A 141,490-nucleotide genomic window follows, 5' to 3' on the forward strand; every position below is an offset into this window, starting at 1 on the left:
GGGTTATATGGGTTTCGGCTCGGCTGGAATGATAACCTGAAGTTACCTGAGCAAAAAGTTTGAAACCTCTGGCCAAGAGTTGTGCTCTAAAATGGCCAAAGCAGAATTCTGACCAAAACCTTACTGGGATGCTTGGGCATGACCTTCAGAGAAAAGAGAGAAAAGCTCCAGTGAAAGTTCTGCTAGAAGACACTAATGCTAATGCTAATGCTACACCACCTTCACTTCAACTAATCACCTTTTTTTACCTGTCAGTAAACCTCCTCTACTGACACGCCTACTCTGCTGCGTTCAGATGTTAATGGTTTGTCTTTTCTCTCTGTCCTCCCCCACCAACACCAGTTGCCCGAGGGGTTGAAAACTTTGCCAAAGCCTTTTACTTTAAAATGTTGTTTTTTTGATAGTTTTCTGTTTGTATGCTTACCACCAGAGTAGATCTCTGTTTGTTGAGGAACTAACACAGTTGCACATAGATATGTGTGTGTGTGTGTGTGTGTGTATATACATGTATAATGTGCAACATGTAATGTGCAAAATAATTCTATACAATTCTATTTGCCAGAAAGAAAAAGGCAATTTTACTACTATTTACTGAATCCAGGTGTTCACTTCCTTTTTCAAGCCTGCTAAGTAGATGTTTTCTAGATGTGCACGATAAAATGCATGATCAGTAAGTGCGTGTTTAGTTAATTCAGATTGTTTAGTGGATATTGTGTCTTAGGTAATGAACAGACCACATTTTATTAGTAATGTCTTTATTACAAACAAATCCCGGTCATGAAGCTTGCCATCAGCTGCCAGAGCCCTGAGAGAGCACAGTTGTTCTTGTTCTCTGGGTGGGTTTTATTGTTTTATTGTTTTATTTGGATCCTCATTAGCTGCTATTGCAACAGCAGCTATTCTTCCTGAGGTCCAGCTAACATCTCACACATAAATATAAATCACACGTTATAGTTAAATACACATAACAAAAAAAGTTATATACTAATAAATACATTTTACAACACAATAAGCAATCAATACAAAAAGAAAGACAAGTACAACATATATTTGTATACTAGGTGTACACAAATTCATAGACAATACATACACAAATTAATGATAGTAGGATTAAGAAACTTTTTAAGAGAATAACTGGTATGACTGATCATTACTATTTTAAATCTATCTCTTATAGTTCACATTCTGCATGTGGACAGATATTCATATATCCTCCATGTCTTTTAGATAATGTATTTTAATTCGTTTTTTGGACCTTGTTTAGCTATTAGTGTTCAGTAGTGAATCAGGTAAGCAGTTCCACTCTTTAAATGACTGTTTTACACATGGAATTGGTTTTAGCTCTTGGTGCTTTAAAGTAATGTTTTGTTGAGTATCTGGTAGTATTAGTTTCTCTCTGTGTTATTTTTTGTAATTGATCATAAAGGCCCACTGGATATTTTAGATCAATAGTGTTCTTTATGAGTCCCACAAGGTTAGTTTTAAACCTTTAAATCTTCAACCTTCAGCCACTTTAGCTCCTTGTGCATTTTGTTTATGTTTGTTCTGTATGGAGACAGTAAAGCCATTCTTGCTGTCTTATTCTGCTTTATCTGTAATGTTGTTAAATGTATTTTGCTGCGTTTGAGCACACTGCTGCACAGTAATCTAGGTTGGATAAAACTAAGGATTGTATGACTATTTTTAATGTTTTCTTTGTAAAAAAATCTTCTTATTACTGATACAGTTCTTCCCATTTTTGTTACAATGTTCTCAATTTGTTTTCCCCATGATAGTTTATTGTCTATTATAACTCCTAATAATTTAACATCTTGAACTTGTTCAATTGTTTCTCCATGTATTTTTAAATTTAACTTTGTTTCTCCAACTGATTTATGCCCAAATATAATGTTTTTTGTTTTTGGTATATTTAGTATTAGTTGATTTTCACTGATCCATCTTGTTACTGATTTTAGTTCTTTATTCAACGTATTATAAAGATCATTAACTGTGGTAGCTGACGCATAAAGAGTAGTATCATCTGCATACATCTGTAGCCTGGCTTCATTCAATACTAAAGGCAAGTCATTTATGTATATCGAAAATAATAATGGCCCAAGACATCTTCCTTGTGGTACTCCCAGATTTACATTTTTACTCTCAGACAAACTTCCATTGTAGTAAACCCTCTGACTCCTATCAGAAAGATAACTTTTAAACCATGCTATTACAGTTGGATTTATCCCATAACAGGCTAGTTTTTTTAATAGTACAGTACAGTAGATGGCGCTCTCTCTTTCCCCTCATCACTCCTAGGGTGATGTCTGCAGCACAGGGCGTCTGTGAGCTGATGTATCAGAAACGAGTCTCTGCGCTTTCCTCCTATTGTTAGCGCTGTGATGCTACTCGGTAATGCTACAGCATCAGCAGCAGCTCAAAAAAAAGGCTGACTTCACATTTGTCTGAGGAAGAGTGTGTTAGTCTTCACCCTCCTGGTGTTGGAGCATCACTAGTAATAGGGGGGAGTCCTAATGAGTGGGATGGATAATTGACCGTGTAAATTGGGAAGAAAATGGGATTAAAAAAACAATAAACCAACTGTAAACCAACTGGACTATGGATCAGCTGATCCGGACTGAGATATTTGGTCCTTTTTTCCGGATTGTGGTTTTTAGCACCTGCTGTTTTAGTTTGGACTTAAACTGAAAGGTCAGAAATCTGGACCAAATAAGGTTGGAATTTCTTAATCTAGATTCATGCCATCGTAATTTACTGCAAGATGAGATGCCCTTTCATGCACTCAATGACTTTTTCACATAAGAAGGGCGGCTGCTGAGGCATATTTTCTCTTTTTTTGCTGCTGTGGTGTATCCTCTTGATGGATGGTTCTTGAAGAAATGAGACTTAACACACTGTCTTCTATTTTTATCAATCAGGTTAAGTTTATTATAACAGATTTTCAGAAGTTACAGTGGAGAGAGAAAGTTCCCGATTCGAGGTGTCCAAAAAATCTCTCTCCCTTTCTTTGTCCTAAGCCAGGGTTTTATACGTTAAGACCAAAAGCATATCACATTTCTTTACCATAAAAGGACATATATGTTTTTCAGGCGTGAGTCCAACAGTTTAAAGTAAAACAGATGTGGAGGGTTTTTTTCAGCCCTTGGCCCACATTCCAACGAACCCCAGGACCCCTCACTCCCAGGCAAACTCAATGACCCAGTATTCTACTGTATGGAATACAGTGCTTTACCATTTTAATACACCACACTGCTCTAGAGGAAACTTTTATCATGTTTTTTCAAGCATCAGGTGAGGGGAGAATGTGTCTACACTAGGACATGGATTAAACAAGCTTTTAAAACTAACCAAAACAAGTGTAAAATCCTAGTTGAAAAGTAAAAGGCTTAAAAAACGCAGTAGAACAGGTGTGAACACCCATCTATCCTTCAACTTTAGATATGAAATGTTCTTCAGCATTTCTATCGTGCTAATCTCCTCAGTCAGGAGCTCTCACATGTTCTCACAGGGCTTCAGGTTACACCGGGTCACACCCTCTTCTCTGATGCTTCCAGATGCACCGAACAACCTGTGAAAAACCGAACATAATCCACAGATTATCCCTCATACGTCACTCCGGCCTGAGTTAAATCAGCTGCTTAATTCTGCCAACCAGCATCTCTGCTGTGATTTTGACACTTGATTGACGTGATAATTTACAATAAATGCTGTACAAACATCACAGTGTTTTCTAAACACTCCTAGGATTAAATTATTTGGGCACATGCCAGACACAATCAAAAACACCCATACACAAATACATACTGCATATACACAATAAAACAAAATATTATGTACACAAAGCAAAGATCCCCGCAACACGATTATAGTGCCTTTATACAAATACAGTCAGAACCTAAAATATTTAGACAGAAGTAAAGAAGTAATTTGTTGCAAACAATTAAATATATTAAATATATACAGGTGATTATAATCATTATTGGGTATGCCTTTTTATTTATTTTGATTATTTTTTTTATTTATCTAATTTTAGGTTTTACCTTTTAGCCCTTTTAGCCCTTTTATAATTGTATTACTGGTTTTACTTTTGGCCTTTTTACCTTTTTATTACATTTATTTTTAACATATTATTATTATTATTATTATTATTATTATTATTATTATTATTATTATTATTATTTTAGTTCCATCATTTACTTTTAAATGTGGTGATATTTTAGTCCTCTATTTTTAAATGTTTTTTTTTTATCATTCTAATTACTTATTTTGTTTTATTGCTTTACATTTTAGCCTGTCTGCATGTCCTTTTATTATGAATTGTTTTATTTCTTCTTAGTTAAATCTTATATTGTTTGCTTGTTTTTATAATTTAACCTTATTTTTCAGTCCTTTTAATTTTGTAAATGCTCAGCTGCATTAAAAATGAGGTTTACCCTCAATGTATTACTGAATGGTAATAAAGGTTGATTAATTGATAGATAAAAGCAGTATTAGTGAAAGGCAGAGTCTCTAAGGAGTGAAGATGATCAGATGATCTCCAGTTTGTAACAAATGTGTGAGAAAATTACTGAAATGTTTAAAAACAACAACTTTGTCACATTAGTTTTAGTAATTTGCAGAGTGCTGAATGTAATCAGTGGGAAGAGTTTTGTTGAGTCAGTGTTTTTATACAGCATTGAATAATTAGTGGGAATAAACCATAGTCCTAAGAACACAAGTTCTTGTTAACTGAGATAAATGAGCAGTTAAATATTTTTCTCCTGCCTAAAATTATGCATCGAGCTTAAAAATCACAAAAATAGGACATTAATCTTTAATAAAATGTTGGACAGTTTGTTTTATTGTTCTATAGCTCTATGGTGTTAAGACTTAGAGGTTCATTTAAACTTATTATGCATAAAACATATCAGTAACTTGGGAGGTAATAATTAAATATGCTAAAGTAGTTTTAATGAAGATCTTAGACGAGTAATTATTTTTTTATTATTAGAATCCAAGTGGATGCAAAGAAGGAAAAGTGCTACCAGTGTTCCCATGTTCAGGTAGTTACATGCTAGAGGTTGTGTTTCCTTGAATTTTGACTAATGCACCTTTAAATGCAGTAAATATGACCTTTCTGTTGCATAAAATTATAGGTGTACTTATTTTAGGAGTCACAAAGCCCTGAGGGTACATAACCTCATTCTCTCCATTTCTGAACAAACCGGAACTTCAACAATGGCCTCCAGTCTATTTGAGCTCGTCTAATCTCTTTATGTCTATTGCAGTCAATCAGAAACAGCTTGTTGTGTCTCAGATGATTTGAGAGGTGTTACATGAGGGAGTTGTATAACTCATTTGAATAAGTGTTTCAAAAGTCTGTAGCAAATTAGTCAAAAACAAAAAACTTAATATGTAAATCTTAAAAAATTCATTCAGTATGATCTAAAAATAAAACCATACAGACCAGTTACCACTTGATTATCATCTTTAAAATCACTTAAAATATATAATATTCATTTACTGATGACCACAGCAGCAACCCCATTACTAATCTGCAGTGTTTATACCTGTGGTGTTCATTTCTCACCAGAACAGGCAACGAATTTCATTTTTTAACCTTCAACTGTTTCATTTTAGCTAAAGAATCATAGCTCAGAGCTCTCAGCTGTCATTCTTCATTCCTCTCCATTCATCTCTGAGTAAAATGTCTAACACACTTTTTTTCTTGGGGTTTAAACCTGTTTAACCAGATTTCCTGCCATTGCCTGATATTTTGAATGGAAAATCAATTCTGAAAAGACAAACACAGGCGTGTTCATTTAATAGTTTTTAAGGCATTCTTTAATCTGCTTGCTTCCATGTCTACACAGTAATTTATTTATCAAGTCTGTGCAATCATAGATTTTATTGCCATATGCACAGATAATTTATTATCTCCATAGTAACACAGCTTATATAAAAAATAACAACTATTATTTACATACAGTGTTGAACAAACAAAAACCCATAACCAAATGGATACATATATATGTGTTTAACTTTTAATTGGTTTAGGTTGTATATTATTGTATATATTGTATGTACATTTGGCATATTTTTGTATACTTGCAAATTAAAAGTAGATCCTGGTCATTTCATGTAAAGAACTTAGCACTGACCTTTTATTATTAGCTGTTATGGAGCAGCTGTGCTGTTGTATTCTTTTAAAAAATCCCTATAGAAATTTGTGAAATTAAGAAAGTATTGGAGGCTTAAGTGGTGACCAGTTTTAAGCACTAATCCCTTGATAAGTGAGTTTGTAGAGGTCTGGTCAAAAACCAGTGGAGTAAGTTAAGAAATCATCTATGTGTGCTGATAAAACTTAATTCTTTAATGAAGGCTTAAAAAGACAGCGGGTGCGTTAAAGAGCCCACATGCTATTACGGTTTATTCATAGAGACCCATAGTGTTAAAGAGAGCAGTCTTTCCATTCCTCCTCCACTTCCCTGATGTGCAGACAGAAGCCAAATTTAAAAAATATACACAAACAAACATAACATTATGACCTGCACTCACTATCCATTTTCAGCTTCATTGAAGCTTCATTGTAACTACATACTGTATTCCATCTTTAATACTCAGAACATACAGGATAGAAAAAAACTGCAGTGATTAGCAGTGATTAGCATGGTGGTGGTCAATGAGGTGTTACTGTGTGTTGTGCAGGTATGAGTGGATCAGATACAGGATATTTATTCTAAATGTATCCCAAATCCACCATGGATTTCTGCATGAACTACATGAACTGAAATAATTTCTCCAACAAATGTGTTCTGCAAAAAACTTCTGTTAAAGACACTTTTAATGAGGATTTTTTAATGTTATGAAACCTGCTCACATGATTCTACACTGACTCATCTTTACTGTCTCTACACTTGCCCTCTGTGACAGAAGTTTTTTTAAATAATGCTGCCAGGCAGAAACATACCTACTGAATTACAGTACCAGTCAAATCTTAGGACACACCTTCTTATTTAATTTTTTTAATTTATTTATATATTTAATGTATTTATTTTCTACATTGTAGAATAATAATAACAAGATGCAATTGATTGCGGGAAACATTTGTAATTGTAATTCTGTAATAAAGAGTAAAAAAGTGTTTTTCCTCCACTTTAATCCCCTGATCTAAAGCTGAGATGGTGATTTGAGGTGATTTAATTGGGATGAGCTGGAGCTTCACAGCGTGAAGGAAAAACAGCAGCTATTGTTCAGCACCTCCAGAAACTCCTTTCTTCAAGATGCTGAGAAAACTATTCCAGGAGACTCTCCCTCATGAAGATACTGAGATTAAAATCAGATTGGTTTATTCAACCCTTTTTATATAGCTTTCATAATTACATTATCTATAAAAGAAAATCATAAAAAGAAACTTTTGACTGTATGGTTTATTTCCAATTGAGTCACAGTGACTGAAACAAATAGAAAATAATATATTAATTGTCTATTAACACTAATTTATGAATGAAGGTGGATTTACTTTTCGTAACCTCTGCTGAACAATGGATTAATAATAAAATAAATTATATAAATAAACAGGTGGAATGTTGCTGATGGTGTGTAACCTGAGACACCTGTACAGGAATGTTCCCTCCAGGCCTGGAGTGTGTTCAGTCAGCTGTCACAGCAAAAAACAGCAGAGTGACAACCTGACAGAACCTGTTCAGTTCTATAAATAATGTATAAACTGTTTTATATCACCCCTTTATTACAGCAGAACAGCAGCAGAAACTCCTGCTGTTTTCAGAAACGAGGAGCTCAGTTTAATAAGTTTAATCACACCTGCAGTTAGGTGAGCAGTTTGTTCATTTGCAATATTTCCTTCCCTTGTTTTGATTTGGTTTTGCACAAGAAAAAGTGTAAGTGCAACAAAATGCATCACAACAAACCACATGATCACATTATCTCCTCTTATTGGTCAGAGCTGTCTGAGGTGGAGCTAGAAAGTAAATACAGGAAGAGATTAATCTGCTGCAAATAAAGGTGGCAATTAGCAGGCAATTAACCTAAACGGCCATCCTGCTTCTTGTAGTCCAATTATACTCCCCCTCTCAAAGTCTCTTAACTAAATAAAATATGTTTGAGTGCAGTGTAGAGGCGTGTCTAGCAGTTGCCAATCTCTCACCAAGAGGCATCAGCAAGAGGGATGCTGGACGACTGGACAGGCTGGTGAGGAAAGCTGGTTCTGTGTTGGGACTAGAGCTGGAGTCCTTAACACCACTGGCAGAGAGGAGAGCCCTCAGCAAGCTGCTGAACATAGGGCTGTGACGATAATTTTATTACCGCAATACCGCGGTTATGGGACGTCACCGCGGTGATGAGCTCATTACCGTCATTACCGCATTTTTTTATGGCTGTCAAATCTGATTGACTGCGTTTTGAGCGGTAGTAAAATGCTCCATATAAGCACAACTGTGGTGAATTCAGTATTAATATGTCAAGTGTAAGTCCTACACTATAGGGCTGTGCAATATATCAAATATATTTTGATCGCGATAGATATTGGTGTCAAATGATCTCAAAATTCATAATATCGAATATAAATTTTTTTGTCATTTATCTGTGCTGCCGCTGCACTGGCGCGGCGGCGAATGGGTTAAGCAAAACGCGGTGCGTGGTACTCATTGAGGCCAGAACAGCTCTGGAGTCTCCTGCTCACTTCGTCTCCATTGAGGCTGCTGAAGAGAGTGAAGATTAGCAGCACTAATATTTAGGGGTGGGAATCGATTACTATCTCACGATTCGATTCGATTCCGATTTTGGGGGCCACGATTCGATTCAAAATCGATTTTTGATTCAAAACGATTTGAATTATAAAAATTTCTGCTTCTGGCTTATGAATCTTATTGAAAAAAAACCCTCCATAATATACACTGGTCCTGGAGCAAGTAATGTGTTACAAAAACAATAAAATGTGCAGGAATGTGGGTCCTCAGTGACAGAGGAATCACTGGGATATCACAATGACGTTAATGAACAATAAATAAATAATAAATAACACTGCTTTATTACCAGGCTACTAGCGGTGGTGTGTAGGTGACGCTGCTGGGCTGATGTGATGATAGCAGTGGAGCGCTAAAGTTCAGGAGCAGCTGCTGATTAACTAGTTAATTTAAGGTGGTTGTATTTCTTCAGAAAGGGGGCAGGAGGTGGAGAAATTAATTCATATGGTCCATTCCTTAATTCCTCTGTGATGAGGAGCTGAAATTAGCTCTGATTAGCTTATTGTATTTTTCCGTTCCGCCTTAAATGCTGCAGCCCGCTGCCACCTGTAGCGTTATTTAAGGTGGAACTGGAAAGTTAGCTAGTTAGCTAGCTAACAGTTACTGAAACTAACTACTAGCGATCTTTTTTATGCTTGTTATGAAGCATTCTGCCATAAAACATTGAAACTACACGTTAATCTAATGTAATATAGTGCTTGTTCTGCCATCTTACCGGTGATTCTCAAACACCTACGCTCTGTGTGTGTCTGGAAGATCTCCAAAGGGACAAGCGCTATCCCCAGGGTTGCCAGGTCCAACAAAAATACCCAGCCCAAAATCAGTCTAAAACCCGCCCCTCAGAATCGATTTTGGGACATTTTAAATCGATTCTGAATCGTAGTAAATGAGAATCAAGATTCTTATGTGAATCGATTTTTTGGCACACCTCTACTAATATTGGCTCGGAAATGGAAGCTACAGGGCAGGCTCAGTAAGTTGAGAAAAAAGGAAGAAAAAGACTCAGAACAGAAGAGAATCATCTGCAAGTTTTGCCGGAAAGTGGTGTCTGCACCTCTCGCCAACACATCAAACTAATTCACCCACCATAAGGTAAACCATAGAGCCATGTAAGGTGTTCCGTGGTCACATTTTGAGAAAGTAAAATATATTAATTCATTGTCTGGCTGCTGGCTGTTCTGCGTGAGCACCGCGGAGAACGCGCAGCATTGCGCCTCAGTCTTGGGAAAAATAGTAAGGTTGGTTGAAGTGTAGTTCAAACAGCAAAGCAATGATATAAAACTATAACCACCATCTTTACTGAAATGTTGTTATCTGACCAAGTCTGAGGTAAAATGCGCTGCGCCTTGTCTCTTTCACAGCGCGCGGCACTGAGTTCAGAACCGCTACAAATATAACCATATAAAACTCAGTTCAGATAAATAAACTTCAGATGAGTAAGGACACGTAAAGTGAAACAAAAATTGTCAAACATAAAGGACAGGTTTCTATTATTTTAAAATGGAACTAATGTCTTTTTTTTGGTCGGTTGTCTCTTGCGAGCCGATTTCTTAACGTCACGACATTTTAATCAACATATTATATGACGCGGGTCCCGTCAGGATATCTTGCGGCACAGACAGAACTGAATTGTTATTGGCGGGAACAGGAGTTTAATCAATCCAGAGGATGTGGGAGCACATTAATAAATAGTTAAGAAAATTGTAATAATCACGCAGTGATTCTCATGCACGCAACAAAAAAACCCTAAGCACAAAAAAGGAGCGGAGAATGGACCGACACGCGCACACACACACCGATTTTTTGTTTTGTAATGTGGTAAGAAACGTGACCGCACTATTCAGCGCGGTTTTAATAAATATTTTTTTTAATTTTAAGCACTAAATGTAATTTATTAAATTTATTTAGGACCGCGGGGCAGGTGCGGCAAAACTGTGTATGTGGCGGGCTGATGCGGGATTAAAAGAAGGATTTTTTTTGCGGAACGGTAACGGGACAAAAAAGAAATGATGTCTGAATTAATTTCCTCCAATCGAATATAATTTAACATGGTTTAAGAATATAAAATAATTTATAAACAAACGAAATATTTAATATTGAGCTAATAGCCCAAGTGCAAAAATACAAAATCTGTAATACTCTGCACTGCACAATTCAAACAAAATAGCCGTAACGCAGCTGCGCTCCTGCCCTGCGATGCAGCCGAAGCCTGGTGTGAGGCAGCAGAAATTCTGGGGTGAAAACTACATAACTACACAACATAAGGAGACATAATGCACTCCAAATATTCAGGAGGGAAGTGAAATAAATGATACTGTACAGATATAATCTGTATCTAGTAGATATTTAATGAGAAATAAGAAGAGTGTGAATAAAAAAAAAAACAGACGCCTATCACAGACTTCTTGAGCCTTGAGCCCGAACGGCCCGAGGAAAGGGGTGAGAAATATATTTTTTTCGGGGCCGGGGGTCAGTGGAAAATTTTGCTGTGGATTAATTCGTCTTTTTTTAAACGAATATTAGAATATTCGCTACCAATTACTGCCGAATATCCTGAGCTCAAAACCGCTATTCGGGCCAGCCCTAAAATAGATCTATGGATGGAGAAGGGGGAGGCGGACAAGCTCCTCCTTCAAAAAGTCTGCTGGGAAAAAGACAGGTTAGCTGTACAATGACGAATTATACAGGCAGCATATGTTCACTTGTTATGCTGTATGTATGGTTTATGTAGAGGTTGTATGTAGGCTGTATGGTTTGAAGAATAAAGATTTGTTACCAATAAATTTGTGGTGATTTTTTTTTTTTTGGGGGGGGGGGGGTGTTTTGGGGTCTCGCGGTTAACCGCAATATCGCGGTGATGCGTCAGTTTTTTACCGCGGTTATAAAAAATCAATACCGCCCCAGCCCTAGCTGAACATCATGGACAATGTTCACCACCCTCTGCACAGCACCATCACCAGGCAGAGGAGCTCATTCAGCGGCAGACTGCTGTCCCAGTCCTGCTCCACAGACAGACTCCGAAAGTCTTTTGTCCCTCAGGCCATAAGACTGTTCAACTCCTCTCAGCACAGCAAACTAAAGACTCTGTGAAACTTTTTCATTCCGGCCACTCTGGCCACACCATGGACACACCCCCAGCTTTGGACACACTCTCAGACTTGCTGATGCCTAGAACACTTTTTATAGTTCTACCATATTTTGCACTAGTAGTTCATTCACTAGTTAATTCATCTACTGTTTACGTATCTTTTGCACTGCTTAATTTAAATTATTATATAACTGTGTATTTGCACGTTCTGTTTGGCTGACATCAGTTATCCTCACATTATGCACATCAACTGGTGTTCACTGTCTATTGTGTTCAACTGCACTACCTCCATTCTCCATCTCCATTACACACACACACACGAAGACTGTACATTTACACTGTATATTCTATTTCTTATTTGATTGTATTTATATGTATCTTTATATTTTATCTTTTTTTAACTTTGTGTATTGTGTAACCTGCTGCTGGATGCCAAGAATTTCCCCCCGGGATCAATAAAGTATCTATCTATCTATCTATCTATCTATCTATCTATCTATCTATCTATCTATCTATCTATCTATCTATCTATCTATCTATCTATCTATCTATCTATCTATCTATCTATCTATCTATCTATCTATCTATCTATCTATCTATCTATCTATCTATCTATCTATCTATCTATCTATCTATCTATCTATCTATCTAAACTTCCCCAATAGTATCCTCTGAGAGTTTTTTTATAGGGCAGTAAGGTTAATGCCCTTTTGTGGAAAGACCCAGTATTTAATCACACTGTAATCATTTACATACATTACAGACATGAGTGTATATGTTTCATATGTCTGTAAAAATCTAATTTAACCCTCCTTAAATCTTATTATCATGTTTATCTATCTATCTATCTATCTATCTATCTATCTATCTATCTATCTATCTATCTATCTATCTATCTATCTATCTATCTATCTATCTATCTACCTGTCTGTCTGTCTATCTATCTATCTATCTATCTATCTATCTATCTATCTATCTATCTATCTATCTATCTATCTATCTATCTACCTGTCTGTCTGTCTGTCTGTCTGTCTAGATCATTAAAAGGAGTATCTTGGTGATTTTTTTTTCCTGACCTAAAAAGTAAAGATTACAAAAATATTGAAATGCTTATTAATGCTTGTTAAGAAAATATGGTAAATTATTTATTTATTTATTTGTCTGTTGTCTTTTATACATACATTTACATTATTTAACTCTTTTAATTTTAATGAACCGTAATACAGAAATGGTTTCTCACACATTTGCAGTAGGAGATCCATCAAAGGATGTCAGCAAGGCTCCACCCTGCAAATCTACAGCATTCTCACCGAGCCCTACAGGAGGAAGAGCCCTAATGAACAGGCCACACAGAAACTCACAACATGTTTACTAAGAGTTACTAAATAGTCAAGCAACTAGCTGTTAAATTAAATATAGATTGTTATTGATCATTGGTTGAATTAACAGTCTTTACGCTCTACATAAATCTCTTTACAGTTTTTGCAGTAAGTCTGATTGATGTTAGTGTAAAATGCTTTATGTGATCTAATTAGTTGTTAGCAGGTTTTGGTCATTTACACTTGTTTCGCTCAAAGTACAGAGTAAACAGAGCTGAGCTCCAGTGATGTAGTTTGCTGTAATTTGTTGGAAATTGAAATGGTTCAGTAATAAAATACTGAACTAAACTAAACTTTTACTGTTGGCACAGTAATTAGACTCACCCTGAAAAAACTGACTATACTGGTTCCACCCCGGTCTCTATTCTGCAGAATCTGTTCGACAACATGATGGAAATTTTTGGTTTCACTTCTATAAATTGATGCTTTACAATTTACACATTTTACACACAATCATTCACACTCAACACTTATACACACACTGGTGAGAAGCAGTGGCCAATAGCGTACAGCGTACTCTCAACCGGAAACAACTGTCCATCTGGAGGACTGCATCGGGCACTACAGTATTTACCCAGGATATAATATATCATTTTGGACTGTGGGAGGAAACCGGAGTCCCCAGAGGAAACCCACACAGACAGGGGGAGAACATGAAAACTCCACCCAGATAGGGACTTGAACCCAAGGCCCCAGTGCTGGGACGTGAACATGCTAACCACTAAGCTAGCACCCCGCCAATATTTTTGTAGTTTAGTTTAATATAAAGGAATGGAAACACATCGTCCATACTTATATACACCTCCAGTAATCAAAACTACTAAAATGTAGCACACAAGTTAACAATTACAAGCTTATAATAAACACATTTTTCAGAATATGCTGTATGATGATTTTATTGAGACTGAAAGTGAAGTTTTATAATCAAATGTAGATTAATCAAAAGTAAAACCTTTTACTGTTAACAACATTTTCATTAAAATAATCAATCAGTTTAATGTTAGACAGTCCCACTTCAGTACTCATAAACAACTCAGAACGACAGGCCAACAATTCCAAATATTAATAATAAACTCTGAGATCAATTATATACAGTTAATATATAAATATCACTAGGCATTTTGATTGTTGCTGTAATTATTTACACAGGGAATAGAGATTTAGGTTATTAAATAACCTAACGAGAGGAAATTTTAAGATTTTAAGCTAAGATACACAGTGCAACGTATTCATTAAAAAGATACAGAGATGCATAACTAGTAATCATTATAATATTATGTGTGATGATTATGGTAGTATCTGCAGTGTGATGGTCAGCAGTGCTACACACAGAGTGATGAACCACGGTCCTGAACCACGATGAACAACAGCTGATCCTGAAACAGAGAAAAGTTACAGTGATGATAATTAACACAGAGTACTGTACGGATTGTTACGGTAATTATGATGAGTAGAGACGACAATATCATCTTAAGATGGACGCATTCTTACCCTGTGCCGTAGCGTTAAATGTTATGTGGCTGGTTGTGGTCACTGTGGTAGTGTTGGTGGTAGTCGTGGTTGTAGAAGTGACAAGGTCTTTTCCTCCGATCAGTCCGATATTCAGCGTCTCCAGATCCACCTTGTACTGCTGATCCACCCAGAACTGAACCTCTGTAGAATTCTCAAACAGCTTCAGATCAGGCAGATTCACCCCCAGGAGATCACGTACCGTCCCCACGCTCAGAGCCTGAAACACACAGGTACAAGTTAAGGTAGTTATTATCATTGAAATCTCAGCCCAGACAACATCCTATTCCCTAACACGTTTAACAGCTTCTCCGGGGGATCTCTACACTTTCCCAAGTCCAGGTTCTGGGTCTTTTTGTTGGTTTGGTCAGCTTCTAGTAAAGTGATTGCATTACTGTAGCCACTTAATCTAAGCTAAAAAGAATGTACCACTCTATTTTAAAATACTATCATGGCCTAAGACTTGTACCAGTAGGTCAACGTCATCTTCCCAAGAGAATCCCTTCTGCCCCAGGCTACACCTTAATGGCCTTTCCTACGACCAACCTGGACAATGTGTCCAATGTCAAGCTAAATAATATAACAGGAGTGGGTGTGGTGTTTGTGTTTTGTGCCATATCAGCAACATATTGTCACCGGGAAGGCCTACTTCCCCATCAACAAAACAAAGCCGAGCCACGACAGCAGTCCAACCTGTTAACCCATGTGCTGAAGTCAAACAAAACAAACAGCACATGGAGGCGGAGGGCGGAGACTGGAACTAGACACGGCTGGCGTGCGATAACGAGACCAGCTGCAATGCAGGACGGGAAGCATAAAAAGGGCCAGAGGAGCCGCATTGGGAGGCGAGTTCCCGAGGAGACCACACATACTGACGGCTTTCTCTCTTGTCCTCTTTCCACACAGGTTCGGCAACGGACTCGGACCCATAAGGAACGTCCCTCTGGCTGGAGCTGCTCCCTCTGTGCTTCTCCATTCACCCGTCCTTCCCTCTGCTCGCCACTGCCTCCAAAACTAAGAGGATCGGCCCTGCCTGCCTTGAATGGAGAGCCAATTAAAAGCCGTGCCCTCTAAATAGGAGCAGATTGGGACTTTTGGTATAAGCTTTATGTTGATTTCTTCCCGCCTCAAAGGAGGTGTAGTTTTCGTAAGCCCATTTTTTTGCACCCGTTTTCAGGCTACGGCCTAATCTGAACAGTTTTGTTTGTAATTTGGAAAATAAAAGTACTGTGGTTTGCCCAATTTGGTTTCCTGGCCTCTGTGTGTTCTGCCCTCTGACGGTTCCGGCCACAATATAAACCATTTTATGGCATTGACAATGTTCATGACTTGAGCATCACAGACATAAATCAGTTTCTTTATACAAAGGACTTCCAGAAAATTCAGTATTTTTTGGGGTTTCTTTTCAAACAGTTCTTTCATATTTTTAACCCTATAAAAGTTATTTCTCATGGTTAAAAGTGCAGGACAGTCTACTAAGATGTGTTTAATAGTTTGAGAACAATTTCTTGAGTTCAGGGCTTTACCACCCTAACTGAGCAAAAGTTAAACAGACAACTCCACTTTCACAAGTTTTTTTTTTCTCTATGCCTTCTCCAAACTCCACCCATCCCTGGATATCACTTCTGTCACCGTCAAATCTTACTGCCCGAGGGACCTCGAGTCAACAAACAGTAACAAACACTAACAACTCAGTATTTCTCTTTATTCAAGTGCCTTAAAACCACAAAACTGATCACTGACCTTTAGTCCAATGTGCTCTCTCATACAAATACAAATACACTTATTAGCAACCTCTTGTTAAAACATGGTGTTTATTATGTAAAGTGATATGCACTGAAGTCTGTTGACATCCCACTACTCATGTGCAGATCAGGCAAACAGTATTACCTGAATTTGCCCAGCTGACCAATAAGAACAGTTCACAGGATCCTTTTTGGAACTTCATCACTTTCTCTAAGGAGGCTGAATATGATTATGACCAAACAAGCAGCTACTGACCAGGGACATTTAGGTACACCAAGGAAACTTTTCTAAATCATTTACTTTTACTTTGTTTGGTTAGTGTTGGAGTTTTACATCTATATAATATTATTATTAGTTATATTCAGTATACTTACACAAGCCCAAACTAGCAACAGATGTCTCATTTTGTTTATCACATTAAATGCAATCAATAACGTCTGGCGTAATTAGTACTGGGGCACCAAATCCACAGGCCGGAGGGGAAAGAGACTCTGGATTTTTGCTAACTGACCTATGACCTTAGGCTAGAGCTTGGTGCCCATTAATGTTTCAGGAGTGTTTTGGGGAAACCCTGGAGATATTTTTGGGTTTATTTTCTTCCATATGCTGACAAGCAGTCTGTAATAACAAACTAGAGCTGATAGAGCTTCTGTCTGCTCTGAACAAGTGTTGACTACAACTGTAATTGAGTATTCTCACTTTCAGATAAAATCCTGTCTTAGTTGTAGCCAACATGTATGAGTATTTCTTACCGTGAGTGCAGCAGGATTCAGACTCCTGAAGGTGCTGATGTCCATGCTGATGTTCTGAGTAGAAAGAACTTGAATATCATTTACAGGTGCTCCACCTAAACACAGAAGTATCTGTTTATTTAATCAGTAAGTACTGCAAAATGTCTTCTACAGTCCTTTGCAGGAACAGACTTTATGTATAACATCTCTACTGTAAGTAAAGAAGTGAGTTTTACCCAGATAAGAGCTGATGAGTTGGTAGAAGGTTGTTGGGTCGTTGCGTTGGCTGCTGAATGAGGAGTTGGCGATGCTGTACAGAGCTGATTTCTGATACAAAGAACACGAGGAGATATTCAGGAAGTCTGCTTTCCTGGAAAGAGAAAGAAAAACTCAGACTGAGTGTGGTTCACAGACAAACCTCAAACTCTACACCAAATATAAAAAGTATATCAGGTGAGCACTAAAAGTTCTACCTCACAGTTTGAGCTGTGCTATTTTATCTCTGCACTTACTTCAGGCTGTTCGCAGAGATGGTGTTGAGGACGCTGACGTCCAAAGAACAGAGGTTTGAGCCGATGGCATTTAGTTCAACAGTTCCCAGAGTGTTCCCCTCCATGCTGAGGTACTTCATAATCACTGCTTTACTCTACAAAACACAAACATATTATTCATTCATTATACTGGTTTCACTAAGTGGTCTTATGTTCAATTATTGCCAGTGATAATTACATAGGCTGCAACTTCACTACATACAATTTTACCAACACAAACAAAATATCCTTTCCCCAACAAATAAACCATAAACCCACTACCTGGTCTGAAGTCCAGTCTCCATTTATCGGGTTCATCAGTGAGGACAGTGCGTCAATAGTAGTGATGTTCCACTTGCTGATGTCACTAGCAGTGGCTAGTCGAGATGTAGATCCCAGGAGCTGCACCACACTGTTTGGAAGTCCTGATGGGAACAACTAAAACACAAATATTCACTTTAAATACTGAAAAAACTACAGACATCACCTTTCCACATTTCTGCTGGATTTTCTCAGTCAGCTTTATGAGGTAGAGTCACCTGGAATTCAGGCTTTCAGTTAACAGCTGTGCTGAACTCATCAAGAGTTAATTACTTGAATTTCTTGTCTCTTAATAAAGTGTTTGAGAGCATCAGTTAAAGTAAAGTAGTGAAGAGGTAGAGTTACAGGTATACAGTGAATAGTGAATATTTGAGTAATGTTCTATTATGGCAAGAACCACTCAACTAAGTAAAGAAAAAATACTTTAAGAAGAAATGAAGCTCAGTCAATCCAAAAAGAAGAATTTTAAGAATTTTGAAAGTATCCTCAAGTGCAGTCACCACAAAAAACATCAAAAACATTATAATGATGAAACTGGCACTCATCAGGACCGCCCCAGGAAAGGATAGAAGAGCGAGAGTTTCCTCTGTTGTACAGGATGAGTTTATCAGAGTTTCCAGCCTCAGAAACCACAAGTTAACAAACAGCTCCTCAGATAAGAGTATCTAAATACTTCAGAGTATTTAGGTTTGTTTAACACTGTTTTTAACTTACTACATGATTCATTATGTGTTCATAGTCTGGATCACTTTAATATTCATTTACTTGCAGTAAATTAATATAAAATAAAAGCATTAAATATGAATTGGGTGTGTCCAAACATTTAACTGGCACTTGGTACATCTATGTAGAAAAGCCAGAAAACTCATCCTGTCTACACTGTTAATACAGACCTGGTTCAACTTGTTCAGGATGATGGTCTGGAAGCTGGTGTCCACCACTTTATCAGTGATGGCGGCGATGTTGTCCTTGAGGACAGTGATGTCCAGACAAGCATCAAACTGAGTGTAGTCGTAGCCGAAAGGAAATGATGGATCTGCAATCGTCGCCTCTGTGATGTTTCCTGTAGTGCAAACTATCATAAACAGAAACAGGACAGAAATTGATTTACAGAAGTGAAATAAACAGTTTAAAATACACTGTTCTACTGATCTACTACATCCTGTTAGGCAGCAGGTGATAAAACCTGAAAACAATAACCCACCACCAATACCAGTGATTTTATTCATAAAAAAACTTGATTCTTCTCAAATTCTCAGCCTTGAATGTAAAGTGCTGGTAACAGTTATTGGGTTAAAACCTATAAACCCTAATCTACAACTCAATAGACCAAACTCCTGGTCCTCATAGATCAGCGCTCACAGAATTGTGCATTTTGGACAGAGGTGACTGGATACTGAATCTTTTTAAGCGTTTTTAACAGTATTTAGCATTATAAACCTTGAAAATACCCATCTTCAGGCACCCACAGGCATCACTATCTTATCACAGGGACCTTTTCTTCTTCAGCATCATGATGGTAAAATGGGCAGGTATTGGGTCTTTCTCACCTTTTTAAGCTTCTGCCTTTCAAGTTACTAATTATCAACCTGTATGGAAGTCTATAGGAGGCATTCAAAGCCTTCAAACTTTAAGCGTTGTATACAAGGATACATAGGATACCCTTGTATCCTTAATTTTATCCTAAAGTTTTCCTGAATCCTAAATTTCACTCAAGCCCCAAATGTTTTTTTTTGCCGAGGAAGTTCCAGAGTCATGAGGATATATATTTATACATACATATATATATATATATATATATATATATATATATATATATGTACTATAACCAAAGAATTCAGGAAAAAGCCTCTTCTGCTGCTCTTGGAAGACAATTACCTTATACAGGTTACATTCTCTTCTATGCCACAATCTCCAAATAAATCTGTCCAATTAAAATAATTCTTACTTGGAAATGAACAACCCCTCACCAGAACTCTAAATAAGATTCTGTTCTGAATCTGATTCAATTAAAGGTTTTATGAATAATTATGAATGATTGTCTTTTTACAGATTACCTTTTGAAACAAAACTGTTTACTGTCTAGTGACAAAAGATCCATCATAAACATTGTATTTGTGGAAGTACCCCCCCCCCCCCTCCCCCCCGGTTAGTGTCTACTGTATTTAAATGACTCAACATACCACAATTCTAGAGTGACAAATAGAAAACTGCACTCGTTTTATGACTATCAGTCATTTTGAATACAATGTACTTCCATTTGGCTTAATGAAGGGTACAGATATTTTGGGATGGTGTTCTTCATAACATAGAACCACTAACTTCTGCAAACTTTTCTAACATATTACTTATTTTCTTTCTTATCAAGCTGCTCTGAGCTTGGGTCAGCTTTCTTAGATCATTATTTACCCCAAAAGAGCCCATGTTGACGTTAAGGTCTCAGACCCTTTAAAAGCTTTGTAAAGTTTATTTATAAACTTTACAGCTTATTATAATAAGGGTCATGTGTATTTCCTGCTTCTAAACATGTTTCAACACATTTAACAATTCTAACACCCTCATAAAAGGTCATATATAACATATATCATGGGTCAACACAGGGACAAAAAAACAAGTTATTAAAGTACTTGTTCATTTTAAACCTTAAAATATTTACAGGAGACATGTGAGCATTGTGATTTTAAGAGTGTAAGTGTTTATGAGTTTGTGAGTTTGTTTGCATGAGGTTTTACCTGCTTGTGCACGTCCTGTTACTTTGAAGTTGTAGTTGTATTCTGTAAAGAATTTCTTCAGTTTCAGCATCCCGATCTTCCGAGTCCTCAGATTTGCAATGAAGGACTTCAGAAACGTTGTCTTTGTGGTCTTTAAAACACAAATAACACAGTAAATTACAAATTAAAATCTACCACAGAAAAATGAACTGGTATTTAAAACTGTATTATTAATACTTAAAAAAGAGAGAAAAAAATTGCTTCACATACAGAGCTAAAGGAGGCCCAGAAGTCTCGTTTTAGGTAGAGAGGAAGGATGCCCAGCTTTCCCAGAGTGTCCAGACTCCATGTTGAGCGATTACTGAAGAAAAACACAGAAAAGTTTTTTTTTTTTCCCATAAAACATGAGACAAATGAGACAAATTGTTTCATAAGACAAATTACATTAACAACCATTATCTTGTTATTCTAATCATACTTTTAGTTACATGTTTCCTTTTATTTGTGTTTAAAAAAAAATCAATAACTTTCTCACCCGTATGGAGTGTTTCCAGAGAATAGCAGTGTCTGTATGGCGGTGACCTGAGCGTCAGAAAGATCTCCACAGTTCTTCAGATTCTCCAGGATGAGTGGATCAGAGTTCTGGATGTAGGATGGGTTCAGTGTGCAGATCATATTACCCAGAACCCCCACCTGATCCTTGCTCAGCCTACCTCCAGATATACCCTACAGGAACACAGATTGTACTAAAAGCATTAGCAAGAACCGGCGTCAAACGAATTTAGACTCTTTTTTATGTAGAAAACAAACTACTGTTATATGTGTTATATGTACGAGGATGCACCAATAAAAACCTTCTGCCAGAGTCGCTCGTCTCTATGGGGCATTTCTAAGAAATTAAGAAATTGAACCGTCTGGACCATCTATCAGACCTCATCCAAATCCCATAAACAATAAAGTAATGAAGTAGTAAACAGTTAAAAAGGTTTGGACACAGCTTCTTATTCAGTATTTTTATACTTTATTTCTTTATCTAATGTATTTTCTACATTGCAGATTAATATTAAAGAGATGAAAATGGAGGGATGAGCTGGAGCTTCACAGCATGAAGGAAAAGCAGCAGCTATTGTTCAGCACCTCCAGGAACTCCTTCCTTCAAGACGCTGAGAAAACTATTCCAGGTGATTCTCCCTCATGAAGATATTGAGATTAAAATCTCACCAAGAGTCTGCAGATCTGAACTCAAACACACATCTGATACTTATTTACAACAATCTAAAGTAGAAAATGAACAGATTCAGCTTTATTATTATAAATAATTCAGCATGTGTTCCTGTAGAGCTTTAATACAGTATTTAATATTATATTTACAATGTAAAAAGAAAGAAACACACTGTCCACATTTTTGACTGGTACTGTAAATTCCTACTGTTATACTTGTATGTCATTGTCTTGCATTACATAAGGTGTCCACATGATAACACCTGGATTATATAGCTGAGAGCTCGTTGTTTTTCTATCACTGCCTGAGAAAGAGTTTTGATGTGGAATGTGTCAGAAACCTCCTGAATGTAATGTTTGCTTTACCAGACAGTCCTGAGCGCTCTTGAACAGGGTGGACGGAAGGTTGAGGACGCTGGACGGAATGGAGAAATCAGCTGCACTCAGAGCACTGAAGTATGATGTACACTTCTCCTTCGGCACCTTATCATAACTAAAAAACAGAGAAACGACAGCAGAACATCGTTTACTGCTACAATATCTAAAACCCTTTTCCTTGGCAAATTTTATCATAAAAAAATTGTAAAACAAGAGAGTTTTAAAGGATATTTTAACCTTAGAATTGTTTTGAATAATTATTTTTCACTCTAATATATTAATTTGACCTAAATTGTAAATTGAAACTCTATAACTGAATTATTTTTTACTTTTAATTAATTAAATTGTTGATTTACAAATTTGACCTTCAGATTTGAAATTAAATTTATTTAAACAATCTGAACAAAAACGGAACATTAAAGCCATGTTTCTGACTGTATGATATATTATTGAAATTTTAGATAAAAATTATGCATCTGTCTGGGCTGGGGAAATTTAGACCTTCTGACTGGATGAGAATTCTTCATTGTTTTATTTGATTATTTTATTGAATTTTGTATTTTAAAACATTAAATCTGAAACTGAGCAGAATTATTTTTTTTACAATAAAAGTCTAGCTGTAAAATCTTAAATTAACTTTCAAAATGATTTTTATTTTCATTTATGTTTTACATTTATAAAAGTTAAGATTATTGTATATAAACTTGGGCTAAATTAAGGTAAAAAAATAAATCTTTGGCTTAAAATGTGATGATCATACAGATTAGCCTAAAAACTGATTATGTATGAAAAACATGCACTTTTTTGCAGTAATATTAAATGCCTTTTATGTAATAACTCCTTCATATCACATGCTATTCTGGTTAGGATTAAAGTGAACCTTAACATGAAGCATTACTCTTTAGTACACTCACCTGTAGTACAATAGCACGTCTGAATGTACATCAGTGAAGTTTAGAGTTAGGTCATCTTTCACAAAGTTGTACATGCAGGACAGCTACAACACAAGACACACTGTGAGTTACATCACTTTTACACCATCAGTTCTTTTCATTAACTTAAATATGCACCACTTCACATTTTAGTAGACCCGCTGCAACATGGCAAACAAACCATTTAATTGCCTGGGAACCCCCGAAAACGACTGGTCATGAATTGGATGCAACAACAAAATGTGAGAAAACACCATTAAGTTTGGTGACGGCCAATTTAGGAAAGCACAACACTGTTCAAAATCCTCCTCAAGGGGGCACCTCAAATTAGTTACTGTTTTTTCTTACTACAGAATTGAATCTTTTAATGTCATGTGTGACAATGGGAAAGAATCTGACATTAATGGCAATACAAATAAAATTGTGGAAGAAAAACTAAGTAAAAGACTGTTAACAAAATAAACAAAATAAATTGTAGAAAGCTTGTATCACAAGCCTTGAGGGTTTCTAATGAATTGGCTGAATGTTGCTCCAGATCATGCAGCAGGGTGATTCCTGCTAGATACTGCCAGCAAGGTTTGTAATTCCTGCAGCCGGCAAAATCGGATTCTTCAGCATCATGAAGCCAGAAAAGAAGAGAAAAGATGGTTTGCATTTTGCTCGGGGCCCCAAATGCCTTAAAACAGCCCTGAGTTTTAGCAATATATTACTTTTAGGATTTTAATTTGTATTTGCTGATTTTATATCAAAAATATTATTTTTTAAAACTTTATTGATAGGAAATATTACAGCATCTATTCGGCAGAGCAGTAAGACTTCCTGGCTCCTGTAGAGACACTAAAGAGATCATCTAAAGCAACAAAGTAACCTGCCATCCAACCAACAAGCTCCAAACCATATATCTACACAGATACTCAAATTCACACACAGTAATCTACCTGAGACTCTTTCAGGACGACCTTGTTCCTGCCTGCACGTGGTCTACAGGCTGTTACCAGCTGTCTGATCTTCTGCTGTGATAAAGTCTGTACTGAGCTGCATGTGAATCCCTGCAGTACTGACTCTGACAGCCTGCAGGGGGAGACAAAAACACACATTTATCACCAGAACACCTGCGTTTCCCTGCATTAAACAGGCCATGAACAGCTCTGGAAAAAAATATAAAAGACTAGTTAAAAATTATGAGTTTCTTTGATTGTACCAAATAGAAATCCTCTGGAATATTATCAAGATAATCAAACTGAACTGCTTGAATTTTTACACCAGGAGTAAAGCAGCATAAAGTTATCCAAAAGCAGTGTGTAAGACTGGTGGAGGAGAACATGATGCCAAGATGAAGGAAAATTGTGATTAAAAACCATCAGGGTTATTCCACCAAATATTGATTATTTCTGAACTCTTAAATCTTTATGAATATGAACTTGTTTTCTTTGCATTATTTGAGGTCTGAAAGCTCTGCATCTTTTTTGTTATTTCAGTCATTTCTCATTTTCTGTAAATAAATGCTCTAAATGAGAATATTTTTATTTGTAATTTGGGAGAAATGTTGTCTGTAGTTTATAGAATAAAACAACAATGTTCATTTTACTCAAACATAAACCTATAAATAGCAAAATCAGAGAAACTGATTCAGAAACTGAAGTACTCTCTTCATTTTTTACAGAGCTGTAGATGGCTAAAGCTATATCACATGATAAGTGTGTGTTGTGTTCTGAACTCACTCTTCTGTATCGACACTGGCACTGGCGACTGGACCAAACAACACTAAAGCCTAATAAAACAAGCAAAGAAACAAAAAGGAGTCAAAGCATTTATTGGAATATTAAAGTCTACCACTAAATCAGGTTTTACTCAGGAAGTAGAGCATGAGCGTAAGTTCTCTGTTACCTGCTCTTGTTTCCAGCTCTTCTTGTTGATGAGCGTCACGTTAACGGACGTTGGAGACGACAGAAGCACAGGTGGGATGTACGACGCCAGAGCATCCGGAACATTCTCCACTACTTTGGTCTGATCTACAGAAACAATCTGGAAGGAAAAAAGTGGACAGGTTTCTTCAGGTTACTTCATGTTCTGAAGAAACTACAGTAATGGGATGTAGTGTACAGAGACGATTTTTAAAAGTCTGTGAGGATCATTTGTGGATGCATCCTGTTGAAGTTGTTCAGATAAACAGATAAACAGAATCTTTCAGAAGGTGCTGAACTGCATGTGGGATTACCTGCTGGACGTAGGTTTTCTGTACGATCACTGGTGCAGTCAGGATGTTGGTAATGAATGTTGGATTCTGGGATACAGTCAGAAGCTGAGTGGGTGGGATGCTGGAGATGGTTGCTGCAGGAACTCCTCCAATGAGAGTGCCCAGAGTCACCAGAGAGGAACCGGTGTTGATCTGTCAATTAGTAAATCAATTTAGATACAATAATAAAGATTTGGCTCATTAAGTACATTTTATAAACAAATACACAAATATATGAGAGTTAGTTTTGTTGAAACGTGTATTCAGGCAAACACTGATCAATGTATAAAAATTATATAGATTATAAAAAGAAATAATATTAAAAGTCATCTTAAAAGTCAGCTTTCATTTGTATATGTTTGTGTTGTATTGTATTGTGTTTGGGGCCAAATATTTATATAACTTGCTGAAAATCTTTTACAATAAACAAAGGCCTGTTTATTAGGGAAATCTGAGGAAATCATTACTGACCTCAATATTTAATTTCCCCAGTGGATGAAAATATATATACATCCACCTTATCACATGACACACTTTAAGTTACATGATTATATCTGGATGAGTCCAAAAAACATAAAAAAACAAGAGTAAACACATCCGAGAATTCAATCACTTAAACCACTTCAGGAGGTATTCTGAGATTCTATTAAGCTGTCTTATAGCAGCGTAAATGCATTCATTTCTCCAAGACCCGGACTACAGATTCCAACGAATATAACCTTTATCCTATAACAAGCCAAATTCTCCCATTAAAAGTGAAACACAGTAATTAATGCCTCAAAACATGTGAAATAATACTGTATTATTTAACTATAAGGCGCACCTAAAATTGTGTGACTGTCCTGAAAATTGACCGTGCACTTCATAATCCGGGGCTCCTTATATATGAATTTTACCACTCCGCTGAAGAACAGTGAAAAACAGGAGTTTCAATGATTTTTTTTTCTTCAGCACCGAGGCTGGAACAGTATTATCATTAGCTGCTAACCACAGCACTAGCCTTTTTGAAGTTCAGAGGCGAGCATATCGGACTATAGTCTCTGTGTTTACCAAATTGAAACAAGCTACGTGGGACAAACCGCTAGCTGACAACACCCTGGGTTACGAGAACACTCAGGATTCCTCAGTGTAGTGCTGTTGGGAGGCATATATTAGCGCTAACCGCTGCTAACCTCGGCTAGAGACCTGCTGAATTACAAGGGAAACACGGCGACAGCCCTGTTTATTACTGTTGTCGCTTAAAAGAAGTCTATAATATAGTCCGTAATTTTATAGTCATAGGAAACACACATTAATTAGTGACTATAATAAGAAGATCTGGTAACTCCAAATGTTTCTTCCTCTCAGTCTGAGTGAGGATGTCCTTACCGCTGTTTCCATTGTGTTTACTTAAAAGTAGGCTTTCTGAAAGGTTTCTGCTTTGTGACAACATAACCATCATGCCTTCTGAATTAATGAACCCAGACAAACTCTTTTAAACTAATGTCACCCGGCAACAGGAGACACACATTTTAGTGTATAATGTGCAGTTTATACTCACAGTGAATCCTGCACTAGTGATGCTCTGGATGAGGGCATTGGCCTGACCCTGGTTCCAGCCGGGGACGATGCTGAGTGTAGGCAGAGTGGTATTAATGATACTGGGAGTAGCGGCAGTTATCTGACCCTCAGTCAGTCCAACACTCTGGTTTCCAAGTGTCTGGACACTGCTCACTGTTAAAGTAGGGATGTTTGCCACCAGAGCAGCTGTGACCTACAGGAAGAGGATGATTTTAGGTAACTCACACTTTTCATAAAGATTAAAGAACAGAATGATCACTCAAACGGTAAAAGATTGGACCAAGTCGTCAATTACCTCTGGACTAATCTGAGGACAGAATTTGTTGATGCTCGCTATGATGTTCTGGCTTTCTGAAGCGCCAAGAGTCACAAAAGCAGAACCAGGAACTCCACACAAAAGGACACCTGGCAAACTAACAAGACAAAAAAGTAACAGATATTGGTAGGTTTTTAATGTGTTACCTGTAGGAACTGAGGACAAAATTCTTCATGTATAACTAAGAGCTGCAGTATTCAGTGTGTAGGTGTTACCTGAGTGGGTCGATTTCAGGGTTTTGGATGAATAACTGGGAGCTGCAGTGTTTAGTGTGTAGGTGTTACCTGAGGGGGTTTAATGCAGGGTTCTGGATGAATAACTGGGAGCTGTAGTATTTGGTGACGTCGGCTGAAATTGCTGTGTTGTTAAACAGCTGGAGATTCTGAGGATTTTCCAGGAACACACCGATCTACAGAACACAATAAAACCTCAGTGTGTACAAATTACCTTAATTACTAACACAAATGTAGATAAGAGGGTGTGTGTTTGTTACCTTGCTGTCTGATACAAAGGACTGGAGGTCAGTGAGGGTGATGAAGGTGATGAAGAATCCAATGTTGTTAGAAAACCAGGCAGTGGAGTTCAGAAGGGGATCAGAGGAGTTATAACAGCGTGGAGATCCATCTACAAGATACAGATATGCTCACATACATAAACCACAGACACACGTTTATATATAAACTTAATAAATGTGTAGAGACTCCAGAGTACAGACGAACATACAGAGGGAGAGATAGAAAGAGATAAATGTAGCTGTGCTTACCACTGCTTTTCAGATAAGACTTTATAGAGCTGTAGACATCAGCTGGGGTGAAATCAGTGCCTGAGAAATTATAGTTGTTCCCCAGAACTGAAACCCTGATCAGAATAATAATAATATGTTATTTTTAGATCACAGAAAGATGTAATTCTTAACAATGATAGAATGATTTAACACCACACCAAACACAGACTCACAGTTTCCTGTAGGACAGGCAGGAGGCGCCGCTGAGTTGAGTGGAGTTGATGAGCTGAGAGCTGAGGAAGGGCAGGTACCGACCCAGTCTGACATTAAACCACTGATCCACCTCATCCTGAGACGACGCACTGAGAGCACGAGACCAAACACATGCCAACGTCTGCCTGCCCACAGCTGCAGATACAACCGGCTCCTGCACAGAGATCCAGAGGGAGGAAAGAAGAGATAGAGAGAGGAATGGAGAGAACAGAGAGCTTTAAATATGGATTACTGCATTAAATACATCTGAAAGAGTCAAACTGAGGGAGAAACAGCAGGACTGAATGAATGAAGAAGACTGAGAGTAAAGGTAGAGGGAGAAAGGGGGATGAACACAGGTGTACCTTCTCCAGGTACTGGTTGGTCCTGTTGTAGTTGTTGAGGAACGTGCAGAGATCTGACCCGTTACCGACTGTGTTTGTCCCATTCAGAAACTGGCTCAGTTCTCCTGGAGAGATGGAGTCCAACAGCTACAGAACAGAGAGAAGAAACACAGTTACTATAGAGAGAGAGATAAACCAGCACTACTGGTCTGACTGGGTTACTCATGGACTGGTCAGTAACAGTGCTACTGGACTGACTGGGTTACTCATGGACTGGTCAGTAACAGTGCTACTGGTCTGACTGGGTGACTCATAGACTGGTCAGTAACCATGCTACTGGACTGACTGGGTTACTCATAGACTGGTCGGTAACAGTGCTACTGGACTGACTGGGTTTCTCATGGACTGGTTAGTAACAGTGCTACTGGTCTGACTGGGTTACTCATGGACTGGTCAGTAACAGTGCTACTGGAAGGCTGTTGGCTGTATTAAAGACTGGATCTTTCACTGTGGTTCTGGCTGAATCTGAAACTTGCTTTTTCCTCTCAGGTTTAAAGTCAGCAGTACCTCTTTCTGTCGGTTGGCCGGGATGATGGACAGAACTCCACTCAGGTCAGGAAACCCAAAACTGAGGAAGAAGCTCTTGAGGAAGACAAAGAAGCTCCCGCCGCTATAGCAACTCAGACCATTCGGTTCTGTAGAGAAAGAAAATCACATTACAGACTGCAACTTAACTGTTTAATTGATTGATCGATTGATTAATTAATGATTATGATGTTGTGAGTGTTGTACCAGCAAGGAGCTGTTGAATGTTCTTGAAGATCTGAACCTGTGTGTCGTTGTTGAAACTGGATCTCAGAGAGTCTAACTTGCTGACTCTGTTACAGGATAGGAAACAGTTCATTACAGCCACACTACACAATACTTAACATGCAAAACTCTACTCCTCCTTCCTTTCTTTCACTTTTCATATAATGCATTAAATACACAGCAGGAACAAAACATTGTATTCAGGTCAGTTCATTTTTTTCATCAAAAACTGCTCTATTAGGAACACTAGATGTTTCTCTTACGCTGTCTGGCTGGTGTTGCAGGACCGGTTTCTGATTATGTTGAAGTACGGCGTCACATCTGCAGAGGAGAGGCTGGAGAGGAAGGGAGTGAGCAGAACGTTCACCCACTGCAGAACTTCTGCATCAGGCACTGCTGCAGAGGACAGTCCCCCTCTCTGCAGGACGTTCTGAAGGAATGCTTCCTTCACATCAATGGAGTACCGGGATTCATTTAGCTGAGACAAAGGAAAAAATGTAGAGTTACTAAGTGGTAAAGAATATGATTGTTAGTTGGAAGGTTAGTCATCACCATAGTTTTGCCCTGTAAGAATAATGCTGTGAAAAAAGTAGAGATGAATCTCTCAGTCAGTTCCAATTTGCAAAGTTTTCAGAAGCATTTACTGCTATCAAAAAAAGGTAGATCAAGATCTGGACACTGTCAGACCATTGCAAAGCTGTGTTTGCTAGGATGCACCAGTTTTCTGCAGTCATGCATTTGCTTTTTTCCTCTTCGTATAACACGTGCTCTTTCCTGGAATGACTGTAAATGAGGATGTCATCCAGATATACAAAAGTATTTTTCATCAATGGAGTTTTGAAAGATGACGGGCAAATTTATCAACTTGGTATGTTGTCAACATGACAGCATATTTTGGGCAAGTGAAGCTAGACACTGGACCCTATTGCCCTCACACAACTTTTTTTAAGGAGTTAGGGCTGGGGCTTACAAAATGTAATAATGACAAAGACAAATAAAGGCATCCAGGAGACATTTTAGGGGCTTGAAAGAGACGCCAAAGACTAAGCACAAAGGTAAGGGTTGGCTTCCTTTAAACAGTAGAACAGGTGTGGACGATTTCTCTTAATCAGGGTCTGGCTGTTCTATGTCTCATTCTATTAGGTAGGGGTGGCCTAGCAAGACATCTAGCCACAGTCTAGGCACAATATACCTATCAATATATATAAAATAAAACCAGAGAAATGTCAAGTACCAGGATGTTGGGAGTGAGGATGTTGAAGAAGGAGGCAAACTGGTTGGGGTTAATGGCTGCCATCACAGTGTTTACATCTTGAGGACCACGGAGTCGAGAGGGTTCAGAGCAAAGACCTGCCAGCTGAGATGGACTTAGAACTGCTGCTGCATTCACCTGTGAGAAGAGAGACAGTGTGTATTACTATTAAAACTCCAAACACAAAGGGCTCTGAGTGGTCCAGCTGTCAGATGTGCCGTCACTATGATTAGCAGATCACTAGTTTGAATCCTGGTCATGCATTTTGTCATCAGCTGCCAGAGCCCTGAGAGAACACAATTGGTCTTTCTCTCTCTGTGTGGGTACAGTAAATGGTGTTCTTTCCCCCTAATCACTGCACAAGGCGTCTTTGAGCTGATGTAATAAAACTGAGTTGCTGCATTATATGCAAGACAATCACAATTTTTGTAATGAATGCATCACCAGAAGGTTTCATCAAAAGGTGATGTGGGAAATATAAAGTAACTCACTCCATTGAAGTCACTCTTCAGATTGATGAAATCAGACAATGATGCAAAACTCCTGAACTGGCCAAAGTTCTTCACCAGCCAGTCAGAATCACTGCTCACTGACTGCACACAGGACTGACCTGAAACACCAGAGTATGTTACACAAGCTGTTAACTTGTACCCACACAAAAACACACCCAGAAATGGAAGGAGAGGGTTCCTTACCTGAGAGGAAAGGAATGATGAAATATGCAAAGATGGAAAGTTTTTGCCTGGTTTCCATAAGAGGTCCTTCTGAACTTAATATATCCACCCTACGAGGTAAACATTGACAATTTAGAAGTACTGTTTTTTTTATTCCTCATAAATTACATTTTGTTTCTTTCTCTGTACTTACACAACTTGGTAGGTCTGGCAGCTAAAGTTCTTGGAACTGAGACTGGAGAGGAAAGCTGAGGATGCTGTCAAGAAAAATGGCCTAAGCCTGATCTGGAACCACTTGCTGATGAAAGCAACATCCGTAAGCTGTGTCTGACTGAAGTTCTTGACCTTCACCTCACTGATGGCATCGAGAACATTTGTGTCAGGAAGACTGGTGTTGAGGGCCTGAGGAAGAAAATGAATTCATCAATGTACAGTTCCAAACTAAATGTTCCAAAACATTTATTTGTAAGTATGCACCACAACTAAGAGTTACATACAATATTGGAGTATGCATCCAGGACGTCCTCCAGCTGTGCTGAAAATCTTTGGAAGAAAAGTGTCCAGATTTCTGTGGAATAGCTCACGTTGCTCGTCAATTTACATGTCAGAAGAGTGGTGAGATCTTTGGAAGACAGAACTGCAGCCTTGACATGAAAAGATAAGAAAACTTGATGAGGAAGAATAACTGCTATTATAAAGTAGAGTCCTGTATTCAACTCGCAGAAGACTTACTGATGAACAGGCATAATCAGAGATAGGAAAGCTGCAGAGCACTGCTGATATGTTTCCAGACTGGAGCTGAGTCTCAAGTGGACGACTGTGGAGAAACAATATTTCATTCATTACACATCTCTAATGACACCTAGAAAGATAATTTTTAATATACAGACAACAAAGCTCACCTGTCTACACCTTGACAAGAACGTGGTGCTGAAGTCACAATGTTGACGATGGCAGAGGAGGTGATTCCAGTAGTGGTGGGAACTAAGGGGTTGGCAGTGGTGAATGTGGCACTAGTAACTGTGTTAGGAACAGTAGAGGTGATGGTAGTGTAATTGTCAATGGTGGTGGTATTACTGTTCAGTATATTGTTAACAGTGGTTTTGGCAGTAGCAGTGGGAGCAAATATTGTGGTATTGTGAGTTGCAGATGTGACGGTATCAATAACTATTGGAGTGGTGTGACTAGCAGTAGTGCTGGTGCCAATACCAGTGGTAGCAGTGTTACTAGCAGTAGTACTGGTGTTGATACCAGTGGTAGCAGTGTGAGTAGTAGTGGTTGTGGTGCCAATACCAGTGGTAGCAGTGTGAATAGTAGTGGTGGTGGTGCCAATACCAGTGGTGGCAATGTTACTAGCAGTGGTTGTGGTGCCAATGCCAGTGGTAGCAGTGTTACTAGCAGTGGTTGTGGTGCCAATACCAGTGGAGGCAGTGTTAGTAGCAGTGGTTGTGGTGCCAATACCAGTGGTGGCAATGTTACTAGCAGTGGTTGTGGTGCCAATACCAGTGGTGGCAGTGTGAATAGTAGTGGTGGTGGTGCCAATACCAGTGGTAGCAGTGTTACTAGCAGTGGTTGTGGTGCCAATACCAGTGGTGGCAGTGTTAGTAGCAGTGGTTGTGGTGCCAATACCAGTGGTGGCAATGTTACTAGCAGTGGTTGTAGTGCCAATACCAGTGGTGGCAGTGTGAATAGTAGTGGTGGTGGTGCCAATACCAGTGGTGGCAGTGTGACTAGCAGTAGTACTGGTGTTGATACCAGTGGTAGCAGTGTTACTAGCAGTAGTAATGGTAGCGATACCAGTGGAGGCAGTGTTACTAGCAGTAGTATTGGTACCAATACCAGTGGTGGCAGTGTTAGTAGCAGTGGTTGTGGTGCCAATACCAGTGGTGGCAGTGTTAGTAGCAGTGGTTGTGGTGCCAATACCAGTGGTGGCAGTGTTACTAGGAGTAGTGCTGGTGCCAATACCAGTGGTGGCAGTGTGGCTGGCAGTAGTACTGGTGTTGATAGCAGTGGTGGCAGTGTTACTAGCAGTAGTACTGGTGCCGATATCAGTGGAGGCAGTGTTACTAGCAGTAGTACTGGTACCAATACCAGTGGTGGCAGTGTTACTAGCAGTGGTTGTGGTGCCAATACCAGTGGTGGCAGTGTTAGTAGCAATGGTTGTGGTGCCAATACCAGTGGTGGCAATGTTAGTAGCAGTGCTTATGGTGCCAATACCAATGGTGGGAGTGAGACTACCAGTTGTACTGGTCTCAATACCAGTGGTAGCAGTGTGACTAGCAGTGGTTGTGGCAATACCAGTGGTGGCAGTGTTACTAGCAGTGGTTGTGGTGCCAATACCAGTGGTGGCAGTGTTAGTAGCAATGGTTGTGGTGCCAATACCAGTGGTGGCAATGTTAGTAGCAGTGCTTATGGTGCCAATACCAATGGTGGCAGTGAGACTACCAGTTGTACTGGTCTCAATACCAGTGGTAGCAGTGTGAATAGCAGTGGTTGTGGCAATACCAGTGGTGGCAATGTTAGTAGCAGTGCTTGTGGTGCCAATACCAATGGTGGCAGTGAGACTACCAGTTGTACTGGTCTCAATACCAGTGGTAGCAGTGTGACTAGCAGTGGTTGTGGTGCCAATACCAGTGCTGGCAGTGTTACTAACAGTAGTACTAATGTTGATATCAGTGGTGGCAGTGTGACTAGCAGTAGTACTGGTTCCAATACCAGTGGTGGCAGTGTTACTTGGAGTGGTTGTGGTAACAATACCAGTGGTGCTAGTGTTAGTAGCAGTAGTACTGGTGTTAATACCAGTGGTGGCATTGTGACTAGCAGTAGTACTGGTGTTGATACCAGTGGTGGCAGTGTGACTAGTTATAGTAGCGGTGTCAATACCAGTGGTGGCTGTGTGACTAGCAGTGGTTGTGGTGTCAACACCAGTGGTGGCAGTGTGACTAGCAGTAGTACTGGTGTTGATACCAGTGGTAGCAGTGTGACTAGCAGTGATTGTGGTGCCAATACCAGTGGTAGCAGTGGTTGTGGTGTCAGTACCAGTGGTGGTAGTGGTTGTGGTGCCAATACCAGTGGTAGCAGTGGTTGTGGTGTCAGTACCAGTGGTGGCAGTGGTTGTGGTGCCAATATCAGTTGTAGCAGTGTGACTAGCAGTGGTTGTGGTGTCAATACCAGTGGTAGCAATGTGGCTAGCGGTAGTACTGGTGTCAATACCAGTGGTAGCAGTGTGACTAGCAGTGGTTGTGGTGTCAATACCAGTGGTAGCAATGTGACTAGCGGTAGTACTGGTGTCAATACCAATGGTAACAGTGTGACTAGCAGTAATACTGGTGTCAATACCCATTGTAGCAGTGTGACTAGCAGTGGTTGTGGTGCCAATACCAGTGGTAGCAGTGGGACTAGCAGTATTACTGGTGTCAATACCCGTTGTAGCAGTGTGACTAGCAATGGTTGTGGTGTCAATGCCAGTGGTGGCAGTGTTACTAGCATCAATACTGGTGTCAGTAGCAGTGGTTGCAGTATGACTAACAGTACTGCTGCTGTCAGTAGTAGTGGTAGCAGTGTGACTAGCAGTAGTAGTGGTGTCAATACCAGTTGTAGCAGTGTGACTAGCAGTGGTTGTGGTGCCAATACCAGTGGTAGCAGTGGGACTAGCAGTATTACTGGTGTCAATACCCGTTGTAGCAGTGTGACTAGCAATGGTTGTGGTGTCAATGCCAGTGGTGGCAGTGTTACTAGCATCAATACTGGTGTCAGTAGCAGTGGTTGCAGTATGACTAACAGTACTGCTGCTGTCAGTAGTAGTGGTAGCAGTGTGACTAGCAGTAGTACTGGTGTTGATACCAGTGGTAGCAGTGTGACTAGCAGTGATTGTGGTGCCAATACCAGTGGTAGCAGTGGTTGTGGTGTCAGTACCAGTGGTGGTAGTGGTTGTGGTGCCAATACCAGTGGTAGCAGTGGTTGTGGTGTCAGTACCAGTGGTGGCAGTGGTTGTGGTGCCAATATCAGTTGTAGCAGTGTGACTAGCAGTGGTTGTGGTGTCAATACCAGTGGTAGCAATGTGACTAGCGGTAGTACTGGTGTCAATACCAGTGGTAGCAGTGTGACTAGCAGTGGTTGTGGTGTCAATACCAGTGGTAGCAATGTGACTAGCGGTAGTACTGGTGTCAATACCAATGGTAACAGTGTGACTAGCAGTAATACTGGTGTCAATACCCATTGTAGCAGTGTGACTAGCAGTGGTTGTGGTGCCAATACCAGTGGTAGCAGTGGGACTAGCAGTATTACTGGTGTCAATACCCGTTGTAGCAGTGTGACTAGCAATGGTTGTGGTGTCAATGCCAGTGGTGGCAGTGTTACTAGCATCAATACTGGTGTCAGTAGCAGTGGTTGCAGTATGACTAACAGTACTGCTGCTGTCAGTAGTAGTGGTAGCAGTGTGACTAGCAGTAGTAGTGGTGTCAATACCAGTTGTAGCAGTGTGACTAGCAGTGGTTGTGGTGCCAATACCAGTGGTAGCAGTGGGACTAGCAGTATTACTGGTGTCAATACCCGTTGTAGCAGTGTGACTAGCAATGGTTGTGGTGTCAATGCCAGTGGTGGCAGTGTTACTAGCATCAATACTGGTGTCAGTAGCAGTGGTTGCAGTATGACTAACAGTACTGCTGCTGTCAGTAGTAGTGGTAGCAGTGTGACTAGCAGTAGTACTGGTGTTGATACCAGTGGTAGCAGTGTGACTAGCAGTGATTGTGGTGCCAATACCAGTGGTAGCAGTGGTTGTGGTGTCAGTACCAGTGGTGGTAGTGGTTGTGGTGCCAATACCAGTGGTAGCAGTGGTTGTGGTGTCAGTACCAGTGGTGGCAGTGGTTGTGGTGCCAATATCAGTTGTAGCAGTGTGACTAGCAGTGGTTGTGGTGTCAATACCAGTGGTAGCAATGTGACTAGCGGTAGTACTGGTGTCAATACCAGTGGTAGCAGTGTGACTAGCAGTGGTTGTGGTGTCAATACCAGTGGTAGCAATGTGACTAGCGGTAGTACTGGTGTCAATACCAATGGTAACAGTGTGACTAGCAGTAATACTGGTGTCAATACCCATTGTAGCAGTGTGACTAGCAGTGGTTGTGGTGCCAATACCAGTGGTAGCAGTGGGACTAGCAGTATTACTGGTGTCAATACCCGTTGTAGCAGTGTGACTAGCAATGGTTGTGGTGTCAATGCCAGTGGTGGCAGTGTTACTAGCATCAATACTGGTGTCAGTAGCAGTGGTTGCAGTATGACTAACAGTACTGCTGCTGTCAGTAGTAGTGGTAGCAGTGTGACTAGCAGTAGTAGTGGTGTCAATACCAGTTGTAGCAGTGTGACTAGCAGTGGTTGTGGTGTGAATGCCAGTGGTGGCAGTGTGACTAGCAGTTGTGGAGGTGTCAGTAGTGATGGTGGAAGTGTTGGTAGCAGCAGTGGTGGTGGTTTCAGCATCAACGGTGGTGGTAGTTTTTATAGAGATGGTGGTGGTTTCAGCAGTAGTAGTGGTGGTTTCAGCAGCAGTGGTGGTGGTTTCAGCAGTAGTAGTGGTGGTTTCAGCAGCAGTAGTGGTGGTTTCAGCAGCAGTGGTGGTGGTTTCAGCAGCAGATGTTGTGGTTTCAGCAGCAGTGGTGGTGGTTTCAGTAGAGATGGTGGTGGTTTCACTGTCAGTTATGGAAGTAATGGTAACTGGAGCAGATGTAGAGGTGTTGATATCATCTATACCCCCCTGCAGGTCAATATTCAGGGTGTTCAATTCAGACTGTTTCTGCTGAGTCACCCAGGCCTGAATTACTGAAGATTCCTCAAACGTCTTCAGATCAGCAATATTCACCCCCATCAGATCCTGCACTGTGCTCACACTCAGGTCCTGTAACACACACCCATCTCCTTTCAGTTCAAAACTCACATATCAGTAGATTCTGTTCTGCCTCTTAATTTCAGATTGAATTGTAGCAAAAATAGATTCAGTTCTTTTTCTGTTTCTTACCATAATTACAGCAGGGTTCAGACTGAGGAAGGTGCTGATGTCCATGCTGATGTTCTGAGTAGAAAGAGCTCTTATATCTTCCACTGGAGCTCCACCTACAAACACATAAAACCAGTGATGTGAATAGACTAGGTTTCCAAACTGTATGAAGAAGTAAAGTAAATGTTACCCAAACAAACCATACTCTTCCCTTAATTCCCGTAGTCCTCGAGTAATTGCATAGAGCCACGGTGTTAACCAAATCAAATCAATCACCAAATTTCTAAATTTCTTTCGGAATCAATAAAGTATCTATCTATCTATCTATCTATCTATCTATCTATCTATCTATCTATCTATCTATCTATCTATCTATCTATCTATCTATCTAGAACTTTGAAGCACTTACAGTTTTGTCTGTATTGAGTCAGGGGATTAATGGAAAACTCCTTCTGTCATCACTATGGGTCTTTTTGAATACTTGTCAATGCCTTTTGGCTTCTTTAATGCCCCAAATGCCTTTCAGGCATTATGGAATATCTTCTATGACAAGATAGGCCAGTTTGTCATTGCTTATATGAACAATATTTCCATTTACTAAAATTTGGTATTCAAGCAGTCAAGATGCTGATGATTGGTGAGAGTGGACAGACAAGACTGGGCAGGAAACTGCACTAAAGGCAACCAATCATTAGGTTCCCAAACCGTAAGAGGAACTCAAAAGTATCTGTCAAAGTCTGTTTGAAAATCAGTTCAGTCTTTATGGTTAACTACAGGCCATACATTTAGGCATGAATACTGTTTTCTGGTTATGAAGAATTAATGCTAAGTTTCTGTGTGTATTTATGTGTGTGAGAACTACCTAAGTAAGGGCTAATGAGCAAGAAGAATGTTGTGGGGTCACTTCGTTCGCTGCTGAAAGAGGAGTTGGCAATGCTGTACAGAGCTGATTTCTGATCAATAGAGCATGAAGAGATGTCCAAAGTATTTGTGTTCCTGCAAAAGGATAAACCAAACACTGCATTTAAACTCCAGCTTCACAACAGTGTAAATTAAATATAGGATACAAATCGCTGCCATATCAAGCTACATCCTGTCCTTTAGCATAGAATCTACATATAACTGTATGTGACAATGTGTTTCTGTACTTACCCCAGACTATCAGCAGTGATGGTCTTGAGGACGCTGACGTCCAAAGAACAGAGGTTGGAGCCGATTGCATTTAATTCATCCGTTCCCAAAGTGTTCCCTTCTACACTGAGATACTTCATAATCACTGCTTTACTCTACAAAACACAATCATTCACTGATTATACAAACTTCTGCTAAACAGTTTCTGAGAAAGATAGACTTCAGCAGTAATTATCAGCTGATATTATTGGACACTCTACCTGATCTGAAGTCCAGTCTCCATTATCTGAGTTCATCAGTGAGGACAGGGTATCAATTGTGGTGATGTTCCACTTGCTGATGTCACTAACATTGGCTACACGGGATGTGGAGCCCAGTAACTGTACTACACTCTCTGGAAGACCTGATGGGTAAAGCTGAAACACAAACCCACATATAAAATCAATTAATATCCACAATCCAGGCATCCTATAGATCATCTCCAATACCAGAACCTGATCCTGAAACACTGACCTGGTTCAGTTTGTCCAGGATGATCATCTGGAAGCTTTCATCCACCACTTTCTCAGTAATGGCTGCCAGGTTATCGTTTAGTACAGTAACATCCAGACACAAATCAAACTGGGTGGAGTCATAGTCAATAGGAAAAGATTCATCTGCAATTGTCACAGCTGTGATGTTTCCGACAGTACAGTCTAAGGAACAAACACACATGCATACATTATACAAACTTATACTCCAGGTACACACCTGTATACCAGATAAAACAATATACCAGATAATATATCAGATACTGCCTGATACCTGCAGAACGTCTAAATCTGGAAACTGTAGATGCTTTGAACAATCTTCTCAGCTTCCACTTTGGAGTTTTCCTCTTTCTCAGGAATGTCATGAATGACTTGAAATACATTTTCCTTACAGTCTACGACAAACAAAAACAGATCATTACACCTCATGTAAGTTATTTTTAGTTTTTATTTAATAACAATAATAAAATCATCAATGAACGTCACTTACAAAACTGAATTTGCCCCAAAAGTCTTGTTTGAAGTAAAGGGGTAGGGTTCCCAGCTGCTGAAGAGTTCTCAGATTCCATGCTGAGGGATTACTGAGGAAGAACAGATACTTTTGAGGACATTGAACCACAAATACATTTCAAGAACTATCCTTTATCCACTTTCCCATAATTTTGTAATTTAATCGAAGTTTTAGGTTCTGTATACACTAACAGAATGTGATCTTAGCAGTGGAAGTCATCGACTTCGGCTTCTTTGAATATGCTATAATGCTGTGTGGATTATTTAATGCTCCGCCTGTTTAACAAGCAAAATACCTCTTTTTATTCATCTGGATATGCAGTTTTCAGGCCTGAAAAATGTCACTAATCACTACCAATTCACTGCAATTCCCAGTTTGGCCACCAGAAGTCAAGTTGGCCAAAATACTGGTTTATATGCTTTCAAATCCCACTTAAATCCTACTATACCTGCAAACAATTAGCACCATTATCAACTATAATATATTCACACTTTGTACACCTATTCTCTGCAAAGTATTGTGTATTTACCTTTTACAAAGAACCCTGCACATGAATACATACAGAATTCCTCTGACTACAATGTTACAATATTTTACAATAATTTTCTCATTGGCAAGCAGCATGTATTGATTGTTTTTTATTGTTAAGTAACTAATACAATAGTCATATTACTACTGCTGACATAAAAAATTATTTTCTGAAAGCATTACATTTGTCCATTAGGTCTTTCTTACCCATACTGAGTGTTTCCAGAGAATAGCAGTGTCTGTATGGCGGTGACCTGAGTGTCAGAAAGATCTCCACAGTTCTTCAGATTCTCCAGGATGAGTGGATCAGAGTTCTGGATGTAGGATGGGTTCAGTGTGCAGATCATATTACCCAGAACCCCCACCTGATCCTTGCTCAGCTTAAACCCAGATATACCCTACAGGAACAAAGACCATGTTAGAGTGTATATCTGTTAGTATTAATCTTAAAGAAAGTGTTGATTTGTGTGTTTTGTGATTTACCAGGCAGCTCTGAGCGTTCTTGAACAACGTCTGTTTGCTGAGAACGCTGGAAAGAACCGAGAAATCTGCTGCACCCAGAGCACTGAAGTACGACCTGCAGTTCACTGTCTTAACCCTACTATAGCTACAATACACACATATAGAATCCATTAGTTTACAGAGAACATGATTCACACTTTAAAGAGAATCCTTAAATAGTCTGTAAGTGTGTAGATGTTGTAGGTACACACCTGTAGTAGAGCAGCATGTCTGAAGGTACGTCAGTGAAGCTCAGAGTTGTGTCATATTTCATAGCGTTGTACATGCAGGACAGCTACAACACAGAACATCCACCATTACACCAGTGTTACACCATCTTTCCTCTTTAATTATTATTACATAATAATAAAGCAGGATGTCTGAATATCAGGACTGTAAATACCTGAGACTCTTTCAGGACGACCTTGTTCCTGCCTGGACGTGGTCTACAGGCTGTTACCAGCTGTCTGATCTTCTGCTGTGATAGAGTCTTTATTGAGCTGGAGGTGAATCCCTGCAGTAATGACTCTGACAGCCTGTAAACACAAATTATTACTGATGAGACATTTATTTTTAACAAAGCCAATTGTGGAGGTCCGATTCATTTCAGTGAAGTTTAAGGTATCCTCAAGTTAACAGATTTAGGACTGTAAATGGGGTAAATACAATATTATTATGGGGATCACGATTATTGAGATATAATTTAAGCATTGTGCGGATATAGCCAGGACATTAAAAAACACTTACACAAGGATTCATTTGAAGACGATTAAGATTAAATTTACCCTGTCCCACTTGGTGTAGTGTATATTATAGCTGTGTAGCATGGACTGTTTTTTTTATTGTAAGCTGTACAAGTTGACATGAATCTCTGATTGTATATAACTTACACTTCTGTATCAATTGTGGATTTAGAAACGGCTCCAAACAGCACAGTAGCCTGGTAAACAAACACAAACACAACAAACAGAATATAAACAGTCAGAGAGCTACATGATCAGGTAAATCAGGGATATTCAGAAACAGACTTGTGGTTTTTACAGGTTTAGTGGGCGGAGTGAACGGACAGGTGAGTAATCTGTTACCTGCTGTTGACTCCAGCTCTTCTTATTGATCAGTGTAACATCAACAGATTTCAGGTTTGTCAGCAGCACTCGGGGAACATATGCTGCCAAAGCATCTGGAACATTCTGTACCACTTTAGTCTTGTCCACAAAGACGATCTAGAACAAGGAGGAGGAGAAGAACTTTATATTATTGCTTTGATGTTGTTTTTCTTTCTGTGTTTCTGTGTTTTACCATGGAATCTGGTCTGGTGTTATCTGACTTATCTGTGTGGATTTGATTCTCAGGTAGAGGCAATCCTCTGTTAACCCTTGACTGTTTATGTTAATGATTAAAAGAAATACACTAAACAGAAGAGAGACTCCTCCGTTATATGAAACATCCTTGGGTTTGCAGACGAATGCACCACTCTGAAATTATAACACAAACATATATGTTAACGTGATTCTAAATGCAGAATTACCTTCTGGACAACTGAACGTTGGAGAATCACTGGCGCTGACAGAATGTTGGTGATGAATGTTGGATTCTGGGATGCAGTCAGAACCTGAGTGGATGGGATGTTCTTGATTGTTGCAGAGGGAACGCCTCCAACAAGAGTTCCCAAAGACACCAGAGAGGAGGCGCTGTTGATCTGTAAATCATCCAATGAGAATGCAGAATTTAATTTCTACAAACTACTAACAGAAATCATGGTAACCTGCTGTTAAAGGTCTTTACTAGTGGTAGTAAATGTTCTCCAGGTCAGAGCAGGAACATCGTATCCAGGTGTTCTGTGTGCAGTGTACACTCACAGTGAATCCTGCACTAGTGATGCTCTTGATGAGGGCGTTGGCCTGACCCTGGTTCCAGCCTGTGACGGTGCTGAGTGTAGGCAGAGTGCTGTTAATCACAGTGGGGGTCAGAATGGATATCTGACCCTGTGTCAGACCAACGCTCTGGTTTCCAAGTGTCTGGATGGTGGAGGTGGATATAGTGGGGAAGTTTGTGACTAGTGCTGCTGAGACCTGAGGGGAAAGGAAGGAGGTGAATTAAAACAGGGACAAATCTAATTACTAATTACTAAAGTACTAATGTTGAAACATCAACTATGTTCACAGGGTCACAAATGAACACTAAGCACTTGATTAATTGATATTATGTTAACTACTATTTTGACACATATCAACTGTACACATAATATATTAGTTATTTTATCATTTAAAAAAATAATATATAAAATAGAAAGTACCTCCAGATCAACAGCACTGCAAAATGTATTAATGCTGTCCAGGATTGTTTTAAAGCTTTCAGCTCCACGAGACACAAACACAGGACCTGGAGCTCCACACAAGAGAACACCTGGCAAACTACACACAAACACAAAAAAATTAAGCCAAACAAAAAAATAAGGAAATATCAATGGTAGGAGGAGTAGTTTATGACAACACTGACAACATTATACTAGCAATAACTCTCCAGTCTCGCTCCAAGTTATGAAATATACAATCAAAGCAATGAGAGTAGAAATGTGTTAGGCTGATTAACAAATTGAAGAATAAGCATAAAAAATGCAAATAAAATGAGTGTTGGGAATGGGGATCTAGCCAAGTCTGTAGTGGTGCTGCTTGGGTATTAAGAAATATGACCTTGTTTAAAGGATTGTCAGAGGTACAGCTATAATGCTGAACGTGCTAGAATAAATTAGCAAAACCCTTCATGTACTAAGCAAAATGAATGTTAGTCACAGCCAACTGGGAAAAGCTTGGGCCTACAGCCAGATCTAAGCCTATTTTGGATACCAGAAAATGAAAAAAGGACTGTCTGAACATGAAAGATTTGTCCAAGTTAACAAACGTAAGATTTCATCTCTACAATATTAACAAATCACTGAATTCAGATTTCACATGCAGTTAAATATTACACAGTGTCACACCTGTTTTGGAAATGGGGATGTAGATGAGATCATGATCAACATATATGAACACACACTGGATGTACTACTGGAATAGCCAACCAAATGGATGCAGGATATGTGGCACTAGCCATATATTACCTGAGGGGGTTTAAGGCAGGGTTCTGGATGAATAACTGGGAGCTGTAGTGTTTAGTGTGTAGGTGTTACCTGAGGGGGTTTAAGGCAGGGTTCTGGATGAATAACTGGGAGCTGTAGTATTTGGTGACGTCGGCTGAAATTGCTGTGTTGTTAAACAGCTGGAGATTCTGAGGATTTTCCAGAAACACACCGATCTACAGAACACAATAAAACCTCAGTGTGTACAAATTACCTTAATTACTAACACAAATGTAGATAAGAGGGTGTGTGTTTGTTACCTTGCTGTCTGATACAAAGGACTGGAGGTCAGTGAGGGTGATGAAGGTGATGAAGAATCCAATGTTGTTAGAAAACCAGGCAGTGGAGTTCAGAAGGGGATCAGAGGAGTTATAACAGCGTGGAGATCCATCTACAAGATACAGATATGCTCACATACATAAACCACAGAAACACGTTTATATATAAACTTAATAAATGTGTAGAGACTCCAGAGTACAGATGAACATACAGAGGGAGAGATAGAAAGAGATAAATGTAGCTGTGCTTACCACTGCTGTTCAGATAAGACTTTATAGAGCTGTAGACATCAGCTGGGGTGAAATCAGTGCCTGAGAAATTATAGTTGCTCCCCAGAACTGAAACCCTGATCAGAATAATAATAATAATACTACGTTATTTTTAGATCACAGAAAGATGTAATTCTTAACAATGATAGAATGATTTAACACCACACCAAACACAGACTCACAGTTTCCTGTAGGACAGGCAGGAGGCGTTGCTGAGTTGAGTGGAGTTGATGAGCTGAGAGCTGAGGAAGGGCAGGTACCGACCCAGTCTGACATTAAACCACTGATCCACCTCATCCTGAGACGACGCACTGAGAGCACGAGACCAAACACATGCCAACGTCTGCCTGCCCACAGCTGCAGATACAACCGGCTCCTGCACAGAGATCCAGAGGGAGGAAAGAAGAGATAGAGAGAGGAATGGAGAGAACAGAGAGCTTTAAATATGGATTACTGCATTAAATACATCTGAAAGAGTCAAACTGAGGGAGAAACAGCAGGACTGAATGAAGGAAGAAGACTGAGAGTAAAAGTAGAGGGAGAAAGAGGGGATGAACACAGGTGTACCTTCTCCAGGTACTGGTTGGTCCTGTTGTAGTTGTTGAGGAACGTGCAGAGATCTGACCCGTTACCGACTGTGTTCGTCCCATTCAGAAACTGGCTCAGTTCTCCTGGAGAGATGGAGTCCAACAGCTACAGAACAGAGAGAAGAAACACAGTTACTATAGAGAGAGAGATAAACCAGCACTACTGGACTGACTGGGTTACTCATGAACTGGTCAGTAACAGTACTACTGGACTGACTGGGTTACTAATGGACTGGTCAGTAACAGTGCTACTGGTCTGACTGGGTTACTCATGGACTGGTCAGTAACTGTGCTACTGGTCTGACTGGGTTACTCATGGACTGGTCAGTAACAGTGCTACTGGACTGATGGGTTACTCATGGACTGGTCAGTAACAGTGCTACTGGACTGATGGGTTACTCATGGACTGGTCAGTAACAGTGCTACTGGACTGACTGGGTTACTCATGGACTGGTCAGTATCAGTGCTACTGGACTGACTGGGTTACTCATGGACTGGTCAGTAACAGTGCTACTGGACTGACTGGGTTACTCATGGACTGGTCAGTAACAGTGCTACTGGACTGACTGGGTTACTCATGGACTGGTCAGTAACAGTGCTACTGGTCTGACTGGGTTACTCATGGTCTGGTCAGTAACAGTGATACTGGATGGCTGTTGGCTGTATTAAAGACTGGATCTTTCACTGTGGTTCTGGCTGAATCTAAAACTTGCTTTTTCCTCTCAGGTTTAAAGTCAGCAGTACCTCTTTCTGTCGGTTGGCCGGGATGATGGACAGAACTCCACTCAAGTCAGGAAACCCAAAACTGAGGAAGAAGCTCTTGAGGAAGACAAAGAAGCTCCCGCCGCTATAGCAACTCAGACCATTCGGTTCTGTAGAGGAAAACATACTGTAACACAACACACTAACATACATGAAGATTATAGCAAATACATAATACATCAGAAACACACACCTTGACTGAACTTGTACAGAAGATAGTCTTGTACGAAATTGAATATTTGTCCAGACTGTAAGATTGATAGGCCAGTGTAAACATTATTAAACCCTTTAAGTCTGTAAAGGAATGAAAGTAAGAACGAATTAGAAAACACATAGAAGTAAGAAATAATAGACCATAAAACTGAATTTTAAGCACTACTGTGTAGTGGATGTAGATCAGGAACCTACATTTCTCTGTAGGAGTCACAGCTGATGTTCCTGGGGATGACTGACAGGGTCTTTGGACCAATCTTAGGAAGGAAGAGGCGGAGATAGGTCTGGAACCACAGGGTAAAGTCCTGTGGACTGAAGGTCTGGAAGCGGGACACCAGCACCTCTAGGGTCATGTTCAGAATGATTTCTGACACAACTGGAGGAAGGCTAGTCATGTTTATCTGAAACAAACAGGATAATGGGTAAGATACCAGGCTGTTTTCATTGGATAAAGTACCCTTGTTACATTTCTGCAGATCATAGTAATCCTCACCTGTCCTGCAATCTGGTTGAATGTAGTGAAGAAGATATCCAGTTGGCTCTGATCTGAAGACATGAGCACACTGTTGAAGACCTCTCTAACCACAGACTCATTTCCCATCAGTCCTGAACCCGACTGCAGGATCAGCTCCGCCTTCTGTTCACCACTTAGTAAGTTTAACACTGACACCTACAGGAGAAAGAAGGGAAATTACCTGTTGAAGCCAAAACAGAGGACAAGTCATCAGAAGGTGCTGAGGTAAATGTAGAGTAACTCACTCCATTGAAGTCCTTCTTCAGACTGACAAAATCCGAAACTGAGCCAAAACTCCTGAATCGACCAAAGTTCTTCACCAGCCAATCAGAGTCACTGCTCACTGACTGCACACAGGACTGACCTGAAACACCAGAGTATGTTACACACTGTTAACTCATACATACGAACACAATAAAATATACAATTATACCCAGAAAAACAGCCCCACCTTGGCTGGACTGGTACACGAGGTAGTCCTTTGTGTAGCTGAAGACAGTCTTGGACTGCAGTGCAGAGAGATCACTGTACACATTATCAAACCCCTTCACTCTGCAAACCCAAACACACAGCAGAGAGTAAATAAATAAATGATCTATGATTCATTAATGGATGAGAGAGTGACTCAGTGGAAAGGAGGATGAATGAAGTAATGAATAAATGTGTTCCTGTGGAGAACACTGTGCATGTGAACACAGGTGTGAGTGGATGTAGATCAGGAACCTACATTTCTCTGTAGGAGTCACAGCTGATGTTCCTGGGGATGACTGACAGGGTCTTTGGACCAATCCCAGGAAGGAAGAGGGGCAAATAGAGCTGGAACCACAGGGTAAAGTCCTGTGGACTGAAGGTCTGGAAGCGGGTCAGCAGAGACTCCAGAGTCATGTTCAGGATGGTCTCTGATACCACTGGAGGAACGCTGGTCATGTTTATCTGAAACAAACAGGATTATGGGTAAGATACCAGGCTGTTTTCATTGGATAAAGTACCCTTGTTACATTTCTGCAGATCGTAGTAATCCTCACCTGTCCTGCAATCTGGTTGAATGTAGTAAAGAAGATATCCAGTTGGTTCTGATCTGAAGACATGAGCACACTGTTGAAGACCTCTCTAAGCACAGACTCATTTCCCATCAGTCCTGAACCCGACTGCAGGATCAGCTCCGCCTTCTGTTCACCGGTCAGCGAGTAGAGCACTTTCACCTACGGGACAGAGTGTGGATATCAGAAATTGTTCTGCAACAGAGCAGAGAGGTTTTATACAAAGCCAGGTCTGTCCAAACATTCTGAAATATTAAACCATTAGTGAGGATGGTGATGTGTAACTAACTCTGACACTGATTTATTGTAAACAAAAGCTTCCACAAAATCTCAACCAGTAGTACAAAACTCATGCTTTACTTTTTGAGGGGTTCTTTGAAATAAACACAGGGTGAAAAAAGTACATTAACCATCTAATATCTCCAGCTATTCTCCCGTGTAGGAACTCCTCCCACATATAGAACAACCCCTAAACCGTCACCATCAGCAGCCAGGAACATGATTTGGTAGTTCAGGGACAATGCAGAAATCTCCAAGGAACAGGAATGCCGTAAACTGCAAACTGCTAGAACATCAGTGAGGACAAGGGAGGACAAGACATCAGAAGGTGCTGAGGTAAATGTAGAGTAACTCACTCCATTGAAGTCTTTCTTCAGACTGATGAAATCAGAAATTGATCCAAACATCCAGAATCGACCAAAGTTCTTCACCAGCCAATCAGAGTCACTGCTCACTGACTGCACACAGGACTGACCTGAAACACCAGAGTATGTTACACACTGTTAACTCATACATATAAACACAATAAAATATACAATTATACCCAGAAAAACAGCCCCACCTTGGCTGGACTGGTACACGAGGTAGTCCTTTGTGTAGCTGAAGACAGTCTTGGACTGCAGTGCAGAGAGATCACTGTACACATTATCAAACCCCTTCACTCTGCAAACCCAAACACACAGCAGAGAGTAAATAAATAAATGATCTATGATTCATTAATGGATGAGAGAGTGACTCAGTGGAAAGGAGGATGAATGAACTAATGAATAAATGTGTTCCTGTGGAGAACACTGTGCATGTGAACACAGGTGTGAGTGGATGTAGATCAGGAACCTACATTTCTCTGTAGGAGTCACAGCTGATGTTCCTGGGGATGACTGACAGGGTCTTTGGACCAATCCCAGCAAGGAAGAGGCGGAGATAGGTCTGGAACCACAGGGTAAAGTTCTGTGGACTGAAGGTCTGGAAGCGGTACACCAGTGCCTCCAGGGTCATGTTCAGAATGGTCTCTGATACCACTGGAGGAATGCTGGTCACGTTCATCTGGAACAGAAAGGATTAGGAATTAACTTCTGGGAAAGACTTGGAATCTTGATACAGTCAAGAACATGATCACAGTGATCCTCACCTGTCCTGCAGTCTGGTTGAAGGTAGTAAAGAAGATATCCAGGTGGTTCTGTCCTGAAGTCATGAGCACACTGTTGAAGACCTTTCTAACCACAGACTCATTTCCCATCAGTCCTGAACCCGACTGCAGGATCAGCTGTGCCTTCTGTTCACCTGTCAGAATGTTTAATAGCGCCACCTACAGGACAACACAAGAAAATAAAGATGGTTTAAGTAGTTACAGTGACACTTTCCTCAGCTGGATTCTCTTGACCTACAGCAGCACCGGCTCTACTTTGAGCATCTCCCGGATAACTGGACCCATCACCCTATCTCTAAGGAAGAGTCCAGACAACCAGCAAAAGAAACTGATTTGTATTTGCAATCTCATTCTTTCGGTCACTACCCAAAGCTTGTGGCCATAGGTAAGGGTAGGAACATGGATCGACCAGAGTGCTTTGCCTTCCGGCTCAGCTCTCTCCTCCCTTGGATAAGGTACAGTACTTACAGCTGAAATATCTACAGTAGTAAAGTGAGAGAACATAGAATAATATAGCATATAGACTGTAATATAGAAAAACAGTGCAGACCACAGTGTTCCTCACCTCTTCTCCTTTCTGGATGAAGGTAGTAAAGAAGATGTCCAGTTGTTTCTGATCTGAGGACACGAGCACACTGTTGAAGACCTCTCTAACCACGGACACATTTCCCATCAGTCCTGAACCCGACTGCAGGATCAGCTCCGCCCTCTGTTCACCACTTAGTAAGTTTAACACTGACACCTACAGGAGAAAGAAGGGAAATTACCTGTTGAAGCCAAAACAGAGGACAAGTCATCAGAAGGTGCTGAGGTAAATGTAGAGTAACTCACTCCATTGAAGTCCTTCTTCAGACTGACAAAATCCGAAACTGAGCCAAAACTCCTGAATCGACCAAAGTTCTTCACCAGCCAATCAGAGTCACTGCTCACTGACTGCACACAGGACTGACCTGAAACACCAGAGTATGTTACACACTGTTAACTCATACATACGAACACAATAAAATATACAAATATACCCAGAAAAACAGCCCCACCTTGGCTGGACTGGTACACGAGGTAGTCCTTTGTGTAGCTGAAGACAGTCTTGGACTGCAGTGCAGAGAGATCACTGTACACATCATCAAACCCCTTCACTCTGCAAACCCAAACACACAGCAGAGAGTAAATAAATAAATGATCTAATGATTCATTAATGGATGAGAGAGTGACTCAGTGGAAAGGAGGATGAATGAAGTAATGAATAAATGTGTTCCTGTGGAGAACACTGTGCATGTGAACACAGGTGTGAGTGGATGTAGATCAGGAACCTACATTTCTCTGTAGGAGTCACAGCTGATGTTCCTGGGGATGACTGACAGGGTGTTTGGACCAATCCCAGGAAGGAAGAGGGGCAAATAGAGCTGGAACCACAGGGTAAAGTCCTGTGGACTGAAGGTCTGGAAGCGGGTCAGCAGAGACTCCAGAGTCATGTTCAGGATGGTCTCTGATACCACTGGAGGAACGCTGGTCATGTTTATCTGAAACAAACAGGATTATGGGTAAGATACCAGGCTGTTTTCATTGGATAAAGTACCCTTGTTACATTTCTGCAGATCATAGTAATCCTCACCTGTCCTGCAATCTGGTTGAATGTAGTGAAGAAGATATCCAGTTGGCTCTGATCTGAAGACATGAGCACACTGTTGAAGACCTCTCTAAGCACAGACTCATTTCCCATCAGTCCTGAACCCGACTGCAGGATCAGCTCCGCCTTCTGTTCACCGGTCAGCGAGTAGAGCACTTTCACCTACAGGACAGAGTGTGGATATCAGAAATTGTTCTGCAACAGAGCAGAAAGGTTTTATACAAAGCCAGGTCTGTCCAAAAATTCTGAAATATTAAACCATTAGTGAGGATGGTGATGTGTAACTAACTCTGACACTGATTTATTGTAAACAAAAGCTTCCACAAAATCTCAACCAGTAGTACAAAACTCATGCTTTACTTTTTGAGGGGTTCTTTGAAATAAACACAGGGTGAAAAAATACATTAACCATCTAATATCTCCAGTTAATCTCCCATGTAGGAACTCCTCCCACATATAGAACAACCCCTAAACCGTCACCATCAGCAGCCAGGAACATGATTTGGTAGTTCAGGGACAATGCAGAAATCTCCAAGGAACAGGAATGCCGTAAACTGCAAACTGCTAGAACATCAGTGAGGACAAGGGAGGACAAGTCATCAGAAGGTGCTGAGGTAAATGTAGAGTAACTCACTCCATTGAAGTCCTTCTTCAGACTGATGAAATCAGAAATTGATCCAAACATCCAGAATCGACCAAAGTTCTTCACCAGCCAATCAGAGTCACTGCTCACTGACTGCACACAAGACTGACCTGAAACACCAGAGTATGTTACACACTGTTAACTCATACATATAAACACAATAAAATATACAAATATACCCAGAAAAACAGCCCCACCTTGGCTGGACTGGTACACGAGGTAGTCCTTTGTGTAGCTGAAGACAGTCTTGGACTGCAGTGCAGAGAGATCACTGTACACATTATCAAACCCCTTCACTCTGCAAACCCAAACACACAGCAGAGAGTAAATAAATAAATGATCTATGATTCATTAATGGATGAGAGAGTGACTCAGTGGAAAGGAGGATGAATGAACTAATGAATAAATGTGTTCCTGTGGAGAACACTGTGCATGTGAACACAGGTGTGAGTGAATGTAGATCAGGAACCTACATTTCTCTGTAGGAGTCACAGCTGATGTTCCTGGGGATGACTGACAGGGTCTTTGGACCAATCCCAGCAAGGAAGAGGCGGAGATAGGTCTGGAACCACAGGGTAAAGTTCTGTGGACTGAAGGTCTGGAAGCGGTACACCAGTGCCTCCAGGGTCATGTTCAGAATGGTTTCTGACACCACTGGAGGAATGCTGGTCACGTTCATCTGGAACAGAAAGGATTAGGAATAAACTTCTGGGAAAGACTTGGAATCTTGATACAGTCAAGAACATGATCACAGTGATCCTCACCTGTCCTGCAGTCTGGTTGAATGTAGTGAAGAAGATATCCAGGTGGTTCTGTCCTGAAGTCATGAGCACACTGTTGAAGACCTTTCTAACCACAGACTCATTTCCCATCAGTCCTGAACCCGACTGCAGGATCAGCTGTGCCTTCTGTTCACCTGTCAGAATGTTTAATAGCGCCAACTACAGGACAACACAAGAAAATAAAGATGGTTTAAGTAGTTACAGTGACACTTTCCTCAGCTGGATTCTCTTGACCTACAGCAGCACCGGCTCTACTTTGAGCATCTCCCGGATAACTGGACCCATCACCCTATCTCTAAGGAAGAGTCCAGACAACCAGCAAAAGAAACTGATTTGTATTTGCAATCTCATTCTTTCGGTCACTACCCAAAGCTTGTGGCCATAGGTAAGGGTAGGAACATGGATCGACCAGAGTGCTTTGCCTTCCGGCTCAGCTCTCTCCTCCCTTGGATAAGGTACAGTACTTACAGCTGAAATATCTACAGTAGTAAAGTGAGAGAACATAGAATAATATAGCATATAGACTGTAATATAGAAAAACAGTGCAGACCACAGTGTTCCTCACCTCTTCTCCTTTCTGGATGAAGGTAGTAAAGAAGATGTCCAGTTGTTTCTGATCTGAGGACACGAGCACACTGTTGAAGACCTCTCTAACCACGGACACATTTCCCATCAGTCCTGAACCCGACTGCAGGATCAGCTCCGCCTTCTGTTCACCACTTAGTAAGTTTAACACTGCCACCTACAGGAGAAAGAAGGGAAATTACCTGTTGAAGCCAAAACAGAGGACAAGTCATCAGAAGGTGCTGAGGTAAATGTAGAGTAACTCACTCCATTGAAGTCCTTCTTCAGACTGACAAAATCCGAAACTGAGCCAAAACTCCTGAATCGACCAAAGTTCTTCACCAGCCAATCAGAGTCACTGCTCACTGACTGCACACAGGACTGACCTGAAACACCAGAGTATGTTACACACTGTTAACTCATACATACGAACACAATAAAATATACAATTATACCCAGAAAAACAGCCCCACCTTGGCTGGACTGGTACACGAGGTAGTCCTTTGTGTAGCTGAAGACAGTCTTGGACTGCAGTGCAGAGAGATCACTGTACACATTATCAAACCCCTTCACTCTGCAAACCCAAACACACAGCAGAGAGTAAATAAATAAATGATCTATGATTCATTAATGGATGAGAGAGTGACTCAGTGGAAAGGAGGATGAATGAAGTAATGAATAAATGTGTTCCTGTGGAGAACACTGTGCATGTGAACACAGGTGTGAGTGGATGTAGATCAGGAACCTACATTTCTCTGTAGGAGTCACAGCTGATGTTCCTGGGGATGACTGACAGGGTCTTTGGACCAATCCCAGGAAGGAAGAGGGGCAAATAGAGCTGGAACCACAGGGTAAAGTCCTGTGGACTGAAGGTCTGGAAGCGGGTCAGCAGAGACTCCAGAGTCATGTTCAGGATGGTCTCTGATACCACTGGAGGAACGCTGGTCATGTTTATCTGAAACAAACAGGATTATGGGTAAGATACCAGGCTGTTTTCATTGGATAAAGTACCCTTGTTACATTTCTGCAGATCGTAGTAATCCTCACCTGTCCTGCAATCTGGTTGAATGTAGTAAAGAAGATATCCAGTTGGTTCTGATCTGAAGACATGAGCACACTGTTGAAGACCTCTCTAAGCACAGACTCATTTCCCATCAGTCCTGAACCCGACTGCAGGATCAGCTCCGCCTTCTGTTCACCGGTCAGCGAGTAGAGCACTTTCACCTACGGGACAGAGTGTGGATATCAGAAATTGTTCTGCAACAGAGCAGAGAGGTTTTATACAAAGCCAGGTCTGTCCAAACATTCTGAAATATTAAACCATTAGTGAGGATGGTGATGTGTAACTAACTCTGACACTGATTTATTGTAAACAAAAGCTTCCACAAAATCTCAACCAGTAGTACAAAACTCATGCTTTACTTTTTGAGGGGTTCTTTGAAATAAACACAGGGTGAAAAAAGTACATTAACCATCTAATATCTCCAGCTATTCTCCCGTGTAGGAACTCCTCCCACATATAGAACAACCCCTAAACCGTCACCATCAGCAGCCAGGAACATGATTTGGTAGTTCAGGGACAATGCAGAAATCTCCAAGGAACAGGAATGCCGTAAACTGCAAACTGCTAGAACATCAGTGAGGACAAGGGAGGACAAGACATCAGAAGGTGCTGAGGTAAATGTAGAGTAACTCACTCCATTGAAGTCTTTCTTCAGACTGATGAAATCAGAAATTGATCCAAACATCCAGAATCGACCAAAGTTCTTCACCAGCCAATCAGAGTCACTGCTCACTGACTGCACACAGGACTGACCTGAAACACCAGAGTATGTTACACACTGTTAACTCATACATATAAACACAATAAAATATACAATTATACCCAGAAAAACAGCCCCACCTTGGCTGGACTGGTACACGAGGTAGTCCTTTGTGTAGCTGAAGACAGTCTTGGACTGCAGTGCAGAGAGATCACTGTACACATTATCAAACCCCTTCACTCTGCAAACCCAAACACACAGCAGAGAGTAAATAAATAAATGATCTATGATTCATTAATGGATGAGAGAGTGACTCAGTGGAAAGGAGGATGAATGAACTAATGAATAAATGTGTTCCTGTGGAGAACACTGTGCATGTGAACACAGGTGTGAGTGGATGTAGATCAGGAACCTACATTTCTCTGTAGGAGTCACAGCTGATGTTCCTGGGGATGACTGACAGGGTCTTTGGACCAATCCCAGCAAGGAAGAGGCGGAGATAGGTCTGGAACCACAGGGTAAAGTTCTGTGGACTGAAGGTCTGGAAGCGGTACACCAGTGCCTCCAGGGTCATGTTCAGAATGGTCTCTGATACCACTGGAGGAATGCTGGTCACGTTCATCTGGAACAGAAAGGATTAGGAATTAACTTCTGGGAAAGACTTGGAATCTTGATACAGTCAAGAACATGATCACAGTGATCCTCACCTGTCCTGCAGTCTGGTTGAAGGTAGTAAAGAAGATATCCAGGTGGTTCTGTCCTGAAGTCATGAGCACACTGTTGAAGACCTTTCTAACCACAGACTCATTTCCCATCAGTCCTGAACCCGACTGCAGGATCAGCTGTGCCTTCTGTTCACCTGTCAGAATGTTTAATAGCGCCACCTACAGGACAACACAAGAAAATAAAGATGGTTTAAGTAGTTACAGTGACACTTTCCTCAGCTGGATTCTCTTGACCTACAGCAGCACCGGCTCTACTTTGAGCATCTCCCGGATAACTGGACCCATCACCCTATCTCTAAGGAAGAGTCCAGACAACCAGCAAAAGAAACTGATTTGTATTTGTAATCTAATTCTTTCGGTCACTACCCAAAGCTTGTGGCCATAGGTAAGGGTAGGAACATGGATCGACCAGAGTGCTTTGCCTTCCGGCTCAGCTCTCTCCTCCCTTGGATAAGGTACAGTACTTACAGCTGAAATATCTACAGTAGTAAAGTGAGAGAACATAGAATAATATAGCATATAGACTGTAATATAGAAAAACAGTGCAGACCACAGTGTTCCTCACCTCTTCTCCTTTCTGGATGAAGGTAGTAAAGAAGATGTCCAGTTGTTTCTGATCTGAGGACACGAGCACACTGTTGAAGACCTCTCTAACCACGGACACATTTCCCATCAGTCCTGAACCCGACTGCAGGATCAGCTCCGCCCTCTGTTCACCACTTAGTAAGTTTAACACTGACACCTACAGGAGAAAGAAGGGAAATTACCTGTTGAAGCCAAAACAGAGGACAAGTCATCAGAAGGTGCTGAGGTAAATGTAGAGTAACTCACTCCATTGAAGTCCTTCTTCAGACTGACAAAATCCGAAACTGAGCCAAAACTCCTGAATCGACCAAAGTTCTTCACCAGCCAATCAGAGTCACTGCTCACTGACTGCACACAGGACTGACCTGAAACACCAGAGTATGTTACACACTGTTAACTCATACATACGAACACAATAAAATATACAAATATACCCAGAAAAACAGCCCCACCTTGGCTGGACTGGTACACGAGGTAGTCCTTTGTGTAGCTGAAGACAGTCTTGGACTGCAGTGCAGAGAGATCACTGTACACATCATCAAACCCCTTCACTCTGCAAACCCAAACACACAGCAGAGAGTAAATAAATAAATGATCTAATGATTCATTAATGGATAAGAGAGTGACTCAGTGGAAAGGAGGATGAATGAAGTAATGAATAAATGTGTTCCTGTGGAGAACACTGTGCATGTGAACACAGGTGTGAGTGGATGTAGATCAGGAACCTACATTTCTCTGTAGGAGTCACAGCTGATGTTCCTGGGGATGACTGACAGGGTCTTTGGACCAATCCCAGGAAGGAAGAGGGGCAAATAGAGCTGGAACCACAGGGTAAAGTCCTGTGGACTGAAGGTCTGGAAGCGGGTCAGCAGAGACTCCAGAGTCATGTTCAGGATGGTCTCTGATACCACTGGAGGAACGCTGGTCATGTTTATCTGAAACAAACAGGATTATGGGTAAGATACCAGGCTGTTTTCATTGGATAAAGTACCCTTGATACATTTCTGCAGATCGTAGTAATCCTCACCTGTCCTGCAATCTGGTTGAATGTAGTAAAGAAGATATCCAGTTGGTTCTGATCTGAAGACATGAGCACACTGTTGAAGACCTCTCTAACCACAGACTCATTTCCCATCAGTCCTGAACCCGACTGCAGGATCAGCTCCGCCTTCTGTTCACCGGTCAGCGAGTAGAGCACTTTCACCTACGGGACAGAGTGTGGATATCAGAAATTGTTCTGCAACAGAGCAGAGAGGTTTTATACAAAGCCAGGTCTGTCCAAACATTCTGAAATATTAAACCATTAGTGAGGATGGTGATGTGTAACTAACTCTGACACTGATTTATTGTAAACAAAAGCTTCCACAAAATCTCAACCAGTAGTACAAAACTCATGCTTTACTTTTTGAGGGGTTCTTTGAAATAAACACCGGGTGAAAAAAGTACATTAACCATCTAATATCTCCAGCTATTCTCCCGTGTAGGAACTCCTCCCACATATAGAACAACCCCTAAACCGTCACCATCAGCAGCCAGGAACATGATTTGGTAGTTCAGGGACAATGCAGAAATCTCCAAGGAACAGGAATGCCGTAAACTGCAAACTGCTAGAACATCAGTGAGGACAAGGGAGGACAAGACATCAGAAGGTGCTGAGGTAAATGTAGAGTAACTCACTCCATTGAAGTCTTTCTTCAGACTGATGAAATCAGAAATTGATCCAAACATCCAGAATCGACCAAAGTTCTTCACCAGCCAATCAGAGTCACTGCTCACTGACTGCACACAGGACTGACCTGAAACACCAGAGTATGTTACACACTGTTAACTCATACATATAAACACAATAAAATATACAATTATACCCAGAAAAACAGCCCCACCTTGGCTGGACTGGTACACGAGGTAGTCCTTTGTGTAGCTGAAGACAGTCTTGGACTGCAGTGCAGAGAGATCACTGTACACATTATCAAACCCCTTCACTCTGCAAACCCAAACACCCAGCAGAGAGTAAATAAATAAATGATCTATGATTCATTAATGGATGAGAGAGTGACTCAGTGGAAAGGAGGATGAATGAACTAATGAATAAATGTGTTCCTGTGGAGAACACTGTGCATGTGAACACAGGTGTGAGTGGATGTAGATCAGGAACCTACATTTCTCTGTAGGAGTCACAGCTGATGTTCCTGGGGATGACTGACAGGGTCTTTGGACCAATCCCAGCAAGGAAGAGGCGGAGATAGGTCTGGAACCACAGGGTAAAGTTCTGTGGACTGAAGGTCTGGAAGCGGTACACCAGTGCCTCCAGGGTCATGTTCAGAATGGTCTCTGATACCACTGGAGGAATGCTGGTCACGTTCATCTGGAACAGAAAGGATTAGGAATTAACTTCTGGGAAAGACTTGGAATCTTGATACAGTCAAGAACATGATCACAGTGATCCTCACCTGTCCTGCAGTCTGGTTGAAGGTAGTAAAGAAGATATCCAGGTGGTTCTGTCCTGAAGTCATGAGCACACTGTTGAAGACCTTTCTAACCACAGACTCATTTCCCATCAGTCCTGAACCCGACTGCAGGATCAGCTGTGCCTTCTGTTCACCTGTCAGAATGTTTAATAGCGCCACCTACAGGACAACACAAGAAAATAAAGATGGTTTAAGTAGTTACAGTGACACTTTCCTCAGCTGGATTCTCTTGACCTACAGCAGCACCGGCTCTACTTTGAGCATCTCCCGGATAACTGGACCCATCACCCTATCTCTAAGGAAGAGTCCAGACAACCAGCAAAAGAAACTGATTTGTATTTGCAATCTCATTCTTTCGGTCACTACCCAAAGCTTGTGGCCATAGGTAAGGGTAGGAACATGGATCGACCAGAGTGCTTTGCCTTCCGGCTCAGCTCTCTCCTCCCTTGGATAAGGTACAGTACTTACAGCTGAAATATCTACAGTAGTAAAGTGAGAGAACATAGAATAATATAGCATATAGACTGTAATATAGAAAAACAGTGCAGACCACAGTGTTCCTCACCTCTTCTCCTTTCTGGATGAAGGTAGTAAAGAAGATGTCCAGTTGTTTCTGATCTGAGGACACGAGCACACTGTTGAAGACCTCTCTAACCACGGACACATTTCCCATCAGTCCTGAACCCGACTGCAGGATCAGCTCCGCCCTCTGTTCACCACTTAGTAAGTTTAACACTGACACCTACAGGAGAAAGAAGGGAAATTACCTGTTGAAGCCAAAACAGAGGACAAGTCATCAGAAGGTGCTGAGGTAAATGTAGAGTAACTCACTCCATTGAAGTCCTTCTTCAGACTGACAAAATCCGAAACTGAGCCAAAACTCCTGAATCGACCAAAGTTCTTCACCAGCCAATCAGAGTCACTGCTCACTGACTGCACACAGGACTGACCTGAAACACCAGAGTATGTTACACACTGTTAACTCATACATACGAACACAATAAAATATACAAATATACCCAGAAAAACAGCCCCACCTTGGCTGGACTGGTACACGAGGTAGTCCTTTGTGTAGCTGAAGACAGTCTTGGACTGCAGTGCAGAGAGATCACTGTACACATCATCAAACCCCTTCACTCTGCAAACCCAAACACACAGCAGAGAGTAAATAAATAAATGATCTAATGATTCATTAATGGATGAGAGAGTGACTCAGTGGAAAGGAGGATGAATGAACTAATGAATAAATGTGTTCCTGTGGAGAACACTGTGCATGTGAACACAGGTGTGAGTGGATGTAGATCAGGAACCTACATTTCTCTGTAGGAGTCACAGCTGATGTTCCTGGGGATGACTGACAGGGTGTTTGGACCAATCCCAGGAAGGAAGAGGGGCAAATAGAGCTGGAACCACAGGGTAAAGTCCTGTGGACTGAAGGTCTGGAAGCGGGTCAGCAGAGACTCCAGAGTCATGTTCAGGATGGTCTCTGATACCACTGGAGGAACGCTGGTCATGTTTATCTGAAACAAACAGGATTATGGGTAAGATACCAGGCTGTTTTCATTGGATAAAGTACCCTTGATACATTTCTGCAGATCGTAGTAATCCTCACCTGTCCTGCAATCTGGTTGAATGTAGTAAAGAAGATATCCAGTTGGTTCTGATCTGAAGACATGAGCACACTGTTGAAGACCTCTCTAAGCACAGACTCATTTCCCATCAGTCCTGAACCCGACTGCAGGATCAGCTCCGCCTTCTGTTCACCGGTCAGCGAGTAGAGCACTTTCACCTACGGGACAGAGTGTGGATATCAGAAATTGTTCTGCAACAGAGCAGAGAGGTTTTATACAAAGCCAGGTCTGTCCAAACATTCTGAAATATTAAACCATTAGTGAGGATGGTGATGTGTAACTAACTCTGACACTGATTTATTGTAAACAAAAGCTTCCACAAAATCTCAACCAGTAGTACAAAACTCATGCTTTACTTTTTGAGGGGTTCTTTGAAATAAACACCGGGTGAAAAAAGTACATTAACCATCTAATATCTCCAGCTATTCTCCCGTGTAGGAACTCCTCCCACATATAGAACAACCCCTAAACCGTCACCATCAGCAGCCAGGAACATGATTTGGTAGTTCAGGGACAATGCAGAAATCTCCAAGGAACAGGAATGCCGTAAACTGCAAACTGCTAGAACATCAGTGAGGACAAGGGAGGACAAGACATCAGAAGGTGCTGAGGTAAATGTAGAGTAACTCACTCCATTGAAGTCTTTCTTCAGACTGATGAAATCAGAAATTGATCCAAACATCCAGAATCGACCAAAGTTCTTCACCAGCCAATCAGAGTCACTGCTCACTGACTGCACACAGGACTGACCTGAAACACCAGAGTATGTTACACACTGTTAACTCATACATATAAACACAATAAAATATACAATTATACCCAGAAAAACAGCCCCACCTTGGCTGGACTGGTACACGAGGTAGTCCTTTGTGTAGCTGAAGACAGTCTTGGACTGCAGTGCAGAGAGATCACTGTACACATTATCAAACCCCTTCACTCTGCAAACCCAAACACCCAGCAGAGAGTAAATAAATAAATGATCTATGATTCATTAATGGATGAGAGAGTGACTCAGTGGAAAGGAGGATGAATGAACTAATGAATAAATGTGTTCCTGTGGAGAACACTGTGCATGTGAACACAGGTGTGAGTGGATGTAGATCAGGAACCTACATTTCTCTGTAGGAGTCACAGCTGATGTTCCTGGGGATGACTGACAGGGTCTTTGGACCAATCCCAGCAAGGAAGAGGCGGAGATAGGTCTGGAACCACAGGGTAAAGTTCTGTGGACTGAAGGTCTGGAAGCGGTACACCAGTGCCTCCAGGGTCATGTTCAGAATGGTCTCTGATACCACTGGAGGAATGCTGGTCACGTTCATCTGGAACAGAAAGGATTAGGAATTAACTTCTGGGAAAGACTTGGAATCTTGATACAGTCAAGAACATGATCACAGTGATCCTCACCTGTCCTGCAGTCTGGTTGAAGGTAGTAAAGAAGATATCCAGGTGGTTCTGTCCTGAAGTCATGAGCACACTGTTGAAGACCTTTCTAACCACAGACTCATTTCCCATCAGTCCTGAACCCGACTGCAGGATCAGCTGTGCCTTCTGTTCACCTGTCAGAATGTTTAATAGCGCCACCTACAGGACAACACAAGAAAATAAAGATGGTTTAAGTAGTTACAGTGACACTTTCCTCAGCTGGATTCTCTTGACCTACAGCAGCACCGGCTCTACTTTGAGCATCTCCCGGATAACTGGACCCATCACCCTATCTCTAAGGAAGAGTCCAGACAACCAGCAAAAGAAACTGATTTGTATTTGCAATCTCATTCTTTCGGTCACTACCCAAAGCTTGTGGCCATAGGTAAGGGTAGGAACATGGATCGACCAGAGTGCTTTGCCTTCCGGCTCAGCTCTCTCCTCCCTTGGATAAGGTACAGTACTTACAGCTGAAATATCTACAGTAGTAAAGTGAGAGAACATAGAATAATATAGCATATAGACTGTAATATAGAAAAACAGTGCAGACCACAGTGTTCCTCACCTCTTCTCCTTTCTGGATGAAGGTAGTAAAGAAGATGTCCAGTTGTTTCTGATCTGAGGACACGAGCACACTGTTGAAGACCTCTCTAACCACGGACACATTTCCCATCAGTCCTGAACCCGACTGCAGGATCAGCTCCGCCCTCTGTTCACCACTTAGTAAGTTTAACACTGACACCTACAGGAGAAAGAAGGGAAATTACCTGTTGAAGCCAAAACAGAGGACAAGTCATCAGAAGGTGCTGAGGTAAATGTAGAGTAACTCACTCCATTGAAGTCCTTCTTCAGACTGACAAAATCCGAAACTGAGCCAAAACTCCTGAATCGACCAAAGTTCTTCACCAGCCAATCAGAGTCACTGCTCACTGACTGCACACAGGACTGACCTGAAACACCAGAGTATGTTACACACTGTTAACTCATACATACGAACACAATAAAATATACAAATATACCCAGAAAAACAGCCCCACCTTGGCTGGACTGGTACACGAGGTAGTCCTTTGTGTAGCTGAAGACAGTCTTGGACTGCAGTGCAGAGAGATCACTGTACACATCATCAAACCCCTTCACTCTGCAAACCCAAACACACAGCAGAGAGTAAATAAATAAATGATCTAATGATTCATTAATGGATGAGAGAGTGACTCAGTGGAAAGGAGGATGAATGAACTAATGAATAAATGTGTTCCTGTGGAGAACACTGTGCATGTGAACACAGGTGTGAGTGGATGTAGATCAGGAACCTACATTTCTCTGTAGGAGTCACAGCTGATGTTCCTGGGGATGACTGACAGGGTGTTTGGACCAATCCCAGGAAGGAAGAGGGGCAAATAGAGCTGGAACCACAGGGTAAAGTCCTGTGGACTGAAGGTCTGGAAGCGGGTCAGCAGAGACTCCAGAGTCATGTTCAGGATGGTCTCTGATACCACTGGAGGAACGCTGGTCATGTTTATCTGAAACAAACAGGATTATGGGTAAGATACCAGGCTGTTTTCATTGGATAAAGTACCCTTGTTACATTTCTGCAGATCATAGTAATCCTCACCTGTCCTGCAATCTGGTTGAATGTAGTGAAGAAGATATCCAGTTGGCTCTGATCTGAAGACATGAGCACACTGTTGAAGACCTCTCTAACCACAGACTCATTTCCCATCAGTCCTGAACCCGACTGCAGGATCAGCTCCGCCTTCTGTTCACCGGTCAGCGAGTAGAGCACTTTCACCTACAGGACAGAGTGTGGATATCAGAAATTGTTCTGCAACAGAGCAGAAAGGTTTTATACAAAGCCAGGTCTGTCCAAAAATTCTGAAATATTAAACCATTAGTGAGGATGGTGATGTGTAACTAACTCTGACACTGATTTATTGTAAACAAAAGCTTCCACAAAATCTCAACCAGTAGTACAAAACTCATGCTTTACTTTTTGAGGGGTTCTTTGAAATAAACACAGGGTGAAAAAATACATTAACCATCTAATATCTCCAGTTAATCTCCCATGTAGGAACTCCTCCCACATATAGAACAACCCCTAAACCGTCACCATCAGCAGCCAGGAACATGATTTGGTAGTTCAGGGACAATGCAGAAATCTCCAAGGAACAGGAATGCCGTAAACTGCAAACTGCTAGAACATCAGTGAGGACAAGGGAGGACAAGTCATCAGAAGGTGCTGAGGTAAATGTAGAGTAACTCACTCCATTGAAGTCCTTCTTCAGACTGATGAAATCAGAAATTGATCCAAACATCCAGAATCGACCAAAGTTCTTCACCAGCCAATCAGAGTCACTGCTCACTGACTGCACACAAGACTGACCTGAAACACCAGAGTATGTTACACACTGTTAACTCATACATATAAACACAATAAAATATACAAATATACCCAGAAAAACAGCCCCACCTTGGCTGGACTGGTACACGAGGTAGTCCTTTGTGTAGCTGAAGACAGTCTTGGACTGCAGTGCAGAGAGATCACTGTACACATTATCAAACCCCTTCACTCTGCAAACCCAAACACACAGCAGAGAGTAAATAAATAAATGATCTAATGATTCATTAATGGATAAGAGAGTGACTCAGTGGAAAGGAGGATGAATGAACTAATGAATAAATGTGTTCCTGTGGAGAACACTGTGCATGTGAACACAGGTGTGAGTGGATGTAGATCAGGAACCTACATTTCTCTGTAGGAGTCACAGCTGATGTTCCTGGGGATGACTGACAGGGTCTTTGCACCAATCCCAGCAAGGAAGAGGCGGAGATAGGTCTGGAACCACAGGGTAAAGTCCTGTGGACTGAAGGTCTGGAAGCGGTACACCAGTGCCTCCAGGGTCATGTTCAGAATGGTCTCTGATACCACTGGAGGAACGCTGGTCACGTTCATCTGGAACAGAAAGGATTAGGAATTAACTTCTGGGAAAGACTTGGAATCTTGATACAGTCAAGAACATGATCACAGTGATCCTCACCTGTCCTGCAGTCTGGTTGAAGGTAGTAAAGAAGATATCCAGATGGTTCTGTCCTGAAGTCATGACCACACTGTTGAAGACCTTTCTAACCACAGACTCATTTACCATCAGTTCTGAACCCGACTGCAGGATCAGCTGTGCCTTCTGTTCACCTGTCAGAATGTTTAATAGCGCCACCTACAGGACAACACAAGAAAATAAAGATGGTTTAAGTAGTTACAGTGACACTTTCCTCAGCTGGATTCTCTTGACCTACAGCAGCACCGGCTCTACTTTGAGCATCTCCCGGATAACTGGACCCATCACCCTATCTCTAAGGAAGAGTCCAGACAACCAGCAAAAGAAACTGATTTGTATTTGCAATCTCATTCTTTCGGTCACTACCCAAAGCTTGTGGCCATAGGTAAGGGTAGGAACATGGATCGACCAGAGTGCTTTGCCTTCCGGCTCAGCTCTCTCCTCCCTTGGATAAGGTACAGTACTTACAGCTGAAATATCTACAGTAGTAAAGTGAGAGAACATAGAATAATATAGCATATAGACTGTAATACAGAAAAACAGTGCAGACCACAGTGTTCCTCACCTCTTCTCCTTTCTGGATGAAGGGAGTAAAGAAGATGTCCAGTTGTTCCTGATCTGAGGACACGAGCACACTGTTGAAGACCTCTCTAACCACGGACACATTTCCCATCAGTCCTGAACCCGACTGCAGGATCAGCTCCGCCTTCTGTTCACCACTTAGTAAGTTTAACACTGCCACCTACAGGAGAAAGAAGGGAAATTACCTGTTGAAGCCAAAACAGAGGACAAGTCATCAGAAGGTGCTGAGGTAAATGTAGAGTAACTCACTCCATTGAAGTCCTTCTTCAGACTGACAAAATCCGAAACTGAGCCAAAACTCCTGAATCGACCAAAGTTCTTCTCCAGCCAATCAGAGTCACTGCTCACTGACTGCACACAGGACTGACCTGAAACACCAGAGTATGTTACACACTGTTAACTCATACATATAAACACAATAAACTATACAAACATACCCAGAAAAACAGCCCCACCTTGGCTGGACTGGTACACGAGGTAGTCCTTTGTGTAGCTGAAGACAGTCTTGGACTGCAGTGCAGAGAGATCACTGTACACATTATCAAACCCCTTCACTCTGCAAACCCAAACACACAGCAGAGAGTAAATAAATAAAAGATCTATGATTCATTAATGGATGAGAGAGTGACTCAGTGGAAAGGAGGATGAATGAACTAATGAATAAATGTGTTCCTGTGGAGAACACTGTGCATGTGAACACAGGTGTGAGTGGATGTAGATCAGGAACCTACATTTCTCTGTAGGAGTCACAGCTGATGTTCCTGGGGATGACTGACAGGGTCTTTGGACCAATCCCAGGAAGGAAGAGGGGCAAATAGAGCTGGAACCACAGGGTAAAATCCTGTGGACTGAAGGTCTGGAAGCGGGTCAGCAGAGACTCCAGAGTCATGTTCAGGATGGTCTCTGATACCACTGGAGGAACGCTGGTCATGTTTATCTGAAACAAACAGGATTATGGGTAAGATACCAGGCTGTTTTCATTGGATAAAGTACCCTTGTTACATTTCTGCAGATCATAGTAATCCTCACCTGTCCTGCATTCTGGTTGAATGTAGTGAAGAAGATATCCAGTTGGTTCTGATCTGAAGACATGAGCACACTGTTGAAGACCTCTCTAACCACAGACTCATTTCCCATCAGTCCTGAACCCGACTGCAGGATCAGCTCCGCCTTCTGTTCACCGGTCAGCGAGTAGAGCACTTTCACCTACAGGACAGAGTGTGGATATCAGAAATTGTTCTGCAACAGAGCAGAAAGGTTTTATACAAAGCCAGGTCTGTCCAAAATTTTTGAAATATTAAACCATTAGTGAGGATGGTGATGTGTAACTAACTCTGACACTGATTTATTGTAAACAAAAGCTTCCACAAAATCTCAACCAGTAGTACAAAACTCATGCTTTACTTTTGAGGGGTTCTTTGAAATAAACACAGGGTGAAAAAATACATTAACCATCTAATATCTCCAGCTATTCTCCCGTGTAGGAACTCCTCCCACATATAGAACAACCCCTAAACCGTCACCATCAGCAGCCAGGAACATGATTTGGTAGTTCAGGGACAATGCAGAAATCTCCAAGGAACAGGAATGCCGTAAACTGCAAACTGCTAGAACATCAGTGAGGACAAGGGAGGACAAGTCATCAGAAGGTGCTGAGGTAAATGTAGAGTAACTCACTCCATTGAAGTCCTTCTTCAGACTGATGAAATCAGAAATTGATCCAAACATCCAGAATCGACCAAAGTTCTTCACCAGCCAATCAGAGTCACTGCTCACTGACTGCACACAGGACTGACCTGAAACACCAGAGTATGTTACATACTGTTAACTCATACATATAAACACAATAAAATATACAAATATGCCCAGAAAAACAGCCCCACCTTGGCTGGACTGGTACACGAGGTAGTCCTTTGTGTAGCTGAAGACAGTCTTGGACTGCAGTGCAGAGAGATCACTGTACACATTATCAAACCCCTTCACTCTGCAAACCCAAACACACAGCAGAGAGTAAATAAATAAATGATCTATGATTCATTAATGGATGAGAGAGTGACTCAGTGGAAAGGAGGATGAATGAAGTAATGAATAAATATGTTCCTGTGGAGAACACTGTGCATGTGAACACAGGTGTGAGTGGATGTAGATCAGGAACCTACATTTCTCTGTAGGAGTCACAGCTGATGTTCCTGGGGATGACTGACAGGGTCTTTGGACCAATCCCAGCAAGGAAGAGGCGGAGATAGGTCTGGAACCACAGGGTAAAGTTCTGTGGACTGAAGGTCTGGAAGCGGTACACCAGTGCCTCCAGGGTCATGTTCAGAATGGTTTCTGACACCACTGGAGGAATGCTGGTCACGTTTATCTGGAACAGAAAGGATTAGGAATTAACTTCTGGGAAAGACTTGGAATCTTGATACAGTCAAGAACATGATCACAGTGATCCTCACCTGTCCTGCAGTCTGGTTGAATGTAGTGAAGAAGATATCCAGGTGGTTCTGTCCTGAAGTCATGAGCACACTGTTGAAGACCTTTCTAACCACAGACTCATTTCCCATCAGTCCTGAACCCGACTGCAGGATCAGCTGTGCCTTCTGTTCACCTGTCAGAATGTTTAATAGCGCCACCTACAGGACAACACAAGAAAATAAAGATGGTTTAAGTAGTTACAGTGACACTTTCCTCAGCTGGATTCTCTTGACCTACAGCAGCACCAGCTCTACTTTGAGCATCTCCCGGATAACTGGACCCATCACCCTATCTCTAAGGAAGAGTCCAGACAACCAGCAAAAGAAACTGATTTGTATTTGCAATCTCATTCTTTCGGTCACTACCCAAAGCTTGTGGCCATAGGTAAGGGTAGGAACATGGATCGACCAGAGTGCTTTGCCTTCCGGCTCAGCTCTCTCCTCCCTTGGATAAGGTACAGTACTTACAGCTGAAATATCTACAGTAGTAAAGTGAGAGAACATAGAATAATATAGCATATAGACTGTAATGCAGAAAAACAGTGCAGACCACACTGTTCCTCACCTCTTCTCCTTTCTGGATGAAGGTAGTAAAGAAGATGTCCAGTTGTTTCTGATCTGAGGACACGAGCACACTGTTGAAGACCTCTCTAACCACGGAAACATTTCCCATCAGTCCTGAACCCGACTGCAGGATCAGCTCCGCCTTCTGTTCACCACTTAGTAAGTTTAACACTGCCACCTACAGGATAAAGAAGGGAAATTACCTGTTGAAGCCAAAACAGAGGACAAGTCATCAGAAGGTGCTGAGGTAAATGTAGAGTAACTCACTCCATTGAAGTCCTTCTTCAGACTGACAAAATCCGAAACTGAGCCAAAACTCCTGAATCGACCAAAGTTCTTCTCCAGCCAATCAGAGTCACTGCTCACTGACTGCACACAGGACTGACCTGAAACACCAGAGTATGTTACACACTGTTAACTCATACATATAAACACAATAAAATATACAAATATACCCAGAAAAACAGCCCCACCTTGGCTGGACTGGTACACGAGGTAGTCCTTTGTGTAGCTGAAGACAGTCTTGGACTGCAGTGCAGAGAGATCACTGTACACATTATCAAACCCCTTCACTCTGCAAACCCAAACACACAGCAGAGAGTAAATAAATAAATGATCTAATGATTCATTAATGGATGAGAGAGTGACTCAGTGGAAAGGAGGATGAATGAAGTAATGAATAAATGTGTTCCTGTGGAGAACACTGTGCATGTGAACACAGGTGTGAGTGGATGTAGATCAGGAACCTACATTTCTCTGTAGGAGTCACAGCTGATGTTCCTGGGGATGACTGACAGGGTCTTTGGACCAATCCCAGGAAGGAAGAGGCGGAGATAGGTCTGGAACCACAGGGTAAAGTTCTGTGGACTGAAGGTCTGGAAGCGGGTCAGCAGAGACTCCAGAGTCATGTTCAGGATGGTCTCTGATACCACTGGAGGAACGCTGGTCATGTTTATCTGAAACAAACAGGATTATGGGTAAGATACCAGGCTGTTTTCATTGGATAAAGTACCCTTGTTACATTTCTGCAGATCATAGTAATCCTCACCTGTCCTGCAATCTGGTTGAATGTAGTGAAGAAGATATCCAGTTGGTTCTGATCTGAAGACATGAGCACACTGTTGAAGACCTCTCTAACCACAGACTCATTTCCCATCAGTCCTGAACCCGACTGCAGGATCAACTCTGCCTTCTGTTCACCGGTCAGTAAGTTTAACACTGCCACCTATGGGACAAATCATGGGCAACACATCTTTTGTAGCTGTTGTGGAAAGATTCTTTAAAGAACAACATGAATACTTAGAAAATGAGTATCATTCAACCAAGAGAAAAAGATGCATTTACCCCAGAAATTTTGAATTCTGTCAATTCAGAGTAGGACAGGTAGTTGGAGAATTTGCCAAAGTTAACAGTGAGCCAGTCTGATTCTGTCTGGTTCTTCACTCTACAGGCTGAATTAGATCAATAATAATTTGAGAAAAGAATTATTTATTGATAAATAAGCAGTTTGGTTTTCCATGGTGTTCTAAGAGAATGTTTGGTACCTGGTTGATAAGATTGTTGTAAGGATTTTTTCAGGTATGCAAATAGAACATCCACAAGGTCCTGTTTTTTATTCTCTGCCATTTTTACAGAAATATTGCTCAATCCCTCAACACTGGTAGGATAAAAAGAGAGAGAATTACATTTAACAAAACATTCAGTGTACAGTAAACTGTAACCGTCTGGTTGCATTGCAAACTACAAACCTACTCCTCAATAAAATAGTCAAATTAAAGGCTCCAATGCACTTACATCACTTGGTAGTCAGTGCAGTTTATATTGGTGATTGAAATCTGTAGCATCTCTGCAGTAAAACTGGGAAGGACAGGGATCAGCTTGAGGTCAAACCACTCCATCCAGTCAGAGGTCTCAAACTGTGGAAACTTGATGCTGATGATCTGGAAGGTTCTATTCATCATCACATCTCTCACAGCTGGGACAATGCTTAGGTCAGCCTGAAGAAAAGCAATGCAACAGGTGGGAATGATATCTCAGGTCAAGTCATGGATGCCGCCTCATTGCATGGGTTGTTGAGCAACAAATTTGAGGTAGTTTAAGCGTGCCACTTACCTTCAGATCAGAGAGCGTTGTTAAAAATTCATCCACGTTGTTGAAAGCATCTCCAGTCTTTAGTCTGTCAAACACTCGGTCGATCTGACTTGTGCTGTTCAGTGGTCCAGAGGTCAGAGTGAGTTCAGCTGCTTGGCTTGGGGTCAGCAGATCCAAAGAATCAAACTGAAACATAACACAAAATAAGCCGTTAGAGCCTGTGGCCTAAAGACAGGGTCAAACCTTCGAGCAGTGTATAATCGGTGCAAGGCTGCTGTTACTCACACTGGAGAAATCTGAATTTAGAATGTCCAGCTCTTCCAAAGTTGCATACTTGGAGAACTTGCCAAAGTTCTTCAATAGCCAGTTCCTACTTCCAGAAGTACTGGACATGCACCCGGCATCTAAAATCACAACACAACAGCCAGGAAGGAAATCAGAACATTAGTGCAGCCAACTGTCTTTTTTTGCAACTGTAAGCAATATTTCTATAAAGGTACAACTGGTAGACTGTTTTAGGTACCTGACAGGTCAGCTCTTGACAGGAAAGGAATGATGAAATCGGTAATGACCGAAAGTTTCTGCTGGTTCTTCATTAGAGGTTCTTGAGAACTGAAAGCCTCCACACTGATTTAGAATGGAACAGGTTATAAGTTGTGGAATTTTATAAAACATGTAATATCATATATTTAATTTTCCATACTTACACAACTTGGTAGCTCAGACAGTTAAATTTCTTGGAACTGAGATGAGAAAGGAAATCCTTTGATGCTGTGGATAAAAATGGTCTGAGCCTGATCTGGAACCACTTGTTGATAAAAACAGCATCCGTAAGCTGTTCCTCGGTGAAGTTGTTGACTTTCACCTCACCGATGGCATCGAGAACATGCGGGTCGGTCAGACTGGCGATGAGAGTCTGATGGAGGAAGTGTAGGTTTTAAATGTACAGCTTAAACCAAATATTGATGGGATATTACACTATTACTCAGAGTTACCTACCATGTTGGAGTATGCATCCAGAGCTTCATCCAGCTGTGCTGAAAATCTTTGGAAAAAAAGGGTCCAGATCTCTGTGGAATAGCTGATGTTGCTTGACAATTTACATGTCAGAAGTGAGGTCAGATTTTTGGAGGACAGAACAGCAATCTAAAAAAAGACAAATAACAATTTGTAGAATGTCAAAGGAAAGTTAAGGAAGAATTATAACTAAAGTTGTCTTTCACATGACAGACTTACAGATGAACAGGCGTAAAGAGAAATATTGAAGCTGCAGAGAACTTCTGATGAATCTTCAGATTGGAGCTGAGTCTCAAGTAGGTGGCTGTGGAGAAACAGCATAATATTACCCATCTATAACATCTTTCAAAATATATACTACATTATCAGTACATGGATCTTACCTGTCTACACCTTGACAAAAAACAACTGTAGATGTCCCCTGACTACTACTGGTGATGCTCTCAAAAGCAGTTGTACTAGTGTGACTTTCAGTAGCGTTGGTATTAACATCAATGGTAACTGGAGCAGATGTAGAGGTGTTGATATCATCTATACCCCCCTGCAGGTCAATATTCAGGGTGTTCAATTCAGACTGTTTCTGCTGAGCCACCCAGGCCTGAATTACTGAAGATTCCTCAAACGTCTTCAGATCAGCAATGTTCACCCCCATCAGATCCTGCACTGTGCTTACACTCAGGTCCTGTAACACACACCCATCTCCTTTCAGTTCAAAACTCACATATCAGTAGATTCTGTTCTGTCCCTTAATTTCAGATTGAATTGTAGCAAAAATAGATTCAGTTCTTTTTCTGTTTCTTACCATAATTACAGCAGGGTTCAGACTGAGGAAGGTGCTAATGTCCATGCTGATGTTCTGAGTAGAAAGAGCTCTTATATCTTCCACTGGAGCTCCACCTACAAACACATGAAACCAGTGATGTGAATAGATTAGGTTTCAAACAGTAAGAGGAGCTCAGAAGAAGTAAATTCAATGTTACCCAAACAAACCATACACCTCTCATCTTCCTTTAATTCCTGTAGTCCTAGAGTAATGGCATGGAGCCACTGTTTTCACCAAATCAGAACTTAGAAGCTTTTACAATTTTGTCTCTATCGAATCAGGAGATAAATTCGAAACAGCTATTGTCATTGCTATGGGCCTTTTTGAATATTTCATAATGCCTTTTGGCTTCTTTAATGCCCCAACCGCCTTTTAAACATTAATGATTTCTTTACTGAGATGTTCACCCTTGGTTAGCCAACCACCACAAAAAGCAAACTTGATTAAGTTGATGGTTGGTCCAATGTCACAAAGAACAAAACAGAAGGGTAATTCAGCATTTAATTAAGGGTTCTGCAGAACTGTGAGGGGTGGACAGATTCTTGCAATGCATAACAGATTAATATAGAAGGATGAAAAATAAGGAGAAGAAGAGAGGCTGATCATGAAACCCTCAGAAATCACTTTTAATTAGAGAGTGATAAGATGAGATCTGGCTCAGATACTGTTAAGAGATGTTTTTTTACAAGAGTGGTATGAAGAGGGCATTGGAGCACACTAAAATTGAACAGCCATATTCAGACCAGTAATCCTGTTATTTAAAATGAAAAATGAAGTGTTTGGAGGAAGGAACGAATGGCAAATTGCCTGCAGGCAAAAGTCCAGGTGAAATTTTGCTCTGGTGTGTTGCTGAAGCCAAATAGGCATCTAAATATAAATTACCTAAGTAAGGGCTGATGAGCAGGAAGAATGTTGTGGGGTCACTTCGTTCGCTGCTGAAAGAGGAGTTGGCGATGCTGTACAGAGCTGATTTCTGATCAGTAGAGCATGAAGAGATGTCATATGTATTTGTATTTCTGCAAACAGAGAAACCAACAACACTGCATTTGAACTCCCACTCATTGCCATATCCAGCTACATCCTGGCCTTCTAGTATGAGAATCTAAATGTAACTATTTGTTAGAATGTTACCCCAGACTATCAGCAGTGATGGTCTTGAGGACGCTGATGTCCAATGAACAGAGGTTGGAGTCAATGGCATTTAGTTCATCCATTCCCAGAGTGTTCCCCTCCACACTGAGATACTTCATAATCACTGCTTTACTCTACAACACAGAAACATTCACTGATGATACAAACTTCTGAGAAACACAGTTTCTGAGAAAGATAGACTTCAGCAGTAATTATCAGCTGATATTATTGGACACTCTACCTGTTCTGAAGTCCAGTCTCCATCATCTGGGTTCATCAGTGAGAACAGGGTATCAATTGTGGTAATGCTCCACTTGCTGATGTCACTAACATTGGCAACACGGGATGTGGAGCCCAGTAACTGTACTACACTCTCTGGAAGACCTGATGGGTAAAGCTGAAACACAAACCCACATATACAATCAATTAATACCCACAATCCAGACATTCTATAGATCACCTCCAATACCAGAACATGAGTCTGAAACACTGACCTGGTTCAGTTTGTTCAGAATGATCATCTGGAAGCTGGTGTCCACCACTTTCTCAGTAACCGCTGCCAGGTTCTCATTTAGTACAGTAACATCCAGACACAAATCAAACTGGGTGGAGTCATAGTCAATAGGAAACGTTTCATCCTCGATCGTCACAGCTGTGATGGTGCCGACAGTACAGTCTGAAGAATGAACACACAAGCATTATACACACCTGTAGTCCAGGTACACAAACTCATACACCTCCCAGTAATATCGGTACTTCCTGATACCTGCAGAACGTCTGGATCTGGTAACTGTACATGATGTGATCAATCTGCTCAGCTTCCCTTGAGGGGTTTTCAACTTCTTCAGGAATGGCAGGAATGATTTTAAAAACATTTTTCTTATATTCTAAAACAACACAAAAACAGACATAATACATAAACAGAACATCCTACATGACACACATATATTATTTTAAAACAATATAAATTAGAAAACGATTGTAAATATGAAATAGAGCAAAACCTACAAAAGTAAATTTTCCCCAGAAGTCTTGCTTGAGGTAGAGGGGTAGAATTCCCAGCTGCTGCAGAGTCTTCAGATTCCATGCTGAGGGATTGCTGAGGAAGGACATGAGTGTTTAAAGACAACAAACCACACTTATATTCACATTACACAATTATAGTTATAATTATAGTTGAAACAGAATCAGAATATCAGACTTGCACCACACTGAGGAATGCCTAAATTCTTGATACTTTTGCAGAAGGTCTTTTGTTTCACCATAGTCATTTTATTGGGATAAATTACAAACCTAGCAAGTGCAAAAAAATTTTTTTGCTTGGAACAGCAATTTACCGACCAGAGAAAAGGGCTTGAGAGATGTAATTATATGCAGGCAAGGTCATTGGCAGCCATTGACAGTCTCCCAATGAGAACAGCGTCCTGACAACTTCCCATGGTTACATCATTAGTTCTGCATGTATCACCATGTACAACCAAAGGTGAAACCTAATCTATTCAATTGGCCCCAACCCTGAGTCAATTACAGAAACGTCTAGGGTTCATTAACTTCTACCTAAATTTTTAGAAATTTTTAGAAACCTAGAATTTCAGTAGCACAGCTTCTCCAGTCACTGCTCTTCAGAAATGAGCTACCAGAACATATGGTATTGTCTGGCCAGGCCAAGCAGGACTATGAGTTACTCATGAGGGCATTGACATCAGCTCCTATACAAATGCATCCTGCAGGAAGTCCAGCAATGACATGGCATTAGTAGATCGCCTTAAGAGGACACCAAGGACTTGGCTGTGAGTCATCATGGGCAGCCTCGCTTTCAGTGCTGGTGATCCTGAGGCTTATGGCTCAACCTGGGCAAACTTGTAAAGGGGAAATATGAAAGCAAAAGACACCTACAAACTGTCTGCTGGAGAGCACTTTCACAACAATCATTGACTGCCCCATTGAACCTGAACCCCCAGCCAGCAGTGTCTCTTTCCCAATGAGCTTAATTAATTCTATACTCATTTTGGAATGACCAACACAGCTGGACAGTTAGCACAGATTTTCGCTGACATGTTCAATCTGTCACTGGCCCAGATGGTGTTCCCAGTTATAGGTCATGTGCTGAACAGTTAGCACAGATCTTCATTGACATGTTCAACCTGTCACTGGCCCAGGAAATGTTCTTTAGAGCATGTGCTAGACAGTTAGCACAGATGTTTGCTGACATGTTCAACCTTTCATTGTGTGCTGAACCCTCTGCTCTTCTATCTTTTCACCTACAACTCTGCTGTCCTGTTTATTAAAGCCTCATTCGGTTTTTACTGTGAATGTCCAACTAACATCTGTATCATTACAAAGTGTAATATCTTCCTTACCCATACTGAGTGTTTCCAGAGAATAGCAGTGTCTGTATGGCGGTGACCTGAGTGTCAGAAAGATCTCCACAGTTCTTCAGTTTCTCCAGGATGAGTGGATCAGAGTTCTGGATGTAGGATGGGTTCAGTGTGCAGATCATATTACCCAGAACCCCCACCTGATCCTTGCTCAGCTTAAACCCAGATATACCCTACAGGAACAAAGACCATGTTAGAGTGTATATCTGTCAGTATTAATTTTAAAGGAATAGTTGATTTGTGTGTTTTGTGATTTACCAGGCAGCTCTGAGCGTTCTTGAACAACGTCTGTTTGCTGAGAACGCTGGAAAGAACCGAGAAATCTGCTGCACCCAGAGCACTGAAGTACGACCTGCAGTTCACTGTCTTAACCCTACTATAGCTACAATACACACATATAGAATCCATTAGTTTACAGAGAACATGATTCACACTTTAAAGAGAATCCTTAAATAGACTGTAAGTGTGTAGATTTTGTAGATACACACCTGTAGTAGAGCAGCATGTCTGAAGGTACGTCAGTGAAGCTCAGAGTTGTGTCATATTTCATAGCATTGTACATGCAGGACAGCTACAACACAGAACATCCACCATTACACCAGTGTTACACCATCTTTCCTCTTTAATTACTTAATAATAAAGCAGGATGTCTGAATATCAGGACTGTAAATACCTGAGACTCTTTCAGGACGACCTTGTTCCTGTCTGGACGTGGTCTACAGGCTGTTACCAGCTGTCTGATCTTCTGCTGTGATAGAGTCTTTATTGAGCTGGAGGTGAATCCCTGCAGTAATGACTCTGACAGCCTGCAGGGGGAGACAAACCAGCAATGATCAGACATTTCTTCATGAACTTCCAGCTGTGGAGATCAGTCCTAGTTATGTTTAGTTTGGTTCATCAATTTAATAGGTTGTCCAGAATTAGCAACGTGAGCTGTTAGTAATGTACAGTTTATGTGAATCTGATTGTATTTAACTTACACTTCTGTATCAACTGTGGATTTAGAAACGGCTCCAAACAGCACTGTAGCCTGGTAAACAAATACAAACACAAAAAAATCAGAATATAAACAGTCAGAGAGCTACATGATCAGGTAAATCAGGGATATTCAGAAACAGACTTGTGGTTTTTACAGGTTTAGTGGGCGGAGTGAACAGACAGGTGAGTAATCTGTTACCTGCTGTTGACTCCAGCTCTTCTTATTGATCAGTGTAACATCAACAGATTTCAGGTTTGTCAGCAGCACTCGGGGAACATATGCTGCCAAAGCATCTGGAACATTCTGCACCACATTAGTCTTGTCCACAGAGATGATCTAGAACAAAGAGGAGGAGAAGAACTTTATATATTGCTTTGATGTTTAACCTCAGGTTTCTATCTGAATAGATTATAGCTCACTGTTTAATTTTTCAGAAAGTAATCTAAAAATATGTCACATATAGAAACATATCTATAGAAACATAGTCATCTATATATATATTAAGGTATAAATGCAGAATTACCTTCTGGACAACTGAACGTTGGAGAATCACTGGCGCTGACAGAATGTTGGTGATGAATTTTGGATTCTGGGATGCAGTCAGAACCTGAGTGGATGGGATGTTCTTGATTGTTGCAGAGGGAACGCCTCCAACAAGAGTTCCCAAAGACACCAGAGAGGAGGCGCTGTTGATCTGTAAATCATCCAATGAGAATGCAGAATTTAATTTCTACAAACTACTAACAGAAATCATGGTAACCTGCTGTTACAGGTCTTTACTAAAACCTTTGATTGACATTGACAGTGAGAAACACTGGTCTACCAAACGAAGTTCTATATACTGATGTTGTACAAATGTAGTAAATGTTCTCCAGGTCAGAGCAGGAACATCTTATCCAGGTGATCTGTGTGCAGTGTACACTCACAGTGAATCCTGCACTAGTGATGCTCTTGATGAGGGCGTTGGCCTGACCCTGGTTCCAGCCTGTGACGGTGCTGAGTGTAGGCAGAGTACTGTTAATCACAGTGGGGGTCAGAGTGGATATCTGACCCTGTGTCAGACCAACACTCTGGTTTCCAAGTGTCTGGATGGTGGAGGTGGATATAGTGGGGAAGTTTCTGACTAGTGCTGCTGAGACCTGAGGGGAAAGGAATAAGGTGAATTATCACAGTAAAGAAACAGAGAAAGAGTAAAGAAACAGTAAAGACAGAGAGATAAGATTCTCCAACCACAGAAGACTATTTCTGAGTGTAGATACAATTTTCAGACTAAGAAAAAAAATATTCTTCTCATTTTGTTTCTCTTGACTTTTTCTTATGTGCAAGAAAGAAAATCTGCACCAGATCTCAGGGACTCCTGAAACTGTTGTCCGAGAATTATCTGGGATCAAACCTGCAAACTTTAAAATTTAGATGGCTTTGCCACTAAGGATTTCAGAACTGTTTAACAGTCCTGATTCAACATTTTTGAGTATAACTATCTAATATATCTATCAGTAGGTTAAATAGTCATAGCATTACCTGGGGATCAATCGCACTGCAGAATTTATTAATGTTGTCCAGCATGGTCTTGGCATTTTCAGATCCAATAGACATGAACACAGAGCCAGGAGCTCCACACGAGAGAACACCTTGAAAACTATATTCAAACAAACAGTAACACACCGCAAACAAAACATATTATAAATAGTGTAATAAGATTAAACTCAGGCAATTCATGTTATTTTACTGTGGGCTACATTATAACATATCGCTGGTTTTGATAAGCAGGAATTAATAGCTGATGGGTGGGGAAACTAAGCCAATAACTGAACGCAATCTGGTTTTCCATCATTATTATTTAGCAATTCCCCAGGAATAGCTGGAGATCCTGCCAGAAGTGGGATACATGATCTTCAGGGGTTTAACAAAATTTTTGAATATCATCCAAACTATTTGAATATAAATATAATATAAACCTAAACTCCTCCCTCCCCAGTAACTGGGAGCTGCAGTGTTTAGTGTGTAGGTGTTACCTGAGGGGGTTTAATGCAGGGTTCTGGATGAATAACTGGGAGCTGTAGTATTTGGTGACGTCGGCTGAAATTGCTGTGTTGTTAAACAGCTGGAGATTCTGAGGATTTTCCAGGAACACACCGATCTACAGAACACAATAAAACCTCAGTGAGTACAAATTACCTTAATTACTAACACAAATGTAGATAAGAGGGTGTGTGTTTGTTACCTTGCTGTCTGATAAAAAGGACTGGAGGTCAGTGAGGGTGATGAAGGTGATGAAGAATCCAATGTTGTTAGAAAACCAGGCAGTGGAGTTCAGAATGGGATCAGAGGGGTTATAACAGCGTGGAGATCCATCTACAAGATACAGATATGCTCACATACATAAACCACAGACACACGTTTATATATAAACTTAATAAATGTGTAGAGACTCCAGAGTACAGATGAACATACAGAGGGAGAGATAGAAAGAGATAAATGTAGCTGTGCTTACCACTGCTTTTCAGATAAGACTTTATAGAGCTGTAGACATCAGCTGGGGTGAAATCAGTGCCTGAGAAATTATAGTTGTTCCCCAGAACTGAAACCCTGATCAAAATAATAATAATATGTTATTTTTAGATCACAGAAAGATGTAATTCTTAACGATGATAGAATGATTTAACACCACACCAAACACAGACTCACAGTTTCCTGTAGGACAGGCAGGAGGCGCCGCTGAGCTGAGTGGAGTTGATGAGCTGAGAGCTGAGGAAGGGCAGGTACCGACCCAGTCTGACATTAAACCACTGATCCACCTCATCCTGAGACGACGCACTGAGAGCACGAGACCAAACACATGCCAACGTCTGCCTGCCCACAGCTGCAGATACAACCGGCTCCTGCACAGAGATCCAGAGGGAGGAAAGAAGAGATAGAGAGAGGAATGGAGAGAACAGAGAGCTTTAAATATGGATTACTGCATTAAATACATCTGAAAGAGTCAAACTGAGGGAGAAACAGCAGGACTGAATGAATGAAGAAGACTGAGAGTAAAGGTAGAGGGAGAAAGAGGGAATGAACACAGGTGTACCTTCTCCAGGTACTGGTCGATACTGTTGTAGTTGTTGAGGAATGTGCAGAAATCTGATGTGGTGGTGCTGCCAATAGCAGTGGTGGAGGATTCAGACAGACTAGTTGTGGTTCCAACAGTAGTGATTTCAGCAGCAGTTGAGGTCATTGCAACAGGAGTTAGGGTGGTGATTTCAGCAGCAGTTGAGGTCATTGCAACAGGAGTTAGGGTGGTGATTTCAGCAGCAGTTGAGGTCGTTGCAACAGGAGTTAGGGTGGTGATTTCAGCAGCAGTTGAGGTTGATGCAACATGAGTTGGGGAGGTGATTTCAGCAGCAGTTGAGGTTGATGCAACATGAGTTAGGGTGGTGATTTCAGCAGCAGTTGAGGTTGATGCAACATGAGCTGCGGAGGTGATTTCAGCAGCAGTTGAGGTCATTGCAACAGGAGTTAGGGTGGTGATTTCAGCAGCAGTTGAGGTCATTGCAACAGGAGTTAGGGTGGTGATTTCAGCAGCAGTTGAGGTCGTTGCAACAGGAGTTAAGGTGGTGATTTCAGCAGCAGTTGAGGTTGATGCAACATGAGTTGGGGAGGTGATTTCAGCAGCAGTTGAGGTCGTTGCAACATGAGTTGCGGAGGTGATTTCAGCAGCAGTTGAGGTTGATGCAACAGGAGTTAGGGTGGTGATTTCAGCAGCAGTTGAGGTCGTTGCAACATGAGTTGGGGAGGTGATTTCAGCAGCAGTTGAGGTTGATGCAACAGGAGTTGGGGTGGTGATTTCAGCTGCAGTTGAGGTCATTGCAACAGGAGTTAGGGTGGTGATTTCAGCAGCAGTTGAGGTTGATGCAACATGAGTTGGGGAGGTGATTTCAGCAGCAGTTGAGGTTGATGCAACATGAGTTGGGGTGGTGATTTCAGCAGCAGTTGAGGGCGTTGCAACAGAAGTTAAGGTGGTGATTTCAGCAGCAGTTGAGGTCGTTGCAACATGAGTTGGGGTGGTGATTTCAGCTGCAGTTGAGGTTGATGCAACATGAGTTGGGGTGGTGATTTCAGCAGCAGTTGAAGTCGTTGCAACAGGAGTTGTGGTGGTGATTTCAGCAGCAGTTGAGGTCATTGCAACAGGAGTTGGGGTGGTGATTTCAGCAGCAGTTGAGTTTGATGCAACAGGAGTTGGGGAGGTGATTTCAGCAGCAGTTGAGGTTGATGCAACATGAGTTGGGGTGGTGATTTCAGCAGCAGTTGAGGTTGATGCAACATGAGTTGGGGTGGTGATTTCAGCAGCAGTTGAGGTTGATGCAACAGAAGTTGGGGTGGTGTTTTCAGGAGCAGTTGAGGTCGTAGCAACATGAGTTGGGGTGGTGATTTCAGCAGCAGTTGAGGTCGTAGCAACATGAGTTGGGGTGGTGATTTCAGCAGCAGTTGAGGTCGTAGCAACATGAGTTGGGGTGGTGATTTCAGCAGCAGTTGATGTCGATGCAACATGAGTTGGGGTGGTGATTTCAGCAGCAGTTGATGTCAATGCAACAGGAGTTGGGGTGGTGATTTCAGCAGCAGTTGATGTCAATGCAACAGGAGTTGGGGAGGTGATTTCAGCAGCAGTTGAGGTTGATGCAACATGAATTGGGGTGGTGATTTCAGCAGCAGTTGAGGTTGATGCAACATGAGTTGGGGTGGTGATTTCAGCAGCAGTTGAGGTTGATGCAACATGAGTTGGGGTGGTGATTTCAGCAGCAGTTGAGGTTGTTGCAACATGAGTTGGGGAGGTGATTTCAGCAGCAGTTGAGGTTGATGCAACAGTAGTTGGGGTGGTGATTTCAGCAGCAGTTGAGGTTGATGCAACATGAGTTGCGGACGTGATTTCAGCAGCAGTTGAGGTTGATGCAACATGAGTTGCGGACGTGATTTCAGCAGCAGTTGAGGTTGATGCAACATGAGTTGGGGTGGTAATTTCAGCAGCAGTTGAGGTTGATGCAACAGGAGTTGCGGAGGTGATTTCAGCAGCAGTTGAGGTTGTTGCAACAGGAGTTGGGGTAGTGATTTCAGCAGCAGTTGAGGTTGATGCAACATGAGTTGCGGACGTGATTTCAGCAGCGGTTGAGGTTGATGCAACATGAGTTGGGGTGGTAATTTCAGCAGCAGTTGAGGTTGATGCAACAGGAGTTGCGGAGGTGATTTCAGCAGCAGTTGAGGTTGTTGCAACAGGAGTTGGGGTAGTGATTTCAGCAGCAGTTGAGGTTGATGCAACAGAAGTTGGGGTGGTGGTTTCAGGAGCAGTTGAGGTCGTAGCAACATGAGTTGGGGTGGTGATTTCAGCAGCAGTTGAGGTCGTAGCAACATGAGTTGGGGTGGTGATTTCAGCAGCAGTTGAGGTTGTTGCAACATGAGTTGGGGTGGTGATTTCAGCAGCAGTTGAGGTTGATGCAACAGGAGTTGGGGAGGTGATTTCAGCAGCAGTTGAGGTTGATGCAACATGAGTTGGGGTGGTGATTTCAGCAGCAGTTGATGTCGATGCAACATGAGTTGGGGTGGTGATTTCAGCAGCAGTTGAGGTTGATGCAACAGGAGTTGGGGAGGTGATTTCAGCAGCAGTTGAGGTTGATGCAACATGAGTTGGGGTGGTGATTTCAGCAGCAGTTGAGGTTGTTGCAACATGAGTTGGGGTGGTGATTTCAGCAGCAGTTGAGGTCGTAGCAACATGAGTTGGGGTGGTGATTTCAGCAGCAGTTGAGGTTGTTGCAACATGAGTTGGGGTGGTGATTTCAGCAGCAGTTGAGGTCGTAGCAACATGAGTTGGGGTGGTGATTTCAGCAGCAGTTGAGGTTGTTGCAACATGAGTTGGGGTGGTGATTTCAGCAGCAGTTGAGGTTGATGCAACAGAAGTTGGGGTGGTGGTTTCAGGAGCAGTTGAGGTCGTAGCAACATGAGTTGGGGTGGTGATTTCAGCAGCAGTTGATGTCGATGCAACATGAGTTGGGGTGGTGATTTCAGCAGCAGTTGATGTCGATGCAACATGAGTTGGGGTGGTGATTTCAGCAGCAGTTGAGGTTGATGCAACAGGAGTTGGGGAGGTGATTTCAGCAGCAGTTGAGGTTGATGCAACATGAGTTGGGGAGGTGATTTCAGCAGCAGTTGAGGTTGATGCAACATGAGTTGGGGAGGTGATTTCAGCAGCAGTTGAGGTTGATGCAACATGAGTTGGGGTGGTGATTTCAGCAGCAGTTGAGGTTGATGCAACATGAGTTGGGGAGGTGATTTCAGCAGCAGTTGAGGTTGATGCAACATGAGTTGGGGTGGTGATTTCAGCAGCAGTTGAGGTTGTTGCAACATGAGTTGGGGTGGTGATTTCAGCAGCAGTTGAGGTTGATGCAACATGAGTTGGGGTGGTGATTTCAGCAGCAGTTGAGGTTGATGCAACATGAGTTGGGGTGGTGATTTCAGCAGCAGTTGAGGTTGTTGCAACATGAGTTGGGGAGGTGATTTCAGCAGCAGTTGAGGTTGATGCAACAGGAGTTGGGGTGGTGATTTCAGCAGCAGTTGAGGTCGATGCAACAGGAGTTGGGGAGGTGATTTCAGCAGCAGTTGAGGTCATTGCAACAGGAGTTGGGGTGGTGATTTCAGCAGCAGTTGAGGTCGATGCAACATGAGTTGCGGATGTGATTTCAGCAGCAGTTGAGGTTGATGCAACATGAGTTGCGGATGTGATTTCAGCAGCAGTTGAGGTTGATGCAACATGAGTTGGGGAGGTGATTTCAGCAGCAGTTGAGGTTGATGCAACAGGAGTTGGGGTGGTGATTTCAGCAGCAGTTGAGGTCGATGCAACAGGAGTTGGGGAGGTGATTTCAGCAGCAGTTGAGGTCATTGCAACAGGAGTTGGGGTGGTGATTTCAGCAGCAGTTGAGGTCGATGCAACAGGAGTTGGGGAGGTGATTTCAGCAGCAGTTGAGGTCATTGCAACAGGAGTTGCGGACGTGATTTCAGCAGCAGTTGAGGTTGATGCAACAGGAGTTGGGGAGGTGATTTCAGCAGCAGTTGAGGTCATTGCAACAGGAGTTGGGGTGGTGATTTCAGCAGCAGTTGAGTTTGATGCAACAGGAGTTGCGGAGGTGATTTCAGCAGCAGTTGAGGTTGATGCAACATGAGTTGGGGAGGTGATTTCAGCAGCAGTTGAGGTCGTTGCAACATGAGTTGGGGAGGTGATTTCAGCAGCAGTTGAGGTTGTTGCAACAGGAGTTGGGGTAGTGATTTCAGCAGCAGTTGAGGTCGATGCAACAGCAGTTGGGGTAGTGATTTCAGCAGCAGTTGAGGTCGCTGCAACATGAGTTGGGGTAGTGACTTCAGCAGCAGTTGAGGTCGCTGCAACATGAGTTGGGGAGGTGATTTCAGCAGCAGTTGAGGTTGTTGCAACAGGAATTGGGGTGGTGATTTCAGCAGCAGTTGAGCTTGTTGCAACAGGAGTTGGGGAGTTGATTTCAGCAGCAGTTGAGATCGTTGCAACATGAGTTGGGGTGGTGATTTCAGCAGCAGTTGAGGTTGTTGCAACAGGAGTTGGGGAGTTGATTTCAGCAGCAGTTGAGATCGTTGCAACATGAGTTGTGGTGTTGATTTCAGTAGCAGTTGAGTTGGTAGCAACATGAGTTGGGGTGGTGATTTCAGCAGCAGTTGAGATCGTTGCAACAGGAGTTGTGGTGGAGGTTTCAGCCCCAGTTGAGGTCGTTGTAACATGAGTTGGGGTGGTGATTTCAGCAGCAGTTGAGGTCATTGAAACAAATGTTGTGCTGGTTTTAGCAGCAGTGATGGTGATTTCCACAGTGGTGGGGGTTGTTTCAACAGTAGTTGTGGTGGTTTCAGCACTAGAGGTTGTTGTAACAGAAGTTGTGGTGGTTTCAGCAGCAGAAATGGTGGTTTCAGTGGCAGCAGTGGTGGTGGTTGCAACAGGAGTTGTAAATTTAGCACCGGTGGTGCTGGTTGCATCAGGAGTGGTGGTGGTTTCAGCAGCAGTGGTGGATGTTTCAGCAGCAGCAGTATTTGTGGTTACAGCAGCAGTGCCGGTGGTTTCAGCAGCAGTGGTGGTGGTTTCAGCAGCAGTGGTGGTGGTTTCAGCAGCTGTGGTGGTGGTTTCAGCAGCAGTGGTGGTGGTTTCAGCAGCAGTGGTGGTGGTTTCAGTAGAGATGGTGGTGGTTTCACTGTCAGTTATGGAAGTACTGGTAACTGGAGCAGATGTAGAGGTGTTGATATCATCTATACCCCCCTGCAGGTCAATATTCAGGGTGTTTAATTCAGACTGTTTCTGCTGAGCCACCCAGGCCTGAATTACTGAAGATTCCTCAAACGTCTTCAGATCAGCAATGTTCACCCCCATCAGATCCTGCACCATGCTCACACTCAGGTCCTGTAACACACACCCATTTCCTTTCAGTTCAAAACTCACATATCAGTAGATTCTGTTCTGCCTCTTAATTTCAGATTGAATTGTATCAAAAATAGATTCAGTTCTTTTTCTGCTTCTTACCATAATTACAGCAGGGTTCAGACTGAGGAAGGTGCTGATGTCCATGCTGATGTTCTGAGTAGAAAGAGCTCTTATATCTTCCACTGGAGCTCCACCTACAAACACATAAAACCAGTGATTAGGACAGATTAGGTTTCCAAACTGTAGAAGGAGCTCAGAAGAAGTAAAGAAAATGTTACCCAAAGAAACCATACACCTCTCCTCTTCCCTTAATTCCCATATTCCTAGAGTAATGGCATGGAGCCACAGTGTTTACCAAATCAAATCAATCACCAAATTCCAAAATTTCTTTAGGGATCAATAAAGTATCTATCTATCTATCTATCTAGAATGTAGAAGTGCAGTTTTGTCCGTATCGAGTCGGGGGATCAACTGAAAACTGCAACCCTCATCACTACAGGGCTTTTTAAATACCTCGTTTTGCCTTTTGGCTTCTTTAATGCCACAGCCGCCTTTCAGTCATTAATTAATGATATCTTTCATGACATGATAGGCCAGTTTGTCATTGCTTATATCAACATTTTTTATTTACTAAAATTTGGTAGATAATCAGTCAAGCTGCTGATGGTTGGGGAGAGAGGAAGGAACCGTAGTTAGACAGAAAAGACCGCACTAGAGACAACCAATCATTAGGTTTCCAAACTGTAAAATGTACTTTGTCAAAGTCTGTTTGAATGTCAGTTCAGTTTTTAAGGTTAAATACTGAAATCATTAATTCAGGCCATACATATGGGCCTGAGTACTCTTTTTTGGTTCTGAGGAATTAATTCTAAGTTTGTATGAGCTTTTTAGAGTGTAATATACCTAAGTAAGGGCTGATGAGCAGGATGAACATTGTGGGGTCACTTCGTTGGCTGCTGAATGAGGAGTTGGCGATGCTGTACAGAGCTGATTTTCGATCAGTAGAGCATGAAGAGATGTCCAAAATATTTGCATTCCTGCAAAAAAGACAAACCAAAAACAATGCATTTAAATGTCACCTTCACAACAAAGCATAGACCAAACATAGTATGTGTTTCTGTACTTACTGCAGATTATCAGCAGTGATGGTCTTGAGGATGCTGACATCCAAAGAACAGAGGTTGGAGCTGATGACATTTATTTCAACAGTTCCCAGAGTGTTCCCCTCCACACTGAGATACTTCATAATCACTGCTTTACTCTACAAAACACAAACACAAACATTCCATGATACAAACTTCTGCTACACCGTTTCTGAGAAACACAGACTTCAAACACTTCCTCCTTGTTGAGAATTCTATCCAGTGGAAACAGTAATTATCAGCTGATAATAGTGGTAATATTTCCTTCAATCATTATGAACCCTCTACCTGATCTGAAGTCCAGTCTCCATCATCTGGGTTCATCAGTGAGGACAGGGTATCAATAGTGGTGATGTTCCACTTGCTGATGTCACTAACATTGGCTACACGGGATGTGGAGCCCAGTAACTGTACTACACTCTCTGGAAGACCTGATGGGTAAAGCTGAAACACAAACCCACATATACAATCAATTAATACCCACAATCCAGACATTCTATAGATCACCTCCAATACCAGAACATGATCCTGAAACACTGACCTGGTTCAGTTTGTCCAGAATGATCATCTGGAAGCTTTCATCCACCACTTTCTCAGTAACCGCTGCCAGGTTATCATTTAGTACAGTAACATCCAGACACAAATCAAACTGGGTGGAGTCGTAGTCAAAAGGAAACCATTCCTCTGCAATCTTAATTGCCGTGATGGTGCCGACAGTACAGTCTATGAAGAATAAACCAGTGTAGAGATGTAACAGCATGAAAATGTAATATCACAATTATTGAATGAGTATAGCCAAGGTTATCAGTTATATCCTGGTACTATTAAAAACATATGTAATGTCAGTAGCACAGCTGGGTTTGTTCCAAGGTTGACATACACAACAAGGTGGACATACACAACATAATACATTAAAATACAGCATAGATAAATTATTGATATCCACAGACTGATATAAGTATAATGGTTATAATGCTTAAGAATACATCAAAAGTGGACCAATGCACAAGGAAACATGCAGAAAAAATATTTAAAATTTGTTTTTGTTTTTTATTGAAGTCACCAAAAATGCAAGCAAATGGTATTAGGCAGACTAGAAACAACTAGCATTGGGTGCAAGTTTGTCTCCATATAATCCAGGACTAAAAACTCAGATACAAAGATATATTAGATGATAGGGTTGACCAAGTTTAAAGCATTACACTTTGCTTACAGGTGAGGGTAGTTGTGCCTCAAAAAGTTAGTGGTTTATAGAAAACATTATGGCAAACTGCAGTGGTACAAGTGGTCCAGTGCAAGTGACAAAAAACTAGTCAAAATATCAAAAGAAACAGAAAAAATAAAAAAGAAGCACAAATATTTAAGGGCAGCCAACAGGAGCACAGGTAAGCAACTAAGTACCTGTACAAGTAATTCTTCTGCCTGCAGCTACTAAAAATAAAATGTATTTCCCAGTAGCTTATCTTTAACTGTGATAAATGTGATAAGCGTTTCAGGCTAGCAAAATGTTTAACTTATAAAGGGGGAATTAGCATTAGCTAATAGATGGCTAAATGGTGTAAATGTGTATGAGCTGAGATAGTAGAGCAGGAACAGAACATGACTGGAAACTAATTTGTTGCGATTGGTAGCTAAAGTAAGCCTTGCTTTCAGGTGTGGGAGGGGGATACGTAAGGCTGTGGGTAGTAGGTGTTTTAGTAATTTTCCATGTGTAAAAAGAAAATATCATTGGACAAGACTAGACAAGAACATGAGTATGTAGCCAAGGTAGATTAATATATGTATGATGTTAGATTAGAAACAGGGGCTTTGGTAAAGTTTCTCCTGCAAAAAATGGTTCTTTTCATAACAATACTACAATTTTATCAGATTTTACTGTGAAACCCATTACAGATCTACGTCTGATACTGATACCTGCAGAACGTCTGAATCTGCTAACTGTGGATGCTCCAGAAAGTCTACTCATCTTCCACTTATGGGTTTTCCTCTTCCTCAGGAATGGGATAAATGACTTCAGATATATTTCTTTCACAGACTAAAAGAAAAAAAAACACAAACATTAATACATTAACATTTTCCACCCCAAACACAGGTGTTTTTTAAGCCTTTAATACAAAGCATCAGAAGACAGAAACGTACAGAGCTGAATTTGTCCCAGAAGTCTTTTTTGAGGTAGAGAGGTAGAACTTCCAGCTGCTCCAGAGTCTTCAGATTCCACTCTGTGGGATTACTGAGAAAGAACATGTGTGAATGAGAAAACTGAACTATAAACTGCTGTCCATATCACAAAATTATACTCCACAATTATTCTCTACATACTGGACCTAGTCTGCCTGTTTGACCTCTCTGGTCTGCACATTACTTTAAGAAATTTTGGAATTCTGAGCACTTGTTTGCAGGTATAGAGCTCAATAGTGTGCATACAGCTAGTAAAATGAACATTGTTGTGTTATTCTATAAACTACAGACAAAATTTCTCCCAAATTCCAAACAAAAATATTCTCATTTAGAGCATTTATTTACAGAAAATGAGAAATGGCTGAAATAACAAAAAATAAGACAATATGAAACAAGTTCATATTCATAAATTCATAAAGAGTTCAGGAATTAATATTTGGTGGAATAATCCTGGTTTTTAATCACAGTTTTCATACATCTTGGCATCATGTTCTCCTCCACCAGTCTTACACACTGCTTTTGGATAACTTTATGCTGCTTTACTCCTGGTGCAGAAATTCAAGCAGTTCTGCTTGGTTTGATGGCTTGTGATCATCCATCTTTAAATTCAAAGAAACTCATCATTTCCAGAGCTGTATACACTTGTTCAGACTCCCTTATTGATTTGGGAATTGAATGTTATATTGATTTTCTATGAGCTTAAGAATCCTAAACAATCCTGTAGAAATCCTTCATCTTATTAAGTATATGTCTTATTAACATCTTTAGAGAGTCTTTCGGGCTCTTTACTTTCTGTAAATTTACTGTATTCTTCCTTATTGAGTAGAAAGACAAATGTTTCTTACCCTGTATAGACAGATAAGGGTAAGTATTTTATCATCCACCAGGGGGCAACAGTAGGAAAGGGTCAATTCCCTTTAGATTAGAGGAAATAGGCTAGTGTTTCCAGTGGAAAAGCTGAGGAATCTTTCACTCATGGCTTCAGCTGGACTCTGGATAGCCATAGTAACTCCTGTCCTGAAGAATGTTGGTTCATGCACGGGTGTAAGTATCTTCTTTGCATATTCATTATGGCAATTTATTTCTTAGAATGTTTTGTATATTTTGTGTAAAATAATGAATAGTGAGTTTGACTTTAGGGAGTAAAAGGGTAGCACGCTAAGCTAATATTCAAGGCTATGCTAATGTGCTAACTTAAACTAGTATGCTATACTATGCTAATATTGTAAAGGTAGTAAATGCTAAGCTAATCTTTTAGGCTAAGCTAATGTGCTATGTTATACCCAATATGCTAGTATGCTGCACTATGCCAATGTATGCTGAGCCAATGTGCTATTCTAAGATAATGTGCTAGACTAGACTAATGTGCTATGTTGAGCTACATATTTTGCTAATAGTGCTAAGCTAATATGCTATGAAATTGGTTAATTTGGCGTATTTATTTGTCTGTATAGAAATCATTTTTGAACTGGGAGTAAAGCAGGCTGCTGGATCTAATAAACTGGGAAATGGATCAACCAACCAGTTTCCAGAAAAAAGGGAGTAAAAACACTTCTAAAGGAAGACCTTACTAGGATATTATTTTATTTGTGATGATAAAACTGATTTTACCCTTCAAAAGATGTTTTTAGTTAGTTTCTGGATTAAGATTAACTTGGGTTGGGGTTTTTCTCTATGATATTTCTATGTATGTATTACCTTGGTTACAATTCATCATAAAATAAGAGTATGATTTTATTAGACAAATGAGTTAAAGGATAAAGTTGCAGGGAACTTTCTTTAATGTTATTTCTGTGTATCTCTAAGGTTAGAGTTACATGAAGTTAACTGAAACAGAACACAGTTTTACACCAAATCAAACTTTAGACTTGTATCAAACAATTTAATTCCACTACATTTGGCTATTATGAATATAGTAGTCTGCTGTTTGGACTAATGAATGCTCCATCGCATTATCAAGCAAGCAGTGCTTTCTTATTCATCTGTCTATAAATTGTCAGCACTAACAGATGTCAAGGGTGCCCACATAGTTCCCTCATTTGCATATAATCAATAATGTCATCAGCCACCTTATACATTCACACTGTACTCTCTGCATACTCACTCCATAATCAAATTTAAGTCCTTTACACACTGAGCATTTGATCATTTATGCATTTTTTATAATTTCCTCTTTTTTAAAGGTTCCTGCTGCAATTTCTCTTTTAAAAAAATCTATACATGGACCTTTTCATCACTCTCTGACCTATAACCTCAAAAAGTTGCCTGATTTCCCTTGTTTGCCACAATGCCAAGCAGCATTTCTTACTCGGTTGTTTCCTGTTTTATCTGAGATAATATTACTATATATTTCGTTGTGTTTTGAATGTAGTAGAGCAGACGTATATTATATTTAACATCTTTCTAACACATACAAATGCTGAGAACACAGTTTCACACCGAATTAAGCTTTAGATTTGTATCAAACAAATTAAATACACTACTTTTGGCTATTATGAGTATATTAACCTGCTGTTTGGGCTAATAAATGCTCCATCACATTTAAGCAAAGTAAGCAAATGCTTTTTTTCATTTATCTGTCTATAAATTATCAGCACTAAGAGATGTTAATCGACACAGCCAAATGAACTGCAATTCCGAGTATTGCCTAAATAATTCCCTCATTTGCATATATTTAATACTGTCATTAGCCAACTTATAAACTTACCCCAAACTCTCTCCGTAGTCAACTTTAAGCAAATTGTTGGAAGTTAACCCCTTAATAGGCCAGGATTTTTGTCTATTGTCTGCCTGACTTTACACCACATAAAAGGCTTTCAGGTTTGATAAGGAACTTTACAACAAATCATAAACATAATTGTAATAGAAAATATAACAAAATATTTAAGACTCTCCTAATGTTAAAATATAATGAATAAAATCATAAAAATTGCTCTTTCCTAAACTTAATTTTAAAATCAATACTTTTCTGAATACAAATCAAACTGCTCATGGTCTCCAAACCTTTAGTTTGTTTGTTTGTTTGTCTAAGATTTTGTGTCTATTTTCAGACCTGCAGAATTTGGTATAAATCCTGATTGATTGTTACTGATCTGGAATTATTAAAAGGAGTAGAGAGAAAATAGGCAGCTTCTCCAGTAGTCCTGTAGGAGATTTCAAACCCTCACATTTTCAGAGTGTTAATACGTTTGTTTTACTGCAGAAAATAGGGTTTTGTATTACCTACACCTGTAGCCCGTATATGGAACAAGGTATTTTAGGGGGTTAAGTCCTTTACACACTCATTTTCTGTCTGCCTTTTTGATCATTTGCTCTTTTTTGCCCTTTTTTTAAATATTCCTGCTGCAAATTCCCTTTTCCCTTTTAAATATATAGATTGCCATATTTCCCTTGTTTGCCCCAATGCCAAGCAGCATGTCTAACTACTGTTAATATCTGAGCTAATATTAACTGAATGGAAGAGAGCACTACTGTAATGTACAGTACATTACATTTTACATATTTCTTACCCATACTGAGTGTTTCCAGAGAATAGCAGTGTCTGTATGGCGGTGATCTGAGCGTCAGAAAGATCTCCACAGTTCTTCAGTTTCTCCAGGATGAGTGGATCAGAGTTCTGGATGTAGGATGGGTTCAGAGTGCAGATCATATTACCCAGAACCCCCACCTGATCCCTGTTCAGGCTAGTACCAGATATACCCTGAAAGAACACATATGAGAGAATAATAATTAGTGTTAGAGATTAGAGAAAATTAGAGTTATTTAAAAAAGCATATAAGTGAGAGTGAATCTGTAAATGTGTGATTTACCAGGCAGTTCTGAGCGTTGCTGAACAAGACGGACTGTTTGTTGAGAACGCTGGAAAGAACTGAAAAATCTGCTGAACCCAGAGCACTGAAGTACGACCTGCAGTTCTCCTTCGGCACCTTATCATAACTACAATACACAACCACATGAGGTCATCTAGTTATAGAAAACAGATACTACAATTTAAAACATTATAGAAGTGCGTTGTGTATAAGTGTGTGTAAGTGCGTTTTAAGCTACACACCTGTAGTAGAGAAGCACTTCAGGAGGAAGGTCAGTGTAACTCAATGTGGAGTCATTTTTCACATAGTTGTACATGCAGATCAGCTACAACACACAACACACACCAGTGTTACATCATCTTTTCTCTTTAATCACATAAAATAATTATATTATATATAAATCAAGGACTGTGTTTACCTGAGGTTCATTCAGGACGACCTTGTTCCTGCCTGAACGTGGTCTACAGGCTTTCACCAGCTGTCTGATCTTCTGTAGTGAAAGATCCTTAACTGAGCTGCAGCTGAATCCCTGCAGTAATGACTCTGACAGCCTGCAGGGGGAGACAAACCAGCAACAATCAGACATTTATTCTTTAAGATCCAGGTGTGCAGATCACTATTAGTCAGGTGTAGTCGGGTCAAATGATGCTAGTCAGAAATAATCTCAGCAATAATCAAGGTAAGAAAGTACAGCATTTTTGTTCTAGAAGTTTAGAATTTAATAATAGACAGAGACAGGGATTATCAGGGTTTTATTCATTGCATTTAAAATATGATAAATAGTTCTTCACAACTTTGTTTTTAACTATAAAAAATACAACTTTTCTTAAAATTCTAATAGTGTGTAACTCACTCTTCCGGATCGGCTGCGACTCTAGAAACTGCTTCAAACAGAACAGCAGCCTGAAAAACACATACAGAAATAATATAAACAGTCAGAGAGCTACATGATCAGGTAAATCAGGGATATTCAGAATCAGACTTGTGGTTTTTACAGGTTTAGTAGGCGGAGTGAACGGACAGGTGAGTAATCTGTTACCTGTTGTTGACTCCAGCTCTTCTTATTGATCAGTGTAACATCAACAGATTTCAGGTTTGTCAGCAGCACTGGGGGAACATATGCTGCCAAAGCATCTGGAACATTCTGCACCACTTTAGTCTTGTCCACAGAGATGATCTAGAACAAGGAGGAGGAGAAGAGCTTTATACTGCTTTGATGTTTCTGTGTTTTTTTGTGGAATCTGATCTGGTTTTATCTGAGATATTTGTGTGGATCTGGTTCTCAGGTAAAGATGATCCTCTGTTAACCCTTTCTGACTGAGTCTGGTAATAATTAATATACTAAATAATACAGATATTCTTCACTTACTAACTAAATATTTATTAATATTTTACCTTCTGGACGACTGAACTCTGGAGAATCACTGGCGCTGACAGAATGTTGGTGAGGAATGTTGGATTCTGGGATGCCGTCAGAACCTCATTGGGTGGGATGTTCTTGATGGTTGCAGAGGGAACGCCTCCAACAAGAGTTCCCAAAGACACCAGAGAGGAGGAACTGTTGATCTGTAAATCATCCAATGAGAATGCAGATATGATAATTATGTAAAACTCTTAAGTAGGAAGCATGTTAAAGGTCTTCAGAATTCAGTAATTTATAATGTTTAGAATTAAAAATTATCCAGAACAACAACACTGGTTACATCAGTACTTAAAGAAACTTAAATATTTAAATTTTACCTTTAACTCAATTATATTTAAATTCAAATATCTTTATTTTAACTTTAATTCCAACACATTTCAAACTTAAATAACTCATAATTTTAACTTTTACTTCATTACATTTCAAACTCAAATATCTTAATTTTTAATGTAACTCTATTACATTTAAAACTCAAATATCTATAGTCTATAGAACAAATGTTTAATATAAATTAGTCTTTAAAAGTCTTTATGAGAGCTAAAAGTTTTTAATAAAATTAAGAATATTCAATAGAATAGAAAAGTATTCAATATAACTAAGTCTTTAAAAAAAGAAGTAAGTACTTAATAAAACTAAATGTAATTAATAGAACTAAAACTGGAAATAGAACTAAAAGTCTTTAATAAAACTACAAGTATTCAATAGAACTAAAGCAGTTAAAGAACTAAACTTTAGAATTAAAAATGATCCACAACAACAACACTGGTTACATCAGTACATCTGATTACACTGAATCACATGATCTTCTACACTGATCATCTGAAGGTTGATACCCATCGTCTCTTTGATGGATCAGGAACATCGTATCCAGGTGATCTGTGTGCAGTGCACACTTACCTGGAATCCTGCACTAGTGATGCTCTGGATGAGGGCGTTGGCCTGACCCTGGTTCCAGCCGGTGACGGTGCTGAGACTGGGCAGGGCTTTGGTGATGACTGTGGGGTCGGCAGTTGTGGTGATGTCACTAGTGGTGAAAAAATTATTATATATTATTATTAATAAGTCCGTACACAGAAAACATTTTATATATAATATTGGTTTAAAAAAAACTGTGGGGTAAAAATTAACTTACCTAATTTTCAGACTACATGGTTCTATTGCTGCTCCTGTGGGGGAGGGGGGATCATATTTCATATTTTTTATTAATTAGTATTAAACATAAAACAATACTAAACTATTTTTGTTTGTCTGAAGTTAGAAGAACATCATCAGAAAGATCGATCACTCTTACCGTCGAGTTGAGTCGAATTGCACTGAAAGAAAATCAGGAGTAAAACGAGTTACTGGTCAATTTTACCTCTCTTTTTTAAATTCTCACTCTGAAGGGAAACACAGACAGGTGATCTTACCTGTGCGCTGACCAGAGCTGCCCTGCATCCTGATCAGAACGATGACATCATCATTAGATAGTTATTTACATCAGAGAAATCTTTTCTAATGAATTTAATCTGATTTTATTTTGATTCTGGTTTTAAAACACTTTATCTGCAGATCTTTATTTGGACCAGTTTGATCTTAAGTGATGAATGTTGAGATAATCTCACCTGTGCAGAGAAGAGCGAGGACCAGCGCTCTGAAGATCATGATGTTTCTCCTCATTGTGGTTTGGGTTCGTTCACTAGTTCACCATCGTTCACTAATTCTGAAGGAAACAGTGGAAGAGATTCAACCGATTCCAAATCACTGATCATCATCCTGAACAGTAAAAAACTAAATGTAGTGTTTTTTTTGTAATTAAGTATTTTGTGTATCTTAAGTATTTCCATTTAGGATGAGTTTTATTTTAATTCAACTACATTCCAGGCAACAGTACATTTCAAACTCAAATATCCTAATTTTAACTTTAACTCCATTACAAATATTTTAAACTTAATTTTCTTAATTTTAACTCTATTATATTTAGTTCAAAGTCAAATATTCTAATTTTAACTTTACTCTATTACATTCCAGTCAAATATCTTAATATTAACTTTTACTCAATTACATTTCAAACTCAGTCATCTTATTTTTATTTCACTATGTTATGCTGAAGCTAAAAAAAAAACAAACATTATTTTTGACTTTTAGTTAATAAAAATGCAACATATAAAATAAAATATACACAATGCAAACTGACCAATCAGGGAACAGCATTCACTGAGTTTCACTGAGTTTTCTTTGATCTGTTGGATACAAAGTCAGTGTCAGTGTAAAATTGTGGGTGTGAAATATATGGAATATATAGATGCAGTATAGTAAAGACATTGGTAAAGAATGTGGTAATAATATACAGATACGTGATTTGAGATTATAGGCAGTGTATACACATATAGATATATGTGTATAATAAGGGAGTTCTGGCCTCGGGCGTTTTGTAGGTTTAGAATGTAAAAACGGCACATTTTTGTCATATTTTTTGCAGACTGACAGTAAACTCACCCTGCAATTATTTCTGACTCCGCCTCCCTGAATTCCAGTTATCTCAGCAATTAGAGAAGCGATTAGCATGACAGAGAGACGTATGCGTTTATGTGGTGAAACCTGACGAGTGAGCTCTCAGATCAGAAACCAGTTCCTGTGTTTAGGTGTAAACGCTGTAAATTCAGGGCGTGGAGATTATATACTCTATATACAGGCTGTGGTTATGTTGTGGTTTTTATTATAATAAATAATTATGGTTATGTTCTGCAGTGCACTGAACAAACAGAAAAGTATATATCCTGAAGAGACGATAAATGGAAGGAATAAGGGATGGTGTCTATATCTCAAAAACTACCACAATTTATATAACAGTTTACTTCATATGACCATAATGATACTCTTATCTTTTCTTCAGATTGATTGTATACAGTTTTAGTCTTTAATAGAAATAAAACTTCTTAATAGAACTAAAAAGTCTTCAAGAGATCTAAAACTGGTCAAATGTTCAATAGAATTTTTTTTATATACAAATTAATAATTAATAAATGTAAAAGTCTTTAAAATAATCAAGTTCCTAAAAAAAAATACATCATTAGTAGAACTAAAACAAAAACAACAACAATAATAAAAAATAATAAGTATTAAATAGAGCTAAAAGTATTTGATAGAAATAAAAGTTATTACTATAACTAAAACTGTTAATAAAACTTAAAATATTAAAATAACTAAAAGTCATTAATAGAACTAGAGCTCTTTATTATAATTTAAAGTCTTTAATAGAACTAAACATCTTTAATAAGGCAAAGTATTAAATTAAAGTATTCAATAGAACTAAAAGTTTTTTAAAAGGAGTGAGTACTTAATAGAACTAAAAGTTTTAGTTCTATTGATGGCATTTACTTCTACTAAATGTCATCAATAGAACTAAAAGCACTTAAAGAACTAAAGTCCTTAATAGAAATAAAACTTTTTTTAAACAAAATTAAACAACTTGAATATACCTAAACCTTTTTAATAGATCTAACAGTTTTTATGATGCAAACATATTTGTATGTCTCCACTTGATCATCATAACAACGTCGGACAAACAAAAATTGCAATTTATGCCTCTTGTCCTGCTATTGTTACCATATGTTTGTCTATTTTAACCATGTAAATATAAATGTTTATTGAACTGTATTTATGATTTACAGGACAACCCATCCCATTACCATTGTTACCAGACAGTAACACCTTAACAGCCAATCAGCAACACCTCCAGCCACCAACAAACATAAAAGAGCAACACCTTAGCAAATTGCCCATTTTCATAGCAACACTTTAGCAACATCTATACTTTCCATAGTCCTACCAAGTACCAGCACCTTAGCAACACCTTAACAACAGCTGGGAAACACTTTTAAAGCTGCTTAGCAATGTCTTAGCATCAGCCTAGCAACACCGTAACAACCACGAACAACCTCAGAGCCAACCCACTATCATTGCAACTGGGTTGTAACACCTTACCATTACCTAGCAACACTTTAGCAACCAACCAACCATTTTACCAGAGCAACCAAATTCCTTTCCATAGCAACCAAGTAGCCACACTTTAGCAACCAATAAATATACTTAGCAACAGCTTAGCAATAGTGGTCAACAGCTTAGCAACCAACAACCATATCAGGACAACACCTTGGCAACGCGGAGCTGTATTCTGGGAACACATTGGCAATTGGTAATAAAAGAAGCTCCGACCCATAAATCGACAAAATTCACACACACTATAAACACACGCAATATATACACATGCAATGTATACGCACAGCATTTCTACACACGCAATATGTGCACATGATATATTTTAAAAATAAATATGTTCACATGCAATATATACACATGCAGTATCTACAGATGCCATTTATACACGTCATATATACACATGTAATATCTACAATTGAAATATCTACAAATGAAACTGTATAATTTACACGCAAAATATACACATGCAGTATATATAGATATAAACTCGCAATATTATACCCATGCAATATATATAACTACGCAAAATATATACACATGCAATATATCTAACACGCAATATATCTAACTCGCAATATATAGAAATCACAATATATATACACACTATATATATATATGCAATATATATATATATATAAACACACAATATATATACACATGGTATATATATATATATATATATATATATATATATATATATATATATATATATAACATGCAATATATATAACTCGCAATACATATAGACACAATATATAAACAAATATATATATACACACATTATATACACATGAAATATCTGATCTTAATCTTAATCACATGAATAAGCTGTCTCAGAAACTGAACTGAAGAGCTGTATATAAAATATATACAGAAGTAATAGAGGTGGAACTGATTGTTAAGGTTTAACATTTGATAACTAATATATTACTTCTATCTTCTTCTACACTGTAAATCTGAGTTTATAAATCTGATATTGATATTATTAATTATTGATAAATGATGTTAGTCTACAGCAGAAGATCGAGTGCAGGTGCAGTTCTTACCTGTGAGATGCTACAGGTGTGTGTGAGGCAGGTCTCAGGTAATGGATGTGATGCTGCAGTGTGTACAGGTAGGGGCGGGGACAGTGCCAGTGGGTGGGGCCTACTGGGCCTTCAGGGCTTTCCTTTCAGCACTCGCTCAACAGCACCGTTCACTCTTTCAGCATAACAACACCTAGCAACAGCCGACACCTCACCAACCAACATCTATACCATAGCAACACCTTAACAATCAACATCTGTACCATTACAACAGCATAGAAACACCTAGCAACAGCTGACGCCACCTCAACCAACAACCATATCATAGCAACACTTTAACAAGCAACATCTATACCATAGCAACACCTTAGCAACCCACTAGCTGTTTGGGACTCACAGCCGCTGGTAAGGATGGATGATGATAATAATTGCTTTTTTAAGAACGATGGAATCGGCCAGAGATTATTCTGATATTTTTATCTGATCATTTTTGATGTTTTTTATCTTAAGTTGGAAAAGAACCGAGTTATAAATGTGAATATCCGTATAGGACTCAGCCCAGAATTCCCAGAATCTTTAAATAAATTGTAAAACTTCATCAGTACTTTCATTAATCTTACACAGCTACCCTGACAACACAAAATACTGTTTTTAAATGGAGGTTTTTACTATTGATGAAAAATATCTGAATCTACATGACTTTACAGAGAAACAGAATTCCTCCACATGGCTGAGAAAGAATCACTGAAAACTCTTGATTGTAGTTATTATAGTTGTTTCTGCTGAGAGTGAAACCTTTAAAAACCTGTGTCATCTATTTTTATGTTATTTCTTCCATTTCTCTTCATTAAAACTAGAAAACTTACTAAAACTGGAAAACCTACTAAAACTAGAACATTCACTAAAACTAGTACGTTTACTAAAACCAGAACATTTACTAAAACTAGAACATTCACTAAAACTAGAACATTCACTAAAACTAGAAAATTTTATCATATTAGTCCAGTCCTATCAGCACTGCACTGCTTCCAGTCAAATTCCGCATAGACTATAAAATTCTCCTGTTAGCGTATAAAGCCCTACACGGACTCGCTCCTGAGTATTTACAAGACCTCATCTCCTGTTATGAACCACCGCGATTACTCAGATCTCAGGGTGCTGGTTTCTTAGTAGTTCCTCAAATTCAGAGGAGCTCTGCAGGAGGAAGAGCTTTCTCTTATAAAGCGCCTCAACTCTGGAATAATCTCCCCGAATATGTTCGGGACTCAGACACAGTCTCAATCTTTAAGTCTAGACTGAAAACTTACTTGTTTAGTTTAGCTTTTGGTAATTAATGTTTTTCCCTTTAGATAAGGCTGCAGATTCAGGGGTTCATGGACAGAGGAAACTGTGGGTAAACTGAGATGCTGGTGCTGTTGTTCTCCCACTGCACACGGTCACTCAGGTTTGTGGACGGTGGAGTGGGTGGATGCCAGTGTTTCAGGGTGCCTCCATGTCTATGTTACCTTCTGGCTCTCTGCCTTTAGTTAGGCTGTTTTATTCAGTTCTGCCGGAGTCATTTGCCACACTCTGATAATGTTTTAATATTCTCAGTTTTACATAAATCCAGTAAAAACTAATTCCATCTCTCTGCTTTCCTCCGAGTTACTGACTGCCCACCTGTCTGACCCGATACCGATGTTGGACCCTCAGGCTCTTGCGTCTCCTGTCCGGCCAGACTGATGGAAGTTTCTGAAGTCAGCTCTTCTCCACCACCACCACAGATCAGCTGCTCATCGACCATCTTACTCTCCACTACAGATTACATCCAAGCCATTAGTGGCGCTATTACACTCCTGAGTACATAAAACCTATATGGATGTATAAAAGACTTTTTAAATTTTAATTTAAAAGCCGTTTGACCAGTGGTAGGATGGTCCCCCCTTTAATGTGAGTCTTGGTCCTCCCAAGGTTTCTTCCTCCTCCTGCAGCTCTGAGGGAGTTTTTCACTGGGGGGTTCTGTATTCTGTATTTTCTATGTTTAATGTTTTACCTGATTCTTTGTCCTGTAATCATGTTTCTGTAAAGCTGCTTTGTGCCAACACCAGTTGTAAAAAGCGCTATACAAATAAATTTGATTTAATTTGACATTATTTAACTATTTAAAAATGTTTATTATATGAATACGTATATGTTAATAATTAAACCCAGTAAACGCAGCGTAAACACTCTGTTCTTCAGCAGATCAATAAATACAGGATGGTTTTTAAATATCTGAACAGTTAATCAGGTAAAATCAGTCGTGAGTATTCGGGCTCAGTCTGTTCAGCCCTGTAATAAAAAACGCTTCTAAACGCCGGGACAATACTTCTTCCTCTAAAGAGAAAAGGTCATTCTGTTCTTTAAACTGATCAACACGCCGGCGTCCACATTCCACCCAATAAAACCAGTTTCAGCCCCCGGTACCAGTATGTATTCTCTCATACTGGATCAGGAGGGGGGCATTAACCCTTTAACAGAACAGCCTGATAATAAACACCTACATTTTTCTAATAAATGTTAATACAAATTGTTATTGTAATTGTAATAAAAATTATAAAAAAGGAATGTAAATCTGCAACTAAAAAAAAAAAAAAATAATAATCATAAAAATGTCTCTTTTCCAAACTTAAAATTCTCCTGAAAACAACGGTTTATCTATTTTTAATTTAGGCAAGGCAAGGCAAGTTTATTTATATAGCACCTTTCATACACAGCGGTCATTCAAAGTGCTTTACAAGTTAGAAAATACACAGAGAAATCAAATAAAAAATAATAATAAAAAAACATGTAAAAGAATAACAGTAAAAATGGAAATAAAAACTAAAATAAGAGTCAAGAAGTAAAATTAAAAACATGTAAAAGAACAACAAGGAATTGGAAATAAAATTAAAATAAGAAAAAAACATAATATAAAAGTGCCGTTACAGAATAAAAGTGGGCGGAGCTGCAGTGTTTTAAGCTGAGCTGAAAGCCTGATCAAACATGTAGGTTTTCAGTCTGGATTTAAACATGTTTAGTGTTGGAGCTCTTCTAATGCTCTCTGTTAACTGGTTCCATTTAAGAGCAGCGTAGCAGCTAAACGCTAAACGCTGCCTCTCCGTGTTTAGTTTTTACTTTAGGCGGCTCTAACTGAGCAGTTCCTGATGATCTGAGAGTTCTGCTCGGCTCATACTGCTGGAGCACATCAGATAAATATGCTGGTCCTGCACCATTAACACATTTATAGACCAGTAACAGAACCTTAAAGTCTATTCTGTAACATACTGGTATCCAGTGCAGGGATTTAAGGATGGGGGTGATGTGCTCCCTTCTTTTACTCCTAGTCAGAACTCTGGCTGCTGAATTCTGAATCAGCTGAAGCTGTTTGATGGTCTTTTTTGGGAGTCCAGTTAGGAGTCCATTACAGTAATCAATCCTACTAGAAATAAAGGCGTGGATGAGTTTCTCCAGGTCTGATTTAGACAGAAAATCTCTGATCTTATTGATGTTCTTGAGGTGATAAAATGCTGATTTGGTGACGGCTTTGACGTGACTGTTAAAAGTGAGATCAGAGTCCATTTGTACACCAAGATTACGCACTAGTTCTTTAGATTTCAGGCTTTTTGAATCCAGATAGGCAGCTAGTCTGTGCCTCTCATTACTATTCCCAAATAAAATAATCTCTGTTTTATCTTTATTTAACTGCAGAAAGTTCTGTCCCATCCATTTATTTATCTGCTCAAGGCATTTACACAGTGAGTCAATGGGACCATAGTTGTTTGGGCAGAGGGCCATGTAGATCTGAGTGTCATCTGCATAGCTGTGGTAAGATATCCCATAGTCACGCATGATTTCCCCCAGAGGAATCATATATAAATTAAATAAGAGTGGCCCAAGAATTGAACCCTGGGGTACACCACAGGTCACTGGCACAGTCTCAGAAACATTATTTTCCATTTCCACAAAGTATTTCCTTCCTTGAAGGTATGAACTGAACCATTTTAGGACAGTTCCAGAAATTCCAACCCGGTTCTCAAGTCTATCTATGAGAATGTTGTGGTCAATGGTATCAAAAGCAGCACTGAGATCCAGCAGTAGTAGAATAGACATTTTCCCCTGAGTCTGTGTTTAAGCGAATGTCATTGATAACCTTAATAAGCGCAGTCTCAGTACTAAGATTGGGCCGGAAACCTGACTGAAATTGGTCTAGACAGTTATTTATGGACAGGAAGTGCATAACTTGCTTGAAGACAATTTTTTTTCAATTATTTTTCCAATGAATGGTAGATTAGAGATTGGTCTGTAATTGTTCAATAAGTTTGTATCTAAATTTTTCTTTTTTAAGAGAGGCTTCACAACGGCAGTTTTTAATGCAATTGGAAAAACACCTGACATGAGTGAGGTATTTACAATTTGAAGAATGTCTGCTGATATTGAGTAAAAAACATTCTTTAAAAACTTGGTTGGTAATGTATCAAGACTGCAGGTGGATGATCTGAGGTGACTCACTGTATCAATTAAAACTTCTTCATTAATAGTGCTAAACTGGCACATGTTGACTATGATGCTTTTGCATGGTTTTGGAGAGCACATGGGCTCCTTGGTGGATAGAGATGTACTGATGGCTTGTCTGATATTGTGGATTTTAGTATTAAAAAGGTTGATTATTAATTTAGGTTGATTGCTGTCACTGATCTGGAATTATTATTAAGTGCAGTAGAGAGGAAACAGGAGGAGATTTTAAACCCTCAAATTTACAAAATATAAATAAATTATTTTACTGCAGAAAATAAGGATTTTGTATCAGCTGGACCTGCAGCCCGAATACAGAACAAGACATTTTAAAGGGTTAACAGTCCTGCGTTTTTATAGTTTTTATTTCTGATATTAGACGTGGAATCTTGAGGATTTCTACTGAAGGATTTCGATATTCTTGCTTTTATGTTCAGGGATTGTTATTTTTTGTGCTTTATGCCTATTTTGCTTTGTATGTAAAATGCCTTTAAGATTCTTTAAAAGTGCTATACAAATAAAATGTATTATTATTATTATTATTATTATTATTATTATTATTATTATTATTATTATTATTATTATTATTATTATTATTATTATTGTTATTATTACAATGGAAGGTTTCATGTTCATAAGAAACATTCCAGGAAATCCTAACTTGAATACTAATTCTAAAATATTTGTAAACGTTTTATGAGAATTAATAATTTAAACCAATTTAATGGATCAAATCAATTCATCAGTTTTACTTTTAATGGAAAGATGGAAAGAACTGTATCCAGAGAACCCTTTAACCAGACCTAGAACCTAAAAAAAATGATTATCAATAATTGCTCAACATTGTATGACTTATCTATTATTCATCTGACCATGTCCATTTTTTATCTATTCTTATTTAGTTTAAAATTTCAAATCAATTTCTAAATCTTACTTTAATAAAATTTATGTTTTATGCATTGCTGTTTTTTTTACTAATTCTTTTGTCATGCTATTTTCATTTATCATTTATCAAGTTTGAGCACAAAAAAAATATTCTATTGTTGAACAATAGAAATAAAAACAAATGAGAACATTTAATAAAAACGTTTTTTTTATTTATTTAATTATATTATATTGAAGTAAATCTGTAACAGTATGAAAGTATTTATAAAAAGGTGTTTGCTAAAATAAAAAAAACATTCTGTTTTTTCGTTTATGCAGACTTTACTAAAGAAATTCAAAATTCTGTTAATTTGCATATCATTATTAAGCATTTTAGTAGTGCTGGTTAATTTTATTATTATTTCAGCTACTAATGTAAAAATGTGTTAGAGTTTAGATTCTCCTAAAAATAAACCCTATAGCTGACGTTCATTACAGTCTGTACCAGTTATTGGTTAAATGTGATTAAATGTAATTTTAATTAATTGATTTCAGAGCATTTAATTTAGTAGATTTAAAACAGATAAGATCTGACAGCAATTAATGGAATTTGTTTATTGCCCACAATATAGAAATTAATGCTTGAACAACAAAAATGAATATATATAAAAATATATATAAATAAATTGCAAAAAAAAAAATTAATCATTACGGTGTACAATATAACAAACACTCAAACATTGTTTTGGACTTTCAGGCGTGAAAATCTGAGCAGAAAATGATAAAACTGATAAAATACAGTAAATTATTCTAACCAGCGATGAGAAAAACAGATTTATGGGAAGTTGGAGAAAACCAGTCATACCAGTATGTAAGAACCACCCCCCCCCCCTATAGAACCAGGAAACAGGACTGAAGAAAAGAAGTAATTAAGAAATATTTGTAAAACAAAAGAAGGAGGAGTTTTAACTGACTATCAAAGGGCTGCAGTGGAATCTCATCTATTTCAGGAAATTCTGTAGGTTTTAAACCAAAACCAAAAGAAGAGGGCGTTCAAAGATGGAAACCTGGTAGAGCTGAAGCGCGTACAGGGGGAACTCAAGGTACGTCTTAAAGAGGCCAAGGAGTCTCACAGGAAAAAGGTGGAAAGAAAGCTGCAAGACAACAACATGAAGGAAGTCTGGGATGCGATGAAAACCATCACTGGGTGCAAGAACAACAGCGGCAACCCAGCAGATGCGGGTGTGGACAGAGCAAACCAGTTTAACAACTTTTACAACAGGTTTGACTGTCCTCCTGCGGCCCCCTCCTTCTACCCTCCTGCAGCATCACCATCATCTCCACCACCATCACCTTCAACTCCACCATCACCCTCACCTCCATCTTCATCACCACCACCAGTCTCTCCTCCATCATCATCGTCATCAGCACCGGACTCCGCGATTGAGGTGAGAGGCATGCTATGCTACCGCGCGGACCGCGACGCTGGCCTCTCAGGCAAAGTACGTGGAGGTGGGGTGTGTGTTTACATCAACACAGCATGGTGTAACAACGCTGCGCTGATCTCCAGCTACTGCTCGCCGCTGGTGGAGTTTGCTGTAGTCAGAGCCAGGCCATTCTACCTGCCCAGAGAGCTTAGCAGCGTCTACATAATAGCAGTGTATGTAGCACCCAGTGCTAATGCTAATGCTAATGCTAACGGTGCTAATGCTAACGCTCTGCAAGAACTGTACACTGTTATCTCCAAACTCCAGAACTCACACCCCGACGGACTGTTTATTGTTGCTGGTGATTTCAATCACAGTAATCTGAAGGCTCTGCTGCCCAGCTTTCACCAACATGTGCAAAGCCACCTGATGCCATCCGGCAGAAGATACAGGAGCATCCGAGACTCCACTACTAGACTCTGCAACAGCTTCATCCACCAGGCAGTCAGACTTCTCAACTCATAGAGACAGAACTGAACCTCACCCCACCCACCACTCACCCAACACACTCGCACAAAACTGAACTGAACCCCCCATCACCTTTTACACACACAAAGACTGAACTTCACCCATTTAGCACACAGAGGCTGACATGTCTTTATTCCTATCAGCAATATTTGCTGCACTCTCAAAAACTATAAACTCTACCTCAGTAACTGCTGTGATTATATATGTTCTATATGTTACAGTATGTCACACATCTCTGCACCTTATCCTCACTATACACTTTATTATACCGTATCGGTACTGCACTGTCCTGTCTTTAAATTGTCTCGTCTTTTGTATTTATTGTAATTATTGTTATTTAGTGTTATAATTTTATAATTTTATGTTGCACTGTCGTCACTCCTGCACTTTATGTTGTCTATTGCTTGTGGTTCTATGTTGCACCATGGTTCCGGAGGAACGTAATTTCACTACACTGTGTACCTGTACTCAGATGTAATGACAATAAAAGCCTCTTGACTTGACTTGACCATCATCCTCACCTCCTCCATCTTCATCACCCCCACCATCTTCATCATCACCAACACCACCCTCACCGCCACCATCTTCATCATCACCACCATCAACACCATCAACACTATCAGCTAGCAGACAAATCAGCTCCACCAGTCCACCAAACTTTACTGCAGACCAAATCAGGAGACAGCTGAGGAGACTTCACCCCAGGAAGGCAGCTGGCCCGGACAGAGTGTCCCCCAGAATGCTCAAGGCATGTGCTGTTCAACTGGGTGAGCCCCTCCAACATGTGTTTAACCTGAGTCTGCGTCTAGGGAGGGTTCCTGTCACGTGGAAGACAACCTGCCTCGTTCCAGTTCCTAAGAAGGCACACCCGAAGGAGCTGAATGACTACAGGCCTGTTGCTTTGACATCTCACGTGATGAAGACCATGGAGCGACTGCTGCTGGACCACCTCAGACCTCAGGTCCACCATGCTGAGGACCCACTGCAGTTCGCGTACCGTGAAAAGGTGGGAGTGGAAGATGCCATCCTCTATCTCTTGCACAGAGCTCACTCTCATCTAGACAAGGGGGAAGGTGCTGTGAGGGTCATGTTCTTCGACTTCTCCAGTGCCTTCAACACCATCCAGCCCCTACTACTGAGAGACAAGCTGATGAAGATGGAGGTGGACATGCACCTGGTCATCTGGATCACTGACTACCTTACTGAGAGACCACAACATGTCAGGATCAGGGACTGCTCCTCTGACACAGTGATCAGCAGCACAGGAGCACCACAGGGGACTGTTCTCTCTCCAGTCCTGTTCACACTGTACACATCAGACTTCAAATACCACTCGGAGTCATGCCACATGCAGAAGTTCTCTGACGACACTGCAATTGTGGGGTGTGTGCGTAATGATGATGAGAGGGAGTACAGAACCCTGGTTGAGGATTTTGTGGCGTGGTGCAAGATGAACCATCTGCAGCTGAACATCTCCAAAACCAAGGAGATGTGCATAGACTTCAGGAGGTCCAGGCCCTCTGCTCAGCAGCCAATCTCCATCGAGATGGTCGATGTGGAAGTGGTCAAGTCCTACAGATACCTTGGTGTGAACCTGGACAATAGGCTGGACTGGTCAGTGAACACTGACTCCCTCTACAGGAAGGCACAGAGCAGACTGTACTTCCTCAGAAGGCTTGGGTCCTTTAACATCTGCCAGAAACTCCTGCTGATGTTCTACCAGTCTGTGGTAGCCAGCGTCCTCTTTTACGCTGTAGTGTGCTGGGGAGGCAGCATCAGCAAGAGGGACGCTGGACGACTGGACAGGCTGGTGAGGAAAGCTGGTTCTGTGCTGGGATTAGAGCTGGAGTCCTTAACACCACTGGCAGAGAGGAGAGCCCTCAGTAAGCTGCTGAACATCATGGACAATGTTCACCACCCTCTGCACAGCACCATCACCAGGCAGAGGAGCTCATTCAGCGGCAGACTGCTGTCCCAGTCCTGCTCCACAGACAGACTGAGGAGGTCTTTTGTCCCTCAGGCCATAAGACTGTTCAACTCATCTCAGCACAGCAAACTAAACACTCTGTGACACTTTTTCACCCTGGCAACTCTGGCCACACCATGGACACACCCTCAGCTATAACACTATTTTTACAGTTCTACCCTATTTTGCACTAGTAGTTCATTCACTAGTTCATTCATCTACTGTTTACGTATCATTTGCACTGCTAAATTTAAATTATTATATAACTGTGTATTTGCACTTTCTGTTTGGCTGACATCAGTTATCCTCACATTATGCACATCAACTGGTGTTCACTGTCTATTGTTCAACTGCACTACCTCCATTCTACATTACACACACACTAAAGACTGTACTTTTACACTGTACATTCTATTTTTTTATTTGATTGTATTTATATGTATCTTTATCTTTATATTTTATATATTTTATTTTGTAACTTTGTGTCTGCTGCTGGATGTCTAGAATTGCCCCTCGGGGATCAATAAAGTATCTATCTATCTATCTCTATCTTTTCAGTAACGTTCCTTATGAAACATTAAAGCTTTTTTATGTAATGCTTAAAGAGAAATCCTGTAGATTTAGTGGTGTACAGTCAGGCAGAAAGTATGAGGGAGCCAGAAGGAAACACAGACACAAGTATGAATGATGTGCTGTAAAGCAGGAAAATGCTAGAATGTGTATTTTTGCACCAGAGCTCCCCCTACATGCATTTCTGGACAAGCTGAGAGACACCTGAACCTGTTTGACACCTGGCTCAGGTATTTAACATCATCCTAAAGCTGTTATTTTACAGTAAAACCGACACAGAAATCTGCTTTAAATTTCCTTCAGGATCAATAAAATATCGATAAAGTATCTATATATCTTTAAGGAGGTAAAGTTTCTAAAGATTAGAGATGCCGGTTCGAGATCAGTTGTCTGCTACCACCTATAGAAGCAATTTAATGGAACCAATTCAATCACCAGGACTAATTTTAGTGGACAGAACTCTTTAACCAGACCTAGAACCAGCTAACAGAGAACGTTATATAACCATTAACTTACTAAAAGGTTCCAGGAAGATTGAATGTTCTAAGATTGTTACTGTAAAATTCAGAAAATATCTAATAACCAACCATTTTTATCTTGAGAACCATAAAAAAATATCACATTGTACTGTGAGAAACAACATGCAGCTCTGTAAAAAAATGAAGAGAGTACTTCAGTTTCTGAATCAGTTTCTCTGATTTTGCTATTTATAGGTTTATGTTTGAGTAAAATGAACATTGTTGTTTTATTCTATAAACTACAGACAACATTTCTCCCAAATTACAAATAAAAATATTCTCATTTAGAGCGTTTATTTACAGAAAATGAGAAATGACTGAAATAACAAAAAAAAGATGCAGAGCTTTCAGACCTCAAATAATGCAAAGAAAACAAGTTCATATTCATAAATTTGTAACTTTGTGTCTGCTGCAGGATGTCTAGAATTTCCCCTCGGGGATCAATAAAGTATCTATCTATCAGTAAAGTATCTAAAGATTGTTGGCACCTCTCTCCCCTCCCTTCAGGACTTGTACAGCTCCCGCCTCACACGGAAAGCCCTCCGTCTGGCAGGAGATCCCTCCCACCCACTACACAGCTTCTTCAGCCTGCTGCCATCAGGGAGGAGACTGCGGAGTCTCGGGTCTAGGACCAGCAGACTGCGAGACAGCCCCATCCATCAGGCTGTGAGGATGCTGAACTCTCTTCCTGCTCTACCCCCCATCCCAATCCTGCCCCCAGCACACACTCACTCAGCATCCTGACCCCCCCACTAATAAAGTACTGAAACTCTGCACTACAATGCACAAAGTACTGGTCCCTTCCAAACGGACTTGCACTACACAACACCTGCACTACTGATATACTTGCACTGTCTATACGCACTTTAATTCCACTTAATTAAACTGTGAACTTTAAGGACTTACGCACCCATTCACTTTACCAGCCTTAAGCTATATACCATATAACGCATTTGCACTACTGTTATTTACTATTTATACTGTCATTCCATCTCAATCACCATCAATATTGCACTATTGTCTTACGTATGTTTATTGTGTCTTGTTGTGTTGTACATATAGTGTCTTTTTTTGACTTATATTTATATATCTATATATCTATATATTTATATATCTATTTCTCCCCCACACTACTGCACCTTGTTTTTGTCTCATGTATGTCTATTTGTGTCCCTGCTGTATTGTACACATAGTGTCTCCCATTCTCCTTTATTATATCTATTATCTGTACTTGCTGTAAAATTGGGAAGGAGAGTAACGTAATTTCAATTCTCTGTATGTCCTGTACATATGCAGTATTGACAATTCAAGGATTCAAGGAGATTTTATTGTCATTCGCATCACATGTGGTACATGAGGTGGAACGAAATTGTGATCTCACGATCCAGTTTTACACCCAAAGAGCTGTTATTAATAGATATATAGATAAAAAAAGAATACAATAAAAGAAATAGAATATACAAAATAGATAGATAAATATCCCAAAGAATAAAAATAAATAAATAGAGAGTAGAAGGTTCAGCAACATGAAGTCCAGAGTGCAAGTGTGCTATAGCAGCATGATAATGTGAATTAGAGCAGTGGAGATAAAGTGTCTCAGTGCAAGTAAAGTGACCATGTTGGTAAACAGTAAACAGTAATTTGTCCTTGGTGTCAGTGCAGTGTGTTGTTAAGTGGAGTTTAAGAGTCTTACAGCTTCCGGAATGAAGCTGTTTCTGAGTCTTGTTGTTTTGCACTTAATGCTCCGCAGCCTCCGGCCTGAGGGGAGTGGGACAAAAAGTGCGTGTGCTGGGTGGGTGGGATCCTTCCTGATGCAGGTGGCCCTTTTCCTGCACCTGGAGGTGTAAATGTCTGTGGTGCTGGGGAAGCTAACTCCAACAATCCTCTGTGCAGCCTTCACCACCCTCTGCAGTGCTTTCCTGTCTGCAGCAGAGCAGCTTCCATGCCACACATTGATGCTGGAGCACACAACGCTCTCCACCACACATCTGTAGAAGGAGGTGAGGACTACGCTCCCGAGTCCAGCTTGTCTCAGCCTCCTGAGGAAGTAGAGCCGCTGATGTGCCTTCCTGACCAGAGTGGAAGTGTTGTTGCTCCAGGTGAGGTTGCTGGTCAGGTGCACACCCAAGTACCTGTAGCTGTCAACCACTTCCACCGCAGATCCTCCAATGTGCAGGGGGAGGTGGGCATGCTTGCCCCTTCTGAAGTCCACAATCATCTCCTTTGTCTTTTTTACATTGATGCAGAGGTTGTTTTCTCTGCACCAATCCTCCAGGTGTTCCACCTCCTGCCTGTAGCTGGACTCATCTCTGTTCGTGATGCATCCAACCACTGCCGTGTCGTCCGCAAACTTCACAATATGACAGCCTGGATGGAGAGGTGAGCAGTCATATGTGAGCAGTGTGAACAGGAGGGGGCTCAGCACATAGCCCTGAGGGGAGCCAGTGCTGAGGATTATGGAGGGGGAGGAGATGTTGTGAATTCTCACAGACTGCGGCCTGTTGGTCAGGAAGTCTAGGACCCAGTTGCACAGGGAAGAGCTCAGTCCAAGTGAGGAGAGTTTGGTTATCAGTGTCTGAGGAATCATGGTGTTGAATAAAATAAACAATAAAACTACTAATTAAAAACTAAAAAATAAAGTTTTAAGAGTTCAGAAATAATCAATATTTGGTGGAATAATCCTGATTGGTTTTTATGTTTTTTTCATGCATCTTGGCATCATGTTCTCCTCCACCAGTCTTACACACTGCTTTTGGATAACTTTATGCTGCTTTACTCCTGGTGTAAAAATTCAAGCAGTTCAGTTTGGTGGTTTGATGGTTTGTGATCATCCATCTTCCTCTTGATTATATTCCAGAGGATTATAATCTTTTTCTCAGTTTCTTACAGATCTGTGTATTAAAGTTTATCTGGAGTTCTCTTGAGTCTCTGCACGAATCTTCTTCATACTAGACAACACATGTCTGCTATGTTCTTGCTGCTAATGCTAATGCTTTGCCAGTTTAGGATGTAACTTTAGTAGCTACACTTTTATTATTTAAAACACCTAAACAATAGTTTGCACCGTGAGTTAAAGTGAAGGATTGGGCAGAAACTATTACTTCCATTTTCAGCAGATAATAAAATTAACCTGCTGTTCTTAAATATTCCTCCCTCTGATTTACATAACTAAAAGTGGATTTTCTCAACAATGTATGACATCCATCTTTTTTTCTTCCTCTTTTTCCCCAGTCCATGCATTTGTTTGTTTTATCAATTCCTATTCAGTTTGAAATGTCAAATCAATTCAAAATCTTATTTTTTTCTTTCCCTTTTGTTATTTTTATTTTATAATTTAGTTGGTTTATATTGTTCTGTTGAATTAATCAATTAATTAGATAATCTGAAAAACATTTCTCTTTATTCATTAATTCCTTTGTGCTCATTTTATCTTTAGAAGAATCTTAGTAAACGGTTATTTAAGTGTCGGCTGTTCTAAAAGTTAGAGATTCAGGTTCAGGTGCGGCTCGATCTTCTGGACCGGAGAACCTGAATAGTTGATTTTTAAAGGATCAATTAAGTAGAACCAATGTGGGAGGAGCCGTCAGGTTAGGGAAGGTTAGGACAGCAGGGTTTGGACCAGAAGGTTGCAGGTTCTGTTCTCTGGACAGGTAAAGTTCTCCCTCAACATTAGAGTTTCAGTAATGAGGTGATTAACCATCTGCCCACCAATCACTACCTGGGAAATGAGGCGGCCAATGAAAGCCCAGGATTTGGAGCCAGTTCTTACTGATGGTTGTGGGATTGATACTCATGTTCAGTTATATCTTTTCATCCTGAGCCGTAACCCGTACTGATCCCCAGGTGCTCACAGGTGATCACATGATCTCTGTACAGGTGTGTTCTGCACACAGATGAGATAAAGGCGGAGTCACATTCCATCCATGTGTCGAACGCAGGTATGGAGTCGTGTCTAAGGCGGCTGCCCACCTGCTCAGGTGTGTGTACCTGAGTGTATGTGGACGGACGGGTTAAATTCGGAGGCTGCTGACGTCGTGTGACGCCTGTAAAGTTAGTCTTAATCCTGATTGGCCAGAAAAGGTTCAGGTAATAAAGACCCTGCGGTGGTTTTCTGATCAGAGAACCTGGAAATTCCAGTTCCTTCCTCAGGAGGTCACTCTCGCTTCTGGACCGACGTCACGCTCACCTGTTCATCTACACCTTCATTAATCTGCTTTAATTACAGCTCTAACGTCTAATTAAACATTAGCCCCGCCCACTACTTTTAACTAAACCCAATCACCTCACAGCAAATAAAAACTTGATCAACAGAAACTAGAGAATTAAAGAGTGTGAACAAAAATTATAGCAAACTATTCTGTTGTTCAAAACTGTTGTACAGACAATTTTTTTCTCTTAAACTTTATTTTAAAAACAGGTAAATGCAAAAGGGCTACATAATACTTCATATTAAATTATATAAATAATTAATAATTCTGAAATGTTAGGGAGATGCCCATAATAAGTCTTGGCCAGGTGATCTTAAAGGGATTTATCTGTATAAATAAAAGTAAAATAGAAAACAAATCTAAAAAAAAAGAATGAAAAAATGTAAATATATAGTAGATGTCTAAATAAAGTACATTTAATTTTCTTAAAGTTGTCCAAATTAATCCAAAAAAGAAAGAATATCTGATTTCTCCCAAACAAAAATATATTGTTGATATTTCTGATAAGAAAATAAATTGTCTATTGCAAAATTAAGCATCAATCTTAAACATATAATAAAAAACATGAATCAAAAACTGTAATACAAATATTCGTACAAATCTGTATCATTTATATCAGTATATTATTGCATAAGCCCTGAATAGCTAAAGAGATGTTATTCCAGTGTTATAGAGTTATAGTGATGCTAATATACTTGCTATTGATTTTGTATACTCTAAATATTACAGAATATTTAGCTGTTCTATTTTACATTTTTTTTTCGATGTTTAAATTTCTGATTTTAATCCGTTTCTGTTATGTTAAAGTCTAGAGGCTTAAAAACACTTAACTTAAACTTTTATCTGTTTATTTATCAGCTGACTCTTTGGGGAGTTCAGTTGTATGTGCTTGCAGTGATATACCAGAATATTTATAGATTTATGCATATACAGGTATATATCTGACTATATCTGTATTTCGTCACTGTCCAATGAAAAAAAACGTATCTCCATTTTTGTGGATTTTTATTTTACTATATAATTTGAACAGACACTCTGTCCCTTACACTCCGCCAAAATTTCTTGATGAACGGACCAATAGAAACTCTTCAAAATGACCTGAAATAAACTCTTTTTACATTGACTTCCATTGAAAGTTTACACGTTTTTTTCTCTCTCCTGTAAAGTTGCTGTTTTGGATATATAATAAATATATTATTGCATAAGCTCTGAATAGCTAATGATATATTATTCTAGTGTTATAGAGTTATAGTGATGCTAATATTCTAACTATTGATTCCATATACTGTCCATACTGTAAATAAATGTTTAAATTTCTGATATATATATATATATATGTGTGTGTGTGTGTGTGTATTTGTATATATAGGTATATATATAGGTATATATTTGTATTTGTGAGCACAGCCCCAGAAACATATTTTAGTGTCTTCTCTGTTTCTGACTGAACCAGATCCTGAGTAATGTCCCCTCGGCTACTGCAGCTCCTTCACCCACTCTATAATCACCCTGCAGCAATTATTACTCTCAGCTCTGAGACGCCAGTATTTAAAGAATGTTCTCTGTTATTTATTCTTTCTTTACCTCCTAAACTGAATACACCCAGTTTAAACCCTGTATCTAAATCCTTTACCTCAGAACTGACGCTACGCTGAACTTCCACTAGAGGGAATCCAGAGAAGATTAGAATCATGTAGTAACTTAATAACATCAAACAAACCAAAATACTCTGTGAAGTATTTAGATACTCTTATCTGAGGAGCTGTTTGTTAACTTGTGGTTTCTGGGCTGAAAACTCTGATAAACTCATCCTGTACAACAGAGGAAACTCTCGCTCTTCTATCCTTTCCTGGGACGGTCCTGATTAGTGCCAATTCCATCATTATAATGTTTTTGATGTTTTTTGCACTTGAGGAAACTCTCAAACTTCTTAAATGTTCTTTTTTTCAGATTGACTGAGCTTCATTTTTTCTTAAAGTATTTTTTCTTTATTTAGTTGAGTAGTTGTTTCTTCTCATAACCTGGATTCGAACATTACTGAAATATTCACTATTCACTGTATACCTGTAACTCTACCTCTTCACTACTTTACTTTAACTGATGCTCTCAAACACTTTATTAAGAGACAAGAAATTCAAGTAATTAACTCTTGATGAGTTCAGCACAGCTGTTAACTGAAAGCCTGAATTCCAGGAGACTCTACCTCATAAAACTGACTGAGAAAATCCAGCAGAGATCTGAGCAAGAGGTGCTAATTTGAGGAATCTAAAATATAAAATATATTCTGGTTTGTTTACTAAATAATTCTATATATTTTCTACATAGTTTGGATGAGTTTAGTATTAATCTACAATACAGAACATTTTAATATAATGAAAAGCATTATTAAACACCTAATTTAAGGTGTGTCCAAACTTTTGACTGATACATGTTCATGTCTACAGCTCTGTAAACATGAAGAGATCACTTCAGTGTCTGAATCCGTTTCTCTGATTTGGCTATTTATAGGTTTATGTTTGAGTAAAATGAACATTGTTGTTTTATTCTATAAACTACAGACAACATTTCTCCCAAATTACAAATAAAAATATTCTCATTTAGAGCATTTATTTACAGAAAATGAGAAATGACTGAAATAACAAAAAAGATGCAGAGCTTTCAGACCTCAAATAATGCAAAGAAAACAAGTTCATATTCATAAAGTTTTAAGAGTTCAGAAATAATCAATATTTGGTGGAATAATCCTGGTTGGTTTTTAATCACAGTTTTAATTTCATGCATCTTGGCATCATGTTCTCCTCCACCAGTCTTACACACTGCTTTTGGATAACTTTATGCTGCTTTACTCCTGGTGTAAAAATTCAAGCAGTTCAGTTTGGTGGTTTGATGGTTTGTGATCATCCATCTTCCTCTTGATTATATTCCAGAGGTTTTTAATTTGATAAAATCAAAGATTTTTTTTATTTTATTTTTTTTTTCGGAGCTGTAGATATATGTAGATATGTCCGGAGCAATTTACCTCAGTGTGAATTTGATATAAAAAAGCCAACAAATGATGGAGTTTTGAACAGTTTGGGTTCAGGTGGGTTCAGGTTGGAGGTCCCGTGATCAGAATGTTCCTCAGGGTTTGAGGGAAACCTGGAGCGTCTCGTCGTCCTGATGGCGTTCAATTATTAAATGCTCATCGATATCTCGCCCCGGGGCTTGTGGGGAGGATTCCAGCTGAACTGGATCTTCAGGCGCAGAGAAACCCACTCTGTCTCTTCAGGACACGCCCAGCGATTCAGGGCGGAGCCTCAGATTGTATAGATCTGAAGAACTCCTGCGTTGTTTAACCCAAGTTCCTGATATTAGAACTCAGACTGAAACTCAGTAAATAAGTCTGAAAAACGTAATAAAACACTGTTTCTATATCAGACCTGTGTGACTTAACCCTTTCAGACCCTGCGTCCTTTACAGCGACATCATGTATTTTATATATTTATATATTAAAATGTTTTGTTGCACATAAAACACTATTAACAGTATTTGAGAGCTGAACCAGCCAATAAACAAGTTTATAGACCAAAGTAACAAAACACTGGAAAACAGCTGTATTAAAGTAACATTTAACTTTTACTAATTTAATGTGATTTAGAACCCTTTAACTCGTGTTTATTACTGTTTAGGAATGATTTATGAAATAAAAAGCTCTAAATGAAATATAAAATATTAAACACAGGCGTTCAATTAAAGGGGAGAAAAATAGTAAATATTTGAGTTAATTGGATTTATTTGCTGTAGATATTTTAAAGTTTAAAGAGTTTTTGATTCTCTGTTCTGTAAAGCTGCTTTGTGACGTCATCAGTTGTCAAAAAGCGCCAATAAATATATTTGATTTGATTTGATATAAATAAAACATCACCATTTTAACCCTTTCAGAACTGAATTTTGTGCAGTGCAAACAAATGAAGACTCTAATGTCATAATATAAAATCTATACTAACAGTAAATCTAATTACCTAAAAAAAAAGTGTTTTTTTTATGTCTGTTGGATTGAAATCCATCACAAGCCTTCCCTAAAGACTAAAATAAACATAAAAAAATGTTCCAAACCACATACAATTAGTAAAAATTGATTATTTGTTTTTATTTTTATGAATATATTTACTTTGGCTCTAGTTCTGTTTTTTTCCAGTGTAGTGGGCGGGGCTAAGCTATTGTCTATTTCATTGGCTTGTAAACATTTCCATTGGCTCATTTTTACTCTATTCTGTTTAACAACAGGTCTCAATTAGTGTTATGTGCAACAAAACATTTGAAAAAATAAGAAATTACATGATGTCCTCTGTAATGGACAGGGGTCTGAAAGAGTTAAGATGGTCTCTGCCCTGAGGTTCATCACTGGAGACGACTTTAGTTTTATTTAAAAACACTTTCTACACATTTACCAGTTTATAGTTTATCTATAAATCTCTGATTTCTGTTAATAAAGATGATAAATGTAATAAACAGGCTTGTTCTAGTGATTAGATCTTACTGAACTGAGAAATCTGTGTTTATGGGACTAAAATTGGATTTTAATTTATTTACAGGTCTCAGGTTTTTAAACCACCTGGAGCTGTTTAATTACTTTCTATTCTATTCTATTCTATTATTTTACTTTTAGCACTGTTTGTTAAATTTGTATTTATCATCTTTTCTTCTTACTATTTTAATTTGAGCTAGTTTTCACCTTGATTTTACATTTTTTAACCTCTTATTCTTGTATGTTTTTGATGTACCCGTCTCTCCTGTAGCTTCAGCTTTTATTGTAAATAAGAATATGTTCTTAAAGACTTGCCTGGGTAAATTTAAGGTTAAATTAAATATATATATTTTTAGGCCAAACGTTTTATCTTTAGTTCAGTTTAGTTTAGTTTTCCCAACTGGTTACTTAATTACATGTTTTATTTATTCATATCTTTATTTTCTCCTAGTGCATTAATCTAATTTGTATATTAATTGTGAAAGATTTATTTTTTTATTTTATTTTTAGTGTGAAATTGAAAATATTATGAAATAAAATAGAAATAAATAATATATACAAATACAATTTATATATGTAAAGTATAAAATTCTAAAAGACCATGAAAAAACAAATGGACACATAAAAAGTAAAGAATTTATAAAATATAAAATAAAGATAAATACAATAAATTAACAATGTAAAATAATAAGAGAAAGATAAATTTCTTTAACTAGATATAATAATGTATAAATATTTTATATTTATATCTACTAAAATCTGTTAAATCGATAAAGGTTTAGTTGAAATCTGCATTTATTAAAGTATTAAATACAATTACTCCTCCAATTACTCAAATACAAATTATGAGTGGAGATTATAATTACTGCATTTCCAGATTTACCCTGGAGTTACAGCTAATCCAGCTAATGAGTTCACCATGCTAATTACCCACCAATTAGCATGATGCTAACCATAGGCGAACAACTCATCACACTCCTTCTGCAGCAACAACAACTATAAAAAGATCTGGATAATAATTAGATTATTATTATTATTATTATTATTATTATTATTATTATTATTATTATTATATGTAGTGATAATATTATAGTTTATAATATGATTGTGTTTATGGCTCTTGTTTATAATCTGTTTGATTATAATTGACCTTTTGATTATTTGGGAATATTTTATATTTTAAATTTTTATATTAATTTTTTTTTACTTTTATTTGTTATGTTAAGTATTTTTTATATTTTTTAAGTAACTTTTTGCATGTTTTATATTGTTTTTCCACCTTTATTTATTTATTGTTTTATTATTATTAATGATCTGTTTTTGCTTATTACATTTTTACTAGTTTGTTTAAATTAATTTTGTTTTTTTGTTTTAACAGTCCAGTTAGTAAATATTAATGTATTATTAAAATATAATTGACTGTTAATTAATAAGAGATGTTTATATTCTTTCTAACAGAAATTATCTGGCCATGATCGGCAGCAGCATATAATAATATAAATATTAAATGCTGTAACTTTTTATAGCCAATCAGGATCCAGAACCTGATAAGGAATCATTTCATCACAATCCAGTTGTAGTGCAGGTTCTGTACAGCAGATGGCAGTGTTTCCCTCTACATCCCTGCTTTCTCTCTGCAGAGCAAGGACTCACCTGTATATGTGTACACCTATGCACCTCATCAGTGGTGCTTAAACCCCACCCACTAGAGTGCAGTATTGCACTCTCTTCTGATTGGATAAAAACTTTAAAAGTTTTTTTTTTTTTGTACATAAAATTGGACAAAACATCCACTTACAACAGTACCTGTGTATCTTTATACGTATGAGTTGTATTACCAAGTGCTCATAGTAAACAGTCTAGCAACACCCTAGCAACCACTTAGGATTAATGTGTGACATAAAAACTATTAGCAATCATATGGAAACAGCAACCTACAAGTTACACCCTAACAACCACTGGGGATGCCTTAGCTACTACTCTAGCAACATCCTAACAGCTACATTAAATTCAAGTTATAGTTGCAACTGTCTAGAAACACTTTAGCAACCACATGGAGTACCACACCAACCAGCAAGCAATTACAATAATTGAGATTCCCTTGGGACCAGTCTAGCAATGCCATAGCAGCCACCTGGGATACTATAATTGCATAGCAACAGCATAACAACCGCCTAGACACCCCTTTTGAAATCATCTGCAATGTCATTGCAAACCCATAGAAACATATTTAAACACAATAACAACTCTCTATCAACACCTTAGCAACCACATGGGGTACCACACCAACCAGCAAGCATCATTGTAGCAACCAGCTGGTACAGTTATTTAGCACCGCCTTAACAAATTATTTACTATATTAATTTCCTATAGCTTCCTACACCATAGCAACCCACTGAAATTCAATAGAAACACCACAGCAGCCCCCTGAACTACACTGAACTGCAGAGCTGAGCAGCAGGTGGATCCACAGCACCTGCAGATCAGGTAGAACGAGTGGAACATCTGCAGTCCTTCAGTCTCCTGAGTAGAGTTGCACGGTGTACCGAAGGTTCGATTCTTTTTCGATACTACGTCATCACAAACGATTCGGTTCTTTAGCGTTCGATGCTTTCGATACTGTATATAGCCCAGTCACTAGCTTCAAATGAGTCAAATTAGTAGGCGCGATTTGATTCAGTTCATAAGAAAACTGATTCACACCGCAGCAGTCGGTGTGGCAGGATTCAGATAAACTTAGTGTTCTGAACAAATGAATCGATTCACGCGCAAGCCAGCAGAGCAGCAGCGAGTGTAGAATGGCGACGGCTAAAATAACAGATGTCTCTCGTCCGCGACTTGTGGACAAAACGGGCGCGAGGAGTGAAGTGTGGGAAAATAGTCTGAGATGTAGGCATCTGTTTTTTATTGATATTTTTATTTTTAAATAAAATAACGAAAATAACGAAAACTGAAAGTGAAACTAAACTACTTTATTTATTAGCGCTGTTTTCACTCCCGCAGTTGTACAGCGGGGGGTGTTGTGCCGATTCTGTCCGCGAAGCGGGAGTCGGATTCAGTAGCGGATTCGGCACAAGCGCGGCGGCACCTCGCGGTCCGCGGTGTTAGTTGTAAGCGCTCGCGCTCGCGCTAGCCGCAAAATACGACAGAAAACACTGAGGGAGCTGCAGAATTATGTGTGGGACTAGAATATGAGCACGAGGAGATCAAAGAGAACCTTTACCTGTGAGTAGCTCACATCAGAACACGCAAATCTCTCTCTCTCTCACTCTCTCTCTCTCGCACGTGAACGCCTCCGCGTTTGACCTGCAGCACTGTGTTTAGCTGTTCTTAAAAATCATTTTAATTAAATAATAGTTCTATGCTTCTATGTTACAGTGTTATTAAACATAATTCTGATCATATTTCGCTCATTCATTTAGCAGACAAGCACCCTGATCTCTACAAAGAGCTGAGAAGTCGACAGGTTAGTGGAGTTAGTCAAGATACACTCTGTCTGTAGCTTTACTAAGATTTACTAGCGACTGCTAGTAAATCACGTTAACACGGAGAGGAGTGTGCAGGAGTTTTGTTTTGGACCCGTGGTTTTCTCTATTTCTCCATTATCCCATTGGCTGTGAAACATGAACTCAAGATGTTCACGTTTTCGCGTTTCCATCGCAAATCTGTGGTCAGGCACGTAGCCTGCTTGATCGTTACACTGAACATGGGCTTATTAAAAACGGTAAACGGTTGATTAATAAAACGGAGCAGTGAGTGTTAAAATGAACATCTGTCTCTTTATTTTCCTTATTCAGAACTTAACTTCTGCCCGCCCGTCAGGTTCACATAGTCAGGATACCATTACCTCTGGTTTTAGTTTTAGTTTTTAGGAAGTGTTTAGATAATTATGTTATAGTTAAGGTTATAATAACGAAACTTGTTTTTTGAGAGCCCTGGGGTTCTCCGACAAATAGAACAGTATTCAGAAAATGTCGTCAGGTGAGCACTCAGGCCTTTCGGGAAGTTGTCAAAATAATAAGATGGATGAGATGCACACTTAAAAAAATAGCTTTTAACTAAAATGATAGATCTAAATACAAGCGTGACAACCTGAACTTAGGGATGGGTTAATGGTCCTTCGAAATTCCACCCAGATAGATAGATAGATAGATAGATAGATAGATAGATAGATAGATAGATAGATAGATAGATAGATAGATAGATAGATAGATAGATAGATAGATAGATAGATAGATAGATAGATAGATAGATAGATACTTTATTGATCCCAGAAGGGAAATTCAGCAGTACATGATGTACTGTTGAAGGTACATTTGCAATGTCTGTACCTAAAGGTCAACACATTTGTACCTGTATGGTACCATTTTCAGACCCTGTGTACCCAGTTCCTGATTGGATTGTTCTGTGACTCCAAGCCGTTGGTTCAGGGTTCAGGACTCCTGATAAGGTTTAGGTGGTCCCACTCCTGTCACACATTAGTATTGGGTAGTATATGGTAGCAGCGAAACACACTGGTGAACTTTGGTGAACAAAATTGTGCCCATTTGTGAGATTGGGTTTGGTGTACAAAAATAAAGCTCACTCCATTAACAGCCAGCAGAGCTTCTATGTCTATGAGCTTCTACTGAAGTCTGAGAGTATTTTTCTGTCATGGCAGCAGCGATTGAAGAACCTTCACTCTCTGTACAGAAATATAACTGGGTAGGTTCTCCTCTTGCCACTAGGGTGTTCCCCTTAGGACCTAACCCTCAGTACTTTTAGTTAAAAGAACAGAAGTCTATAATATTTCCCTTTGTAGGAAGTTTTCCCTACTTTGAAGGAACATTTTTGAACCTAAAGGATCAGGTTGTACCTTTGAGGCAACATTTGCAGTGTTTGTACTTTGGGGAACAAAATGTGCCTGTACAGCTTTTTACTCAGTAACTAAATGGGATTTATGTCTCAAAATAAATTGTAATGTGACTCCAGGCTTCTCCATTCTCCATTAACACCCAACAGAGCTTCTATGTAAACTGAAGTTTGATGGTCTGAGACTATTGTCCTGTAATGGCAGCAGCTCTCTCTAAGAGCAGAACAGAACTACAACTAGGTAGGGTCTCCTCTTGCCAATAGGGTGGACCCCTATGGACTAAAACCTCAATACTTTTAGATAGAAGGACAGAAATGTACAAGTAGCAACCCCTTCACACTGCCTTGAAACATGTCACCAAACCAAACTGTGCTACTCTGTAAAATTAGCTTGCAGTTCTGTTGTATAAAAAGGCTCCTTTCCTTTCATGCATCAGAGCTAGAGTTCATTAAAGGGGAAACATGAAACCAGTCGAATGGCTCGTTGTTTTTCACCTAAATTCACTCAATTTAATCGTTGTTAAAGACAGCGTTCATCGGACAAATAGCTCGTCTTCAATTTAAATAATTGCAAAATTACTAAATTAATTTGTGTCTAGTAACTGTGTCTCTGTTCTTAAAAGAAACTGAACATAATAATTTTGAAACAAAGCAAATTCAGAAACATTAAATATGGGCCTGAGTTGCATGTGTGCAACAAAAACATCTGTAATGAAATATGATAACTTATCTGGTGATTTGTAGGTCCCTAGAAAATCAAGGAGCCATGGTAAACGACTTCAATGGCCGCTGGCCCCACTGGCCCGGTCAGTAATTCAGCCGTGGATTGGGGTCCCAAAATAAAGTTTATTGTGACTCCAGGCTTCTTCATTCTACATTACTTCTATGTAAACTGAATTGTAATTGTATGAGAACCTCCTCTTTCTGTAAAAACTGGGTAAGGTCTCCTCTTGCCACTAGAGCCAGAGGTTCTATCATGGCAATAGCTTAGGGCGACCATATTTTCATTTGGGTAGAGCAGGACACCTGGGAGCGGGGTGGGGTGAGTCGCTAAATGAGTCAACACCTAATTTGCATACTACATGTTTTTGAAGCTGTAAGGGATAAAGGTTATGGGAGTGAAAAAAGTGTATAGAAAACATTCTAAATATGTTAGAAATGTTACAAATGAACGACATCTGTTGCTTTTTAAATAGGCCGTCACTTTTTTTACAGTAAATGAAAGCGCAGCGAAAGCTCTACTAAAGACTCCAATGCTACGTCACCTAATTACCTATCCAATCAGCTGTTCCCTCTGCCTTTAAAGAAGATCACTCATTCAGTACCTTTGCTGCCTTTCAGACGCTGATGGTCGTTCTTACCCTCCTCCTTCCCCACCGCCTCCAGGTTGGTCCCGTTTGGTTGCCCGGGGGTTGGCTCCGCCCCTGTCTCCAATGTACGACAGGATCTGCAGAGCCCAGATGTATCAAGTCCTGGGCCGATGACGGGGCCTACGCCAAAGACTCTACTAGAAGACTGTTTCATTATAACCTCTTCATATATGCATCTTTGTTTTGCTAAATATGTTAAAACATTAAATCGTGCAACTGACAACATTTCTTCCAGAGTCGTAATAGTAGAACTTCATTTTTACGTGAATTACATAAATGAGTTTTTTTTTGTCGTGTTCTTAAATGTTATTATAAGAGCAGCGGTTAGCCAGAAGTGTTAATTGATGTGTTTTTTAGGGGTTTTCTTTGTTTTATTTTATTATGTTTTTAAGTTTTCTGTATTTTTAAACCTATCATAGACAGTTATATTTACATCCTGATATAACACCACAAAAACTCGAGATTTGTTGGCCTGCTCTCACTGACGCGACTCAGGGATTATGTCACACGCAGTGCCGTGAGCAGTGCCCTAGTGCCTGTAAATTAAATGATCCAATGAAAATAAATAAAAAATACAAAAAAAAAAACAGCACGCCCGGGACAGGACCTGAAATACAGACGGTTGGTCACCCTACAATAGCTACTGAAGAAAAAAGTACAGAACTTTAACTACAGTGGTAATCCTCTTGTCACTGAGGTCTCATTAGTTTGAGTTAAAGAAGAGAAGTTTAATAAATTTGCTTTTGTAGTAAGTTTTCCCTACTTTGAAGGAACACTGCTGGACCTAAAGGATCATGTCGTATTTTGAAGGAACTGTTTGTATTTTCTTGACCAAAATATACCTCTGCAGTGACCAGCCAGTTCCTGGTTGGCTTGTTCCTTGTGCCCTTGTTCCTGGGGGATTTAAGTTGGTGTCTGGAAAGAAAGCTCAGAAAGCTGTGAAGCCAAGCTTCTCCATTAATGTCCACCAGAGATTGAGGGTTTGAGTAGGCAGTAGAGTTACATCCACAAACATGACAGAACATCCAAAAGCAGATATTATCTCATGGCAATGGCTATAGAACTAACCGAGGTGGTAGTCCTGATGGCACTGTGGTGGTACCCTTAGGGGTAAACCTTCAGTTCCTTTAGTTACAGGACACTATATTCCTTTGTGGTCATTTTCACTACTTTTAAAGGACTTTTATTGAACCTCAAGGATAACATTGAACTTTTGAGGTACTGAATTGTTTAACAGTGGAATGTCCCTGTATATGATGGCTGTGTAGCTTCTGGTGAAGAAACTGTTTAAAAGATGGAACCAAGAACTTTGATTCAGGCAGAGGCATCACTTTTACCAGCAGAGGAATGGAACAGTTGGGTTTCATGTACAAGAGTCTCAGGACAAGAGTCTCCAATCTTATCTGCAAAAGGACAGTGTGGCCACAGATCTCCATTCCAATCAGAATCAGCCAATCAGCTTCTGATTGGACAGGTGGAATAAAGCTTACAGACCTGCAGCCTAATAAACCCTTTACAGACAAGACTGGAGACCCTTCCCTCGGAGAAACCACTGTTTACTACAGAAACCCGAGAGAAAAGGAACAGAGGGGTGAATCTGATCTGAGTTAAGCCCTGGGGTTCTCCTACAAATAGAACAGTATTCAGAAAATGTCGTCAGGTGAGCACTCAGGCCTTTCGGGAAGTTGTCAAAATAATAAGACGGATGAGATGCACACTTAAAAAATGGCTTTTAACTAAAATGATAGATCTAAATACAAGCGTGACAACCTGAACTTAGGGATGGGTTAATGGTCCTTCAAAATTCCACCCAGATAGATAGATAGATAGATAGATAGATAGATAGATAGATAGATAGATAGATAGATAGATAGATAGATAGATAGGATGTCTGTACCTAAAGGTCAACACATTTGTACCTGTATGGTTGGCAGCAGCGATTGAAGAACCTTCACTCTCTGTACAGAAATATAACTGGGTAGGTTCTCCTCTTGCCACTAGGGTGTTCCCCTTAGGACCTAACCCTCAGTACTTTTAGTTAAAAGAACAGAAGTCTATAATATTTCCCTTTGTAGGAAGTTTTCCCTACTTTGAAGGAACATTTTTGAACCTAAAGGATCAGGTTGTACCTTTGAGGCAACATTTGCAGTGTTTGTACTTTGGGGAACAAAAATGTGCCTGTACAGCTTTTTACTCAGTAACTAAATGGGATTTATGTCTCAAAATAAATTGTAATGTAACTCCAGGCTTCTCCATTCTCCATTAACACCCAACAGAGCTTCTATGTAAACTGAAGTTTGATGGTCTGAGACTATTGTCCTGTAATGGCAGCAGCTCTCTCTAAGAGCAGAACAGAACTACAACTAGGTAGGGTCTCCTCTTGCCAATAGGGTGGACCCCTATGGACTAAAACCTCAATACTTTTAGATAGAAGGACAGAAATGTACAAGTAGCAACCCCTTCACACTGCCTTGAAACATGTCACCAAACCAAACTGTGCTACTCTGTAAAATTAGCTTGCAGTTCTGTTGTATAAAAAGGCTCCTTTCCTTTCATGCATCAGAGCTAGAGTTCATTAAAGGGGAAACATGAAACCAGTCGAATGGCTCGTTGTTTTTCACCTAAATTCACTCAATTTAATCGTTGTTAAAGACAGCGTTCATCGGACAAATAGCTCGTCTTCAATTTAAATAATTGCAAAATTACTAAATTAATTTGTGTCTAGTAACTGTGTCTTAAAAGAAACTGAACATAATAATTTTGAAACAAAGCTAATTCAGAAATAAAAAAAAGTTTAATAAATTTGCTTTTGTAGTAAGTTTTCCCTACTTTGAAGGAACACTGCTGGACCTAAAGGATCATGTCGTATTTTGAAGGAACTGTTTGTATTTTCTTGACCAAAATATACCTCTGCAGTGACCAGCCAGTTCCTGGTTGGCTTGTTCCTTGTGCCCTTGTTCCTGTGGGATTTAAGTTGGTGTCTGGAAAGAAAGCTCAGAAAGCTGTGAAGCCAAGCTTCTCCATTAATGTCCACCAGAGATTGAGGGTTTGAGTAGGCAGTAGAGTTACATCCACAAACATGACAGAACATCCAAAAGCAGATATTATCTCATGGCAATGGCTATAGAACTAACCGAGGTGGTAGTCCTGATGGCACTGTGGTGGTACCCTTAGGGGTAAACCTTCAGTTCCTTTAGTTACAGGACACTATATTCCTTTGTGGTCATTTTCACTACTTTTAAAGGACTTTTATTGAACCTCAAGGATAACATTGAACTTTTGAGGTACTGAATTGTTTAACAGTGGAATGTCCCTGTATATGATGGCTGTGTAGCTTCTGGTGAAGAAACTGTTTAAAAGATGGAACCAAGAACTTTGATTCAGGCAGAGGCATCACTTTTACCAGCAGAGGAATGGAACAGTTGGGTTTCATGTAAATTCCTGTAAATGCAGAATTAGTGTGCAGCCAACATGCTCTGTGCTCTCTCAGGCTCCTGCTGCCAGGGCCGCCGCTCTGCATACGCAGACAACGCAGCCAGCGTTAGGCCTCAACCATTTTGCAGTTGCAGGGAGCCAAATTGACTGAGAATGAAATGTGTTGAAATTATGACATTATTAAATTTAAAACCCAATGTGAATTATTTATGATACGCTCATCTTTTTTGTCTTTAAACATTGCATGGGGCACCTACTCTACTACTTAAAAGCGGCACGTTATTATTTTTGTGCATAATATAATGCCCCCACCCCTATTGCCTGAAATGGCACGGCTCGGTTTGCTCTGTTGGTTGTTGCCAGATGTGACATTTTCCAGTCAAATAAATAATCAAAAAATGCATGGAGGCGCTAAATCTTGCGCATGTTTAACCATTTTTAAAGTGTATGTGGCCATTCTATACAAAAACTTGTCCAGTGCAATATTTGTGTAAGTTAAAAACTTAAAATAAAATAAACAAATAGGATGAAAAATCGTAACTTATCTGGCAACCATAGTCCTAACTAAAGTAGCAACGCTACTTGAGTTTGGCAGGAGACAAGTTCACCGCGCGAAGTTGCTACTAAATGGTAATTCAACTATGAAGCGACGGTTTGAGTCTGGAGCTGAGAAGAAGAAAAAGAAGCAGAAAGATGAGGCCCATGCATCCCTTTCTGGTGAGTAACTTCGATGATAAAGGTTTAAATAGTTTTGATTACTTCATGTTCAGTGGTGTTGCCTGAGCTAGTTACGTTGGCTTTGCTGATTTGGTAGCTTTAAACGCTTAACTAGAAACTAATCTGGGTATTGCAAGGCCCGTGGCACGTTTGCAAATAGTAGTAGTGTAGTTTGAAGATTTTTAGTGACTTTAATAAAAAATTAATAAACAGAGTAGCCTACCTATTGCCTAATGCCGTCAGTGCACTATCCAAATGGTCTGTATGACAGCAGGATCAGACAGCTCTATAGATTTTGACAGGCTGATATAAATACACCACGAATATAAACGATAATTTCATAACCTTTAAGGCTGGCTTGTGTAAATGACGTGTCCACTGCTTAAAATAGACATGCATCGTTTCATTTATTATTTATACATTATAAATAGTACTCTTGTGCTGTTCTTCACTGTTATTGGCCTTACTTATAACGTTGTAAATATTCACAGTTACATGTGTAATTTTAATAAATAGTAAAATTTTGCGTAAACCTTTTGTGTTTGTGTGTGTTTTTTTTTTTTTTTTTTTTTTGGGGGGGGGGGGGGGGCTCTCCCTGACCAGTTATGCTTAGGGCCTCCAAAACCTTAGCAGCGGCCCTGCCTGCTGCAGATGGCGAGGCAGAACAATATGGGATTCAGACTTGGAATTGCTTGGAATTTGTGACGTAATATTTAAAAGCAGCTGTCATACCAGGTTTTTGCGTCACTGCTGGAGTTTAAAGGTGTTTTGAGAGGTATTTGGCAGAGCAGAGAGAATATTAACGTAATTACTGATCGGAGCCTCAGGGGACAGTGGTTCAGGGAGGGGACCTCGTTCAGTCAGTCCAACCAAAACAAGAGGGTTCCTAAAATTCCTGCAAATAATGTTCTGAAGTGAGAGACGCCTCTAAGAGCAATGCGAGCTAAATCAGCCAGACAGCTCCAATAGATAAATATGTCAATACCACAAAAGAAACACAATCATCAGCAGCCAATTGCCCTTTATATTGTGTGGGGATGGCTTCTACACCCACACTGATTAGCATACCGTTGAGTTGAACGAGATAATAAACGTTAAAAACAATATATTGCGCAAGAGTTTTATTAAAAATCACCAGATATGGGCAGTTAGCATGTGTTTATTCTATAAAATACTAATATTAAATTTACATTCCCACAGAAAGTGCTGTTATTTCATGTGTGTGTTCATTATATTTTCAATATATTGCCTATAATAGCCTAATTTCTACATTATATTTAATAACTAAATAATACACTTTCAATGAGTTAAATCAGATTTCAGAATGAGATATTTGTCACATTTCTCTTTACTTTATTAATGGATAGTTGCATCTGTTTTAATGGGATCTGGAGTTCTTACAGTAATATAACGTGCCAGACTGAAATGTTCTTCATTTGTTTTATTTTCTAAATTCTACATTAATATTAGATAAAATCCATGTATCCCTGTAAATTCCAGCATTTCAGATCTGCTATATGGCATAAATGCAGAAAAGTAAATCTTAGAGATCTTAGAGCAACATATTGTTGCTGTCCAATAAAAAACACTTATCTCCAAAACAGCAACTTTACAGGAGAGGGTAAACCTGGTAAACTTTCATTGAAAGTCAATGTAAAAAGAGTTTATACATAAAAATCTTATATTAAAATATTTTTATATTAAAAATCCACAAAAATGGAGATTAATGTTTTTCATAGGACAGCGACGATATGCTGTATTTTACAGGGACGTCCATTCAGTTTTCAACAAGACAATGCTAAACCACATGTTCCACACCTTATAAAGGAACTGCAGTCCTACCTGTAGTATATTTTAGAAAGGGTTGCAGACCTGAAATGCAGAAATGGATGCACAGTATATTATCAAAAGAAATATCTTGGGTTTAAACCATCTGCAATCAATGAAATCACAATAAAATATAAGAAACTCTGCATATTTATTGATTTGCATTATCCATACTGTCAGAGCTTCTTCTGATTTGAGGTGCAGTATGATCTTTTGTAGTGTTTTCACACCTTTTCAGGTGTTTTTTACATGTTTCTCGTGTTTGTAAGATGGGTTGGCTGGTTGGAGGAGAGATCGGCGGTTCTTCTGAAGTTAATCTAGGGTTCTTTGTAGCTCTTCAGATGATTTGTTTCAGGGAAGATCTCTAAAGAGCGTCTTTTCACCTGTCAGCCGGAGCGCAGAGGTCGGGGACATCAGGACTGAGGCTGAAGTTCCAGCTCGGTTACTCAAATCAACACAAACGAGTCGAACTCGTTACCTACATAATTCCAGCTCTGCATTCGCCCGTCCTTCAGAACCGCAGGGCCTGTAAATATCACTGCAGGGAGGCGTGGCCACAGCTCCTCCTCAGCGCTAACACACGCTAATTACCTACAGACTGGAGACCAGCAGCATCACCGCACTGATCTCAAAACTCAAATACAGAATAAACACAGACAGCCCGAACCTGCTTTACTTCATCTTATTTATTATTAACTTTATTTTTTTTGTTATCTTTATTTCTTTCCTTTTTATTTACCTATTTTCTTCTTCTTATTATTATTATTATTATTTATTTTGTACTATTTTTTTTAACCCTCCTATTATTTTCTGAGTCAAATTGACCCTTTTCAAAGTTTGAAGATCTAGTTAAAAGTAGTTAAAAGTAGTTAAAAGTATGTTTTTCAATATAAAGCTTCTTCTGCTTGCCTTAATTAATTACTGTAATCAACATATAATATGAAAACGGTTCATCTCAAATATTTGCAACAACCACCCCCTACAAAATCTAAATTGCGATGTTATGTTTTAATGTTATGTAAAACTGCAGTGTTTTATATGTAGGTCTTTAAAAGTTAATAAAGTAGTTAAACGAGTGAATAATTCTAGCTGAATCATTACCTGTCAGAGGTAAGGAACACCATTACACTAAATATTGATAGAATAATTAGTAATTGAGTTATTAATTAGATATTTACACTGCTTATTAGGATTTCTTTGGTTTTAGACTTTTATGATAACAAAGTTCTTGGTTTTATCTTTTAAAAAGTTTCTTCACCAGAAGCTACACAACCATCATATACAGGGACATGGCCATTATTGAAAATTAACGCCATGTGTTGCATTTACGTTGTGTTTAAGCGAGGGTTTATCTGCTGTGTTGTTTCCACTCTACAGCTGTGGGCAGAAGTTTTCAGACCCCTGTGGATCTGAGGGTCATGGTATGGAGGGTAACACTTTCCAGTGGCTTTTCAACAAGGACAGAGTTTGGTACGAAGTGCTAACATACTGGGCTAAATCCGGATTTCTCTCAGTACAGTTATTTAACCGCACTCTGGGCTACTGAACCCTTAAGAGGAATTTTATCAACTTGTGCAGAAAGATGTGGATAACTTATATATAAATACATATAATAAATGGTGGAGACTGTATCCTGGTCTGTGAGGGACACATTAGCTCTTTGTTGATTAGACAAGGGTGGTCTTCCTGGATGTGTCCGTCTGTGGTTCCAGCTTTCAGGAATCAGTCCTGTCCTTCTACTCATCAGAATTATTACACAACCCTTCTAACTCCTGCTTTTTTTTCTCTTTCTTTCCTTTCTGTTTTCTCTATCTATCTCTTTTACATGTATGGAGATGCTGTTCCTGATGTTCCCAGCCTGGCTCTCCACTGCCCGCTGTGTCGTTCTCCGGCTCTGCAACCCTGCACTGATTACCATTAACACACTCAGTATCTGTTTCTGTATTAGCCATAGCTCTATAGTTTGTGCCCATCACATTCTTATATTCATAAATTAGTACCTGTTATATTAGCCATAGTTCACATTAATTCTCTGTACTGTTTTTGTTCTGTTATTTGTTTGTTGTTTGTTTGTACTGAGCGGGTCAACCCGAGTAGGATGGGTTCCTCGGACTGAGTCTTGGTTCCTTCCAAGGTTTCTTCCTCTTAAAGGGAGTTTTCCTTGCCACTGTGTCACCGTAAAATCAGCATCTCTGTGGTGCTGCTCATAAGAGGCGTGGACCTGTTTTTCCTGTAAAGCGGCTTTGTGACAACCTATGTTGTAAAAAGCGCTATATAAATAAAATTGAATTGAATTGAATTGAATTAAACGGTGTATGAATGGCACGTTAGCAATGTTAGATAAGGCTGGTAATCAGCATAATAACGCTGTCGTAGCAACACTGGATGAGGTTTGTACCTGTATGAAAAACTCTAAGATTATATGCCCCATCTTGCTAAAAAAGTTAGCATGCTAACTTGCTTACTTCATAATGGAGATATCCAGAGATGCAGCTCACCGCCTGATTATGATTTAGCAACACAGCAAATGGAAAAAGAAACTGTAACAATGGGTTCTAATTGGGGACACGGTTTTGAATGGTTCAGAATGACTCTTGCATGTTAATTAGCAACAGTAATTAATATGCAAAAATCGGTGCACCCCCCGTATCTGCCCCGCCCCTCCAGAGTCTGATCAGAGTCTTCCTGAAGATACTTTTTTACAATGATCTTCTTCTGTTCTTTTTCTGAACGTTCTCTTGATCTTCCAGAACTTCAGCTGGTTCTGTTAATAAAGATTAAACAGCGTATCTTCTTACACTCGTCTCCCGCTCTGTCCATCAGTTACGCTCAGGGTTTCTGGATGGTTTCTCTTAAAGACTTCTTATAAAATGTTGAAATTTGCAAAAACTAACCTGTTCTAACGACCACAACGAACAAGACATAGAGAAACATTTAGTTAATGAACGTTTGAGATGCTGGAAAAGACAAATCAAATCTTATTCCTAAACTGTTCTCAACTTCTAAACATTTCACAACCCAGGTGTCTCTGTTTCCGTCTACTGATCACAGTTCTTGTATCAGTTCTTATATCAGTGATACCAGAGGTGGAAAGTAATGAATTACATTTACTCAAGTTACTGTAATTGAGTAGATTTTATGAGTAATTTGTACTTTTTAAAATAGTTTTAAAATATAAAATGCTGGGAAAAAAACAATTGTCTGCATTTAAAAAAATAAATTGGCATGGACGCGTGGAATAACGAGGCAATAACGTCCTCATGTAACGTTACAGAGCGGAGTCAGACGCACGCGGTAAAAACTAGATGAGGCTTTAATAAATGGGGCAAAAACAGAGAGCGTAGTAGTAATACAGGCGAGGGTCAGAACCAGAGAGACAATAAACCAATGCATTAGAGCTGAAACGTTAGACAAAGAGTAAACCTGAGCCAAAATACAGAGTCAAAAAACCGGAAGATCACAGAGTAAACAAAGCAGAACGGGCGAGACAAAAAACGGAGTCAAAAGGGGAAAAAACGGGTCATACACGGTAATACAAAAAGATAGAGAACGCTCGGTATGTCGCTGGATAACAGTGGCAATACTTCGCGGAAAACAAGTGAAAATAGACTGACTTATATACAGTAAGTTAATAACAAACAGCTGAAAGCAATCTCAGAATTCCGGTGATGACGAGAGAGAGAAGGTGCGCTGATTGGTGGAGTCCGGACACGTGTCAGACACAGGTGCATTCTGGGGGTTGGAGTCCTGAGGCAGAGATTGTCCATTGACGGATACAGAGGAGTCCCGGTTTTGGACTACACAGTCAGTAATAGACGTGACAGTTCCCCCCCCAAAGAGTCCGGGCAGGCTGAGGAACGAGGTCGCCCGCGACGACCACCAACCGACCTCTCAGTGACTAGTTCAGAATTCTGACTGTCGCCACTAAGTTGCTGGACAGAGACGTTCCTCCTCGGACGACCTCTGGACGAACAGGTAGGCCTGAGTCTAGGACGACCTCTGGGACGAGGGGCTGGCTTCTCAGGATGCCGGGAGTGAAAATCCGCTATTAAGCCAGGGTCCAGGACTTGGGGCGCAGGAATCCAGCTCCGCTCCTCAGGACCGTACCCCTCCCAGTCCACAAGGTACTGCAGGACACCACCACGCCGTCTGGAGTCCAGCAACTGGCGAACAGCAAACGCAGGGGACCCATCAATAGTCACCGGAGGTGGAGGGGTCCCGCCAGGCACAGCTTCATCTAACAGACCTGTAACCACAGGTTTGAGCAGAGATACATGAAAAGAATTAGACAAACGAGAATGACTTGGAAGGTCTAGACGGTAAGTAACATCATTGATACGTCTAACAATTTTATAAGGACCAATATATTTAGGAGACAGTTTTTTGCTTCCCTCAGTAGGGCGGAAATCCCGCGTAGACAGCCAGACTCTGTCTCCTGGTCGGTAGGGAGGAGCATCTCCACGGTGACGATCAGCCTTGTCCTTCTGGCGTTGTAGTACCGATTCAATGCGTTGGTGTGTATGCTCCCATACCTCTTCACTCCTTTTCATCCAGTCATCGACCGAAGGAACATCAGAAGTGATCCCGGACCATGGCATGATGGGTGGTTGGTAACCTAATACGCACTGAAAAGGGGTAAGTCCGGTGGTGGGACTAGTCAAAGAGTTTTGGGCAATTTCAGCCCAGGGGAGATAACGGGCCCAGTCTCTTTGGTTCTCATGACAATAGAGTCTGAGGAATTTACCTAGCTCCTGGTTCATCCGTTCGCATTGCCCATTAGTAGTGGGGTGATATCCTGAGCTAAGACTGACTGAAACACCTAAGTGTTCGAAGAAAGCAGACCAAACTTGAGATGTGAACTGAGGGCCTCTATCAGACAAAATATCCTCAGGTATGCCAAAAAACGAAATACATAATTAAAAAGGGCTTCAGCAGTTTGAAAAGCTGTGGGTAGAGACTGAAAGGGTATGAAACGGACACTACGAGAAAATCTATCAATAACGGTAAGAATAGTGGTGTAGGATTGAGAATTAGGCAGATCAGTAACAAAATCTACAGCAATGTGAGACCATGGACGAACAGGGACAGGTAAAGGTACCAATTTACCGGCAGGCAAAGTTTTAGGAGTTTTACACTGGGAACAAACAGAGCAAGAGGAGACAAAATTATGAATATCACTAGACATATTTTCCCACCAATATCTATTTAACAGGAGTTGATGAGTGCGTGTTTCACCAGGATGACCAGAAGTGACAGAAGAGTGGGCCCAAGTGATTAATCGGTCACGAAACTAAGGAGGTACATACCTCTTGTCAAGGGGACACTGGACAGGAATTTCCATATCCTGTAAAGCACTCTCAATCTCATCATCGACCTCCCATCTGATAGATGACACAACCACACCTGGTTGAAGGATGGTCTCAGAAGAAAGAGCATCTAGAGTGTTGTCGTCAGCATACAGACGAGACAAAGCATCAGCTTTACCGTTCCTACTGCCAGGTCTGTAAGAAATGGTAAAGTTAAAACGGGCAAAGAACAAAGACCAGCGAGCCTGACGGGGATTCAATCTTTTAGCTGATTGTAAGTATTCAAGATTTTTATGATCAGTCAGAATTAGAAACGGATGATTGGCTCCCTCTAACCAGTGTCTCCATTCCTCTAGAGCTAACTTAATAGCAAGAAGTTCACGGTCACCTATACCATAATTCTTCTCTGTGGGAGTGAGTTTGTGTGAGTAATAGGCAACAGGGTGTAATTTCAGAGGTTCACCAACTCTCTGAGAAAGAACTGCTCCGATACCAGTTTCTGAGGCATCAACCTCTACAATAAAAGGCTGGCTAGGGTCAGGATGTTTCAGAATGGGTGCTGAAGAAAAAGCCTCCTTGAGAGACTGCATGGCCTTCTCGGCCTCAATAGACCATGCCAAGGTTTTAGCTGATCCCTTTAAGAGGGCAGTAAGAGGGGCAGCAATACTACTGAAATTTCGGATAAATCTGCGATAGAAGTTAGCAAAGCCTAAGAATTTTTGCAAATCTTTGACTGACTTTGGAGTGGGCCAGTTAACTACAGCATCTACCTTATGGTCATCCATGGTGATACCAGTGGGACTTATAATGTAACCGAGAAATGTAGTGGATGAGAGATGAAATTCACATTTCTCACCTTTGACATACAGCTGGTGTTCAAGAAGTCTATTAAGTACCTGACGCACATGACTGACATGATCCTCAAGAGTATTGGAGTAGATTAAGATATCATCTATAAATGCAATGACAAACTGGCCAATCAAATCACGAAAAACGTCATTAATAAATGCTTGGAAAACAGATGGGGCATTCCGTAAACCAAAAGGCATAACACAGTATTCGTAGTGCCCCCTAGTGGTGACAAAAGCTGTCTTCCACTCATCACCTGCTTTGATACGGACGAGGCTGTAAGCACTTCTAAGGTCTAATTTGGTAAAAATGGTGGCTCCACGAAGTTGCTCTAGGGCTGCTGGAATTAAAGGAAGTGGATAAGTGTAAGGTTTGGTAATTTGATTTAAACTACGATAGTCAATGCAGGGACGTAAGCCCCCATCTTTTTTTTGTACAAAGAAAAAACCAGAAGCAGCAGGGGACGTAGACGGACGGATGAAACCCTGAGCTAGAGCCTCCTCAATGTATTCCTCCATAGCCCTTTCTTCTGCCTGAGTGAGAGGATACACTCTAGACTTGGGTAATGTAGCACCTTCAACAAGTTCTATGGCACAGTCATAATGTCTGTGTGGGGGCAGCTTGGTAGCATTAACCTTACTAAAGACCTCCTTGAAATCTTGATAGCTCGGAGGAATGTTAACTTCCACTAAACTGATGGGACTCTCAATAGAAGTGGACCCAACAGACAGACTGGGGAGCTTAAGACAATGCTCAAAACAGTAGGGGGACCAAGACAGGAGTTCCTGCTTTGACCATGATATACCAGGATCATGTTTCTCCAGCCATGGCAGACCCAGAATTACAGAAAACTCAGAGGAGTCAATTACTAGGAAGCTAAGCAGTTCCTCATGTAAAAAACTAGTTGCTACCTTCACCAAGTCAGTCTTAAATGATATCAGTCCAATCCCCACAGGATCTCCATCCAGAGCAGAAATCCGCAATGCGTTGTTCAGGGGTTGAGTGGGGAGGTTCAGCTGCGCAGCCACATCTTTGTGAATGAAATTTCCTTCTGCTCCGGAATCAATCAGTGCTGCAAACACAGAAACAGAAGAGCGGTAGGAGAGAACAACAGGTAACAGGAAAGACTTCGAAACCAACCCCTTATTAGTGGGAACACTGACCACATTAGCGCGTGAAGTAGTCTCCACGCGCTTTCCAGGGGTTGGGGCCTGACGTCTATGCGGACGGGCCTGACAATCACGTATTACGTGACCAGACCCGCCACAATACATGCATAGACCACCATGAAGTCTGCGTAGACGCTCTTCTTGTGACAGACGTGATGTGTCACACTGCATGGATTCGGGAGCGCTGTCATCTCGGGATGGAAGGACTGCTGGACGAGGGAGGGTTGCAGGACGAAGGAGATTCACAGGGTTGGATGAGGTCCGAACAGGGGACTGACTGAATGACCAACTTGTTTTTTTAGGTTTGCGTTCATGCAACAGTTGATCCAGACGAATAGCGAGTTTGATAAGATTATCTAAAGATACATTTTCATCTTTACACGCTAATTCGGTTAAGACGTCAGAGTTAAGACCATTGCGAAACATTACTAAAAGAGCAGGTTCATTCCAACCACTACTGGCTGCGAGAGTGCGAAATTCCAGAGCATAATCTGCTACAGAGCGGTTGCCTTGACGAATTTTGGAAATTAATTCTCCACTAGACTTGCCCTCATGAGGATAATCAAAGACCGTGCGAAAAGTTTCTACAAACTGATCATATGAGCTACTTTGTAAAGTAGGCCAAACAGCAGTAGCCCAATCCAGAGCTTTACCAGTCATACAAGATACCATAAATGCTATCCGAGCTTTATCAGAACTGGGTGGAGAGTTACTAAAAAAAATTGAGCACTGTAGCAGGAAGCCTTTACATAAATCAGGAGATCCATCAAATTTGTCAGGTTTACTAACCGGAAAAACGTGGTCATTAGTGCTTGAAGGAGTTACAGGGGATGGTACAGACACAGCAGCAGCAGTAGCACCCAGTGTTTGTAATTGTGAAGAGAGCTGTTTCATACCTTCAAGCATTAATGCGAGTTGTTTCTGTTGTTCAGCTTGTTGTTGTGCCATAGTAGTCACGGACTGAGAAAAACCTTCAAATAACTGTTGGTGCTGTTGGAGAGTTTGATTTTGGTTACTCACAGCGTTTTTTAGAGCCTCAAAATCCGCCGTCTGCATGATGGCGAAGTATTCTGTAACGTTACAGAGCGGAGTCAGACGCACGCGGTAAAAACTAGATGAGGCTTTAATAAATGGGGCAAAAACAGAGAGCGTAGTAGTAATACAGGCGAGGGTCAGAACCAGAGAGACAATAAACCAATGCATTAGAGCTGAAACGTTAGACAAAGAGTAAACCTGAGCCAAAATACAGAGTCAAAAAAACGGAAGATCACAGAGTAAACAAAGCAGAACGGGCGAGACAAAAAACGGAGTCAAAAGGGGAAAAAACGGGTCATACACGGTAATACAAAAAGATAGAGAACGCTCGGTATGTCGCTGGATAACAGTGGCAATACTTCGCGGAAAACAAGTGAAAATAGACTGACTTATATACAGTAAGATAATAACAAACAGCTGAAAGCAATCTCAGAATTCCGGTGATGACAAGAGAGAGAAGGCGCGCTGATTGGTGGAGTCCGGACACGTGTCAGACACAGGTGCATTCTGGGGGTTGGAGTCCTGAGGCAGAGATTGTCCATTGACGGATACAGAGGAGTCCCGGTTTTGGACTACACAGTCAGTAATAGACGTGACACCTCATGCAATACAAAATGTGTCCCGCCGAACAGAGCTGCAGCTTCCAAAACTTCCACATCAAACCTGAGAAAGCATGTGGTGGTGAATATTTTTATCATTAAACATTAATCTGATTTAATGTTAAAATGGGACTACATTCTACTTACAATGTCCGATATGCTTGAAATTCATATTGACAAAAAATGCATGCCTTTGTTTATTAAGTGATGACAGTTCTTTTACATTTACACTAGTTGAAAAGAGACTAATCTTTGCTGGCTTAACAGCAGCTAAGAAGACTATAATATTTAATTGGTTTAATCCCAAAACAAGACTCTCCAAACAATGTCTGTTATTCTATCATGACATTGTCTCTCTCGAACAGACGACTGCAACGATAAATAAAGCTAAAGCAGCTTCACTTATGGGGTGGGACACCATCAGATCAATCCTTAAGGACTTGCTTTTATCTAATTAGCCAACATTAGAAACTCACCTTGTACATCCTTTTCTCTCTCTCCTTATTTGGTGTGACTGAGATGCTTTTGATCTTTATCTGCTTATGCTGCATTGTCTCCTTTTTGTACTGAATTGTTAATGTTATACTTTTGTTTGTTAAAAACAATAAAAAATTTATCACAAAAAAACATGTAAACATCAGTTAAAGCACAGCAATGACAAGTTAAAAAATAATAATAATGAACTGTAAAACTATAAAGTTACAGTTTATTGTCGCCTATATTACCAGAACTTTTTAACAGTAAAGAAAAAAAATGGATGATAGAAACCTGTGGCACTTGTTCTTGAAGATGTTTTATGGGGGGTCTGAACAAATACTGCCTGAAAGATCCAAATTATTATGTGGAATAATAGTTCATTAAAAACGATTAAATTTATGATTTGTTCAAAATCAAAATCAAATAATTAAAAGTAACTTTTACTCAAAGTACATTTTAAATTGAGTACTTTTTTACTTTTACTCAAGTAGATTTTTAGATGGGTACTTTTACTTTTACTTGAGTAGAATTTTAGCAAAGTAAAGGTACTACTACTACTACTAATTTACTTAATTACAATTTTTCAGTACTTTTTCCACCTCTGAGTGATACTCAGATATCAGCAGCTCTTTTATCATGAGTTCAGTAAGTGGTTTAGAAACAGTAGAGTAGTGGAAGACTGAGGGTGAAAACATGTCACTCAAATATCAGATTCCCTGCAGGACTGGAGTGAGTTAATAAACCTGCAGTTTTTTTTTTGTGCCTGTATTTCTATTTTTAATTATTTTTTTACTTTAAGCTCCTCTACGTTTCAAACCAAAATACAAAACAATTATTATACCTTTTACTTAAAGACATTTAGTGTCCCATTAGAACATTTAGTGTTCAGTGTGCTGCACATCTGGAATTAAAGGTAAATTAAGGGATAATTGCATGAAATCTGTGAAATTATTATTACCATCACAATATAATACAAACAATATATTATGCAGAATATACCAATACTCTCGTTTTTTAAACCTAAACAGATCCAGACTAAAGATGTACAAATCAGCAACCCCATAGATAGATAGATAGATAGATAGATAGATAGATAGATAGATAGATAGATAGATAGATAGATAGATAGATAGATAGATAGATAGATAGATAGATAGATAGATAGAAAGCAGCATAAAGTTATCCAAAAGCAGTGTGTAAGACTGGTGGAGGAGAACATGATGCCAATATGCATGAAATTAAAACTGTGATTAAAAACCACCCAATATTGATTTCTGATTTGGTATTGGATTTGTAATTTGGGAGAAATGTTGTCTGTAGTTTATAGAATAAAACAACAATGTTCATTTTACTCAAATATAAACCTATAAATAGCAAAATCAGAGAAACTGATTCAGAAACTGAAGTGCTCTCTTCATTTTTACAGAGCTGTAGATAATAAGAAGAATAAGAATGAGATATATGGTGAGTTTGAGCTGTATTTGCGTATGAAGGCAAATGAGCGAATAGTTCTCTGGTTAATAAAGGAGGAATGAGGTTGTTAGCGATGCTGAAACTCTTTGTGTTTTTACGAAGTTCCTCCAGGCTGTGATCAGAGTGACGTCTGGACTTTCAGAACCTCGTCAGATCCTCCATAACTGGAATATCTGCTGCTGGATTAGCCCTTGGCTGTATTAGCCTTTAGCTCTATTAGCCTTTAGCTGTATTAGCATTTAGCTATATTAGCCTTTTAGCTGGATTTGTCTTTAGCTGGATTAGCTGGATTAGCCTTTAGCTGGATTTGTCCTTAGCTGTATTAGCCTTTAGCTATATTAGCCTTTAGCTGGATTTGTCTTTAGCTGTATTAGCATTTAGCTATATTAGCCTTTAGCTGGATTTGTCTTTAGCTGTATTAGCATTTAGCTATATTAGCCTTTAGCTGGATTTGTCTTTAGCTGGATTTGTCCTTAACTGTATTAGCCTTTAGCTATATTAGCCTTTAGCTGGATTTGTCTTTAGCTGTATTAGCATTTAGCTATATTAGCCTTTAGCTGGATTTGTCCTTAGCTGTATTAGCCTTTAGCTATATTAGCCTTTAGCTGGATTTGTCCTTAACTGTATTAGCCTTTAGCTGGATTTGTCTTTAGCTGGATTAGCCTTTAGTTGTATTAGCATTTAGCTATATTAGCCTTTTAGCTGGATTTGTCTTTAGCTGGATTAGCTGTATTAGCCTTTTAGCTGGATTTGTCTTTAGCTGGATTAGCTGTATTAGCCTTTAGCTGGATTTGTCTTTAGCTGGATTAGCTGTATTAGCCTTTAGCTGGATTTGTCTTTAGCTGGATTTGTCTTTAGCTGGATTAGCCTTTAGTTGTATTAGCCTTTAGTTGTATTAGCCTTTAGCTCTATTAGCCTTTAGTTGTATTAGCCTTTAGTTGTATTAGCAGAAGCTTCCTGTCCTCATTCTGCTGATTTATTATTCTCCAGATTCTGCTCAGAACTTACAGCTGAACTGAACTGCAGTACCGCGCTCTACATCAAATAAAAACTAATAATTAACTGACCCTAATTAATATATTATTAATATTTTTTATTGTGCTATGTAAGTTTTTTT

The 141,490-nt window shown here is 39.9% G+C and overlaps 2 protein-coding genes across 51 annotated transcripts; both read right to left on the minus strand.

Moving 5' to 3' along the window:
- Window positions 1-14,088: 14,088 nt before the first annotated feature.
- LOC103028009 (serine-rich adhesin for platelets) lies at window positions 14,089-69,700 on the minus strand. 50 transcript variants are annotated; one of them, XM_049469876.1, is made up of 81 exons: window positions 69,522-69,700; window positions 69,272-69,384; window positions 69,072-69,178; window positions 68,776-68,952; window positions 68,478-68,683; window positions 68,201-68,301; window positions 67,995-68,113; window positions 67,729-67,905; window positions 67,146-67,322; window positions 66,855-67,060; window positions 66,579-66,679; window positions 66,373-66,491; window positions 65,725-65,901; window positions 65,427-65,632; window positions 65,151-65,251; window positions 64,945-65,063; window positions 64,679-64,855; window positions 61,043-61,219; window positions 56,269-56,474; window positions 52,940-53,040; window positions 51,112-51,230; window positions 47,491-47,586; window positions 46,364-46,444; window positions 46,066-46,271; window positions 45,851-45,951; window positions 45,640-45,767; window positions 44,876-45,001; window positions 44,491-44,684; window positions 44,291-44,385; window positions 44,021-44,151; window positions 43,812-43,936; window positions 42,939-43,056; window positions 42,502-42,714; window positions 42,171-42,341; window positions 41,728-41,865; window positions 41,533-41,582; window positions 41,046-41,178; window positions 40,855-40,937; window positions 40,625-40,748; window positions 40,349-40,539; window positions 39,593-39,683; window positions 39,377-39,497; window positions 39,086-39,267; window positions 38,833-38,988; window positions 38,594-38,727; window positions 38,304-38,437; window positions 37,463-37,557; window positions 32,358-37,342; window positions 32,188-32,272; window positions 31,953-32,099; window positions 31,649-31,857; window positions 31,477-31,565; window positions 31,273-31,391; window positions 30,764-30,919; window positions 29,793-30,007; window positions 29,512-29,597; window positions 29,287-29,414; window positions 28,741-28,866; window positions 28,357-28,550; window positions 28,163-28,257; window positions 27,893-28,023; window positions 27,700-27,808; window positions 27,615-27,630; window positions 27,379-27,496; window positions 27,064-27,276; window positions 25,506-25,676; window positions 25,175-25,312; window positions 25,009-25,058; window positions 24,226-24,358; window positions 23,270-23,352; window positions 22,344-22,470; window positions 21,292-21,482; window positions 21,027-21,117; window positions 20,778-20,907; window positions 18,939-19,120; window positions 18,007-18,162; window positions 17,707-17,840; window positions 17,431-17,564; window positions 17,216-17,310; window positions 14,700-14,937; window positions 14,089-14,584 (listed from the first exon to the last, which is right to left on the minus strand). In XM_049469876.1, the coding sequence occupies exons 1-81, from the start codon at window positions 69,686-69,688 to the stop codon at window positions 14,496-14,498; spliced, it is 15,933 nt and encodes a 5,310-aa protein (XP_049325833.1). In that variant the 5' UTR covers window positions 69,689-69,700; the 3' UTR covers window positions 14,089-14,495. The 50 variants fall into 50 exon arrangements, with proteins under 50 accessions (XP_049325833.1, XP_049325838.1, XP_049325837.1 ...); XM_049469881.1 differs by lacking the exons at window positions 27,615-27,630; window positions 61,043-61,219 and adding exons at window positions 57,990-58,070; window positions 64,177-64,272 and having other exon boundaries at window positions 27,684-27,808; XM_049469880.1 differs by lacking the exon at window positions 27,615-27,630 and adding an exon at window positions 64,177-64,272 and having other exon boundaries at window positions 27,684-27,808; window positions 61,043-61,123.
- Window positions 69,701-69,770: 70 nt separating this feature from the next.
- On the minus strand, window positions 69,771-98,218 carry LOC103027070 (mucin-3A-like). The gene is made up of 51 exons (XM_049469563.1): window positions 98,187-98,218; window positions 95,336-95,381; window positions 94,764-94,861; window positions 94,569-94,597; window positions 94,451-94,472; window positions 94,292-94,325; window positions 94,057-94,183; window positions 93,132-93,302; window positions 92,776-92,913; window positions 92,590-92,639; window positions 92,155-92,287; window positions 91,979-92,061; window positions 91,737-91,863; window positions 91,437-91,627; window positions 87,889-87,979; window positions 87,664-87,784; window positions 86,291-86,472; window positions 86,038-86,193; window positions 85,735-85,868; window positions 85,511-85,644; window positions 84,707-84,801; window positions 81,432-84,586; window positions 79,791-80,486; window positions 79,220-79,430; window positions 78,835-79,028; window positions 78,641-78,735; window positions 78,371-78,501; window positions 78,162-78,286; window positions 77,668-77,785; window positions 77,073-77,285; window positions 76,670-76,840; window positions 76,345-76,482; window positions 76,148-76,197; window positions 75,841-75,973; window positions 75,656-75,738; window positions 75,426-75,549; window positions 75,150-75,340; window positions 73,798-73,888; window positions 73,556-73,676; window positions 73,284-73,465; window positions 73,031-73,186; window positions 72,790-72,923; window positions 72,541-72,674; window positions 71,638-71,732; window positions 71,219-71,517; window positions 71,055-71,139; window positions 70,818-70,964; window positions 70,526-70,734; window positions 70,342-70,445; window positions 70,104-70,222; window positions 69,771-70,004 (listed from the first exon to the last, which is right to left on the minus strand). Exons 3-51 carry the CDS (start codon window positions 94,816-94,818, stop codon window positions 69,771-69,773), a joined length of 10,011 nt encoding a protein of 3,336 aa, XP_049325520.1. The 5' UTR covers window positions 94,819-94,861; window positions 95,336-95,381; window positions 98,187-98,218.
- Between the last annotated feature and the right edge of the window lie 43,272 nt (window positions 98,219-141,490).

Source organism: Astyanax mexicanus, chromosome 21 (assembly GCF_023375975.1).
Source record: "Astyanax mexicanus isolate ESR-SI-001 chromosome 21, AstMex3_surface, whole genome shotgun sequence".
Taxonomy (NCBI): Eukaryota; Metazoa; Chordata; class Actinopteri; order Characiformes; family Acestrorhamphidae; genus Astyanax; species Astyanax mexicanus.

Coding starts and splice junctions, on each gene's coding strand:
- LOC103028009 (XM_049469875.1), bottom strand. CDS start 69,688: ATGATGAATAGAACCTTCCAGATCATCAGCATCAAGTTTCCACAGTTT. Junction 37,558..38,303: donor GCTCATTAGCCCTTACTTAG/GTAGTTCTCACA, acceptor ATGTGTTTGTAG/GTGGAGCTCCAGTGGAAGAT. Junction 18,163..18,938: donor TCCTGAACAAGTTGAACCAG/GTCTGTATTAAC, acceptor TTTGTGTTTTAG/TTGTTCCCATCAGGACTTCC.
- LOC103027070 (XM_049469563.1), bottom strand. CDS start 94,818: ATGAGGAGAAACATCATGATCTTCAGAGCGCTGGTCCTCGCTCTTCTC. Junction 91,628..91,736: donor GCAACGCTCAGAACTGCCTG/GTAAATCACACA, acceptor GTGTTCTTTCAG/GGTATATCTGGTACTAGCCT. Junction 71,140..71,218: donor TTTTGTCAAGGTGTAGACAG/GTAAGATCCATG, acceptor GTTTCTCCACAG/CCACCTACTTGAGACTCAGC.